The 144,179-nt window shown below is 38.9% G+C and overlaps 1 protein-coding gene and 4 pseudogenes across 4 annotated transcripts; 3 read left to right on the forward strand and 2 right to left on the reverse strand.

Moving 5' to 3' along the window:
- Window positions 1-5,914: 5,914 nt before the first annotated feature.
- On the forward strand, window positions 5,915-6,643 carry LOC105856365 (protein FAM177A1 pseudogene; annotated as a pseudogene).
- Window positions 6,644-24,098: 17,455 nt separating this feature from the next.
- Window positions 24,099-28,886, reverse strand: LOC105856428 (uncharacterized; annotated as a pseudogene).
- LOC105856368 (uncharacterized) lies at window positions 24,916-118,235 on the forward strand. Of its 4 annotated transcripts, none has more exons than XM_075999550.1 (6): window positions 24,916-25,029; window positions 31,827-32,047; window positions 66,934-67,010; window positions 73,442-73,568; window positions 91,076-91,171; window positions 108,641-118,235. In XM_075999550.1, exons 3-6 carry the CDS (start codon window positions 66,936-66,938, stop codon window positions 110,347-110,349), a joined length of 2,007 nt encoding a protein of 668 aa, XP_075855665.1. In that variant the 5' UTR covers window positions 24,916-25,029; window positions 31,827-32,047; window positions 66,934-66,935; the 3' UTR covers window positions 110,350-118,235. The 4 variants fall into 4 exon arrangements, with proteins under 4 accessions (XP_075855665.1, XP_075855666.1, XP_075855667.1 ...); XM_075999551.1 differs by having other exon boundaries at window positions 24,916-25,009; XM_075999552.1 differs by lacking the exon at window positions 91,076-91,171.
- On the reverse strand, window positions 97,036-98,011 carry LOC105856384 (thyrotroph embryonic factor-like; annotated as a pseudogene).
- An 8,642-nt stretch (window positions 118,236-126,877) lies between the features above and the next one.
- Window positions 126,878-128,840, forward strand: LOC105856373 (protein ERGIC-53-like; annotated as a pseudogene).
- Window positions 128,841-144,179: the final 15,339 nt, after the last annotated feature.

Consider the following 144,179-nt stretch of genomic DNA (forward strand, 5'->3'; position numbering starts at 1 on the left):
AGTTCAAGGAGTCTCTTGGTTGAATCCTTGGGGTTTTCTAGGTATAATATCATGTCATCAGGAAAGAGTGAGAGTTTGATCTCTTCTGCTCCCATTTGGACGCCCTTAATTCCACTCTCTTGTCTGATCGCTGTAGCGAGGACTTCCAGCACTATGTTGAACAGAAGTGGAGATAGTGGGCAATCTTGTCTTGTTGCAGTTCTAAGTGGGAATGCTTTCAATCTTTCCCCATTCAGTATGATATTGGCTGTGAGTTTTTCATATATGGTTTGTATCATTTTTAGGTAAGCCCCGTCTATGCCTATTTTGTTGAGCATTCTTATCATAAAAGGGTGTTGAATTTTGTCAAATGCTTTCTCTGCATCTATTGGGAGGATTATATGGTCTTTGTTTTTGCTTCTGTTTATATGGTGAATTACATTTATAGATTTGCATATGTTGAACCATCCCTGCATCCCTGGGATGAAGCCCACTTGGTTGTGATGAATTATTTTCTTGACAAGCACCTGGGTTCGATGGCTAGGATTTTGTTGAGAATTTTTGCATCTATATTCATAAGGGATATTGGTCTGTAGTTTTCTTTTTTTGTTGCATCCTTTCCTGGTTTTGGTATCAGGGTTATGTTCGCTTTATAAAATGTGTTGGGGAGGATTCCATCCTTCTTGATGTTGTGGAATAATTTCTGCAGGATAGGCACCAGTTCTTCTTTGTAGGTGTGGTAAAATTCAGGTGTGAAACCATCTGGTTCAGGACTTTTCTTTTTAGGAATGTTTTTTATTGCTGTTTCAATTTCAGTACTTGATATTGGTCTGTTCAGGAATTCTAGTTCTTCCTGGTTGAGCCTAGGAAGGCTGTGTGTTTCTAAGAAATACTCCATTTCCTCCACATTTTCCAGTTTGTGTGCATAGAGGTTTTTGTAGTATTCATCAATTATATCTTGTATCTCTGTGGCATCAGTTGTAATTTCTCCTTTATTGTTACTTATGGAGCTTATTAGAGATTTTTCTTTTCTGCTTTTCGTTAGTCTAGCCAATGGTGTGTCAATTTTGTTTATTTTTTCAAAGAACCAACTTTTTGTTTTATTAATCTTCTGTACAGTTTCCCTGTTGTCAATTTCCTTTAGTTCTGATTGGATCTTAATGATTTCAGCTCTTCTGCTGGGTTTGGGGTTGGTCTGTTCTTCTTTTTCCAGCTCTTTGAGATGATTCATTAGGTTGTGTATTTGTGATCTTTTCGACTTTTGGATATAGGCATTTATGGAAATAAACTTTCCTGTCAGGACTGCTTTAGCTGTGTCCCACAGCTTTTGGTAACTTGTGTCACCTTTGTCATTTAGTTCAAAGAATCTTTTGATTTCCATCTTGATTTCCTCATTTATGAAGTGATCATTCAGCAGAAGGTTGTTTAGTTTCCATGACTTTGTGTAGAAATGAGGACTCCTGTTAGGATTGATTTCTACATTTATTCCATTGTGGTCTGAAAAGATACATGGTATAATTTCTATTTTTTTAAATTGTTTGAGACGTGCTTTGTGTCCTAGGATATGATCAATCTTAGAGAATGACCCATGAGCCGATGAGAAGAACGTATATTCAGTGGTTTTGGGGTAGAATGTCCTGTAAATGTCAGTCAAGCCCATTTGTTCTAGGGTTCTGTTTAAGTCCATTATTTCTTTGTTGATTTTCTGTTTGGAGGCTCTGTCCTGTGCTGTCAGTGGGATGTTCAAGTCTCCAACTATGATGGTGTTGTTGTTTATCTATTTGTTTAGATCAAGTAGAGTTTGATTTATGAATCTGGGTGCACCACGGTTGGGTGCATATATATTTAGAATTGTTATGTCTTCTTGTTGAACTGTACCCTTCACCATTATATAGTGACCTTCTTTGTCTTTTATTACTTTTGTTTATTTAAAAACTAAGTTATCTGTAATCAGCACTGCCATGCCAGCTTTCTTTTGGCTTCCATTTGCTTGAAATATCATTCTCCACCCCTTTACCTTTAGTCTAATTGCATCCTTGCAGGTTAGATGTGTTTCCTGAAGACAGCAGACACTTGGCTTGTGTTTTTTTATCCATTCGGCTAGCCTATGTCTCTTGAGTGGGCAGTTCAAGCCATTCACATTTATTGAGAGAACTGATAGGTAAGGTAGATTATTGTTCATTCTGTTGGGTTGGATGTTATTGCTTTGATTTCTCTCTTGAGCCATTGTAATATCTGGCCTTTAATCTTTGGGTTTTGGTTGTTTTTATATTCGTGAGTTTTTATTATGGTGTTCTGTGCATAACACTGTTTTGAGTACTTCTTGTAGGGCTGGTCTTGTCTTGGTGAATTTTCTGAGACTTTGCTTATCTGAGAATGTCTTTATTTCTCCTTCATATATGAAGCTTAGTTTTTCAGGGAATAAGATTCTAGGCTGGGCATTGTTTTGTTTCAAAAGAGTGAGAATGGAGCCCCAGTCTCTCCTTGCTTGTAAAGTCTCAGTAGAGAAGTCTGGTGTTATTCAAATTGGCTTTCCCTTGTATGTTCCTTGCTTCTTTTGTCTTACAGCTCTTAGAAGGGCCTCTTTAGTTGATATTTTGGTCAGTCTGATGACTGCATGTTGTGACTTCTTCCTGTTGGCATTGAACCTCCCAGGGTTCCTCTGAGCCTCTTGAACTTATATATCGAGATTTTTAGCAAGGCCTGGGAAATTTTCCTCTATTATATCTTCAAATAGCCTGTCCAACCTTTGAGTGTTGTCTTCTTCCCCTTCTGGTAACCCTATGACCCTCACATTAGGCTTCTTCACATAATCCCACATCTCTTGTAGGCTTTGCTGTTTTCCCTTCTCTGCTGTATTTCTGTGACTGATTTATTTAATTGGAAGGTGTTATCTTCAATCTCTGAGATTCTTTCTTCTGTTTTATCTACCCTGTTCTTGAGGCTTTCCACTGAATTTTGTAGTTCTGTGAATTGATTCTTCATTTCCAGGAGTTCGGTTAAACTTTTCTTCATTTTGTCAATTTCATTAGTGAACTTTTTTTCCAGGTCCTGGAGGCTTTTTGTGGTTTCTTTGTGTTGGTTATTGAGTTGTGCTTCCAGGTCGTTGAATATTCTTATGATCCACATTTGGAATTCCTCATCTGTCATTTTGGTTGCCTGATTTTGATTGGTGTCCGTTTCTAAGGGGCTGGTGCTCCTCTTTGGGGGTGTGTTTTCCATTTGATTCCTCATATTTACGGAGTTCCTTCGCTGATTTCTTCCCATGTCGATCAGTTGTTGCTTCTTTCCTTTAGGTTTTCTTTTGGGTATTCACACGCCTTACTTAGTTTCTGAGCCAGTAGGTGGTGTCTGTGAGTCAGATTCAACCCCTCCCTGTATAATGAGTTAGTAGGTACCATGAAAAGGGTGTGCAGGATGTCCTCCTTGTCAGTAGGTGGCGCTTGCTTGGAGGAACAGGCTATGCTGTTGTTTTTGTGACCTGTGACCAGCTCTTGTTCCTGTAGAGAGGCACTCTAGTGCCTCCAGTGGTGGGTAGGGCTCTGGGACTTCCAGGTGTGTCCTTTTCTCCCTCTCAGTGAGGGCTGGTCTGGGAGTGAGTCTGGGCAGATCTGGGGTGGGTAAGCCAGCCGTCAGGTACCACCAATACCGTTAGCAGGGGTCAACGTTTTTTTTTTTTTTTGCTTCCAGGAAAAGCTGCCAAAGAGGGGCTGGAATGGCCATGCTCAGTCTGAAAGTCTACATGTGGGGTGGCGCTGTCTGAGACCCACAGTCTGGAGCAGGCCTCGCTTCTTTCCACCCTCCTGAACTCTGCGACTACTCCTGGGCCTCTACCAACAGGCCAGACCTCATGCCACCGGGCCTCCCCTGGCTGTGATGCCGGCTAGGAGGTTCTCTGCGCACGCATGCCACCTGGGCTGGGCACACGGCCTCCCTTTGGGAGGAGGGTTGCCCTCTAGGATGCTGGTCTGCCCCTGAAGGAACACACACCTCAGTAGGCTGTTCGCATATATCCCTTGTGTGTCCTGGGCAATGCAAGACCTGGGTGCATGGGATCTGGTCTGTAGGTCCACCTCTGAATCCCAGAGTTCAAACTATATCCCCACCAGGGAGAGGAGTGCCAATCTCAATTCACTCATGGGGAGCCCAAGCTGGGTCTATGTCTCTCTGCCTCAGGGTCTGCCCCGTTCTCCTGGGATCACCAGGCCAGCAGCACCTGGGAAGGCTAGCAGGTCGGGAGATCACCATCTGAGTTCCCCTCAGTCAGCTGCAGGGCCCCAAAAGGGAAGGTCCCGTTCCTTGGAGGTGCCTCCAGCTGGTGGCTATATTGTCTCTCTCGGCAGCAGCGGATAGGGTCAGGGGAAGGGAGAATGAGGCAATATGGCGCCTACCGTATGGCTCGGGTCTGTGCACAGGGAAGTGCCCTGCGGGAGTTGGGAGCCTGGTGCCACCTCCACTACAGGCTTACCACTCACTGGCGGTGGTCATCTCTGGGCTGGTGTCCGCAGGTCTCTCCACCCGCTAGGGAGCCCACCAGCAGTCCGAGATGCAAGGGAGGGGAGAGTTGATCGCTCCACCTACCCTTCCCGCTGGTCTCCAGGCTGCTCCAGAGGTCTCTGCTTCTATTTCTCCCCCACAACCTCCTCCGGTGGAGTCTCCCGTGGTCTCAGGTATCTCTCCTTCCGACCCTCATCAGATGTATGTTCGTCTTCTTGCTTCTTTCTTCTAATTTCTGCTAGAATCTGTCTTTTCTGCAGAGACACTCTGTTTGGCGGTGTTTTTTGTCCACCATCTTGATTATCTCAGATCCACAAATGTTTATAACAGCTTTATTTGTACTAACCAAAGCCTGGGAAGAACTCACAGGGCCATTAACAGTTGAATGTATAAATGAATTATAATAGATCCCTACAACATAATACTATGCAGCAATACAATGAATTAATACTCACAACAATATGGATGATTTTAAAATAATAATTCTGGGTAAAAGAAGCCAGACACAAAAAGGAATATATTGTATGATTTCATTTCTATAATGTCCTAGAAAATACACACGAATCTAAAATGATATCAGCGGTTACTTGGGTATGGGGAGGAGGGAGTGATGGATTATATATAGGCATGAAGAAACTTTGGAAAGGGTGATAGAAATATTTGTTATCATTATTGTGGTGATGTTGACATGGTTTTATACTGTCAGGATAAGTTTCCCACAAAGATGAGAATTTTAGAGCATTCTAATTTAGGAACATCAAAGAAAAACATTCCTGAATAAAATATTAGCAAATAGAATCCAACAGTACATTCAAAGAGTAATGTATCTGTAAATCGATTATAATGTAATAATAAATTTAAAGAATAATACATTATAACCAAGTAGGACTATAGTATAATTAAAGTGAAATTTGTAAGTATATTAATTTCATCATATTAACTGAACTAGACACGGGAAAAAATCATTGAAAGAAAACCCAATACATAGGATTTTGAACACGTGAAAGGCTCAACCACTCTCACACTAAAAGCACAAATTAAAACTACATTTGAGATATCATTTCCTACCTCTCAGATTGGCTTAATAACCAAAAGCTTAATAACCCATTAAAAGCTTAATAATCCATTCTATTAGTGAAGTTGTGGAAAAACTGACTCTCATCCATTGCTAGGAGAAGTGAAAATGATACAATCCTATGGAGGTGAATATGGCAATATTTACTAAATAAAAATGCAATTAATTATGACTCAGCAAACACATTTCTAGGAATCTATTCTAAGAATACACGTAACATGTATGAAAAGTATATTACGGGCGTGGCGCGAGGCCCCACCTGGCCAGCGGGCAGTGGCGCTTCTGGGGCAGCAGTCGGCTGGCTGCCAGGCATGGAGCCAGCAGGCGAGGCGCGGGACGGCCTCGCCCCTCTCAGCCACCAAGTCGCTCTCACCGTGACTGGGCGCGGCGCAAGGCGGGCGCTGCCGCGCCAGCAGCCCAGTGGCAGCGGCCACAATGGACCCGGAGCCAGTGGGCCGTGTGGAAGAAGTCTCAGCCTGGGGAGCTGGGGCCGCTGCGCCATTCAGGGAACCGCCCCGGCAGATGAGTAACGAGACAGGCTTTGACAATGTAGAACTCGGAATCATAGGAAAAAAGAAGAAAGTCCCAAGGAGACTCATCCACTTTGTTAGTGGTGAAACAATGGAAGAATACAGCACAGATGAAGATGAAGTCGATGGCCTGGAGAAGAAGATGTTTTGCCAACTGTTGATCCTACAAAACTTACCTGGGGTCCCTATTTATGGTTTTACATGCCTCGGGCTGCCACATCAACCCTCTCAGTGTGTGACTTTCTTGGAGAGAAGATTGCATCTGTTTTGGGCATCAGCACCCCAAAATACCAATATGCCATTGATGAATATTACCGGATGAAGAAGGAGGAAGAAGAGGAAGAGGAAGAAAACAGGATGTCTGAAGAAGCAGAAAGAGGATATCAGCAGAATAAACTACAGACTGATTCCATTGTTCAGACAGATCAACCAGAAACAATGGTATCCAGTTCATTTGTGAATCTCAATTTTGAAATGGAGGGAGACACTGAAGTAATTATGGAAAGCAAACCAAATCCAGTCTCTGTCCCACCGTAGAATGAAATGACTATCAAACTTCAAACACTAAGGTTTCTTTTTTTTTTACTACCAACTTAACATAGTTATTTATGTTCTAAATTATTATCTGTAAAGGGAAAATGTTTCTTCATTCTTAGTCTCCATCTGGCAAAAGCCAGCTGTGAAATTTGGGTATTTGTACTGTTTTTACTGTGTCAAATTAGTGCTTTGGATTTAAAATGATTTTTTAAAAGGACATTCTAGAACCATAATCACCAATTAAGAGTTAAATTATGGATTTTTAGAGAAAATGGCGGAGTAGGGGTGCCCTCCTGGCTCTCTGCTCCCAGAGCAAATAGTGAAGAAAGCGGATAGCCACACTCCAGCGATCTGCACTTCCACGAGACCAGCTTTGCAAGCCTGCAGATATCCAACAGGAAATGGAGGGATAAGACCATTTACAGCCTGAAGCAAAGGTGAACTGATCATTCTTCCGCAAAACTCGGGGATTCGGAGGAGGCACACATCAGGGAGGGAGCGAGGCGCGGCTTAAGCCGCTGCCGGCGGGCAGTGGCGCCAGCCTCTAACCGGCGCTGAGAAACACCCCTTCCTACACCGAGCTCCACTCCCACGTAGGCCGAGAGGTGCCTGAAGTTGGTGAGAAGTGGCAGCGCAGGACTAAGCTGTGTGGAGAGGAGAATTGAGCAGGGAACGCGCTGAGTTCGCCAGAGCACACAGCGGCCGCAGTTTAAGGTGGGGGAGGGTCCACGCACAGCAACCGCTCTCCGCGCAGCAGGAACCAGAGCCCGCTCCGGCATCTCCCTGCAGAACACTCCCAGGTCAAGGGTAAGGGGAGTTTACACAGCAGGAGGCTTTGACTTTGGATTTGGAGGAGGTTTGGGATAGCACTGAGATGTCAGAGTGCGCAAAGTTAGACTCCTTGATCCATTAGGACCCCCCTCCCTCTGCTCCTCCGGCACCGCTCCGCCCCTGCATTCCGGCGCTGACTCGGCATTCCAGCGCTGACTTGGGCTCGGGATTTGGAGAGGAGGCGCAGAGAAAGTGCTGGTACCCACCGCTGCTCCACCAATTTAATATTGGACCGTCACTTGCTGCACAAGCGGCACTGACTCTGTGCTCAGAGAGTGAACCCTGCCTGGACGGGGCAGAGCTACAGGGGAGATTGCCCTTGGCGGATTTAAGGCAGAGAAAGGTTGCCTTCCACACTCTCCTGCGACCCGGAGCCCCGCCCTGGGCTCCAAAGTCTCTGTCCCAGCCTTGGGGGCGGAGCTGAGATAGAATCTGTGCTCATTCCTGCCGCTTATCTCCACCTGGGTAATTCAAGAGACAAAAGGCAGGGGTAGGTGGGTCCCATTGACTGCCTGCCTGCCTGCTTTTGGTCAGTCTCACCCTGCACAGGTCTCCCGCAGGCCGTGCCCAGAGTGTGGAGCCCGCCTGGGCAGAGCTGGGCCTTGCAGGAGGCAGCCGTCAGTGGTTATAAGGCAGAGATATTTTATGACCCCCACATCCGGGGATTTGGGGCTAGGCCTCTGGCTCCAAAGTTTGTATCCCCGCCTTGAGGGTGGAGCCGAGATAGAAACTGCTCCCGTTCCTGCCGCTCATCTCCACCTGTGGAATTAAAGAGACAGAACAAGGGGCCTGGTGGGTCTGGCTTCAGGACAATCTCTCACTGCACAGGTCTCCCACTCTCTGTGTCCAGAGTGCAGAGCCCGCCTGGCAGGAGATACCCACGAAGGAAGCTGCCCTTAGCTGCTATAAGGCAGAGAGTCTTTACGTCTACCACCATCCTTTTTCTTGTGGCTGAGCCTTGGCTCCAAAGTCTCTGCCCGCCCCACCTCCCCCACCCCCGCATTGGGGGCGGAGCTGAGATAGGAACTGTTCTCATTCCTGCTGCTTATCTCCACCTGGGTAATTAAAGAGACAAAAGGCAGGGATAGGTGGGTTCCATTGACTGCCTGCCTGCTTCTGGTCAGTCTTTGCGCTCTGTGTCCAGAGTGCGGAGCCTGCCTGGGCAAAGCTTAGCCTCGTGGGAGATTCCCTTTAGTGGCTATAAGGCAGAGAGACTTGACGTCCACCACGCTCCAGTGTCTTGTGGCTGAGCCTTTGGCTCCAAAGTTTCTGTCCCCGCCTTGGGGGCAGAGCTGAGATAGGAACTGTTCCCATTCCTACCGCTTATCTCCACCTGTGCAATTAAAGAGACAGAAGACAGGGTTCCCTGGGTTTGGCTACGGGCCTGCCGGCTTCAGGCCAATCTCTATCTGCACAGGTCTTCTGCGCTTGGTGTCCAGGCCCTGGAATTTGCCTGGGCAGAGCCGAGCCTTGTAGGAAGCAGCCTTTGGTGAATACAAGACAGAGAGACGTTACAACCCACACACTCTGGTGACTTGGAGCTGGGCCTTCGGTTCCAAAGTCTCTAGCCCCGCCTTGGGGGTGGAGCTGAGATAGGAACTGCTCCAGTTCCTGCCATCTATTTCCACCTGTGTAATTAAGGAGACCAGCAGGAAGGGTAGGGTAATTGGCTGTTTCTCCTCCGCTCCATCTGGGACTGCTGGCTCCCCAGGGGGTTGAGAGACCTGCAGACACCACTCCAGCGAAGGCTGCAGACAGAGAGCAACTCTACCTACTGGCTCAGAAACTAAACAAGACGTGTGAATACCCACACGAAAACCTAAAGGAAAGAAACAACAACCAAGCAAAATGGGAAGAAATCAGCGAAGGAACTCCGGAAATATGAAGAAACAAACAGAAAACACACCCCCAAAGAGGAGCACCAGCCCCTTAGAAACAGACAACAACCAAAACCTGGCAACTAAAATGACAGAAGAGGAATTTCGAATGTGGATCATAAGAACACTCACTGACCTGCAACAACAACTCAATAACCAACATAAAGAAACCACAAAAAGCCTCCAGGAAATGGAACAAAGGTTCAACAAAGAGATTGACACAGTGAAGAAAACTTTAACCGAAGTCCTAGAGATGAAGAATCAACTCAGGGAACTACAAAATACTGTGGAAAGTCTCAAGAACAGGGTAGATCAAGCAGAAGAAAGAATCTCAGAGATTGAAGATAACACCTTCCAATTAAATAAATCAGTTACAGAAATACAGCAGAGAAACAAGAGAAAAGACCAAAGCCTACAAGAGCTGTGGGATTATGTGAAAAAACCTAACGTGAGGGTCATAGGGTTAGCAGAAGGGGAGGAAGACAACACTCAGGGGCTGGACAAGCTTTTTGAAGATATAATAGAGGAAAATTTCCCAGGCCTTGCTAAAAATCTCGATATACAAGTTCAAGAAGCCCAGAGGACCCCTGGGAAATTCAATGCAAACAGGAAGACGTCACATCATGCAGTCATCAGACTGATCAAAGTATCAACTAAAGAGGCCCTTCTAAGAGCTGTAAGACAAAAGAAGCAAGTAACATACAAGAGAAAGCCAATTCGAATAACATCAGACTTTTCTAATGAGACTTTACAAGCAAGGAGAGACTGGAGCCCCATTCTCACTCTTCTGAAACAAAACAATGCCCAGCCTAGAATCCTATTCCCTGCAAAACTAAGCTTCATATATGAAGGAGAAATAAAGACATTCCCAGACAAGCAAAGCCTCAGAGAATTCACCAAGACAAGACCAGCCCTACAAGAAGTACTCAAAACAGTGTTACACACGGAACACCACAATAGAAACTCACAAATAAAAAAAAAAAAACTAACACCCAAAGATTAAAGGCCAGATATCTCTATGGATCAAGAGAGAAATCAAAGCAACAACATCCAACCCAACAGAATGAACAGTAATCTACCTTGCCTATCAGTTCTCTCAATAAATGTGAATGGCTTAAACTCTCCCCTCAAGAGACATAGGCTGGCTGAATGGATAAGAAAATACAGGCCAAGTCTATGCTGTCTTCAGGAAACACATCTAACCTGCAAGGATGCATATAGACTAAAAGTAAAAGGGTGGAGATCAGTATTCCAGGCAAGTGGAAGCCAAAAGAAGGCTGGCGTGGCTGTTCTAATTTCAGACGATTTAGTTTTTAAACCAACAAAAGTTGTGAAAGACAAAGAGGGTCATTACATAATGGTGAAGGGCACAGTTCAACAAGAAGAGATAACAATTTTAAATATATATGCACCCAACTTAGGTGCACCAAGTTTCATTAAGCAAACCTTACTGGATCTAAGCAAATGGATTAATAGCAACTCCATAATCACCGGAGATTTCAACACCCCACTGACGGCTCAAGACAGATCCTCCAAACAGAAAATTAATAAAGAAATAATGGACTTAAACAAAACTCTAGAACAATTGGGTCTGACTGACATCTACAGGACATTCTACCCTAAATCCACTGAATATACGTTCTTCTCATCAGCTCACGGGACATTCTCTAAGATTGACCATATCCTAGGACACAAAGTAAACCTCAAGAAATTTAAAAAAATAGAAATCATACCATGTATCTTCTCAGATCACAATGGAATAAGGGTAGAAATCAACCCTAACAGAAAATCACATTTCTACACAAAAACATGGAAATTAAACAACCTTCTACTAAATGATTACTTCATAAATGAAGAAATCAAGACGGAAATAAAAAAATTCTGTGAAGAAAATGACAATGGAGAGACAAGATATCAACTCCTCTAGGACACAGCTAAAGCAGTTCTGAGAGGAAAGTTTATCTCCATAAATGCCTATAACCAAAAGTCAAAAAGATCACAAATAGACAATCTAATGAAATGACTCAAAGAGCTGGAAAAAGAAGAACAGACCAGCCCCAAACCCAGCAGAAGGAGTGAAATCAACAAGATAAAATCAGAACTAAATGAAACTGAAAACAGGGAAGCTATTCAGGAGATTAACATAACAAAAAGTTGGTTCTTTGAAAAAATAAACAAAATTGACACGCGACTGGCTAAGCTAACGAAAAGCAGAAAAGAGAAATCTCTAATAAGCTCCATCAGGAATAAAAAAGGAGATATCACAACTGATCCCAAAGAGATACAAGATATAATTTATGAGTACTACAAAGATATTTATTCACACAAACTGGAAAATGTGGAGGAAATGTATAAATTTCTAGAAACACACAGCCTCTCTAGGCTCAACCAGGAAGAAATAGATTCCCTGAACAGGCCAATCTCAACAGCTGAAATAGAAACAGCAATTAAAAATCTCCCTAAAAAGAAAAGTCCCGGTCCAGATGGCTTCACACCCGAATTTTACCACACTTACAAAGAAGAACTAGTACCTATCTTGCAGAAACTATTCCACAACATCGAGAAGAGTGGAAACCTCCCTGACACCTTTTATGAAGCGAATATTACTCTGATACCAAAACCAGGAAAGGATGCAACAAAAAAAGAAAACTACAGACCAATATCCCTAATGAATATAGATGCAAAAATTTTCAACAAAATCTTAGCTAACCGAATCCAGACGCTTATCAAAAAAATAATCCATCATGACCAAGTGGGCTTCATCCCAGGAATGCAGGGATGGTTCAACATACGCAAATCTACAAATGCAATTCACCACATAAACAGAAGCAAAAACAAAGACCACATGATTCTCTCAATAGATGCAGAAAAAGCTTTTGACAAAATTCAACACCCCTTCATGATACGAACACTCAAGAAAATAGGCATAGAAGGGACATACCTAAAAATGATACAAGCCATTTATGAAAGACCCATAGCCAATATCATACTGAATGGGGAAAAACTGAAAGCATTCCCACTTAGAACCAGAACCAGACAAGGCTGCCCACTATCTCCACTTCTATTCAACATAGTACTGGAAGTCCTGGCTACAGCAATCAGACAGGAAAGTGGAATTAAAGGTATCCAAATAGGGGCAGAAGAGATCAAACTTTCACTGTTTGCTGATGATATGATATTATATTTAGAAAACCCCAAAGATTCAACCAGGAAACTCCTGGAACTGATAAATGAATTTAGCAAAGTCTCAGGATACAAAATCAATACACAGAAATCAGAGGCATTCGTATACGCCAACAACAATCAAATCGAGAACCAAATTAAAGACTCAGTACCCTTCACAATAGCAACAAAGAAATTAAAGTACCTAGGAATATACTTAACGAAGGAGGTAAAAGACCTCTACAGGGAGAACTATTAAACACTGAGGAAGGAAATAGCAGAGGATGTAAACAGATGGAAATCCATTCCATGCTCGCGGATCGGCAGACTCAACATCATTAAAATGTCTATACTACCCAAACAGATCTACAGATTCAATGCAATACCTATTAAAATCCCATCAGCATTCTTCACAGATATAGAAAAAATAATTTTACGCTTTGTATGGAACCAAAGAAGACCCCGAATATCAAGAGCAATCCGAGGCAACAAAAACAAATTGGGAGGTATTAATATGCCAGATATCAAACTATACTACAAAGCTGTTGTAATTAAAACAATCTGGTATTGGCACAAAAATAGGATTATTGACCAGTGGAATAGATGTGAGAATCCTGATATAAAACCATCCTCATATAGCCATCTAATCTTTGACAAAGCAGACAAAAACATACGCTGGGGAAAAGAATCCCTTTTCAATAAATGGTGCTGGGAAAACTGGATAGCAACCTGTGGAAGGTTAAAACAGGACCCACACCTTTCACTTCTCACAAAAATCAACTCACGCTGGATAACAGACTTAAATCTCAGGTATGAAACCATTAGAATTCTAGAGGAAAAAGTTGGAAACACTCTCCTAGACATCGGCCTAGGCAAAGAGTTTATGAAGAAATCTCCAAAGGCAATCAAAGCAGCAACAAAAATAAATGAATGGGACATGATGAAACTACAAAGCTTCTGCACAGCCAAAGAAACAGTCATGAAAGTAAACAGACAACCTACAGAACAGGAGAAAATTTTTGCATCCTACGTATCCGATAAAGGGCTGATAACTAGAATATACTTAGAACTCACGAAAATCAGCAAGAAAAAATCAAATAACCCTATTAAAAAGTGGGCAAAGGACTTGAACAGAAACTTTTCTAAAGAAGACAGAATAATGGCCAACAAACATATGAAAAAATGCTCACCATCCCTAATCATCAGGGAAATGCAAATCAAAACTACAATGAGATATCACTTAACTCCAGTGAGAATGGCCTTTATCAAAAAGTCTCCAAATAACAAATGCTGGCGTGGATGTGGTGAGAGAGGAACACCGCTACACTGCTGGTGGGATGCAAACTAGTTCAACCTCTGTGGAAAGCAATATGGAGATACCTTAAAGTGATACAAGTAATCTACCATTTGATCTAGCAATCCCATTGCTGGGCATCTACCCAAATGATCCAATGACACTCTACAAAAAAGACACCTGCACTCGAATGTTTATAGCAGCACAATTCATAATCGCAAGGCTGTGGAAACAGCCCAAGTGCCCATCCATCCAAGAATGGATTAATAAAATGTGGTATATGTATACCATGGAGTACTATTCAGCTCTAAGAAACAATGGTGATATAGCACATCTTATATTTTCCTGGTTAGAGCTGGAACCCATATTACTAAGTGAAGTATCCCAAGAATGGAAAAACAAGCACCAGATATATTCTCCAGCAAACTGGTATTAACTGAGTAGCACCTAAGTGGACACATAGGTACTATAGTAATAGTGTATTGGGGAGGGGGGGCGGGTATATACATACATAACGAGTGATATGCGCACCATCTGAGGGATGGTCATGCTGGAGACTCAGACTTGTGGGGGGAGGGGGGAAGGGCATTTATTGAAACCTTAAAATCTGTACCCCCATAATATGCCGAAATAAAAAAAAAAGAGTTAAATTATCAAGCTTGTTTGTCTGTTATTTGTGCATTTGTTACTAAAAAAAGAAGGTAAGTTACTGATGAAGGCTAACTGGATCTGATAATCTTACAGTCTCAGATTAAAATGAGGATTTTTTTCCCTATATTTTCTCATGTTATGCCTTGAATTTATATATCTAACCTAACCATTAATTTTGTACTAAGGATGGTTCACTAAGTGTATAATAAAAGGAGCAAGATGGATGCACTTTGAATTTTCTTTCATTGAGAGTAACTATTGTTATGGAAAAGTGGAGTTTATAACAGCAAATATTAAGATGGGTTTCCTTTTTTTATACAAGTTACTTAATATTCTTTTTTAGTATTTATTCAAATTAAATAGCTTTGAACTAATGTTAAAAATGATAGTTATGGAATGAATTTGTTAGTGCATTTTTATTCAAGTGCTCATACCTAGTGATTGTTCATATGGCATTCTGTTATGTCACTCATTCAGGCCTTAATGCCTCCCATAGGCAAAGTAGTTTGAGAAAAGAGAGGATCGGGGATACTTGTAGATTTAACCCATCAGCATGTGTCAAATACTATACAAGGTGCAATGGTGTTGTAATGAATTTATGTGTCATTCACCATTTTAAAGTAGCAACAGCAAGATGACAGTTTACTTGAACAGGTTGGCCATTCCTTTACCTACTGAGGTATTTGCAAACCTTACAGAGGTATACAGTATAAAGCTGATTTTCTAAATATCCTTAAATGTGTGTAGAGAACCTTTTTGAGATATCTGTAACTTTGTAAATAACTTTTGACTTATAACTAAATGTAGGTAAGAAGGTGTGCAATGTTTTAGACATATTGATCTTAAGCCTTTTCACAAACTTTAATGAGCTTTTAGAAATTAACTAAATACTAATTAACTAATACTGATGTTAATGGCCTCCTAAATAGCATTACAAATTCAATCTTAAATATATCTATGTAAAATACAGCTTCAGAGAAACTAAAAATGTAGGTGCAGTGGGTCTATTATGGAAATCTGTTGTCAGTGAACATGAACTATTAATAAGTTCTTTAAGTGAAAATTGAAGAATGTAGGAAGGATAATTAAACTCATTAGGAGTCTTCAGTTACACCATAGACATGAATACATAAACATGAATATGGTTCATAGTGAGTGATGGTAATCATTTTATTTATGGGCATAAACTCTTTATAACTTAATACTTAAAAGATTATGTAATTAATGTCCCATAAATTATAGTTTACCAATAGCTCTAAAACATGCTAACCTGAGCTCTTCTCTCCAATTTGTTTTTTGTTTTTGTTTTTTTTTTTTTTTTGAGACAGAGTCTCACTTTGTTGCCCAGGCTAGAGTGAGTGCCATGGCATCAGCCTGGCTCACAGCAACCTCAATCTTCTGGGCTCAGCGATCCTACTGCCTCAGCCTCCCAAGTAGCTGGGACTACAGGCATGTGCCACCATGCCCGGCTAATTTTTTTTGTATATATATTTTTAGTTGGTTAATTAATTTCTTTCTATTTTTAGTAGAGACGGGGTCTCGCTCAGGCTGGTTTCGAACTCTTGACCTTGAGCAATCCACCCGCCTCCGCCTCCCAAAGTGCTAGGATTACAGGCGTGAGCCACCGCGCCCGGCTTCCAATTTGTTTTTAATTTCATTTGAGTTAGTACCTACAAATCAGATATGTGTTTGGTTATCAAGTGAAGGTAGGTTATGTCTAAAGGTGATCTTCTGAATCTTCTCTCCCTAGAGGCACTAGTATCTAAGAGTTTACCTACAACCTTTTCTGATTGTTAAGGAAGATAATAACTTATGTTTTATGTTTCTTGAATTTTCTTTTGATACTTGTCCAATAGTGGCCAGTTTATAATGTTTAAATATAGTTATTCACTGTGCCTTAAATTTTATACTTTTTTGTTTATGCAAACTATAAAATGTCCCATAAATGCATTAAATTGTCTTATTTTTTTTAAAAAAAAGTATATTACAAGGTGACTCATTGTTTGAAATAGGAAAATATAGGACACCAGTCTAAGTGCTCATCAGTAGGTCTCACAGAAATCAATAAAATCAAGTCATCAGCATGATTCCAGTCAGTAGCATCAAGAAGCATCAAGATGTAATGTTAGTAAGAAAAAATGTGATTTCAGAGCCAAGACAAAGAAAGAGCTGAGGACCAGTATATCTTGCAAATTGCAGTAGCGGAAGAAAACTGGAAACAATGAGTAGAGATTATGTGTCCAAGAGTTCTAGTAGAATATTATGGCAGTACTTATCATTCATTCATTGCACTGATATTTCTGAAGCACTGATTGTGTGTTATACACTGTATCTGCAATTAGAAAAGCCATAAATCTGATGCTGGAACATGAATACAATAATTCTCAAAAACCCCCCAACAATGTGCAAAGGGAGGGAAAAGTCTTTACCCAAGAATGTCAGCTAATAAACAGAGAAAGATAATAGAATTAGAATATCATCATTTTGCAACCCTCAAGTTAATAATTGTTTTAGTCAAAGATCATCAATGGATGCTAAAACCATTTTGTGACTGCTTATTGGGGAACAGATTATTCACAGGGTCGCCAAGAAATCAGCCCATAGATAAATAATTAAATACAAAAGGTAAAAGGTCGGTTTTTTAACAATGGAAAGATTTGATGGACCATCCCTTAACCAAGAAATCAAACTTAGCATTACCAATAGAGTGAACTGACACATGCTTCCAAATATGACTTACTGAGAGGGACACATCACCTATGTAGTTTTTTCTCCCAAGTCATTTATCCTCAATCTATTCATGAGGAAACAATCAGAAATGCAGAACCATCTGCAACACAATTGGCATAGGTTCTTCAACAATATTAAGGTCCTGACAGACAAAAAAAGCTGGGGAACTATTACAGATTAAAGACTAAAGAAGAGATTAGAGACAAAAGAGATGACAACCAAATGCAATGCATGAACTCATTTTGGATGTGGGATTTTTTTTTAAGTTGTAAAAAAAAATTGGAGACAATTAGAAAAAATTGAATTTGGACTATATAATATTATTGTATCATTATTAAGTTTCTTAAGTGTTATTAGACTCTTGGAGGAGGTATCATGGAATTGTTCTATATGCTCATGGTGGTAGTGGTTTCACAAATCTATACATGCATTAAAATATAACTGTACAATTTTATAAAATAAAATTTAGAATAATAAAAAACTTGAATTTCTTAGGTGTGAGAATGGGCTTGTGGCTATACAAGAAAATGTCCTTGTTCTTAGGAGCTTGGAAATATAGAAAGATAATCAAAATGAAAATGAGCAAAGACTACTTATTCAGAGCTTGCTATAGCAAGGGAGTGAGCCATCATCACTTGGCGTTTGTCAGAGACTCAAAGGCAGGCAGAGAGTGGGAAAGTTTTATATGTAGTAGAAAAAAGGGAAGGCTTCAGGCATGTCCTGATTGGAGGCTATTGGCATGGGGAAGCTGGAGGTGGGCTAATCGAAGTGGGGCATCCTATGTGATTGGTTTGGGGAGCAGATTTGACTTTCTCTGGTTGGTCCTGAGTTGGAAGTAGGGAGAGGGGGTAAAATATGGAGAAGCTGGATGTCATCAACCAAGTCCTGACTGGCTGTGCTGATTGCTACAGAGGTTGTGGTTTGGCTTCCCAGGCTTGCTGGGGCAGAGGTTTTAGGTCAGAATTCTATTGTTTTATATGGTCTGGCTGTTGTCCTTTGTATATTCAGTCTCTCAGGAGATACATACTGAGTATCGTGCAAGGAGCATGATGTGTGCTGCTGACTGTAAAAAGCTATTGTAGAACAAATGTGATGGAGTCGCCTGTTTCTCTGCTGCCTTCTTCTTTTGCTCCATTCTGTTTTGCCATTTCTCTCCTCTTCCCCCATGAAACTGTGACTAGTGGATAAACCACAACACTAGCGAAAACAACCCTCAGAAAATACCGTTCATGTAGCTATCAGGGCTTTGACTGAGCAAGGGACACAAAACCAAGAACGTCCCTTCAACTGGAAGTTTCATTTAAGGAAAAAAAAACCTTCCAGCAGAGACTGTCACAGAAAAAAAAAAAAAATAAAAAATAAAAAAAAATCCAGCAGAGACTGTCACAGAAAAAAAAAAAATAATAAAAAAAAATAAAAATAAAAAAAAACTTCTACCAAAGCCCAAACTGCAAGGACACATATTCCACTTTCCCCTATAAAAACCCTGACTCTGCTTCAATTAGGACATTACTGAAGCATCTCAGCTGAACAAAGCATTAAGCTCTATTGCTGTCACTTCAATTATTTTCTTTTGACAATTTTTAAAATGATGGGGCCTGTATACATGTATATATAAAGAAAATGTGGCAAAGGTTAAAAATTGTTACATCTAGATAGGGGGTATTTGGATGTTCATAGTGCAATTCTTTCAACTTTTGTGTAGGTGTGAAATTTTTCCATTGAAAAGCTGAGTGTAAAATAAGTTATCATTATCTGCTATCCATTGAAGTATGTAAATGGTTGTGGCGATTGGTCCTGAGGTCCTTGCTCAAGCCATTGAACCTGATACTTTTCATGAAGTTTTCTTTGACCTCTGTCAGTGGAAGACTTTGTAAAATGTTTTTCACCTACTAAAGGGAGGCACAAAAGACAAGTATGATCAGAAGACCATGGCTGTGGATTACTTCTTGTAGCTACTGTAGGACACAGGTGCTCGTTATTATGTCCCTAGTTAAAGATATGAAAGATATGAAAATATTCTGACCTTGCATTCTTCTTAGTTTTCAAGGGGATACCTGAGTAACTATGAAGATTCCTGACTGACCTTGCTATGTAAAGTGGCAGTTCCCCCTGCATTTCTAACTCACATCTCTCTGCCCTATCCACAGCCTCTTCTTTAGCAGTTATCACCTTTTAACAAATAATGTAATTTGCTCTTTTAAAGTGCTTATTGCCTCTATGCCCCACTAGGATGTCAATGTTAATGAACCTGCAAAGGGGGGTGTTCTCTGTTGCTTGCGGCAGGGAAATCCAATTACTGAGACAACAAAGATTGTCAACGGAAGAAAGGATTTATTGCAGAGGACGTGTCAATTGGGAGTGAGAAGGAATGGACTGCCTCAAATCCATCTCCCCAATCAACAGGGTCAGGAGTTTTTATGGAGGTGAAATGAATAATGCATGAAGAGAATGAGCAACATTAGGTGTTTGGGGCAGACTGCAGGGCATGCAAGCACAGTGAGAAATCATGCTAGTACATCACATGATCAAAAAATGGTGGATAAGCCCCTCCCAGGGTGGGGGTTTTAGTAGTATAAAAAGCTAGGGGTTAATATTCGTCATTCTTTCAGTCTTGTGTGTAGGTGGGATGCGAGGAATAGGCTGCTCAGTGGGTCCCTGGGAACAATCTTTGGTGGAGTGTCACTTATCTTGTCTTCTCCAGGCAAACAGGTGGTGTAAGGCTCTGTAGTTACCTTGTGGCTGCAAAGAGGTTCCGCCACTTTTGGGAAAGAAACTCAAAAAGAATACATCAGTGCAACAGAAGTTTACAAAGTTTTGGTCAGCAAATCTTACATACAGAGTCTGTTAAGCTCGCTGTCTCTCTATTTTCTTTGAAACTGCAGTTGAGATAAAACTCATTGTCTATGGTACCATCAATTCAAGGCCAGTTAGAACAGCCAGCTCTAGCCACAATGTGAACATTGAAAACTCATTTGAAACACAAGGGAAATAAAAAGAAAAAATCTACAAAAAAAAATGTTCTTGCTTATGGAGCTGGTTACACTAACACCATGAATTTAGGGATTTGGGGCTGTTTTGTTTCACTAAACATCAAGTACCAAGAGCAGTGCCTGGTAATCAATAAATATTTGATGAATGAACAAATAGGATCTTATAAAAGTTCTCCATCTCTTTAGTATTTCATGCATTACTTAAACCAGATTAATTTTATAACAGTCTTGTCATCCAGAGATGCCTGCAAAGTCTTTTGGAAGGAATCGTTAATATTTTAAGAAAATGACTCTGGTTTGTGTGTTTTGCTTCCCTCTACATCATGTTGTAAAGATACTAGAAATAAAGCAGTTGATTACTCTGTATATGTGAAAAGCAAAAATCACTGCGGTATCAGCACGAGCAAGTAAGTGAGAAAACAGTAAATGAATAAAATAATTTCTGATACAAAAGAAGGCTATGAATAAAACTGAAATGTGGTGAAGAGCTCAAGAGCATTGGGATAGAGCAGGGAAGAAAGAATTCTGAAGAAGAGACATCTGAGCAAAATACATGAGTGATGTGATAGAGTGAGCCATGGAGCCAGGGGCAGCATTAAGTGTCAAGGCCATGGAACTTCTGCCTTCTGCTCATCCCACCACTAGGCGGCGTCTTTAGGCTAGGGCTAAAGACTTTCTTGCCCCATTCAAGGAAGGAATAGCACTTTTCTCCACACAGACTTTCTCTATTTGTCACTTAGGTATTTAGCCAACATTTTCATTTTCCCAATTAATTTAAATATTTAGTTTTAATATCACAAGCGCTTATGTACCTACCACCCAAAAGAAAATGTATATCCTTGACAATAACCTCCATCTATCTATGTAGTCCCCAATTCATTGTCCTGCTTCTCTTGAACTGAGTTAAATATCATTCTAAATCCTAGGTTCATCAATATTTGATTTCTTTTTCATATAATTTTATTGCAATTACACAAAATTCTAAATAGTTCATGTTCTTTATATTAGTAGCTTTTAATTTTATAAAAGTATGTTGTACTTTATATAATCTTTTGAGATTATAGTTTTTCCCCCTTAATATTCATCCATATTGTTGGGTATTGTTCTAGTTCATTCATTATGACTCTTGTTCATGAGTATCCACTTTTGTTTCCAGGTTTTGCTGTTGTGAACAGGATGCCATGCTGCTATGGTTTGAATATTTGTTCCCTCCAAAACTGATGTGGAAATTTAATCTCCAATGTGGCAGTATTGACAATTAGGGCCCTTAAGAGGTGAGACAGGTAACATGGATTAATGGATTAATGGGATGATTGGTTATCACGGGAGTGGGACTGGTGGCGTTATAAGAAGAGGAAAAGAGACCTGAGCTAGCATGCTCAGCCCCCTTGTCATGTAATGCCCTATACCATCTCTGGACTCTGTAGAGAGTCTTCGCCAGCAGGAAGGCCTTCACCAGAAATGGCCCCTCCACCTTGGACTTCTCAGCATCCAGAACTGTAAGAAATAAATCCCTTTTCTTTATAAATTACCCAGTTTCAGGTATTTTGTTGCAAGCAACAAAAAACAGACTAAGACATATGATACATGCATATCCTAGATTTCTTGTGTAAGTATTTCTCTTGGATATATTTCCAAGAATGGACTCTTAGGAATGGATTGTAAAGTATGTAAATATTCACTATAGGAGGAAATGCCAAACTATTTTCTAAAGTGGATTACTGATTTATATTCCTTCAACAGGGCAAAAAAGATCCTGTAGGCTCATATACTCTTGGAGTATTGGTATTGTCAGACTTTTACTTTTTTTTTTTTTTTTCAGACAGAGTCTCACTTCTGTTGCCCAGGCTAGAGTGCCGTAGAGTTGGCTTAGCTCACAGCAACCTCAAACTCCTGGGCTTAAGCGATCCTCCTGCCTCAGCCTCCTGAGTAGCTGGGACTACAGGCATGCGCCACCATGCCCGGCTAATTTTTTCTATATATTTTTAGTTAGCCAACTAATTTCTTTCTATTTTTAGTAGAGATGGGGTCTCGCTCTTGCTCAGGCTGGTCTTGAACTCCTGACCTTGAGTGATCCGCCCGCCTCAGCCTCCCAGGGTGCTAGGATTACAGGCGTGAGCCACCACGCCTGGCCAGACTTTTACTTTTTTGCAAATTGAATGGGTGTAAAATATCACTGGATTTGTAATTCCCTGATCACTAATTACTTTGAAGATCTCTTCATATGTTTATTGGCTCTATCTTTCCTGCTTCTTTGAAGTGGTCTAACAGATACACCTATTTTTTTTTGTTTAGCATAATCATAGTACAATTATGACACCCAAGAACATTAGCAATGATTCCTAACACTCTATTAGAAGTACATGCATGCCAGATGTGTGATTCCATTTCTTCTTTCATTTATTCATTCAACAAAAACTTACCCAGACCAGGAATATAGGGGCAGAAAGAGAATCTGGGATAATCTGGGTCCAACTACCCTGGTTTGAATGTTTGTCCCCTCCAAAACTCATGTTGAATTGCCACTTAGTACTGTAGTAAGTGTGTGTCTAGTGTGTGTCTCCTTCATTGACTGATGGATCTGCCACTTAGTACACTTAGTACTGTAACAGTACTAAGAGTTGGGGGGTCTTTAAGAAGTGAATAGGTGATGGGGGATCCACTCTTATGAAGGGATTAATGCTATTATTATGGGCATGGGTTAGTTACCTCTACTAACTTGCTCTACTACCTCTACTACTTGCTTGTCCTCTTACCTTCTGCTGTGGGATAATGAAGCAAGAAGGCCCTCACCAGATACTGGCATGATGCTCTTAGACTCCCCAACTTCCAGAACTGTGACCTGAATATACTTTTCTTTCTAAATTACTCTGTCTGTGGTATTCTCTTATAGCTGCAGAAAACAGACAAAGACACCAAGCCTCTAAGACAGTAAAAATGAACTCAGGCTATAAATATCTGCCCTACCATTCATCAGGCAGGAGAACAGACACAGATAAAGCCAGATACAAAATTCACAGGAAACACTTATCCCAAGGACATGCTGCAGTTTTAATGCCATAAAGAACCCCTACTGTAAGTGACTACTGCTTTCTTAGTCACTGAGAAACTTTGTTCTCTGCAGTCATAGACTATCAGAAACTTTGCTGTTTGAAATGATATCCATAAGAGTAAAATACCTGACCCTTACAGGAGATTCTAAGTCACTCAGACACAGAGAAGCAAAGCTCAATTTCCAACCCAGGTGCAGAGAGAGCATCAGATCAGGGGTATCTGGAGACACATCTCTATCTTAATAGAGGAACCAACACTTCACAGTCTAGACCTGATGTTGACCCTCTACATACAGGCATACTTTGCTTTGAAATTATTAAAATACTGCTTCATAAATTTCATCTGGACGCTACCATTCCTCAGAATCCTATAAGAATTCTGTCTTTTCCTTTGTTTAATCACCTGCCCCATGGTTCCCCTAGTGTGTGTCTCCCTCATTGACTGATGGATCTGTCAGACTAAAAATTAGTCCCTGATGGTCTTAGGATGATTGGACTAGGATCCCTCTCACACTTCAGATTGTTAATCTGAGACCCAGAGAGGATGAGACTGGACTGGAGAGCCCCCAGCACGTCCAAGCCTCAGCCTACACTGGGTCCCTTCAAAATACTTTTCTCACCTGAGGATTGAGAAAGGCTTTCTGCAGGCACAGAGCCTTCTACCTCTGTCAGGAGGATTCCCTGGAGGAGGAGATGTTGGAACTTGGTTTTGAAGGATGAATAGACATTCTCAGGTGAAGGGCGCAACGACTTCTTCCCATTCTGCTCCAGTGACATCTCCCAGAGGGCAGGAGCGTCTCCAGAATTTCCACATTGTAAGTGATAAGGGACAGCAAACAGGTTAAAGGGCAGAATCAGAGTCTTGCATTAAAGCCACATCTGCAAAGTAAGGGCACCATCACCATATATTAATAGAGTTTACTTTATGAGGAAATAAAAAAATAACAACTGTCCTAAATATGTTTTTATTGACATATTGCATAAGGACACATCAAAAATTGTTAGTATTGGTACATACTTCTATTTTAGTTGAGGTAGACGGAGTGGGAGATAAGGTAGCTCATGGGAGCGTTCAAACCTCACAGCCAAGCCCCACAAGCACAGCGGGGTGGGGGGAACCGAACACCCTGACTTCTCCACTTTTCCCACCGCGTGGTATATCCTAGGAGGGCTTGCACAACCCTGATTTCTCCACTTTTTTCCCTTGTGGTATGTTCTAGGAGAGGCTTGTAATGAGCCTGACTTCTCTTCTCACCCGGTGGTATCTGCCAGGAGACAACAGCCGCAGGCGCTTCTGCGTCTTTCTAAGAGGCCCCTCAGCTGCTCGGAACGGTATTCCACAGATCCATAGACTACAGATCTAAAGACCCCTCCTCCAGTAAGCCCGCTCAGAAGAATGTCCCCACCCCTGCTCCCCGGCACCACTGGGATAGCTCCTCACCCCTGCTCTGTGAGTTTAGAGGCGTCCTCATCCTTAGTACGGAATGGACACTCCAACATGGTGTACCCCATGGGGAAATGCAACCTGGGCGCGGCCATGTTCCTCGCCCGACAACGCAGCCAAGAGGCACTGAACGCCCCAAAGCACCGACTCGGTAACTTCTCCATGTTGACGCTTGGCTAAGAGCGGCTTCGAAGGTGGCTTTGCGCATGCGCAGATTCCTTTTCTTCCACCCTCATGCAAAGCCCAAACCCGAGAAGGGCGGGGCTAGGGGCCGTGACCGGAAGCGGCTGTAGTTCTCAGCTGCGGTTTGATAGTTGTCAGGAGGATTCGACGTTCAATGTCCGAGGGATGTGGAGGTGATGGGGGGCCGGGGAGGGTGAGTGCTGAGGGATTTCTGTGTGGTCAGTGATGGAATCGTTTGAGTAACTTGAGTTGCATGATTCGCTCATTATTTTGCAGGCTTTTCTCTTTCCCAATATCAACGTTAAGATCTTAAAGTTCACTCAAAAACCCACTGGGTTTGGTGCATTAAGTGTTTTTAAGAATGTGAATTTGTATTAATTTGTCTTTTACCCAGGAGTTATTCAAAAGTGAATTTTCTATTTCCAAAATTAATCTTTTTAATGGATTTCTAACCTTAGTTTTTGGTGTCAGAAAAATATCTATGTGAAGCTCATTCCTTCAAATATGAGGAAATTTATGGCCTAGTCCGTGGTGAATTTTTAGATATGTTCCGTATTTATAACTTGAAAATAATATTTAATTATTAGTTATCAGTTGCGTTATACAAAATCTGTCCTTTTTTGTCTGCTGCTTCTATTACTGAGAAAGGAGACAGAAATTCTCTACTGTGATGGTGATTTGTCGATTTCTCCTTGCTGCTGTCTGTGATCCATTTTGAGTTAATTTTTGTATAAAGTGTGAGACTTAGGTTAAGGTGCATTAATTTGCTTATGGATGTCCGATTATTCAAGCACCATTTATTTAAAAGGCTCCATCCTCCATTGACTTACTTTTCACCTTTGTCAAAAATAAATTGGCCATACTTGTGTGGGGGCTCTTTCTGGGTTCTCTATTCAGTTCCGTTGCTGTGTCTGTCCTTCTGCCAGTAGTACCATGCTGTCTGGATTACTGTAGCAATGTAAGTCTTGAAATCGGGTAGAGTAATTCTTCCCACTTTATTCTTTTTGGAAATTAGTTTAGCTTTTCTGGTTCCTTTACCTTCCCCATATACATTTTAGAAAATCTTGTCTCTGTCTACAAAGCATCTTACTGGGACTTTAAACCTGTATTTCAGTTTGGGTAGAATTTATATCTTAACTATGTCATGTCTTCCAATCCATGTTCACAGTCTCTCCATTTATTTAGATCTTTTTTGATTAATTTCAACGGTATATTGTAATTTTATCATACAAATTCTGTACATGTTTTGTTAAGTTTGTACTTAAGTAATTTTCGTGGAGTGGTTGCAAATGCTATATTGTCTTTTAAATTTTGATCTCCCCATGTTTGCTGCTTATATATGGGAATACAGTTGTGTTTTGTTTGTTTATCTTGTATTCCATAATCTCGTCAAACTCAATTATTAGTTTTACACCTTTTTTGGTAGATTTGTTGGGTTTTCTGCATGAACAATCATGTCATATACAAAGACAGTTTTATTTATTTCTTCATTTCCAATATGTATGCCTTTTCTTTTCTTTCCTTTTTTTTTTTTTGACACAGAGTCTCACTTTGCTCAGGCTAAAGTGCCATGGTGTCAGCCTAGCTCACAGCAACTTCAAACTCCTGGGCTCAAGCAATCCTTCTGCCTCAGCCTCCCATGAGTAGCTGGGACTACAGGCATGTGCCAGCATGCCCAGCTAATTTTTTTAATATATTTTTAGTTGTCCAGCTAATTTCTTTCTATTTTTTTAGTAGAGACGGATTCTCACTCTTGCTCAGGCTGGTTTTGAACTCCTGAGCTCAAATGATCCACCCGCCTCCGCCTCCCCAGAGTGCTAGGATTACAGGCGTGAGCCACCATGCCCAGCCTCTATACCTTTTCTTGCTTTATTATGCTGTCTAGAACTTCCAGTACTATGTTGAATAAGAGTGGTGAGAGTGGACATCCTTGCATTGTTTCTGTCTTAGAGGGAAAGTATTCAGCCTCTTACCATTAAGTATGTTAACTATAGTTTTTTTTTTCAGGTGCTCTTTATCAAGTTGAGGAAGTTCCATTCTATTCCCAATTTGCTGGGAGTTTTTTGTTTTTTGTTTTTTTTCATGAATTAGTGTTGAGTTTATATGATCTTGTTATTTTTTTCTTTTTTAGCCTGTTAATATGGGGAATTACACTGATTGATTTTGGAATATTGAACTAGCCTTACATTCCTTGAATAAACCCCACTTGGTTGTGGTATAAATTCTTTGGATATATTGCAGGACTTGATTAGCTAATGCTTTTTTTTGAGGAATTTATTGATTTTCTCTGTTGTTTTATGCTTTCAATTTCATTGATTTCTGCTCTTATATTTATTACTCCCCTCCTTCTTCTTACTTTGAGTTTACTTTGCTCTTCTTTTTCTAGTGTCTTGAGGTGGGAGCTTAGATTATGAATTTAAAACCTTTCTTCTTTTTAATGTAAAGATTTAGTGCTATACAGTTCCCTCTCAACAGTGCTTTTTTGCACTAAGTTCATGGGAGATATTGGTCTATAGCTTTTTTATACTGTTTTTGTCTGGTTTTAGTATTAGGGTAATAGTGGCCTCATAGAATGAGTTGGGGACTTTTTCTCCTCTTGTATTGTCTGGAAGACATTGTGAAGAATTAGTGCTAATTTTTCTTTAAATGTTTGGTAGAAATCTCCAGTGAAACCATCTGGGTCCAGAAATTTCCATTTGGAAGATTTTGATTATAGCTTCAATTTCTGTAATATTTATATAACTATTTAGATTATCTATTTAATATCTTTTCAGATTATCTACAGGTTGAGCATCTCTAATCCAAAATCTGAAATGCTCCCAAATCCAGAACTTTTTGAGCACCAAAATGATGGCACAAGTGGCAAATTCCACACCTGACCTTGTGATGGGTTATAGTCAGAACGCTTTGTTTCCTGCACAAAATTATTAGCAATATAGTATAAAATTACTTTCAGGCTATGTATATAAGGCATATATGAAACTTAAAAGAATTTCATTTTATATTATGTATATGCAAATAAATATTACAAAATCCAAAAAATAAAATCTGAAACCCCAAATGCTTCTGGTCCCAAGCATTTCAGGTAAGGGATACTCAACCTGTGTTTAGTAGTGGGTGAGTTGTGGTAGTTTGTGTTTTATGAGGAATTGTACTATTTCATCCAAGTTGTTGAATTTATGTGCACAAAGTTGTTTGTGGTATTCCCTTTTCTAATATTGGTTTTTATCTTTGTCAATCTTGCTAGAGGATTACCCATTTTCTTGATCTTTTCAAAGGACCAGCTTTTTTTTTGTTTTGTTTTTGAGACAGAATCTTACTCTCTCACTCTGTTGCCTGAGCTAGAGTGCCATGGCATCAACCTAGCTTACAGCAACCTCAAACTCCTGGGCTCAAGTAATCCTACTGCCTCAGCCTCCCAAGTAGCTGGGACTACAGGCACATGCCAGCATGCCCAGCTAATTTTTTCTATATATTTTTAGTTGGTCAATTAATTTCTTTCTATTTTCAGTAGAGACAGGGACTTGCTCTTGCTCAGGCTGGTTTTGAACTCCTGATCTTGCGTGATCCACCTGCCTCCCAGAGTACTAGGATTACAGGTGTGAGCCACCTACACCCGGCCCAGCTTTTGAATTTATTGACTTTCTCTGTTGTTTTCTGCTTTCAATTTCATTGATTTCTGCTCTTATATTTATTACTCCCCTCCTTCTGCTTACTTGAGTTCACTTTGCTCTTCTTTTTCTAGTTTCTTGAAGTGGGAGCTTAGATTATGAATTTAAAACCTTTCTTTTTAATGTAAATATTTAGTGCTATACAGTTCCCTCTCAACAGTGCTTTTTTCCCTGGAGACTTTGTCTTTGATCCGTGGATTATATAGAAATATATTGTTTAATTTTCAAGTTTTTGGAGATTTTCCTGTTATCATTCTGTTATTGATTTCTAGTTTCATGGTGTTATAAGAGAACATACTCTGTATGACTTCAATTTGTGGAGGTATTTTATGACCCCAGATATGGCCTGTTTTGGAGAATGTTCAATGGGTGCTTCCATTAGTGTTTGGCTGGAATAGGCCAGCCTTTTTCAAAAAGGTTTTCTGTTCTGTGAAATCATCTTTTCTTGGTCCTTTAATGAACAGAAGTGGTTTTACTTGGAGTTTTTTTTTTTTGTCTGTGCCTGTTGGTGGCCCTGAATTGTAAGCTTCTCCAGTACCTTTGTGTGATAGTGATACATGGAGGGGTAAAAGAAAACCCTGGGAACTCACCACTGTGTTGTTTCTCAAGTCCTGAAGTCTCAAGGCTGCCCACCTTACCTTTCTACCTTTCAGAGTCTTCCCATTTGTGTTTGTTGTGTTATGTTCATTTTCCCCCCTGGTCTATTCTATACTCACTAGTTTCTTCTTTCTCTTTTTTCCCTTGTATTAACTTTGTTAATTTACATTTTACTAGGGAAGCATTTGTTTCATATCAGTATTAAAATGTGTTGCTATGCAGTTGTGCATAATATTCCACAATAACTGCTTTGAACACTTTCCTGTCTGGGAAAGATTTTCCTCTCTCATTTCAAATATATGTGTATATATTTGACTCCTCTCCTTTATCTGGTTTGCTAGGGAGTTTTCTATGACATTGGTCATTTCAAAGGAGTAGCTCTTTTCTTTCTTTAAATCTCCTATTGTATTTATTTGATCTAGTTAAGGTTTTATTTTTATTCATTCCCAGTTTTGGTTTTGCTTAATTTTGTTTTTTCTACTTCTAATATTTTAGGTTGAATACATAGCTCATTTGGGGGTTATATTTATTTTTAATTAAAAATAAGGTCATGTAAGGCTATAGATTTCATTCTAAATACAATTTTTTGTATTCCATAAATTTTGATAAAATTTGTACAGTTTCTGTATTGATTTCCCACTTCGTACAGTTTCTGTATTGATTTCCCACTTTGATCCTGAGTTATTTAAGAAAAAGTTTGTTTTCTTTCTTTTTTCAAGAAAACAGATTTATTTAGATATATTCCAATATCATAAAATTCACCCATTTAAAATGTACAGCTTAGTGGTTTCTTAGTATAGTCACAGAGTTGTGCAGCCATCACCACAAATCTAATTTTAGAACCTTTTTAACACCTCAAAAAGAAACCCCACCCTCATTAGCAGACATTGACTATTCAGACCACCCCATACCCCAGGCTCTAGGCAACTGCTAATCTATTTTCTGTCTCCATGGATTTGCCTATTTTGGACATTCCACATAAATGGAATCATAAAATATGTGGTCTTTTGTGACTGGCTTCTTTCACATAGGATAGCAGTTTCAAGGTTCATCAGTGTTATAGCAGGTACTTTTTTATTGCTAAATATTATTCCATTGTGTACATATTTCACATTTTGTCTATGCATTCATCAGTTGATGAGGATTTGGGTTGTTTCTACTTTTTGGCTACTATGAATAATGCTGTTGTGAATATTTATGTACAAGTTTTCCAGTAGATATGTATTTTCATTTCTCTTAGGTAGTAGTAAAATTTCTCTCTAGTAGTAAAATTGCTAGGTGACTCTGTGGTTAATATTTTGAGGAACTGCTAAAATGTTTTTCAGAGTGGATGCACCATTTTACAATCCTACCAGGAATACATGAGAGCTCCCATTTATTCATATCTCACAGACACTTGTTATTGTATTTTTTTCCCTTATTTTAGCCATGTTATTGGATGTGAAGTGATCTCCTAAGGAATGGAAGATTTTCGTTTTATTTGGATTTTCCTAATGACTAATGATGTGGGACACTTTGTGCTATGAGCAGAGAATATAGCCTGCCAATTACAAGCATTCAAACATTTATCAGATTTTCTTTGTGGCCAAATTATTTGAAGGAATTTTGTAAAAGTTCCATGAATATAAGAGAAGAAAGTATATTCTCCCTTTCTTTGGTATAATATTCTCTTTATCTTTTTAAAATATAACTTGTTCATGACTTTTATTTTATTTTACTTATTATTTATTTTACTTTCTCTTTTCCTCTTCATCCCATTCTTTCTTCTGTTGTCTTAATTTTCTTTTTATTTTAAGTAAACATTTTCCTTTTCCTAATAAGAATGACTAAATCTATAGTGCCTCTATTGGTTGATTAGAATAAATTTGCACCTCTACTTGGACACAGAGACACTCTCACCTCCCTTGTTCTCTCAACAGGAGAAATGTTTTTACCTCTGGACATTTTTGAGGTAATTAAAAAACTTTAGTCCCAGGCTATTAATATTTTCCTTATGACATATCTCTTCTGTTTCAAGAAACTTAACTTTTTTTATTCTGAATTCACAGCCATGTTTTCAACATGTGTTAAACACAACCATATTTATTTTGAGCCTACCATGTGAAAGGTACTATATAAGATTGACAGCACAAACTTTGGAGCCACGTAGACTAGATACCAAAGGTACCATATGGAATAAGATTGACAACATGAATTTTGGAGCCATTTTTACTTAAGACCACTAAACCTCTCTATCTATATGCATAAAATGAAATAATAATAATTATGGCAACACAGGTGACAGGATTATTGTGCAAATTAAATAAGGTACCTGCTTCTGCATATTACACAGTTCCTTATAAAAACAGTACTTGCTAATACGTATTAAATGTTTACCTTGTGCCAATCCAGTGCTAAGTGCCTTACAGACATTATCTCATTTCATTTGCACTACCACTTGAGATAAATAGTTTTGCTTCATTTTGAAAAATAAAACTGAAGAATTTTTTTTGTATTCTCATAGCTAAAAGCTGGCAGAGCTAGAATTTAAAACTTTATTAATTTTAGTCCAAATCTCATGGTTTTGTTCATATTCTGTTTTAATTAATAACTAGAATATTTGTTTCTGGGACTTCATCTACCCCACAGTATCCAGTACAGTGAACTATACTTTGGTACCCTGGGGAGATGTTGGTGTGGTGGGTGCTGAGTGACTCTGACCATGTGGACACTGTCTTTTCAGGGTTCTTGGAGTCTCTGCAGAGTCCCTGAGCCAGACCCCATGGTGAAGGCTGCAGGATCTTCCTTCTGACCCCAGCAGCTCCAGTTGAATTCTACAAACTCCACCGGACTCCTGCGAAGAGCGGAGTTGTCAGCAAGAAAGCCCCAGGGCTGAGGTCCAGTGGGAACATGCCAGCCAACAGGGACTCTTCCCAGCCAGGGGTACATGGCAACACTTATGAGGTGAGGAGGAAGAAGAGGTACCCAGGGATAAGAATTCATCCAGAGCTTCAGAGCCTGAACGAAGGCTACTGTTTCATTGTTTTCATTTGTATTACTTTTTTACTAGGCAGAATAATTTTTTCCTCATATTTTCATTGGTTTCATTCATTTATTTCCTTTTTGTTAATTTCCTTCTCTTGTCCCTTGCTGATTTATTTATTTTAGCTTATGGATTTTTAAAGAGGTTTTTGGAAATATTAAGGTAATAGCCCTTTATCATTCTTATATATTTTTGTGAATTTTTTTTGCCACTTGGTAATTTGCAATTAGTTTTTAGGTTTGTTTACAGGTGGTAAAAGGTATCAAATAGTTCTTTAAGTCTTTTTAAAAAAATAACTCTTCCCTGCTTTGTTTTCCCCCAGATTCCAGCTCCCCAGAGATAAGCACTCTTAATCTTTATAATTTTTGTAAATGTTTTGGGCATTATCTATTGACTTTCCTCTATGGAAGATAGAGATTGAGCTTTTCTATATGCCTCTACTGACATACATATTTCCTGTGACCCTATCCTTCTAAGATCATTGTTTTGGTGAAATCCATAGTCATTGTTTCTTACTGTGATGATTTATAGTTGAATAAAATAGTATCTATACTATGATTATTATTTCTGCACAACTTTTTCTTTTCCCTGGAATTAACAATTTTCTGGTTTAGGCATTTGTTCACTTTACTATATATGTATCAATAATTCAACTCCAAATTCTTCCCACATTAGGTAATAATCATAGTGGTAATAATTACAAGCACTCATACAATGTTTACTACGTGCCCAGATGGTTATATGCACACTACATGTATTCACTTGTCTTCATGACAACCTCGTTAAGTAGATACCATTATTATCCTCATTTTATAGAAGGGAAAACTGGGGCATAGAGAAAACTATCTGGCTCAAGTTCACACACCTAATAATAGTTGGGGCTGTTGCAACTCTAGGCATCATTGTCTTCTCTTGAATAAATCTTTCCTAGAGCTTGACTTGCTGAAGTCTGCATTGACTCTCCACTTGACACATAGCCATTACCCTGGCTTCTTCCTTTCACCATCTCCCAGGAAATCCCCTTCACTTCTCTCTTAGGTCAGATCTCTTGTTTCCTGGAGCCTGTTATCTTCTTCTTCTTCCTTCTTCCTTCTTCCTTTGTTGTCATCTTCTTTGTCGTCTTTGTCTTCTTCTTTGTTGTCTTCGTCGTCTTCTTCGTCTTCATCTTCTTCTTTGTATTCATCTTCTTCTTCTTCCTCTGTCACATGCAGTGACATCATTGTAGCTCACTGCAACCTGAATCTCCTGGGCTCAAGGGATCCTCCTGCCTCAGCCTCCCCAGTAGCTGGGACTACAAGCATCTGCCTCCACGCCTGGGTAATTTTTCTATTTTTTGTAGCGACAGGGTCTCACTTTTGCTCAGGCTGGTCTTGAACTCCTGACCTCAAATGATCCTCCCACCCCAGCCTCTCAGAGTGCTAGGATGACAGGCGTGAGCCACCACACCTGGCCCTATGTCTTCAACTCTCTTGGCTTACCCCTTCATTTTGTGGGGGTATATCCTCCCAGATATCCTTGAAAATGAATGCATGACAGGTAAAGTATCTGAAAATGTCATGCATAAACAGATTTATTTAATATATAGAACTGTACAGATGTATTTATAGAAATGTAAAAATTAATGCCATGGAAATATATGTATTTGACCGTGACACTAAATTTGTCTTTTTGGCTGAGTTTAGAATTTTAGTTTGGAAGTCATTTTTATGCCAAATTTTAAAAGTTTGTTTCCAAGGATCTTCCTAGGCCTTTTCTACTCACGCATACATTTTCTCTGCTTTTCAAAAAACTCTTTGAATTTGGTTGTTGATCCTCTTGATCTTCCTTTTTTTATTCTTTGCTTTACTGATCTTCATTTCTGTCTCTTTTGCTCTCCTTTCTAGGAGATTTTTTTTTAAAAACCTCCATCTTCTAAATCTTCTGTTGTGTCTCTCATTAATGCTGTTATGCTTTTTATCTGAAATAGCTCTTTTTGTTTTCAGAATATTCCCTTTTAATAGCGTGCTATTTTTGATTTATGGATGTAGCATCTTATCACTCTAAGGATATTAGTAATAATTTTTAATTTAATTTTTTGAATAATAATATATATACATGGCTCAAAGAATTTAACAAATATAAAAGCTGTACAGGTTGAGTGTCCCTAATCTGACAATCTGAAATCCAGAATGCTCCAAAACCTGAAACTTTTTGAATACCGACATGATGCCCAAAGGAAATACTCATTGGAACATTTTGTATTTTGGATTTTCAGATTAGATGTGCTCAACCAGTAATTATGATGTGAATATTCTAGAATCTGAGAAAATATGAAATCCAAAACACTTCTGGTCCCAAACATTTTGGATAAGGGCTACTCAACCTGTACAGTCTACACTCTCTTATCTATCTTTTTCCTCTCTGCTCAGCTGTCTCTAATACATATGACCAGCTCAGTTAGTTTTCTTTGTATGATTAGGGTTTCTTTATGCAAATAAAAGCAGCTAAGAACACATTCTTATTTTCTTCTTTTTATTCACAAAAGATGGCCTACTGAAGAAATTTTTATCAATCTTTGTAAATTTAAAATATTTTGGTAAAATATATGAATTACAAACAATGGTGCTGTGAACATTCTTGTTCATGTCTCCTTGTGCACGTGTGTATACCCTCTTAAGTATATGTATAGGGTGGAGTTAATGGATCATAAGTTAAGTCTATCCTTTTAAAAATGTTTTTATTGTAAAATATAACATACAGAAAAGTATACAAAACAGACATATACGGCTGAGTGATTTATCCCTATATAGGTCTAGAAGAGTCCATAGTCAGCATTCCAGAATCCCCCTACTCTCAAAGATAACTACTATCCTGACTTTTATGATTATCACTTCCATTAAGAAGAAAATTGCAATCCATAGAGTGGGGAAGATATAAAAACAGAGGACTTATACCCAGAATATCTAAAGAACAACAATAAGGAAAAACAGACTACCCCGTAGTCAGAGGCCAATTGAGCAGATGTGTAACAACTGGAGAGCATCTGAATAGCTAATAAACACCTGAGACAGGGCTCAATCTCATTAGTCATCAAGGAAATGCAAATTTACACCACAGTGTAATACCACTACATTGCCACCAGAATGGTGAAAATTTAGAAGATTGACAATGACAAGTGTTAGCAAAGATAAGGAGCACCATGAGCTTTCATGTGCTGCTGATGGGAGTGTAAATTGGTACAGTCTTTTTGGAAAACACTTTAGCCTTACTCATCCAAGCATATGTAGATCATATGAGGAGACAATGCTCCTAGGAAAATACCCACCAGAAATTCTTGGCTCATGTGCCAAGACACATGTATAAATGTTCACTGTAGTATTACTTGTAGCAGACAGAAACTCGAAATAATGAAAATATTAGAATTATTATTCATCAATAATAAAATGGATAAATAAATTGAACATAATATTGAGTGAAAGAAGCCAGACATGAAAGAATTTGTTGTGTTAATCTCAATTTATATAAAGTTTTAAGACAGGGAAAACAAAACCATATCGTGTAGGGTACATGTGTAGGTGGTAATACTTGAAAGCAAAGCAAGGAAGTGCTTACCAGCAGAGGCAGGGTAGTGGTTTCCTTGATTAGAGGGGAGGGAGGGAAAAAGGCATAAGAAGGCTTCTGGGAAAGGAGCTGGAATGTTCTGTTTCCAGACTAGGGTGGGTATTAAGTAGGTTTTTGCTTTGAATAATTAGCTAAGCTCAATATTTGTTCTATGCATTTTTTAATGCATGAATATTATATTTTATAATAAAAATCTTTTGGAAAGGAAAAGAAATATGTACCCTCTAATTTTAACCCCAATAGCCAATATATTCTTTCCAAAGGTAGCCACACATGGTCTGTACATACAAACAATGTACATGTGTGCACATACATACACATACCACCCCATACCCATATATTCATTTTTAAACTAAAATGTTAGCATACAAAATTCCCAACACTTGCTTTTCTCCCTTAATAATAAATCTTGGTGATCATTTAGTGTTAGTGTATGTAATGAGTTACCTCATTCATTTTAAAGGCTGAATCTTATTTGATTATATGAATATATCAAAATATGCTAACGAGTTTTCTATTAATAGATGTTTAAGGTATTTCCAATCCTTTGTAATTACACACAATACTGCAATGAATATCCATATATATATATATCCATATCTATCTATCTATCTGTAAGTTAATGTGAAGGAGACTATGTTTTAAGAGAAATTTCTACAAGTGGAATACCCAGGACAAATGATACATACATTTTCATTTTTGATAGATTTGGCAAAATTGCCTGCCTTGTGGGTTGTATCAGTTACATAAGAGTACCTGTTTTCACCATACCTAAGACAACACAGTATCTTGTCATATTTTTTTTTTCTTTTTTGCCAGTCTGATAGGTTAAAACGTGTTATCTCAGTACATATTTAATTTGCATTTCTCTTATTATGGCTGAGGTTGAGCATAAGTGATTGTATTTAAAGAGCCATATCATTTTTTCTGAAATGTTTTAAATTTTCCTTTTTCTATTTTTCTATTAGGTTATTGCTATTTATACATTAAGGACGTTAGCTCTTTGTCTTTCATATGTATCCCAAATATTTTTCCCAACCTCTCATTTGTCTTTTAAATGAAAAATTTTGTTTTTTTTCCCCATGCATTTCACATAATTGAGTTTATCAGTTTTTTGTGTCCTCCAAGTTTTGTGTTATAACTAGATAGGCCTTCCTCATTGCTCAACTATATTTGGAAAAAAAAAAAACTCTTGCATTTTCATTTTAGTAATTTCATGTTTTTATTTTTTACTTTTACTTCTGTGACTATCTGGATTCTTTTTGTTGTTGTTGTGAAGCCTTAGCCAGGGATCCATCTTCATTTTCTTCAAGATGCCTACACATCTGTCCCAACACCATTTATTGAATAACCTATATTATCCCCGCTAACATGTAATACTACATTAGCATATACAGCTATACCTCGGAGATATTGCAGGTTCAGTTCCAGAGCACCACAATAAAGCAAATATCGAAATAAAGTGAGTCACATGAATTTTTTGGTTTCCCAGTATCTTATAAAAGTTATGTTTATACTATACTTTAGTCTATTAAGTGTACAATAGCATTATGTCTATAAATGATGTACATGCCTTAGTTAAAAAATACTTTATTGCTAAAAAATCCTAACGATCATCTGAGCCTTCAGAGAGTCATAATCTTCTTGCTGGTGAAGGGTCATGTCTCAGTGTTGATGGGTGCTGACTGATCAGGTTGGTGGTTGCTTAAGGTTGGGGTGGCTGTGACAATTTCTTAAACTAAAACAACAATGAAGTTTGCTGCATTGATTGACTCCTCCTTTCACAAAAGACTTCTCTGTAGCACGTGATGCTATTTGCTAGCATTTTACCCACAGTAGAACTTTGTTCAAAATTAGAGTCAGTCCTCTCAAACCCTACAGCTGCTTTATCAAACAAGTTTATGTAATATTCTAAATGCTTTATTGTCATTTCAACAATGTTCATAGCATCTTCACCAGGAGTAGTTTCCATATAAAGAAACCACTTTCTTTACTCATCCCTAGGAAGGAACTCATCATCCATTCAAGTTTTATCTTGGATTGCAGCATTCAATCACATTTTCAGGTTCCACTTCTAATTCTAGTTCTCTTTTTCTTCCACATCTGCAGTTACTTCCTCCACTGAGGTCTTGAACCCCTCAAGGTCATCCATAAGGGATGGAATTAATTTCTTCTAAACTCCTGCTAATGCTGATATTTTACCTCCTCTCATGAATCATGGATGTTATTATTGGCATCCAGAATGGTGAATCCTTTCCAGGAGGTTTTCAATTTACTTTGCCCAGATCCATCAGCGGAAACACAATCTATGGCAGCTATAGCCTTACAAAATATATTTCTTAAATAGTAAGACTTGAAAGTTGAAATTGCTCCTTGATCCATGGGCTTCAGAATGGATGTTGTGTTAGCAGGCATGAAGACAACATTAATCTGCTTGTACACCTCCATCAGAGCTCTTGGGTGATCACATGTATTGTCAATGAGCAGTAATATTTTGAAAGGAATCTTTTCCCATGCAGTAGGTTTCAACATTGGGCTTAAAATATTTTAGGTAAATTATGTTGTAAATAGATATGCTGTCATCCAAGCTTTGTTGTTCTATTTATAGAGCACAGGCAGAGTAGATTTAGCATAATTCTTAAGGGCCCTGGGATTTTCAGAATGGTAAATGAGCATTGGCTTCAACTAAAAGTCACCAGCTGTATTAGTCCCCAACAAGAGAGTCAGCCTGTCCTTTGAAGCTTTGAAGTCAGGCATTGACTTCTCTTCCCTAGCTATCAAAGTCCTAGGATGGCATCTTCTTCCAATAGAAGGCTATTTTTTTACTACATTGAAAATCTGTTGTTTAGTGTAGCTACCTTCATCAATAATCTTAGCTAGATCTTCTGGATAACTTGCTGCAGCTTCTATATCTGTACTTGCTGCTTCACCTTGTACTTTTATGTTGTAGAGATGGTTTCTTCCCTCAAACCTCATGAACCAACCTCTGCTGTCTTTAAACTTTTCTTTCTTTTTTAATTTTTTTTTTTTTTTTTGGAGACAGATCTCACTCTGTTACCCAGGCTAGAGTGCCGTGGCATCAGCCTAGCTCACAGCAACCTCAAACTCCTGGGCTCAAGCGATCCTTCTGCCTCAGCCTCCCAAGTAGCTGGGGCTACAGGCACATGCCATCACACCTGGCTAATTTATCTATTTTTTGTAGAGTTGGAGGTCTGGCTCTTGCTCAGGCTAGTCTTGAACTCCTGACCTCAAGCAATCCTTCCTCCTTTGCCTCTCAAAGTGCTAGGATTACAGGCATGAGCCGCTGAGCCTGGCAGCTTTAAACTTTTCTTCTTCAGCTTTCACACTTCTCTCCAGTCTTCATAGAATTGAAGAGAGTTCAGGCCTTGCTCTAGATTAGGTTTCGGCTTAAGGGAATGGTGTGGCTGGTTTGATCTTCTATCCAGACCAGTAAAGTTTTCTCCATCTCAGCAATGAGGCTGTTTTACTATTTTATCTTTTATGTGTTCACTGGAGTAACACTTTTAATTCCCTTCAAAATTTTTTCCTTTGCATTCACAGCTTGGCTGACTGTTTGGTGCAGGAAGCCTAGCTTTCAGCCTATCTTGGCTTTTGACATGCCTTCCTCATTAAGCTTAATCATTTCTAGCTTTGGATTTAAAGTGAAAGACATGTGACTCTTCCTTTCATTTGAACACTTAGAGGCCATTGTGTGGTTATTAACTGACCTAATTTCAATATTGTTGTGTCTCAGGGAATAGGGAGGCCCAAGGAGAGGGAGAAAAATGGGGGAATGGCCAGTTGGTGGAGCAGTCAGAACATACACAACATTTATCAATTAAGTTCTCCATCTTCTATTGGCACAGTTTATGGTGCAACAAAACAATTATAATAGTAACATCAAAGATCACTTGTCACAGATCACCATAACAGATACAATAATAATAATAAGTTTGAAATATTGTGAGAATTACCAAAATCTGACACAGAGATATGAGGTGAGCACATGGTTTTGGAAAAATGGCACCGATAGACTTGCTTGAAGCAGGGTTGTAAAAAAATGCAATAAAGTGAAGTGCTATAAAACAAGATATGCCTGTACATACATTCCAATATATAGCTCTGGGCATATTGGATATATTTCTGGATCTTATTCTGTTCCATTAAGCTGTTTAATAGTCATAATCTGTATGATTCTAATTCTATATTTATAATTTATTCTAATAATAGATGGTAAGGCTATCTCTGATTACACTTTTTCAGGAATTTACTGTTTTCTTGATTTTTTTTTCTGTACACAATTTATAATTAGCTTATCAAGTTTAAAAATAATTCTCTTGCTACTGGGAATGAACTTGCATTAAATTTATATTCAAGATAGGGCCATTTGTTTCTTTATGATAATTCAGATTTCCTACTAAAGAAATAGGTATGTCTACATTTTTTCAACTGATCTTTGTATTTCCCATTAGTGTGTTAATGTTTTCTTTAAATATATTTTTGGCAGCAGTTTTTGTTTCTATTGTCTAAATGAAAGAAACGATGCAAATATATATGAATATATGTCATAAATTAGAACTAAAATTACAATTTTCCCCTACAAGAAGTAGTTAAGAAAAAAATGAAGGGAAAAGAAAAGAATATTATTATTCTCTTATTGTTCAGGACAAGAATATAGATATTGACAGACCTTGTTAGAGAAACATGCATATAATTATGGCCTTACGTTGGAATCAATGAGAAGACTAAAACTTGAACAGTAATTTTTGAATGATCATTAAGGTTGAAAACACCAAAAATTTGATGTGCCAAGGATATTAAAGAAAACCAAAAGAAATATATAAGTAGCAGAAATCCATCCTAGTGTCACAATAATTACACATTATAAATGGGTTAAAATTATTTATTAAAAGAAAAAGATTCTCAGCAGATGGGAAAAAACAACAACCAGAAATATCCCAAGATCCAGCATTATTTTCGAGTTACACTTAAAATTAAATAACCCAGAAAATACAAAAATCAAGGAATAGAAAACGGTAGACTTGGCAAACAAGAACCAATATAAACCTGGAGCTGTGATTTTAATTCCAGAAGCAATGTAAGGTGAAAAACATCACAAGGGATGAAGGTAGATGGTTCAAACTTTTAAATACCAAGAATTATAAAAATTATCAACACATGTGTAGCTAATGATATGTCCTTAAACTATGTGAAATAAAAACTAGCAGAAATAGTTAATTCAACATTAGCCATTTTAACCCACCCTTTTCAGAAACTAAATGATCAAGTAAAAAACAAATCTGAAGCTTTGCTATATAATATGAATCATCATATTCTGTAACCACAGAGCATTAAATTAAAAATAAAAAGTGAAACATTAGTGCAAAATAAAATATCTCACACACATTAAAATATGATACAAAATCCATACAGGTAAACTTCAAGCAACATGTTTCGAAGTTTAGGCAAGAAAGCTAAACTTGTAGGTAGAGGAACAATTGTACTCTTGAATGTCTTCATTTATTTCTTTTCTGTATTCATGAACTTTCCTTCCTGTTAAAAGGAAATGATCTCTCCACTGAACCCTATCCCCTCTCCTCTAGTTATCTCCTCTCTTTCCTGTTGTGTCACTTTTCCCCTTCTTTGCTGGTCCATTCTCACAAGCATGCAACATGCAGTAATATTTTCCATCTCAAGAAGATCCTTCCTTGACTCCATATCCACTCCCAGTCAAGGCGTTTCACTTGAAGAGTTAGTCATTCCTGCATGCTCACTGACAAAAACTGTGGCTCTCTGTAAGTTTAATATCTTCTCTTGTTGGGTAGGTTTCAGGCCAGGGACTTGCTTTCTTGAATTGAGTAGGGGGTCGGTCACTCCCCTGTAGTCCCTGTGGTACACTTCTTCTCTGAAGGTCCTGGGAGGTCCTTAACTATGCCAATGCCCCAACCCTCAACTCTCCCCCTCTTATGCTAAGCTGCTATTCCTACTATATCCTTGTTGTGCTACAAATGCTTGCCAAAAAGAACACATTAACAATTACAGATCAGTCTCACTTATGACTAGTGATGAGACAGTTATAAGTGAAATATTATCTTTTTTTTTTTTTTGAGACAGAGTCTCACTCTGTTGCCCAGGCTAAAGTGCAGTGGGGTCAACCTAACTCACAGCAACCTCAAACTCCTGGGCTCAAGCGATCCTTCTGCCTCAGCCTTCCAAGTAGCTGGGACTACAGGTACTATAGTATGCCTCCCCCACATGGCTGGCTAATTTTTTCTATATATTTTTAGTTTTCCAGCTGATTTATTTCTATTTTTAGTAGAGACAGGGTCTCACTCTTGCTCAGGCTGGTCTCAAGCTCCTGAGCTCAAACAATCCTCTCGCCTCAGCCTCCCAGAGTGCCAGGATTACAGGTATGAGCCACCATGCCTGGCCATATAAGTGAAATATTAAGCAGAATCCATCAGTTCCTTAAAAAAAAATCACTCAGTCTGACCACATGGTTCAACATTATAAAATCTATGTATAATTCACCATATTAAAATCAGAGAAAGGTGATGGGATAAAAGTCAACATCCATTCTTGATTTTAAAAATTATCAAAGTTGAGCATCTCACGCTTCCAATTCCTTCACCAGACTCACCCTAGGGATTGTCACTGAAGTAATGGGGACTGATTAACAATGTCCAGAATTCTTCATTTTGGATCAAATCCTTTATAAATTGTCTTCCTTTGTCTTGTTTTATAGTTTTCCAGAATTCTCCTCTGACTAATATGGAGACCTTGCTTCCTTTCTGTTGGGACTTCCTTATACATCAGTGATGTTCAGAATCCTTTATTTTAGATTGAGTCTTTATCTTTATAGGCACTTTATAAAGTATCTTCCTTTGTCTTGTTTAATTCTTTTGCCCCTGAATTCCACTCTGGTTGATACTGAGTTGGAAACCTGTCTTCCTTTCTGCTGGCTTTTTCTGACACACCTTTGCTTATCCTTTTACCACCATTGTTCCTAGTCTTTGTTCTTTTTTTCTATACAATATATGAAAGATGTGTTTTATTATTATGCTTTCTAATTTTAATGCTTTTAAATATCTTTTACTATATGCTCTGTTTTGCTTTGTTTTGTGTTCCGTCTAGTAATTTGAAAGAGTAAAATTCTTTTTTGATTCTTTAAGTAGTTACCTTTATAACATTAACTTTGTAAAATATAATTATTGTCCAAATTATTATAACAGTATTAACTGTCTACTATGAGTAATGACAAGGTTTATATATGCTATTTCAAAAGTTCTTTTATTAGTTTTCCTTAAACTTTGTCTGTTCAGTTTGTCTGGGTCAACTTTTTAGGTATATAAATTATGTACTGAATTTCCTCTCTTCCATATTTCTGTAATTTTTTCTATTATATTTTAAAGTTTTAGTTTTCACTTCATTTTGTTTACTGGCCATAATCCTTTCTTTGTCCCCACCTGTTTTGACAGGAACTGTTAAAGACCTTCATTTATGATTTTTTTTTGTTTTATCACTTCTTTACTGAGGTTCGCAAACACCTTTAAATTTTTCTTAAATAGCTCAAGTCAATGTCTTTTTTAAGATGATTACTTCAAATCAGAATCCAAATGAGGTCTACACGTTGCATTTTGTTCATATGTCTTTGTCAAGAACTGTGAAGAGCCTGATATTTGACCCTATCTGCAAGCTAGCAAGTTAGCCTGTCACAATGTCCTGGATGCTGGCAAAAGACATCAAACTGTGGGCTAGAGAAAAAGGACTTTATTGCTCGTGGTAATTGCAGTAGCCAGAATCTTAGCATTTGTGCCAGTTCCCCAAGTCCCAGTTCCTACAGGGTGACAGGAGGAGAGCCAGGTGACACACAGGAGTTGCTTAGGTATCCTGAGTCTTTTATACTGAGCAAACTTGTCCTTTGCTCTGGAGGGAGACACAACATCTTCTGAGGCTATTTCCTATGTGAACATCTTTGAAACTATAGTGTGGAACAAAGGCAGTGTGGCATAATAAAAAATATATATTTGGTCTCTGCCCTTGGTTCCTGGCAGAGAGCTCTTAATATCCTTGTAATTTCCTGAGTGGATAGGGGTGCTAGGAGAATCTTTGTTCCAATATTTGGTCTTTGACCCCAGTTCTTGACACAGAGCTCCTAATCCCTTAGAATTTCCTGGGTGATAGGAGCATCTTTTGTTCTAATGAGGCAACTCTTGATGGACTCCTGGATAGCTTCAAGAGGGGGTCTGCTGTGATTTAGAAGCTTGGAACTTTCAGGCTCACCCCCATCCTCTGGGGAGGAGGGAGGAGCTGGAGATTGGGTTAATAATCATTCCTATGTGATGAAGCCTCCATAGAAATCCCTAAAAGATATGATTTGGAGAGCTTCTGTGTTGGTGAACACATGGAGGTGTTGGGAGGGTGGTGCACCTAGAGAGGACTAGGAAGTTCCATGCCCTTTCCCACATACTTTGCCCTATGTACCTCTTCATCTGGCTGTTCTATACTTTATAATAAACTACTCAATATCAGTGTTTTGGGGAGTTCCATGAGACATTCAAGCAAATTATTGAACCTGAGGAGAGGATCATGGGATCTCTGCCTTATAGCCAATTGGTCAGAAGTACAGAGAAGGCTTGGACTTGTGATTGGTGTCTGAAGTGGGAACAGTCTTGTGGGACAGAGACTTAATCTGTGGGGATCAGTGCTAACTCTAGATAGTTTGTTCAGAATTAAATTGTAGAACACTTGTTGGCATCTGCAGAGATTTGCTTGGTGTGGAAAATGCACATGTTTGGTGTCAGAAGTGTTCTGTGTGAATGAAAGGAAAAATAGTTGTTATTTTCCTTTTTTAGGCAATCAATGCCTGTGTTCACAAGATGTGCAGAAATGTGAGATCCCAATTGAGAACTGTCTCCCAATAATATCTACCCTTTGTTTCTACACTATCTTGGATTCTGTTGAATTTGTCTCATGGAGCACTTAATTAAACCTTTTATCAGTAATACTCTAAGAAGCAATCTGGCCAGCACTTGGCCAGTACCAGCAATACTGGGCCAAAACCAGCAATATTGGGCCAGTCCCCAATATTTTCCTCAACCATAACTCCCAGGGTTCAAGACCCAACCAGCTGAATAAATGCCCTAAACCATCAAGGTCTACCTTACAAAACCAGGAGTTTTTCTCCTTAAGTTTCTATATTGACCATTCTACTTGGCCTGAGGCACTAATCCAGGTATAACAGAATGTATTAGCAATTGTACAAATTCTGCCTTGGCTCCGAAGGGCAATTTCATCATCTGTAACAACCTTGGAAAGCAAATTGAGGCTGACCGTAGTGCCTTCCAGGGCCAAGGTAGCATCATTGATCACCTCAGCTAAAATCAGGGACACATTTCCTACCACTTGTTTTAATTGGACGATTCCTATCACAGGAATAACTGCCCGCAGGGTGCACATAAATAACAAGCCAGTTATCCCTCTAGGAAGTTCCTCCTGGCAACCAAGCGTGGAGATATCTTCAGAGTTATTTAAGGGTTACATGAACCACTAGTGGTGATTCTGTAAACATTGATAGATGTCTTATGACCCCTCCACCCAAGTTGCAAATCAGCATATTTTGGGATGGAGCAAGTTAATGTCTGTCTGACTTCCACACAGAGTACAATCCTGGGGTTCCACTGGGAAGAAAGTATTGTTTATAATTGATGGGGCCCTGTAAGTAGGAACCACGGCAGTCAGGGGACACAGGGTGAGAGTACTTCCATTGTGGCCCCTCAGTTGGCTGATAGTCTTTAACTGTTAAAGACAAAAAGCAAACAAGTCAAGAAATTGAACTTATTCAGGCTACTGCAATAGGGAGAGAGCCCAAGATCTGGAGATCAGAGTGTCTGAGTGGGGTGGTTTTGCCTTTTACTCATATAGGGTGTAGTAGACAAGTTAGAGTGGAGAGATTTGTAAGGGGGTTTTGCAGTTGGGGAAGTCACAGTCAGCAGAACAGGGAATGTTTATCTCTGTGGCTAGCTAGTTTCAGGAGGACAAGTTTGTAATCTCAGTTCATCATTCATTAAACAAAGTGAATGTTTGTTTGGTGTTGGAGGGTCTGTCTCAGGCCTTTCAGCAGGTTCAGGCAAATGGAGAAAGGTCTGTGTTGGCTTTGTCTTGGGTAAATCCTAGAAGTCATGAGAAAGAATGGATAGCGAGCCTTATCTATGTCACGTAGGGAAGGGTGGTCCTTTGTGGTCAGCTGTTTCTAGAACATGAAACAGTACGGGGATTTCTTAACTGTTGCTATTTTCAGGGCTCAGGTGGAATTCAACATTGTCAGAACCTCCCCTGTTCTTGTTCAAGATGGCCATAAGGTTATCCTTGAATGACTATGTCTGGAAATGAGGCTATTGGAAATGCCAAGGTCTGTATCATTGTCAGTCCAGATTTGACCTCCATGCATAAATTGTTGGCTCAGATTTAGCCTCTGTGTACAAAGTCAGTTGGAAGTGCAGTTGTTCTCACGTCTGCTGGATTATGATATGGGTTCAATAATGATTCAATAATGTAAAGACTGGCTGCATAGTAGCATCTAAGACTCTAGGCAGGCTGTATTCCCAACTGCAAGGCATAAGATTATAAGCAGGAGAAGGATTAGTAATCCTTGCACTGTACCTTGAAGCTAGGATCCTCTATTTCCAAATTTTGTCCAGGAGAACATGCCCCATAGGCCATTCATATCAACCTTAGAAAGGCAAATTCTTTATGGCCTGTGGTGTTCATCCAAGCACAGCAATAGGTGTTGGCTATGGTGCAGACACCTCCCTGACTAGCTAGGAGGAAGAAGAGAGCTACGTGATTGTAATAATTTGGGCAAGTGAGTTTAAACTTATTTACTAGGGCAGAAGTAATGTCATTTATTACTTCTGCAAGGGTTTAGGAGAGTTTTGGAACTACTTTTTCTAATCGTATAATTTTCTTAGTGGGTAAAATGACCCTCATAGCGTGTGTAAATAGAGAATTGCTGATTCCCCTGGGGAGTGTTCCTGACTACTCTAATTGCCTCATTTGGGAGTGATTAAGTCTCCAGAGGGACATGTGGTTGACAGATGGGCTGGTGGTTTTCAATATGTGGATGCCCTGGACAAGGATTCCAAACACATAAAAAAGATTAATGTAGGGAAGGCAGGTATAGACTGACTGACTACATAAAAAGTAGTATCATAAGGGTGACAGTGTTTGTGGTGTAGGAATCATTCATAACTGTTGCACTTAATCATGGGGTGGGCCCTTTCTCAGGAGGGCAGACTCTTTGTGTAGAATTGAACAAGTCTATAAGGCTGATTGAAAAGTAGTGGAGGAGAAAATGGTGGTTATCGGGGATAAAAGCCCTAATATGTGTTTTTTTTTTTTTTTTTCCCTGGGCCTAATTCTGAGGAAGTGGAGTTATGGGGTTTGGAGATTTCAAGAGAAGCATTAATTATGTTGGGAGATACAGTGTAGTTAGTATGTGCCGAAAGGTTGGGGTTGATGATATGGGGTGGCTTAAATACCAATATGGACCATTAAGAGGATATGGGACATGCTGAGGGAAATGATGATTAGATGTTTGTCCTGGGAGGCAGGTAGGGGAGGACACATCTAACAACCAGTGAGACTGAGTGTGGTAGCAATAGTTGAAAACCAAACAAGGGAATTTTGTTCCCCTCTTTTGTTTGTACGGTAGGAATGTAAAGGAGGAAGAGGATAGAGAGCACCATGAGGGGCAAAGCCATCTTGGAGTCCTGGATCATAGGGGATGGTTGGGCCAGAGGTCAATGGAAAAGAAGGAGAAATATGACAAAGAGCAGACAAAGAAGCAAGATGGCAGGAGCTAATTTTATCAGAGAGAAAACCAAATTGTAGTTTTGTATCAGTATAATATTAGATACCAAAGCTCATTTTGAAATTCTTATAAATAAACTCATTAAACTTTGACTAGAACACATACAATTCCCTTTCTGTGGGCCTTCTCCAGCTTTCTATATTCATTCAGGTTTTGTCCTATATTTTTCCCATTCTCATTCTGAAACAACCAGTCATTTTACTTTAGGACAAAACTACTTTCTTTTTCCTCGACATATTCTGCATACCTTACATACATAGTTATTCCTCTTTGCCACTTTTGCTCCTAGTAGAGTCTGTCTTACATATTGATTATAACTTTATATTATAGTTATATTGATTATAACTTTTAACCACAATAACTTTTATTTCACAGAGAAAACTGTGAATAAATGTGAATTGTCTATCATACACCAGCGTTTTGTAGCAGACTAGCAGAGCTTATGAATATATATCTGTAGCCATGATATATATTCAGATATATATACAGATATATATGAATATATATCTATAACATTTTCTGTAGCCATGTACATCCTTTATAGAAGTGGTATCCAACCTTTTTGGCACCAGGGACTGTTTTCATAGAAGACAATTTTTCCACAAATGGGGATAGGGGCATGGTGGAGCTCAGCAGCTCAGTCCCTAACAGGCTGTGGATTGGTACTGATCCATGGCCTGGGGGTTGATTAAAGACAAAGATTAAAGTTTAAAGAGAAATTTACATTTTTTGTAATCTTGAATATCTAGTAGATATAATGATAGATAGCTTATTCAATTAGTAAACCTGTATAAATTTAGAAAAAAAATACTCAACTGGAATAGAAATGTATGTTTCTATTCAGTTTCAGTTTTTAATGTAGAAAATCACCTGAAAGGAAGTTCTTAGATCATTTATGGATTTCAATCTTTTTATGTTGTAGCTCTATCTGCTCTCAGCAGGAATAATCAAGAACTGATTAGCCTCCAGGGGAATGTGGCAAAGTCAGCGATCTAGTGATGGATGGTAATTTGGAATGAAAAGCATTGATGTGGTGAGAAGCTCTCCAGTATGCTGTTTGATGGAGGGGGAAAAGATGCTGATTTTGTAGGCTTCAACCAGACATTTGAGATGCTTCAGGCAAATATTTTATCTAATAGAAAATGACATCGCAGCCTGTTGCTTTGCTTGCCTTTTAAGGCAAGTTAGCAGGTAGAGCAGAGGCTTTCAAATATTTTTTTAAAAAAGGTCATTGAGTTTTTTTCCTGATGTTTTGACTGTGATGCAGGAGGCACAGTAAGAAGTACATTTTACAGGTGACATATAGATACACACACACACACACATATAGACATATATATTTATTTTCCCCCCCTGTGCATGCACACATGTGTGCACACACACAAATATAATAGAAACAAAAATTTTAGAAGCAATACTCTTAGGCAATGATGTACTGGGATATTTTACATTCTCTTCGACTCTATTTCATTAAAAATAAATGCTGGTTCCAATCCAAAAAAATTTGTATGCTTGTATTATACTTGATGCTGATAACTCAGAAGACATGGCTGGCTATTTTTTTTATTAACGAACAATATTAAACTAGTTTTGTTTGCCAAAGATTTACCTAAATTATGTAAACTTGAATTCTCAAAACATTTGAGTTAGTTTCTATAAGAATTATAGTTTTCCCCTTATCTGCAGGTTTCTTTTCTGTGGTTTTAGTTACCCACAGTCAACTGCAGTCTGAAAATATTAAATGGAAATTTTCAGAAATAAATAATTTATAACTTTTAAGTTGCATGCTGTTCTGAGTAGTGTGATAAAATCTTGCACTGTCCAATTCTCCCACCAGGGATGTGAATCATCCCTTTGTCTAGCAGATCCATGCTGTTTGTGTTCCCGCCCGTTAGTCACTTAATAGCCATCTCGGTTACCAGATGGAAAAAGCCTAGCATATATAGAGAGAGTTTGGTACTGTCCACAGTTTCAGGCATCCACAGTGGCATCTTGGAACATATCCCCTGTGGATAAGGGGACTACTGTACTTTTTTTTTTTTTTTAGCACATTAAAATTATTGGAAGTTCAAGTTATTTGGGGAGCATTTTAGGATATTCATTTTTTCTCAGAGGTAGGAAAATATTACTCACAGACACATAAACATACATATGGACACAAATAGAGAGCTTATAGTTCAGTGGTTCATGTGAAAGAGGTCTTCTCTCTCCAGTGGGCTTACTGAGACAGTGAAGCTAAGCAGAAAGCTCTGCTGGGCAGTGAGGGGTCCTAGTGAGACAGATTTAGATGTTGGCAAGTCATGTGATAGATTATCAAGTTCCACCACAGGTATGTTTCGTATACTCTGAGGGAGAGTAAAGGGAAAATAAGAGATGTTAATGGCGGAAAGTGTGCCCCTTGTGGCCACTAGGAAGGTGGTAGGATGTCTGTGGCTGGGGACAATTATCTCCCCTTGCCCATCAAGTCAATTTTGGACACAAGGGGGCAGGTCTCTCTAAGGAAAGTCATTGGGGAGATGGATTGTTGAACTCTTGTTCCCTTTTGAGTTTTAGAGCCAGGAATCCCAAGTCTGATGTCCTATCCCTTTTTATAATGATATTTGCAAATGTCCCTATCTGTGGAGTTTCAGGGGGGAACAGATTGCCCTGGCTTATTCCCTTCTTATTTAAGTTGTAAAACCATGGGCTTGCATTGCATTGATTTGGCCTTTTCTGTACTGAAGTCCTTATGGTGTTGAACTAGTGTGTATTTAAGAAAGAACATTTCACCAATTTACATGATATTTTTAGTAATGTCTCTGATTTGTGGTTGTAAGCTGTTAACAGAGTTAATGACCAAGGCAGATGTGGTTTAATCTTCAAGAGCAAGATTAGAGCAGTCCTCCCAAACATTTTCTAATCTCTAGCTCTAATTAGAGATCTATTCATCTCTTTGTTTTCTGCAGTCTTGTATATTTGACTAATACATTTTTGAGGGGGAAGACAGTGGGAATGGATTCTAAAAGCCTCTCTTCTGTGGTTTTAACTTCCATGTAAGCCTTGCGGTGTTCTCCCATCCAAGTACTAATAAGGCCTGACTCTGCTTAGCTTCTGAGATCAGGAGTTCAGGATGGTATGGCTGTAGGCTGCCTCAGGGTGTTCTGATTTCGTTGAAAGTCCATCTCAGAGGCCCACTAGGGGTTGCACAAGTTGATATAAGTCAGGGAGCCCAGGAGAATATACCCCGAGGACCAGTCTGAATTGATTACCAAATTCTTCTCCAATCTTACAGGGGTCTGGAAAGTTTTTAACAATAGCATGTAAACCTGAGCAAGAACAAGGCCTGAAGAATACTTGTTCAGGTGGGTCCTCAGGTAATTGACCTTCCACCACAGGTGGAGTAAGGCAAATAATACAGGTTAGGATGGGGACTTGGCAGCAGGAAAATTTAACGGAGCCAGAGAAGGTAAAGAGGAGAAGAGGCTGAAGGGGGAAAAGGGGAATCTGCAGAATGAATGGGTAGAGAAAGGGCAGGGGTGTCACACGTGGAGGGTTCTGGGGGAGAAAAGTGTTGTGAGGTTTAGTTAGGGGTGAAGGAGGAGCAGGAAGAGTGGTCTGGTGGTGGGAGAGCCAGTTCTGAGAGACCATACAGTTGAGGTAGATTGGAGACATTTTCTCATTTTTCAGCCTCCTCATACCAAACAAAATAAGCTTACCATTGATTATGTTGACCTAAAGGAAGAAACTGAGGCACAAAATATAATTTTACAGAGTTTACTCTAGCCAAAGTGAGGACAGAAGCATGAGAAACACTTCTAAGTTGCCTTGGGAAGTGCTCCATTTGGCCTTTGTTACAAGCAGGTTTTTAAAGGCAAAGGGAATAAGAGGTGGGCTGGTACAAGGTTATTTGACAGGAATTCTCATTGGTTTATAAAAATAACATTGATTAGTGATTGGCTATATATTGTTGAATATAGGGTATGACTTATGGTGTCCAACATATGTAGCATTGTTAGATTAATTTTATGATGGCTTGGCCCCAGTCTAGAACCCACAATAGCAAGTGGCTTCACGAAGTGATTACTTAGCTTGAGGAGGGAGTGAGACATGACTGTCACATTTCACTGTCTCTCTTGGCCTCCTAATTTAAAGGGACTTGCATTCCTCAGATTAAAAAAAAAGTTGCTTTTCTTTCTCAGTGAGAAGAGAGCTTAAGAGTCCCAAAATTTGGGGGCACTTCACAAATGAATAAGTATAGGGAGATCCTGAATGCCTGAAAGGGGCCTTTGGAGTTCTGAGTTATCCTTAGTAAAATTATGGCATTTTGGATATAATGAACTAAACTGTTGCCATAGTGGAAAAGCATATAATCAGCAGTAGTTGTTTGAAGGGGTTGAGAATTGGATTGAGAATTTCCAATGAGTACCAAGGTTAAACAAAGGCTGGCAACAAAACAAAATTTAAAAGAGCTCTCAAAGAATGACACATCCTTACTATGCGACCATGGAAAAACGTCCAGAGCACAGGGATCAGGGACTGGATTTACCGTGGATTCCCAAACCACCAGTCAGGGGAGGAGCACAGTGGGCTGGAGAGGTCTTAGTACCTGGGTGGAGAAGGTACTGAGGGGCATCCAGTCTTATTCAAGTCATGGCACCAAACTGTCCAAGACAAAAATGGAACAAAGAAAATGGATTTTATTCATGCCATTGCAATAGAAAGAGTACCCCAGATCTGAATAGTGGAGTCTGGGCAAGGTACTTCTGCTTTATACTTTTGTGGGGAGGAGTAGACAAGTTATAGGTGGAGAAATTTACAGGGAAGATTGTTGGGGGAAGGGGTTGAGGACATTTGGAGGGTTGATAGGTGTTTTGCATGTGAAATACAGGATTGTTTTTGCAATCAGGGGAGGTCTCAGTCAGTCAGCTGACCAGGAAATGTTTAGCTTTGTGTCTAGCTAGTTTCAGGAGGATAACAGTATGGTTAATTATTCAGGAGACAAAGAATGAGGAGTTGAGGGGTCTGTGTCAGGCCTTGGGCGCAGGTTCAGAGAAAAGGGAAAAGGTCTGTGTTTGGCCTTGTCTCAGGCAAACAGTGGAGTGGAGTCATCACGAGTCTTAGGGAAGTCATGACAGAGGATGGACAAAAAGCCGTATAGAGAGAATGGTTCTTTGTGGTAAATTGTTTCTCAAGAAACACAAATAAGCAGGAGAGTTTCTTAACTGTCACTGTTTTCAGGTCTCAGGTGAAGTTCAGTGTTGTTGAGGGTTCTCAGCTCTGTTTGAAAACTTGAGTCTAGTTCTTGTTATTGGAGAGACTACCAACCAGTCCTACACATTCATGCCACCGGCCACATGGCATTCTTCTACCCTACAGAATGACTGAGCGATGGCTGGGGGAAGGGGTTGAGGACATTTGGAGGGTTGATAGGTGTTTTGCATGTGAAATACAGGAGCTGGGCCCTCCCTGGCATGGGTTGGCGGGAGATGTTGGCAGACTCAGCAGTTAAATTTAAGGCTTTTGCACCTGTTTGGGAAGAGGTGTAGCAGGGCATTTTCCTTTTGAGGAAGGTTCCAGAGGTGGTTCTGAAAGACAAAGATCATAAAAGTCCCTCCCTCTCTTGTACTTCATTGGGTCTAAGATATTTCCTTTTAAGATGCCAAGTTGTTTTCCCTCTACTGATGCAAAATCACTGTGGTCCATTCTAGTAGCTGTAAGTTCACTTTCTCTCCCCAGTCATCCCCTACTAGCTCCTGGACCTTTGATCTGATTGTATTAGGTGGAGGAGGGACAAGGGCATTTTTATAAATTTACAGAGATCTGTTATGTTCCGTATGTTGGCCCACTGTAGGGGGACACAGTGAGCAATGTACTGAATCAAGTGGTAATTATCCTTATTATCTAGGACAATGTCAATCCAACCAGAGAATCTACGTGGCTGAACCAGAATTAAATGTAAATCTCTTAGGCTCCTTTTTGGCTGGGCTGCCACCCAGTGAGTTACCAACTACTGTAGTCTGCAGTTGCTGTTAGGGGAAAGAAAGAAGATTATATCCAGGAATGTTTAAGACAGAGTCTTAGATTTTAAAAATATGTCCATATGACCCTCAAAACCTTGTGTTCCGATCATTACTCAGAGAGCAGCTGAAAGAAGATGATTGCTTTCTGGGGTCAGTCGTATTCATTGACCAAACTGCCTTACTAAAGTTTGTGGACCAGGAGTTGGTGAGGGAGGTAGAGTCTAAAGTCCTTTTGAGTCAATTTTTGAGTAGGCTGTTCTGAGGCTTGACAATACCAGATACTTGTGCGCAGTAGGGTGTATGGAAGTCCATCAAATACCTTGACATCAGCACATTGTTAAATGGCTTTTGCAATAAAAGGCATACTGTTTTCAGGCTGCAAATAGTCCAGAAAACTGAAAACAGCTACAATTGTGTGGCTGGAATTGGCTGAGCAGATTGGAACAGCAATACTTTAACTTGAGAAAATGTCAACGGTGGTTGCAACCTCAGTGAAAGCTCTGAGAGGGAGCTTGAGGAGTGATGTAGTCAATTCGCCAGGAGCAAATGGGCCCACACATCATGTGATGTGACCCTCTTTATCACAACAGGTCATCTTTTAGGAGTCACAAGTTTGGGATGCAGTGGTAGCTTCTGCATCAGAAATATAGAGTCCTATAATTTGTGTCCAGTCTATGACAATGGTTGCCTTGCCATGTCCAATGTGATGATGGATCCAGGCAGTAAGGGCGGTATTCTGGGCAGTGAAGGCTCAATCAGCAGCTTGATTCTACTCAGTTTCATCAGAAAGTGGACTCTTACCCTGGGCATCTACATGAGTGACACAGATCATTCAATTAATAGCTGCGATTAGTTTCCACAGTTGTGATACCAACAGAGACTGACTAATTTCAGTCTGTAGTCTTCCAAGTGGTAGACTGAACAGCCAGGCCATTGGAAATAGCTCAAGAGTCAACAAATATCAAAGGGAATATTGGGCAGAGTTAATGACCATGGCCTGCTGAGTGGAGCACCTACATCTATTCTCAGTTCTGCTGAGGCTGAACAGTCACATAGCCTAGTAGAAACCATCAGATTTCAGCTTAACCAAACCATTAGTGGATCAGGTCCAGGCATTTATGGGAGGCTCTGTGAATTGAGGGCCCCATTAAGTCTAGCAGCTTTGCTGTAGTTGGTAGATTGGGAAATACATTTTCCCCCAAAAGGATAGTTGTCCCATTTTCACATAAAGCTGAGATGCTGTTGGGGCAAGGCCAGTTGTGCTCTTGAATATACTGTTTTCTTTTGATAACTGAGGCTTGTTGGGCCCTTCCCACCTTGTTAGTCATTGAGTCTGAATCAGCCCACCCCCAAATGGGAATAGCGGTCAGGCACAGAGTCACGAGGCCTCCATTGGTCAGTTCAGTTTCAACACGGGCCTAACAGCAAGCTAATAGCTGCCTTCATAGGGAGCATAGCGGGTAGCAGTGTAAGAAGATGACAAATCAAAAACCCTAAGGGGCTCTTCTAGGTTGAGGCTGCCTCCCTTTGTTAGAGACCCCGTTAGGCAAAATAATTAGTTGCAAAGACTAGTAGCTCAACAGGGTCACTTAGGCTTTGGGTACCCTGAAGGTAGAGAGCAGAGAATGTGCCACAGCTTGCTAGGCAGCATCCTACACTACCTGTTGGTCTGGGCCTGGCTCAAAGGACATTGGTTTGCAGTTTAGCCAATATAAAGGATCTAGTAGAAGGTCCAAGTGAGGCATATAATATCTCTCATAACTGAGGTGTCCAGTATGGTCTCTTTTTGAGCTTTCTTTTTGGTGCGAGGTTCAAAGAGATGGAAGTTTTCCTTGACTGTGAGAGGGGTAGAGCATTGTGAATCCACCCAGAGGTCCCAGATGCTTTGCTTGTTGAGCAGTCCTCTGAATTTTCCCAGGGTTTACTGGTCACTCCTGATAGCAAAGGCGTGCTAATACCACATTGAGACTGAGGTTTCTGACTTGCCAACCAAGGGGACTGAGCTCTAGAATGAAAATTTTAGACATCAGAAGGTAGAGTCACCCTAAGGCCTGACCCACTCATTGGTGTTAAATATCAAGGTACTCATTCCTTGTGGGAGTACTGAAAATGTGAATTGAAGGCCTTGCCACATGAATGCAAATTGGTCTTGGCCCATGGTGTCAAGAACTGTAAAAGGTCTGAGATTTTACGATACTTAAAAGCTAATAAGTGGGCTGCCATGTTTGCAAGCATGCTGGCAGAAGTCACAGGACTCCTGAGTCAGTGAGGAAGGCTATTACTCAGAGAAAAAGCAGTAACCAAAGTTAGCTTGGTTGCATGTTGGGGAAAAAATTAAAAATAATATCTCCTTGCAACCCAGGAAATCCTCTCTACAAATAGAGAATAGAAAGGAAAGAGTTTTATTATTGAATAAGCATCAAACCAGACTGCAGTGTGCATCACAAGCAATCTGCTAAGGAGATTGCAAAGACAGAAAGAAATCTCACTCTTTTATTTAGCCGAGCAGGTACATATTCTCAAGATAAGCGATAACTTGTCCTCACATGAGAAGACTGACAGCAGTGTTTATTCTACATTCTTTCATAGTTCATCCTAAGTTCAACTGGTAATTGGGGTGGTCATCTGTGCTAGCTAATTGCCTTTATCTGAAAGAAAAATTCAAGCTTCTATCTATGATAAACAGGTAATTACAGATTAGAGCCAGGTACCTAGGCTAAACTCCCCAGGGCGTCAGGGAGATAGGGTTGTAATGCTGACAGAGACTTGTTTAGCTTTAAAAAATTTACAAACATATCAAAGGGGCAAAGGAAAGGTTTACAAATACAAGTTTTCTTAAGGAAATGCTTTAAGAAAAGGGAAGCGGGGGAGGTCTCTTTCCTTTTTAGCAATAGGGAAAATTTAATTTAATTTTCCCCCCTATGATTTCCCCTTCTTTTATAATAACACTACAATTTTCTAATTATCTTTATCATTCACTATTTCTACCTTTCTCTGGGCAGTTTCCAGACATCTAAAAATCCAGCAAATCCATAGTAAAATACACAGCAAAGCAATTATGAAAATTACGATGGGGTGAATTTTTAATGTCAGTGCAACATTTGTGTTAGGGGGGAAAAAACCTTTAAATATGTCTTACAAGTAGGGGATGGTTAAAACACGTTCTTGATTAGTAATGTGCAAAAATTCTCATTTGCTCATACATTACTTTTACAGATTGTTGGTGTTGTCTTTATTGCTTTCCCTTTAAGGTGATTATTTAAGTATTATTTTATGGTTCCTTAGGGAACCTCACCAAACCCAAGCCTAAGGATTGGCTCTCCAGAGGCCTGATATTCTAATTTTTAATTAAGAGTTTTATAAGGCCCAATACATTTCTCCTAAGTTCCTGTCAATCAATAAGTAACACTGTATTTACAGAACTTAGCCTTGCAGTACTTGTTCCATCTTCCCAAATAATATTTCTAAGATGCAAAACACAGAGACATACATAGCCATTATCTAGCATATTCTAAGGCACTCTTTGAAGAGTACAGATTGAACTTTCAGTGTTTAATGTGCTTCACTCTAATTCTTTTAAATCTTGAGGAAAAACCCAACCTATGGGCCATTCTTGCATTGATCCAAATCCATGGTGATACCAGGCATGTAGATCTCCATGAATAACAGGCATCCACCTGTGTTTATCTGTCCATACTGGGACTGGAGAGAACTCACATTCTAAGTTAATGCAATGACATTAGACTTATCTTCTGCAGTCTCTATCTGTAAATGCCAGGTCTCTCAATTAATTAGCTGCTTTTTTATACCATTGTTCTATCTCTTCTGGTATAGTCGGAGTACAGTACTTATCTGTTCACTTAAATATGAACAACCCTGTAATTCTGAACTAATGATGGTATCTTGGAACTATTTTGTAGCTAATTGCTTTTAGAGTATACAAATGAGTGCCTGAGATCTTTGTGGTGATATTTTGTTCCATCATTAAATTTTTCCAAATAGTCCAATCCCAAAATTTTCTCATTTCCATTCTAATTGAATTTCCATTGCTTTTAAATATCTCACATGATATGATTCAATCCAGTTTGCAATTGAATTATGTGCTTTTGTAATTGTCTCAATGCACTAGGTTTATTATTCAAAGTCTTAATCTCAAAAGAGTTAGGTATACCTGTGCTTGTTTATATTCCTCCCAGGGTTGCATTCTAATAAGTCTCCTTTTGCCCTTGGATGGCCCCAAACAGGCACCTTAATAAACAAACGTCATGTTGGGAAGGCTCAAGGGATACATGTCTAGTTATGAAGACTTAGCCTCAGATATTTTAAGAAAAACTATCCACCTATAATATTGGGGGCTATTAAAATAGGCTCAGAGCATTGCCATATTCCAAACATAGTAGTGGGATCTCTATTATATATATTTTGAGGGGTCTGTTGAAAGCATTCCCACCAGTTAGGATGTAATTTACCATTGCTATCTTTACCACTATCAGTATTTTTATTGAACCAAACCCCTACCATCATAAAGATGAGAGAACACATCACTAGTGGGCTTACTCTTACAGTTATATAGCTTGTTAGTGTAGTTAATGGATTCCTGTTTTTCTGTAAGGATCCTTATAATCAAACCAGTTAACAAAACATTTTTGCATCAAATTTAGGGCTTGAGTGTCTGGATGTTACTTTAGCATCACTATTATCAAAAATTACTAATGAAGATGGTTTTAGCTCCTTTACTCTGCCAATAATTAGTTTGTTTTAAAAGCCCAGATCTTGTGTACTTTGGGAATATAATAGGGAGTTCATTGGGAATGGCCTTCAACTCACCTTTAAGGTTTTTCTGGGATCCCCTTGGCCAAGAGGGGGTCCATTCAGTCTGTGGGGGGTGGGGGCTTAGGATTTTTAGTTCACATGTTGAATATTATTATGAGAGGGTTCAGTTAGGCACAGGACATGGTCTCAGATCCAAATCATAGGCCTGCCGAACATTAATTCAAAGGGAGTGACACTGTGCTTGCTAGCAGGGGTTGCTCTAATTTTTAACAAGGCCATTTTAAATCAGAAGATCACTGAATCTTGGTCAGTATGTTTTTTCAGACTTTGATTCATTTGCTCCACTTGTCCAAAGGACTGAGGACGACAGGGCTTATGACAGTTTATCGGATTCTGTAGGCTTTTGCATAATTCATGAACAAAAGTAAAAATAAAATTATTTCCTCTGTCTGATTCAATCTGCTCTGGTAGCCCAAAGGTGGGAATTATGTTTATAAAGAGGATCTTTGCCACTGCCTGAGCAATGGCTTTTGAAGAGAGAAAAACTTCAGGCCATTTATATGCACCATAACTAGACAAAAATCTCTTACCTTCTGCAGGCATTGATTCTATGAAATCTAGCTGCTACCAGGTTCCTGGTAAGTTGATTGGGAAAAACTTCCTGTGCTTTCTCTGGCAGTGGTCTGTGAAGACTTTTGCTGACAAATAGCATATCTCTTTAATATGTTTTGAATAAGTTCATCTTTTTGGTAGGCATAGTGATAGTCTAATGCCTTTAAAATCCATTTTTTATGTAGCTGATTTTGTTGATGACACAACAGTACTAACCAAGCAAATAAAGACTGTGCAGTAAAAATTATATCATTAGGTAATTCCCATAGTATAATCGAATTTCTTATAGCCCCTTTCTTAATCCATTTGTCCATTTCCTTTTGGGATGGGTATTTTTGAAAATGAATGAAAGTTTCTTATTGTATTAGAAGTGAGGCTTCTGAGTTGGGAGTCAGCCATATTCTAACAGTAGCTGTTGTAGCCCTGTTAGTGAAATCATTGCCTTTAGACATTTTTTTTTTAACATTCTGCACTATGTGGGCTCTACACTAGATTATTGATATCTCAGTAGGCAATTGTGAAGCCTCTAACAACTTGAACACTAATTTTCCTTGAGATATTTTAGTTTCCATGAAGTCAATAATCCCCTACTTTTTCAAATTTGCCCCATTATATGACAGACAACAAATATATACAATCAGTATATAGATTCACTTTAAGTCCCTGAACCAAGAATTGTAGCCTTCGTAGCCACTTTTAACTTGGCTGCTTGTGCAGATTTAATTCCAGGCAAGACATAAGCTTCCAAGATTTCCTGAGCAGTCACCATAGCATAGGAAGTCTAAAGGTAGGCTTTTATATCTTGGGTACATAACCCATCAGTAAACATTATCAAATATGCATTTTAAACAGGAATATCAGAAAAATTAGCTTGCTGTTTAGTGTCTTCTATTACCATTGTACACTCATGATTATCTATTTGACCAGGATCTAGTAAAAGAGTAGCAGGGTTTAGGAGACTGCATCTCCAAAGCACGAGATTGGAATTAGATAATAATGCTTGTTAATAATTAGTCAGATGCCACACAGATAAATGCTGGGTCTTATACACTTATAAGATCGCTGTCACAGCATGTAAGGTGTGCAAAAGAGTCAAGTGACCCAAGGTAGGGGCTTGAGCGTTTTCACTAAGTGTGGTGGCTGTTGCCACTGCTTGGAAGCATCTAGGCATTTTCAGTGCCACAGCATCCATAAGAACTGAGAAATACGCTATTGGTCTATAGTCTAAGCCCACCTTTTGAATTAAAATTCCACTAGCAGTGCCTTTACTTTCGTGACAAAACAAGTGGAAAAGTTTTTAAAAGTTTGGAATCCCCAAAGCTGAGTGAGAGAACCATAGCCAATTTCAGTTATTCAAAAGCCTCTTCAAATTCTAGGGACCAAATCAGAGCATCTGGAGAATCACTATGCAGTTACTTCATTACAAGTTTTGTGCTCATTGCAAAAGCTGGAATCTGCTGTTCTGCAGTATCCAATGAGTCCCCAAAATTGTCCATGTTGTTTTATTGTAGTAGGCCCTTTCATCTGCAAAATTTACGCGTTTACTTGACAACAGATTCCCTAAATATTTTACTTCAGTTTGGCAACATTAGAGTTTGTTTAGTGAGGTCTTGTGTCCCAGTGAAGCAAGGAATTGTAACAAAGCCAAAGTTTCAGTTTTACATTGCTTTTTAGTTTTGGAGAATACCAGCAAATAACCTATATTTTGAATAATTAATTATAGATCTCTCCAGTAGGACAAATTTCCCTAAGTTTTCCTGTAAATGGCTAGAGAAAAGTAGTAGGAGAGTCATGAAACCCTTGTAAGATCATTTGACATAAATACTGGACTCTACCAGTAATGAATACGAATTTAGATTCATTAGCTAGAGGAACAGAACAAAAGCAGAACACAGATAAACTGGAGAGAAAAACTTTGCAGATCAGTGGCACAGAAATCAGAGTAGTTGCAGGGTTGGGAACTACAAGGATTGATGGAACAACAAATTTATTTACTTCTCTTAAGATCTTATACAAATCTATGTAATGGTTGTCCGTCTTCATCAAATGTATCTTCCTTGACTAGCTGTATGGGAGTATTACAAGGTGAGTGCCTTTTAAAAATTATTTGTGGTTTTTCTAATTCTTTTATAACTGGTTTTATTCCTTCTAATTGAGCTCTCAACAAAGGATATTGTTTTACACATGGCCATAGCTTATCCTTTTGGTAAACTCTTTTTATTGATTCTATATCTTGAATTAAACCACTATCATTATTCCCTAGGGCCCAAAATGATACATTGATTTGTTTCAGTTTGGGATACTTTTCCAGCACAATGTGAGCCTGCCACTCTCTTCCATACTCCTTTTCTTTTTCATGGCACCTGGTAACCAGATCAGGTGCCCTTTCCTCCAGGGAGCTCCACAAGCACTCCAACGAGAGTATAGAATATGATGGTAGCCTTTATTCTGCACAGCAGATATGCAAGGTCTCTCTCCAATCGGTTTACAGGAGGATCAGGAAAAAAGTTCAAAAGCACAGTCTTCATTATAAGACCTATCTGTATGGGAACTGTGGAAGGAAAGAAACAAGTGGAAGGCTGACCGGAAATGTCAACAACCTGTATTGACCTATCATCAGATGGCAAATGAGATATTTCTGGGGAATTTGCAGAATAAGTAGCACCAGTGTCTACCTGAAAAGGCATGCATAGGTTAGCCTAAGGGAAAGTTGTTGACACTTGTGTTTCACCAGTTTCCACCTCTGAAATTCCCTCAGAACTGCCAATTTTGAGCCAATTGCCAGCGTTTGCTAGCTGAGGGTCCCAGGCTTTCCTGATGCCCCCTGTTCCTGCAATATCTGCATCCTCTGGAGTTTCTTTCTATAATCCCTCTTCTGATGTCCTGGCTTCTTACAATAATGACATACAGTGTCCTCATTGTCTTTGGTTCCCTTCATAGATTGTCCAGGGTAGGAGTGATTCCTTTAGAAAATTAGTTGTAACTGAGCAATTAACACACTGATTTTTAATTGCTTCTTTTCTTCCTTGTCTTTCTCTAGCTTGTCCCCAAACTGAGTAGCTGCTGCTAAAAATTTGAGTAATAATCTGTCCTTGGCCAAGACAAAGGTAGATAGGACCAGAGGGTGTTTTTGATCTGTCCCTGGATCTTTGCTGGTCAATTTTGAGAAGGCCTCAACAAACTGGTAAGAGAAAACAAGGCACTCACTCTTCTTTTGGATCCACTGCTGTAATTTTTCCCAGTTCACTTTTAGCAGAAAGGGTCCAAGTATGGCCCTTAGCAATGCCTTTTAATGGGTCCCTAAAACCATTAGTTCTTCCATGGCTGTGGGGAATGGCAGATAGAGTCTTTTGGCCACAATACCCCCTCTGTTGCAATAGGTCACCTTCTGGCCCCTGACATGTTTGTTCCATCAAAGAAGCAAAGCCTGCTGGTTGCAGAATTCCATGCAGGTGCTAGCATGGAATGTGGGGCTGTAAACTGAAAACACACTGCCAAGTTCTTATGCAAACTTCTGTGGATCTTGCCTGGGTATAGGAAAAGAAACTCTTGAATGAGTAATACTGACTGAGTTGAGGGCATGTAGATTCTTACTGTTTCAAGTTCCTCTTGGGGGTCTGGGTAGCTTCTTAATAGCATCAGCTTTGTTGTGTCCATGCAGATAGGAAACTGGCTCCCAAGCTATTAAGAAAAACATTCTTGCGTTATAATGCCGACAAAAGGCTTATTTAGCTTTTAAAAAGGATTTATGTACATATTAAAGGTACAGCAGAAAGATTTACAAATACAAGCTCTTCTCAAGGAAATGCTCTAAGAAAAGGAAAGGGGGAAAAGATGTTTTTCCCTTTTGGCAACAGGGAAAGTTCAAATTTTTTTTACCTCATAGGCTGTGGGTTCCCTGAACCCCAGTTCCCATAGGGGCAGCTCAGATTGTCCTTGATGGATGTCTGTGCCTGCAGTGAGGTAGGTGTATTGCAGGAAATGAACACTGAGCCCAGGGAGCCTGCTGCTCTATAGCAGCCTGTAAGCAAGTCTCAAAGTGGCTTGCTGCAAACGTAAACCTGAGGAATGCCCAGGCCGAGAGCATTCAGGGTCTTGCTTTCTGGTCATACCCAGCAAGATGTGTAGGAGCATGAGAGACCCATGGAAGAGTATTTTACAACTCCAGTGGGATAGAAAAGAAAACATAGGCAATGTCCAACACAGCATCCTAAGTGCCATCAGTTTGTGCAGTGTATTCAGTTATAGTCGCTGCATCTGAAACAGCCAGGGCTATGGGAGTGACAACTGAATTCAGTTGGCAATAATCCTCTATAAGCCTCCAGCTCCTGTTAATCTTTTTCACTGGGCTGTTGTATTGACATATTACATATCTTACTATACCTGCTGCCTTTTAGTCCTTAATCAAGGCTGTGATTTCCTTTTGTCCTCCAGAGATTATCTTTTTTAAAAAAAATTTTTATAATTCTACTTTTCTTCTATTTTTAGCCACCAGCCAGAGTGTCTCTGCAAACAGAGATTATCTCTTGTTTCTCTTGGACCATCGGGGAGAGGAAGGGAGAAGGGTTGGGGTGTGGTTTGCATGTCCCACCACCATGTGTCTGTATGTGGCAGTCCCTGAACAGGAGAATCCCTTTTAGACTTGATGAGCATTCATAGGACAAGCATGTAAAACATCACACCAGTGAAAATTCAGCTGTGGAAGCCACAATAACAATACATTGAATTGGCCCTAAGGGCCCCACCTGCAAGGTCACTTTAACTTTCTTTCCTCATGAATCCCTGCCTACACCCCATCAGTTGAATTTGGGTGTTCCCTCACCCCTTAAAGATCAGAGAGGATGGCCACTTGGGTGACTGTATCAAGCCTTAAAAGCCTGAGTCCCTCCCTTTCCTGAAGTTCTCCAGCACTCCCCTATGGAGAACTTTGGTGGGCCTTTGGTCCCTCTGGGAACAGGGAGACCTCTCTCCCAGCCCTAATCATTTATTAAAAGCAGCTGATTTCAAGGTAGAAGAGGATGGAGGGATCAGGCATGGAGTGAGATGGTGGCTTCATGCCAGCAAGCAAGTCTTTACATTTACTTTTGATTTTAAGCAATGCAGCAACTGCCCAGGACTCAACCAGATGAACTTCAGATGTTTTCCATATGCGCAGAGCTCTGCATTGGGCAGAAGGGCATCATTACTGACACTGTCCATTTCAACTTCTAGGTTATCTCACTTCTAAAGCCACAGCCACATTGCTTTCTGATCATGCCTGTTGGTAGACTCAGGCTTTACTAGCACAGTAGCAACTTCTTATTTTTAATATGTCCACTTTAATCTGGCACATTTGCTGCCCATTTTTATGATAGCATATCTTAAGTTTTTGTTTAGTTTTAAACATAAAAGCTAGGAGAGTTTTCCAGAGCAGTGGGGCTGACCTCAGAAACTTATTTTGAATTCTTTGGGTCAGTTTCTCATCTCCTAGTGGGCCATCTTTGTCAGTGTTATAGATCCAGTATGGTGCAGTCATTGCCTCATCTGTTGCTCACAAGAATTTGTCGTAGGGGAAGCTCGCCGAGACGGCTAAGTATAGGCTAAATTATACGAACCAGAATCTACTGCAGAAAACCTCTGAGAACTTTTTATGTTGCTTCTGGATGGCTTTAAGGTTGGCATGATGGATTGTAGGAGGGGTCAAGTTGTAAGACTTCCCAGCTGTTGCTACTGTTCCTTAACATGCCCTCCCACTCATCCCACAACCAAACCAACCAAAGTTTTGCTCATTTGCCTGGTTTCTGCCCATGCCAGTCACAAATGTCCCTCCTTTTGCCCTGAGTGTAGATGCTCATTTCTGTAATTATTGTCTGAAGAAAGGTCGGGGACGCTCCCCACCACCCCATTCTTAGTTCTGGTTGTTACAGTGGAGGACTGGGACTGACCACCAGATTGGTGAGGAAGTCCTCCACCTGGATGAGAGTTAGTAATAACCAGGAGACTCTTTAAACCTACTTCCTGATACTTGAAGTGCAATAACTTCTCCAGTTCCTCCTCATTAACAGGCAATACATTGGAGGGCCATTTACTGCACAGTTGACCATGCAATTTGGTCAACATATTTACTACTGATTCCCCTGGACTTCCCTTAAATCCCCTTAATTGTCCAATGTATTAGTTTTCTATTACTGCCGTAACAAATTGGCACTAACTTAGTGGCTTAAAACAATACAAGTTATTATCTTATAGTTCTGTAGTTCAGAAGTCCAAAATGGTTCTCACTGGGCTAAATTAACCAAGATGCTGGTAGGGCTGCATTCATTTCTCAAGGCTCTAGGGAAAAATTCATTTCTTTGCCCTTTATAGCTTCTAGAGGCCACTCTTATTCCTTGGCTGGTGGCCTTCTTTCTCCGTCTTTAAAGCCAATGACAGTGGGTCCAGCTGTTCTCACACTGGATCATTCTGACCTTCTCTTCTGCCTGTCTCTTCTACTTTTAAGGACCCTGTGGTTACATTGGCCCCACATGGATAATCCAGGATACTCTCCTTGTTTTAAGGTCGGCTGATTAGCAATCTTAATTTCATCTGCAACCTTAATTCTCCTTTGCCACATAGCATAACATATTCACAGGTTCCAGGGATTAGAATGTGGACATCCGTAGGGAGGGCATTATTCTGCTTTCCAGAGGTCCACGGGGCCCTCATGTTTCCTTTTCCAGAAATCCACATCTCTATAAATAGCTCATCCTAATCACCAAAATTTCCAAGAACTGTGAAGGGTCTGAGATTTTTTCACCCTACTGGCAAGCTAACAAGTTAGCCCACCACAGTTTCATGGGTGCTGGCAGAAAACAAAAGACTCCTTGGTAAGAAACAAAGGACTTGAATACATATGGCAATAGTGGTAGCCAAAGTGTTAGCATTTGTGCTGTTTCTCCGAGCCTCAGTTTCCACAGGGTGATGCAGAGGGCCAGATGATACCCACACATGGTCCCATCATAGGAGAGAAACCCCAAGCTTGTGGACCCCGAATCTTTCCTAATGGGTAGTAAGTCTGCCTGACCTTTGTTATGGAGGGAGAAATTGTGTTTAGTATAATTTCTAGTATAGCCTGCTTTGCTCTGGAGGGAGACTATCTTTTAAGACTGCATGTTAATATAAACATCTGAAAAGATAGGCTGGAAAAAAGGTAGTGAGTGAGTGTGCTTGCAAGATGTGCAGAAATATGAGAGACCTGTGGAGAATCGTCTCCCAATGCTCTCTCAAATCCCTTTTAATCTATAGCAGATCCACCAGATTCTCCTCCCTCTTGTTGTTCCCCTTGCTGTATATTTGTTGAAGAAACTGGGCCATTTCCCCTGCACTATGCCCTGCATTTTGGAATTTTCTAATTGTATTCTTGTGGTATTATTTAATGTGTTCCTGTATCCCTATTTTAATATGAACTGAAATCTAGAGAGTGGATCAGATTCAATATTTTGGCAAGAACACTTCATAGGTGGTGTTGAATACTTGCTAATCCATTCCTCCAGAAGGCACATAGTGCCTGGTTATCACTGTGTGTTCAGGGGTTGTCAACCTGACCCACAGATTATAAAATCCCTTCAGTCTTTCACCCAGTGGTTTTAGCAGCCATTGATGATCATTTGCTTTTATTAGCATTTCTCAGCTGGGATTCTTATATAACGAATAAATTTCCATCATAAACTATTTGTTTACCCTGAAATGAAGTATTTATAGATAAGATAATCATTTTAATATAAAACTCAAGTTATATCTCTTCCCTGATATATAAAACACTTCAGTGGCAATCTATTACTAAAAGAATTTATTTCCATGATCAGACTCCAGCATATTTATTTGGATTTTTTTTCTCGTAATTACCTCCTTGTCTTATTTCCATTTTCTGTTGTTTATAACAGAATATCCGAAACTGGGTAATTTATAAAGAAAAGAAATTTATTTTTTGCAGTTATGGCAGCTGAGAAGTTCCAGGTCGAGGGACCACATCTAGTGAGAGCCTTCTTGCTGGTGGGGACTCTGCACATGGTGAGGAGGCTGTGTGTGCTAGCTCAGATCTCTCTTCCTCTTCTTATAAAGCCATCAGTCCCACTCTCATGATAACCCATTAATTCATTAATGGATTAATCCACTCATGAAGGCAGAGCTCTCATGACCCAATCATCTCTTAAAGGTCCTGCTTCTCGATACTGCCACATTGGGGATTAAATTTTAACATAAATTTTGGAGGGGACAAATATTCAAACCATAGCACTGACATATAGTCTTCTTTCTTTTTTACAGAATTATTCACTCATTCCTTAATTCACCATGTATTTTCCTGTCTTCATACCATTCTCCTTGTCTCTTCTAGAAAACATTTCCCCCACTTATCTTCATACTTATTTTTGTCCAAGATTCAATTTAAATTGCACTAACTCTATGGAACCTAAACATACCCCCAGGAGAATTGACTGTTTTCTATTTGGAGCCCATGGTGTACCTGAGTATATTTCTAACATGCTCTTTTGTTTTTTGTGTTTTTTGAAATTGAGTTATAGTTGAAACACACTGAATTTCCCAGATCTTAATGTATAGTTTGATGGGTTTGACAAGTGTATATGTACATACACACACATATACACACACGTAGCCATCACTCAGATTAAAATATAGAAAGTTCCCTCTTGACCAGTCAGTACTCTCCCCGAGGCAACATTGTTAAGATTTTTAATCCCTGTAGATTAAAAATCCTTGATTATTCTGTCTTTATAATAGAATCATACAGTCTATGTCTGGCTTCTGTTTAGAAAATAGCATGATATTTTTGAGATTCATGTAGGTTATTGTATCTATCAGGAGTTCTTTCCTTTTTTATTGCTGAGCATTCCATTGTATGAATACACCACCTGTTTAGACATCCATGTGTTGATGAACCTTTGGAATGTTTCTAGATTTTGTTTATCATGAATAAAGCCTGCTGTGGATATTCTTATAGCAGTTTTCTGAGGACATATGTTTTCATTTCTTTTTAGTAACTACCAAGAAATGGAATTGCTAGATTTTAGGGTAGCTGTATGTTTAACTGTATTAGAAGCTGCCAAACAAATTTCCAAAATGATGGTTCAGTTTTATATTCCTATCAGCAATTTCTTAGTTTCTTTTTAATTTTAGCTTTTCTAGTGAGTGTATAGTACTATCACCGTGTAGTTTAAATTGAATCTCCCTTACAATTAATGTTAAACATATTTTCATGTGCTTTTCCGGCCCTTTACATATCTTTTTGGTATTTGTTCAATTATTTTGCCCATTTGAAAATATTGGGCAACGTGTCTTTTACTTATTATTTTGTAGTTCTTTCTACATTCTTAATGTAGGTGTTTTGTATATGTATTATAAATATTTTTGCCCAGTCTGTGGCTTGACTTTTCATTTTCTCAATAGTGTAATTGCATCAGTAGAAGCTATGTGGGAAGCCGTAAGAAGGTACCCAGTTGCTCCAAGCCAGGGTTCCACTGGAGGCATAATGGGACCTGAACTCCCTCCTCCATAGTATTGTAAAGCCCCAGACTCCCTAAAGTGTCAGTGGTGGCTAAGTGGGGAATCTGGACTTCTACACTGAGCTTGCAGCACTGGGGCAGCATCCCTCCCTTCTTTCCCTGCTGGAGCAGTGTCAGAGAAAGCCAGCTAAAACAAAATTTAAATAAGATCCAGAGTCTCCTCACTCATAATATCCAATATGTCTAGGATTCAATTTAAAAAATAACTTGTCATTTAAGAACCAGGAAAATCTTAACTTAAATGAGAACCAACAATCAGAAGATATCAAAAGAGAGGTAATGCAAATCTTAGAATTATCTGACAAGGATTTTAAAGCAATCATCATAAAAATGCTACTACAATGGGCAATTACAGAAACACCTGCAATGAATGAAAAAATATATATTTGAAATCTTTCACTTTTGTGAAATTTGTTCACAAATAGAAGGAAATCTATTAAAAGATATTATTAAATTCTAAAGAAAAATAGTGTCATTGATGAACAGAAGTTTTAATTTTGATTAAGTCCAGTATCAAAGCTTTCTTTTATGGTTGGGCTTTGTATACTATGTCAAGAAATCCATGCTTACTTCAAGATTGCAAAGATATTCTCTTATGTTTCCTTCTAGCCCGTTTTTAGTTTTTGCTTTTATGTTGAGGTCTATAATCTAGCTTGAGTTAGTTTTTTGTTTTCTTTTGTTTTGTTTTTGAGGCAGAGTCTCACTCTTGTTGCCCGGGCTAGAGTGCCGTGGCATCAGGCTAGCTCACAGCAACCTCAAACTCCTGGGCTCAACCGATCCTTCTGCCTCAGCTTCCCTAGTAGCTGGGACTACAGGCATGCACCACCATGCTCGGCTAATTTTTTCTATATATTTTAGTTGGCCAATTAATTTCTTTCTATTTTTAGTAGAGACAGGGTCTCGCTCTTGCTCAGGCTGGTTTTGAACTCCTGACCTCCAGCGATCCGCCCGCCTCAGCCTCCCAGAATGCTAGGATTACAGGCATGAGCCACCATGCCCGGCCAGATGCTATGGCTTGTTTTCTATTTCATTAATTTTTGGTCTTTACTGGTTCCTCTCTTTTACTTCCTTTAGGTTTATTTGGTCCTTCATTTTATAGCTCATTGAGGCTAAATTTTAGGACATTAATTTTAGACTTTTTTAAAGCTATAAATTTCCTTATAACCTGAAAGTGTAGATGTGTCCTTTAAACTGGGAAGTGGATATAGGCTGGAAAATAGTTTAAGGATCATGTTAGAGAAATCCTAAATTGATTAAACACATTGTTGGTAGAAATTTGGACTTTGTGTATGCTGCCAATGAGTGCTCAAAAGGAAGTGGAGAATATGTTTTGGAAACTGGAGGATCCTTGTTAAAGGGTGACACAAAACTTAGCAACACTGTTATCTGCAGTTACATGGAAATGAACTTGGTGATCTATGTAATATTTCCAAGCAAAATGTTGAAGGTGCCTGACTTCTTTTTGCTTTTTATAGCAAAATGTGAAAGGAAAGAAATAAATTGAGGAAAGGACTGTTAAATACAGAGGAGCTGGGACTTGATGGTTTTGAAAATTATTAGCCTCTCCAGGTAGCACAGGATGCTAAAATTAAGAAATGGCTTGGTAGTGCTATCAGGAAAATGTGATCTAGAGATAAAGCAAAGGCTGTGACTGTATAACATTTTAAGATCTCAGAAGGATCAGAGGATCTGAGTATTCAGCCATACAAAAGCCCCTTTGAAGAGATTAAAGGTACCTCACAGATATTCTCAATCAAACAGTAGTGCCTCTAGGAAGCTTAGGAGTATTATTCCTCAGCCCTCACAAGTCTAAGGCAGAGAAAGGCTTATTGTGAAGAGATCTCTGGGTGCAGCTTTTATCTAATAGAGTAAACTCAGTGAGATTCACAGAAAATAAATAAAATTTTAGGGTAAAGTATATCAGCAGAAATGCTACCACCTTGGTCTGAAAGGGATACAAACAAACAAAATGGAAAGATGTTAGACCTCCAAAATTCTTGTAGCAGGAACCAGGTTAAGCAAACTCTTTTGCTGCCTTTCATGAAAAAGGAAGGATGGCTCAGATGGTGGGGCCAAGAACCAAGATAGTGGAATCAAAAGCCATGAAGAATTATTTTTAGGTCTTGAGACCTAATCAAAGAACTCTTGACATTTATCCAGGCAGATAATTCTTTATTTTATTCAACATTTAAAAAATATTCAGCTGTATTTTGGCCTCCATTTCTTGTGTTGCATAAGTGGTCACTTGAATCACTGTTTCTCTGTATGTAACATTTCAGTGTCTTTGTTTTTCTGGCTGCTTTCAAAATCTTTTCTTCTTTGATTTTCAGTAGTTTGCCTATGATGTGCCTAGGTATGATTTTATGTGGATTATCTTCCTTGGATTTGCCAAACTTCTTGAATCCATAAATGTATGTATTTCACCAAATTTGGGGAGTTTCTGACCATTATTTTAAAACATATCTTTTCTGCCCTTTCCTCCTCTCCTTCTGGGTCTCAAATTATATGTATGTTAGATTAATTTTGACTTACTTATTGGTCTTAGTCTGTTTGTGCTGTATTTTATAACAAAATACCAGATACTGGGTCATTTATAAACAATAGAAATTTATTTCTCACAGTTCTAGAGGCTGGGAAGTCCACAATCAGGGCACCAGCAGGTTTGGTGTCTGGTAAGGGCTGTTCTCTGCTTCCAAGATGGCACCTTGTTGCTGCCTCCTCCAGAGAGGACTAATGCTGTGTCCTCAAGTGGTAGAAAAGATGGAAGCGAAAAAAGGAAGAGGACTGGCTAGTTTCCTCCAGCCCTTTTATAAAAGCACTAATCCTTTTCTTGAAGATGGAGCCCTCATGACCTAATCACCTCCCAAAGGTGATACTTAATAATGTTGCCTTGGGGATTAAGTTTCAACATAAATTTTAGAGGAGGATGCAAACATTCAAACCATGGCATCATCCCTGGCACTATTCATTTTTATTTTCATATTTTTTTCTCTCTGCTTTTCAGATTGGATAATTTCTGTTGGTCTGTTTAAGTTCATTACCTATTTCTTCTGTTATCATCATTTTTATGATACGCCTATCCAGGGAATGTTTTAGTTTCAGATTGTATTTTTCAGTTCTAAACTTTTCAGCTGGTTATTTTTTATAGTTTCTATTTCTCAGTTGAGTTATCCTATTTATTCATTATGAACATATTTTTCTCTATGTTCTTGAGCATAATCATAAATCACTAGTTTAAAATTCTTTCCTGCTAATTCTGGCATATGGATCAACTCAGGTCAGTCTCATATTGCATTTTATCTCGAACCTTTTGTCATTTTCTCCACACCTTTCAATCTCTTTCTATGTTGAGTTATTTTGGATTATAAATTGGTTGTTGTGAAACATATAGTGTAGAGATGTTTGATTCTGTTTAATTCCTTTGAATATTGCTGATTTTTTGTTTTGTTCTATATAATGAGCATTTAACTTGGCTGGACTGAAACTAGAAACTTTCTCCTCTTTGGTTGGCATGTGGAAGCTCAAATTTCAGTTCATTTAAGTGGTCAACCAAAGGTTTGGGCAGAGTTCATTCACAGAATTCAGGCACCTTTCTCTCTCTAGACCCCTTTTTGGATCCTCCCACCCTTGATTTTCCAGTGGTGATGATGACTGTAAAACTCTCCTTCGATTCTTCCAGTCTATAAAACTGATGGCTTTCTGCTGGAATTTTGTTACTCGCATGGCACTGACCAGGCCTATTCATAAACTAAAGTGCTATCCCTTCTTCTAAGTGTCAGCTTTCTTCCAATAGATGCCTGATTTGGGTTGCTCTTTAGTATCTTCTGACATTTGTTTTTTATATTTTGTTCATAGTTTACGGTTGTTCTCTGTATGGGGGTTGGCCTAATAAAAACACTGCAGGCAAACTAAAACTTAATTTTTGTTATTTTTTGTATATGATGTGAGGTATGAGTCAAGGTTTATTTTTTCCCCAATACTAATATCCATTTCTTCTAGCACAATTTGTGCTTTTCCTTTCCTCATTGAAACCCATTGACATCTTTGTCAAAAAATAGTTGTCCATATATGTGTGGTTCTATTTCTGGACTCTATCCTGTTCTAATGATATATCTGTCTGTCCTTGCATCAGTACAATACTGTCTGAATTACTGTAGCTTTATAGTAAGCCTTAACATTAGGTAGTATAAACCCTCCATACTTTTGCTTGCTTTTGGATACTGTAGGTCCTTTTAATTGCCATGTAAATTTTAATATCCTTTTAGTTTTACCAAAATATTGACAAATACGTGATTGAACAAGTAGAAGAAAAATCAGTGAGGCAACAGGAAATTTCAGCAACATTCAACCAACTTTATTTATATATTATAGAACACTACACCCACCAACAGCCAAATATACATTCTTTTCAGAGAAACATGAACCATTCTCCTAGATAGACCATATGTTGAAATCATACAGAGTATATTTTCTGACCACCATGGAATTAAATTAGAAATGAACAATAAAAAGTCATCAAGAGAAAATGGCCATATTTTTGAAGAGTAAGTGAAAGTATAGGGAGTTATGTAAAGTTAGAAAATGAGGGGTGAAATGATTCCTTTTAAAAGTTATGAAACACAAATTTCCCATAAAAATGAACAAACAAAACATGATCAAGGTCAAATCCTATAGAAAATTATTTTTTAAAATGGAAGACTATGTGTCATATACTATGAATAGCAAAAATATATGACCAGACATTTGTATTCTACAAACATTATATATAGAGATAAATAGATCGATATATAAAACTAGGTATTTAATAGGTATACCATATGGTATATTATGGTGAAAAATATATAAAAACAACTTCCTGTCTGTCATCTTCCATCCCCCAGTGTTGATCATGTTGCCTTGAACAGGATTGTGTTGTTACAGGTACCAGTGTCATTTGAGGATGTGACCGTGGACTTCAGTTGGGAGGAGTGGCAGCAGCTGGACTCTACTCAAAGACGCCTCTACCACGATGTCATGCTGGAGAACTACAGCCATCTGCTGTCAGTGGGTAAGCACAACAATCCTGTGAAGCTGTGAAGAGCCTGTTATGGGTTTATTTGTGTCCCTCAAATAAAGTATGTTGAAAATCTAACCCCTAGTACCTCAGAATGTGACCTTATTTGGAAATGGAGTCTTTATAGAAGTAATCAAACTAAAATGGGGTCATTAGGGTGGGCCTTAATCTAATATAACTGATATCCTTATAAAAAGGAGAAATCTGGACAGAGACACACACAAAGGGGAGACAATGTGAAGGCACACAGGGAGAAGATGGCATGTGACTGGAATGATGTATCTGTAAGCCAAACAACACCTGAGGCCACCAGAAACTAGGAGAGAGGCCTGGAATAATTCCTTCCCTGGTGCCTGCTGACACTGTGGTTTTGGAGTTCTGGCCCCCAGAACTCTGAGATGATAAATTTCTGCTGTTTTGAGCCCTCCTAGTTTATGGCACTTTGTTACAGCAGCCCTAGGAAACTAATATAGATTTTTTTACTTGGAAATGGGGTGCTACTGTGACAAATACATAAAAAATGTGAAAGTGGCTTTGCAATTGAGTAATGGGTAGAGGCTAGAGCTAGAGGCTAGGTTTTAAATGCTTTGAGGTCTCAGATAGAAACGAGGAACATGTCATTGCAAACTGGAGGAAAAGCAATCCTTGTTCTAAACTGTCAGAGAACATGGCTGAATTGTGTTCTTGTTGGGTGAAAAGTAGAACTTGTAACTGATGAACTTGAATATTTATTATAGCTGAGGAGATTTCTAAGTACTGTTTGAGAGCATAGGCTTGTTTCTCCTTGTTGCTTATAGCAAAATGTAAGAGGAAAGAGATAAACTGAACAAGGAATTGTTAGTGTAAAGGTACTAAAACTTCAAGGTTTGGAAAATTCTCAGCCTATCTATATTGTAAAAGTTGAGAACATGTACTCTGGAAAGAACATCAAGAGTGTCTGGACACCTGATTGCTAAAGAGATTAGATGTGTGACTTGTGGATTCAATCGACTGTCTCAGTAGAAATGCTTCCAGGTTGGGCTGAAGGAGACAGAGATGGGAGAGAATGAAGGCAGGCTGTTAGACTTCTCCATTCTCTAAGGCAGGAAATAGGATGGTAAAGCTATATGACTGTGAACATGTGTTATCCTTCCAGAAAAGGGAGGAATGACTTCAGGATAGTATAGCTATAGCTGCTGCTACAGTCCCTGAAGGCACAGGCTGGGGAGATGGGGGAACCCACTGCGTCCTCAGTTTCAGAGGGCAGGGCTATCTCTTTGTTTCCAGGGCTAAGGGGGCAGGACCACCATCCAGAGCCAAGGGTTGAGGGGTGACCATGTCCGCTCTGAGGCCATACCTCTGAACAGTTTCGTATGCCTTTGAACTCTCTCTTTTTTTTTTTTACCACTTCTTATATTTATTATTATTTTTAATTTTAAAGATTCCAGTGTTGAATACCTCTTTTCTTTTTTTTTGCTTTTTTTTTATTTCGGCATATTATGAGGGTACAGATTTTAAGGTTTCAATAAATGCCCTTCCCCTCCTCCCCCCACAAGTCTGAGTCTCCAGCATGACTATCCCTCAGATGGTGCGCATATCACTCGCTATGTATGTATATACCCGCCCCCCTCCCCCCTCCCCAATACCCTATTACTGTAGTACCTATGTGTCCACTTAGGTGCTACTCAGTTAATACCAGTTTGCTGGAGAATATATCTGGTGCTTGTTTTTCCATTCTTGGGATACGTCACTTAGTAATATGGGTTCCAGCTCTAACCAGGAAAATATAAGATGTGCTATATCACCATTGTTTCTTAGAGCTGAATAGTACTCCATGGTATACATATACCACATTTTATTAATCCATTCTTGAATTGATGGGCACTTGGGCTGTTTCCACAGCCTTGCAATTATGAATTGTGCTACTATAAACATTCGAGTGCAGGTGTCTTTTTTGTAGAGTGTCATTGGATCATTCGGGTAGATGCCTAGTAATGGGATTGCTAGATCAAATGGTAGATTCCCTTGTATTGCTTTAAGGTATCTCCATATTGCTTTCCACAGAGGTTGAACTAGTTTGCAGTCCCACCAGCAGTGTAGGACAGTTCCTCTCTCTCCACATCCACGCCAGCATTTGTTATTTGGAGACTTTTTGATAAAGGCCATTCACACTGGAGTTAAGTGATATCTCATTGTGGTTTTGATTTGCATTTCCCTGATGATTAGAGATGTTGAGCATTTTTTCATATGTTTGTTGGCCATTCTTCTGTCTTCTTTAGAAAAGTTTCTGTTCAAGTCCTTTGCCCATTTTTTAATAGGGTTATTTGATTTTTTCTTGCTGATTTTCGTGAGTTCTAAGTATATTCTAGTTATCAGCCCTTTATCGGATACGTAGGATGCAAAAATTTTCTCCCATTCTGTAGGTTGTCTGTTTACTTTCATGACTGTTTCTTTGGCTGTGCAGAAGCCTTTTAGTTTCATCATGTCCCATTTATTTATTTTTGTTGCTGCTTTGATTGCCTTTGGGGATTTCTTCACAAACTCTTTGCCTAGGCCGATGTCTAGGAGAGTCTTTCCAACATTTTCCTCTAGAATTCTAATGGTTTCATACCTGAGATTTAAGTCTGTTATCCAGCGTGAGTTGATTTTTGTGAGAGGTGAAAGGTGTGGGTCCTGTTTTAACCTTCTACAAGTGGCTATCCAGTTTTCCCAGCACCATTTATTGAAAAGGGATTCTTTTCCCCAGCGTATGTTTTTGTCTGCTTTGTCAAAGATTAGATGGCTATATGAGGATGGTTTTATATCAGGATTCTCACATCTGTTCCACTGGTCAATAATCCTATTTGTGTGCCAATACCAGATTGTTTTAATTACAACAGCTTTGTAGTATAGTTTGATATCTGGCATATTAATACCTCCCAATTTGTTTTTGTTGCCTAGAATTGCTCTTGATATTCGGGGTCTTCTTTGGTTCCATACAAAGCGTAAAATTATTTTTTCTATATCTGTGAAGAATGCTGATGGGATTTTAATAGGTATTGCGTTGAATCTGTAGATCAGTTTGGGTAGTATAGACATTTTAATGATGTTGAGTCTGCCGATCCACGAGCAAGGAATGGATTTCCATCTGTTTACATCCTCTGCTATTTCCTTCCTCAGTGTTTCATAGTTTTCCCTGTAGAGGTCTTTTACCTCCTTCGTTAAGTATATTCCTAGGTACTTTAATTTCTTTGTTGCTATTGTGAAGGGTATTGAGTCTTTAATTTGGTTCTCGATTTGATTGTTGTTGGCGTATACGAATGCCTCTGATTTCTGTGTATTGATTTTGTATCCTGAGACTTTGCTAAATTCATTTATCAGTTCCAGGAGTTTCCTGGTTGAATCTTTGGGGTTTTCTAAATATAATATCATATCATCAGCAAACAGTGAAAGTTTGATCTCTTCTGCCCCTATTTGGATACCTTTAATTCCACTTTCCTGTCTGATTGCTGTAGCCAGGACTTCCAGTACTATGTTGAATAGAAGTGGAGATAGTGGGCAGCCTTGTCTGGTTCCAGTTCTAAGTGGGAATGCTTTCAGTTTTTCCCCATTCAGTATAATGTTGGCTATGGGTCTGTCATAAATGGCTTGTATCATTTTTAGGTATGTCCCTTCTATGCCTGTTTTCTTGAGTGTTCGTATCATGAAAGGGTGTTGAATTTTGTCAAAAGCTTTTTCTGCATCTATTGAGAGAATCATGTGGTCTTTGTTTTTGCTTCTGTTTATGTGGTGAATTGCATTTATAGATTTGCGTATGTTGAACCATCCCTGCATTCCTGGGATGAAGCCCACTTTGTCATGATGGATTATTTTTTTGATAAGCGTCTGGATTCGGTTAGCTAAGATTTTGTTGAAAATTTTTGCATCTATATTCATTAGGGATATTGGTCTGTAGTTTTCTTTTTTTGTTGGATTCTTTCCTGGTTTTGGTATCAGAGTAATATTCGCTTCATAAAAGGTGTCAGGGAGATTTCCATTCTTCTTGATGTTGTGGAATAGTTTCTGCAAAATAGGTATTAGTTCTTCTTTGTAAGTGTGGTAAAATTCGGGTGTGAAGCCATCTGGACCGGGACTTTTCTTTTTAGGGAGATTTTTAATTGCTGTTTCTATTTCAGCTGTTGAGATTGGCCTGTTCAGGGAATCTATTTCTTCCTGGTTGAGCCTAGGGAGGCTGTGTGTTTCTAGAAATTTATCCATTTCCTCCACATTTTCCAGTTTGTGTGAATAAATATCTTTGTAGTACTCATAAATTATATCTTGTATCTCTTTGGGATCAGTTGTGATATCTCCTTTTTTATTCCTGATGGAGCTTATTAGAGATTTCTCTTTTCTGCTTTTCGTTAGCTTAGCCAGTGGCGTGTCAATTTTGTTTATTTTTTCAAAGAACCAACTTTTTGTTTTGTTAATCTCCTGAATAGCTTCCCTGTTTTCAATTTCATTTAGTTCTGATTTTATCTTGTTGATTTCACTCCTTCTGCTGGGTTTGGGGCTGGTCTATTCTTCTTTTTCCAGCTCTTTGAGTCGTTTCATTAGATTGTCTATTTGTGATCTTTTTGACTTTTGGTTATAGGCATTTATGGAGATAAACTTTCCTCTCAGAACTGCTTTAGCTGTGTCCCAGAGGAGTTGATAACTTGTCTCTCCATTGTCATTTTCTTCATAGAATTTTTTTATTTCCATCTTGATTTCTTCATTTATGAAGTAATCATTTAGTAGGAGGTTGTTTAATTTCCATGTTTTTGTGTAGAAATGTGAGTTTCTGTTAGGGTTGATTTCTACCCTTATTCCATTGTGATCTGAGAAGATACATGGTACGATTTCTATTTTTTTAAATTTCTTGAGATTTACTTTGTGTCCTAGGATATGGTCAATCTTAGAGAATGTCCCGTGAGCTGATGAGAAGAACGTATATTCAGTGGATTTGGGGTAGAATGTCCTGTAGATGTCAGTCAGACCCAATTGTTCTAGGGTTTTGTTTAAGTCCATTATTTCTTTATTAATTTTCTGTTTGGAGGATCTGTCTTGAGCCGTCAGTGGGGTGTTGAAATCTCCGGTGATTATGGAGTTGCTATTAATCCATTTGCTTAGATCCAGTAAGGTTTGCTTTATGAAACTGGGTGCACCTAAGTTGGGTGCATATATATTTAAGATTGTTATCTCTTCTTGTTGCTGTGCCCTTCACCATTATGTAATGACCCTCTTTGTCTTTCACTACTTTTGTTGGTTTAAAAACTAAATCGTCTGAAATTAGAACAGCCACGCCAGCCTTCTTTTGGCTTCCACTTGCCTGGAATACTGATCTCCACCCTTTTACTTTTAGCCTATATGCATCCTTGCAGGTTAGATGTGTTTCCTGAAGACAGCATAGACTTGGCCTGTATTTTCTTATCGATTCAGCCAGCCTGTGTCTCTTGAGTGGAGAGTTTAAGCCATTCACATTTATTGAGAGAACTGATAGGTAAGGTAGATTACTGTTCATTCTGTTGGGTTGGATGTTGTTGCTTTGATTTCTCTCTAGATCCATAAAGGTATCTGGCCTTTAATCTTTGGGTGTTGGTTTTTGTGTTTTTTTTTTATATTCGTGAGTTTCTATTATGGTGTTCCGTGTGTAACACTGTTTTGAGTACTTCTTGTAGGGCTGGTCTTGTCTTGGTGAATTCTCTGAGGCTTTGCTTGTCTGGGAATGTCTTTATTTCTCCTTCATATATGAAGCTTAGTTTTGCAGGGAATAGGATTCTAGGCTGGGCATTGTTTTGTTTCAAAAGAGTGAGAATGGGGCTCCAGTCTCTCCTTGCTTGTAAAGTCTCAGTAGAGAAGTCTGGTGTTATTCAAATTGGCTTTCCCTTGTATGTTCCTTGCTTCTTTTGTCTTACAGCTCTTAGAAGGGCCTTCTTAGTTATATTTTGGTCAGTCTTATGACTGCATGTCATGACTTCTTCCTGTTTGCATGAAATTCCCAGGGGTCTTCTGAGCTTCTTGAACTTGTATATCGAGATTTTTAGCAAGGCCTGGGAAATTTTCCTCTATTATGTCTTCAAAAAGCTTGTCCAGCCCTTGAGTGTTGTCTTCCTCCCATTCTGCTAACCCTATGACCCTCACGTTAGGTTTTTTCACATAATCCCACAGCTCTTGTAGGCTTTGGTCATTTCTCTTGTTTCTCTGCTGTATTTCTGTGACTGATTTATTTAAGTGGAAGGTGTTATCTTCAATCTCTGAGATTCTTTCTTCTGCTTGATCTACCCTGTTCTTGAGACTTTCCACAGTATTTTGTAGTTCCCTGAGTTGATTCTTCATCTCCAGGACTTCGGTTAAAGTTTTCTTCACTGTGTCAATCTCTTTGTTGAACCTTTGTTCCATTTCCTGGAGGCTTTTTGTGGTTTCTTTATGTTGGTTATTGAGTTGTTGTTGCAGGTCAGTGAGTGTTCTTATGATCCACATTCGAAATTCCTCTTCTGTCATTTTAGTTGCCAGGTTTTGGTTGTTGTCTGTTTCTAAGGGGCTGGTGCTCCTCTTTGGGGGTGTGTTTTCTGTTTGTTTCTTCATATTTCCGGAGTTCCTTCGCTGATTTCTTCCCATTTTGCTTGGTTGTTGTTTCTTTCCTTTAGGGTTTCGTGTGGGTATTCACACGTCTTGTTTAGTTTCTGAGCCAGTAGGTAGAGTTGCTCTCTGTCTGCAGCCTTCGCTGGGGTGGTGTCTGCAGGTCTCTCAACCCACTGGGGAGCCAGCAGTCCAAGATGGAGCGGAGGAGAAACAGCCAATTACCCTACCCTTCCTGCTGGTCTCCTTAATTACACAGGTGGAAATAGATGGCAGGAACCGGAGCAGTTCCTATCTCAGCTCCACCCCCAAGGCGGGGCTAGAGACTTTGGAACCGAAGGCCCAGCTCCAAGTCACCAGAGTGTGTGGGTTGTAACGTCTCTCTGTCTTGTATTCACCAAAGACTGCTTCCTGTAAAGCTCGGCTCTGCCCAGGCAAACTCCAGGGCCTGGACACCGAGCGCAGAAGACCTGTGCAGATAGAGATTGGCCTGAAGCCGGCAGGCCCGTAGCCAAACCCAGGGAATTCCATCTTCTGTCTCTTTAATTGCACAGGTGGAGATAAGCGGCAGGAATGAGAACAGTTTCTATCTCAGCTCCGCCCCCAAGGCTGGGACAGAGACTTTGGAGCCCAGGGCGGGGCTCTGGGTCCCAGGAGAGTGTGGAAGGCACCCTTTCTCTGCCTTAAATTCGCCAAGGGCAATCTCCCCTGTAGCTCTGCCCCATCCAGGCAGGGTCCACTTTCTGAGCACTGAGTCAGTGCCGCTTGTGCAGCAAGTGACGGTCCAATATCAAATTGGTGGAGCAGCGGCGCGTACCAGCGCTTTCTCTGCGCCGCCTCTCCAAACCCTGAGCCCAAGTCAGCGCTGGAATGCCGAGTCAGCGCCGGAATGCAGGGGCAGAGCGGTGCCGGAGGAGCAGAGGGAGGGGGGTCCTAATGGATCAAGGAGTCTAACTTTGCGCACTCTGACCTCTCAGTGCTATCCCAAACCTCCTCCAAATCCAAAGTCAAAGCCTCCTGCTGTGTAAACTCCCCTTACCCTTGACCTGGGAGTGTTCTGCAGGGAGATGCCGGAGCGGGCTCTGGTTCCTGCTGCGCGGAGAGCAGTTGCTGTGCGCGGACCCTCCCCCACCGTTAACTGCGGCCGCTGTGTGCTCTGGCCGCTGTGTGCTCTGGCGAACTCAGCGCGTTCCCTGTTCTAGTCTCCTCTCCACACAGCTTAATCCCGCGCTGCCACTTCTCACCAACTTCAGTCACCTCCCAGCCTACGTGGGAGTGGAGCTCGGTGTAGGAAGGGGTGTTTCTCAGCACCGGTTAGGGCTGGCGCCACTGCCCGCCGGCAGCGGCTTAAGCCGCGCCTCGCTCCCTCCCTGATGTGTGCCTCCTCCGAATCCCCGAGTTTTGCGGAAGAATGATCGGTTTACCTTTGCTTTAGGCTGTAAATGGTCTTATCCCTCCGTGTCCTGTTGGGTATCTGCAGGCTTGCAAAGCTGGTCTCGTGGAAGTGCAGATCGCTAGAGTGTGGCTATCCGCTTTCTTCACTATTTGTTCTGGGAGCAGAGAGCCAGGAGGGCACCCCTACTCCGCCATTTTCCATCTCTTGAACTCTCTCTTCAAAGTTCTTTTCAACTTTCCTTTCTGATACTTGTTGACTGTCAATTTGTGCTGGTATTTTAGCCTTAGATGGAGTTTACCACCCACTGTGAGCTACATTCTCAAGCAACTTCAGTAACACCCAGGCCCAGTGCACAAGGAGCTGCTACTGTCCTAACACCATCCACAGGCCAGGCTTCCATCAGTGCCGCTGTGAGCAGTACTGGGGAGTGGGTCTTCTGTATGCTACATGTATGGTTCCCTACTGTGTGGCAGACATTTGGCACTGAATTTTGGCACCAAAATCTATATTAGGATTCTCCAGAGAAATGGAACCAATAGGAGATTATATATATAGTGAGAGAAAAATTGGTTGATTGACTGTCTGATGTTAAGGAATTGAGTCACCCAATTATGGAGGCTGACTAGTCTGAAATTCACAGGGCAGGCCAGTAGGCTAGAAATTCAGGTAAGAGTTGATGTTGGCATTCTTGAGTCTAAAATCCACAGGGCAGGCCAGCAAACTGAAAACCAAGGCAAGGTTTCTATGTGGCAGTCTAAAGCAGAATTTCTTCATCCACTACCCACTACATATTCCCTCTGCCCTCAGCAAGCACCTCAGCTGGTCATAGAGTTCTTTGCCTGGTGGGGAGACCCAAATCTTCATTCCTGTGTCAGAGAAAATAAGAGCTTTAACAGTAGGTAAAGCTGGAAAAACAGATTTTATTCAGAACTTTTATAGTAGTGGCAAAGAGACCTCAGTGTAGAAGTGGGCTCAATTCCAAATACTACATGGACAAGTGGGAATCTATAGCCAAGGAGCATGGTGGGGGTCAGTGGCTGGAAAATCACTCAGAGGAAGCATCAGGAGTAATGGGGATCCTAGCTAAACCAAACTAATAGGACTCTTGCTGAAGGCAGGACAGGGGGATCAAATATCTGGAGGGTGGTACAGGATGAGGAACCTGGTCCAGGGGCATTAATGCTGAGGTTGGGGGATTTGGCGGAAGTGATTTAACAGGATTCTTGCTAAAATTGAGCAATGCAAAGATGGACAAAAATGGCAAGTCCAAAAGTTGAGTCCTAGTTGGGAAGAAGATTCAGAAAAGCCTGACTAAAACTTGGTCAAGGAGAGCCTCTTTGCTAGTTCTTCCTCTTGTTCAAGAAAAGAAGAAACATTATTCTTTCCTTTGAACAATTTAAGTCTGTTTCTCATTCGGTCACCTTTTGTTCATTACAGGTCAATTGAACCATCTGCTGAGACTTCGTAGTAGAGGAAGAAGTAGAAGTTTAGTAGAAGTTTATATCAACTCATCCAACTTTAGCTTACTGTAGGGAATCAGGAAAAGGGCAGTTTAGTTTTCAAAGATGCCACATCAGGAGGGTGGGAAAAAAATTGGAAATGTTAGTTTGGAGAGTTATAGACAGATATTGGAGGAAACTAGAAGAATTGGTCCAGTTCAGTTTATAGGTAATAACCCACAAGGGTGTGCTATAGTGTTCCATTGAAACATAAAATTCCTCTCCACAGTCAATTCCTTTTTATTTGTTCAAAGATAAACAAAGTAAGGTTATTCTTATTTACAAAATAAGTCTGGTCTTGTTTAGATTTGCCTGATTATTTACATAAGTACAGCAAGAATGGTAATTGACTGCACAGGCCTTTTTGAGTTTGCTTTGCTGGAACTTTTCATAAGGAATCTCAGATTAGACTTTTAAAAACCTCTTGACGCTGGGAAGCTAAGCCAGGAACTTACCACCAGACTTCAAATTCCTCTTCTCTTGAGATTTGGGTGAATTCCTCTCTTCTTGAGGACCAAAAGATATCTCAAGATTCCTGTGCCTGCCAGGAAGTGACTTTCCTTACTCATCTGTAAGGCTGGGAACTCTATAAGGCAGATACCAGGCCAGTTTCTTGATAAGTATTGGCTCCATAAAGTCAACTTTATTTCCTTAAAACTGTCTGGTCGTGCCTAAAAATATGACATTCCAGTCAAAGCCTTGGTTATATAATATAACCCATGTTTCCAATTATGACCTGTTAAAAGCAGAACAGATTCTTACTGAACATATGCAAGTAATTATATTGCCATGAAAGTAAGAGCACTCAAATAAGATTTTCTGAATGCTGGAGGGATCAGGCAGGGAGAAAAGATAAATGTTTCATTTTTGTTTACAAAAGTATAGTAAAGATAGCTTAAGAGAAAAGGGAAAGCAATTCCTTATATCTAGAAAATAGAACACTAAACAATGAGTACTGTTCCAAACAAAAACCATAATCATACTTTATCAGTTCATTTAGTCCCAGTAATTAATTCTTGTTTGCTTCAACTTGGGTTAGCGGTTTTATGAACCCATCAGCTTCTCCACTAGAGTTCTGGAAATCCTTACTCAGTCTGGTGGTATAGTTACAAAGTTATTCAAGCAATGCCATCACGAAGCATTCCAACCTGTGGCTCATTGCAAACACTTTCAGAGACAAATTAGAGAAAACAACAATTTATCTATGAATGACAAGTTAAGATGACTGTGGTTAAATATCTGATGATAAGTTCATTTGACAAGAAAATTTAGTTATTTCTGTGACATTTTAAAATAATAACCAGAATTATGACTCATAATATTATACCAGGACATATCATGGACAATGAGGTTATTGACAAATTTCTATGAACTTCATATAATTTCTGAAATATATGTATTAGTAACATTTACCTATACAAATATAAGCTAGGTGAAGTTAAGCATCCCTTATTTGACAGTGCCTTTTCATGCAATTCAACAAATCAAATAAACCAAAGTTTTTAAAATTTAATTTACTTTTATTTTTTTTATTAATTAATTGAGGTATTTTATTTTATTTTATTTGAGACAGGGTATCACTCTCTTGCCCAGGCTGGAGTATGGTGGCATGAAATCCTCCAACCTCAGTCTAGGTTGGACTGTCTAGCTAGGACTACAGGTGTGTGTGACCACCCCTGGCTAATTTTTTATTTTTTTTAGAGGTAGGGTTTTGTTATGTTGCCCAGGCTGGTCTCAAATTCCTGGCTTCAAGCTATCCTCTGTCTCAGCCTCCCAAAGTGCTGAGATTACAGGCATGAGCCACCATATCTGGCCCTGAAATATTTTTAACATTTCTCTTTTTACAAGGTGAAAGAACAAATGGTTTGAGATTTTCCAGGGGCTGTCTGGGATATCTCAAGGTCAGTTTGAGATCAAGATTTCATGGAGGATTTGATTTGGGGAAGGTAAAGTTGTCAGAAATGTAAACAAAACAAAACACCTTAGTTCTTTTAAAAGTGAGAAGTCTTAGATCTCTTAAATAGTCAAGGACATGATAAAGATTAGCACAGGAAATTATTGTGAGAAAACACAAAATCTCTTTTCCTAGGCAGATTACTTAAAAGGTAAATAAAAACTTTTACAATTTCTTATTAAGAGCAGACCAATAATCCAAGAAAACTTTGTCATTTTAACAGAGAGAAATCCAAATTATAGCTTTACCAAAACAAACAAACAAACAAACAACAAAAAAACAAGTATGCTTTCTTTTTTTTCTTTTTTTTTTTTTTTGAGACAGAGTCTTTCACTTTTTCACCCAGGCTAGAGTGCAGTGGTGTCATCATAGCTCACAGCAACCTCAAACTTCTGGGCTCAAGCAATCCTGCCTCAGCCTCCTGAGTAGTTGGGACTATAGGTGCATACCACCACGCCTGGCAAATATTTCTATTTTTTGTAGAGACTGCATCTTCTTGCTCAGGCAGGTCTCAAACTCCTGAGTTCAAGTGATCCCTCCACCTCGGCCTCCCAGAATGCTAGGATTATAGACATGAGCCACTACACCTAGCCCCAGTGTACTTTTGATATGAAAGTGCAAATCGATTAAAATCTTAGCCAGTTTGATCACAAATAAAATTCCTTTTCTGCAAACCTTCTATAATTTTCTGTATCCATTAAGTTTTTGTTATGTATTTTTTCTCTTTCTTATTTAGGAACTACAAATTATGTTACTTCAGGACAAAAGTATTCTTTCTCCCTTAACAAAACATATTTTTCATACCTTATGTACTTTTCCTTATCAAAAACACATCCTACTTTCCTCCCGTTTCTTTCATGTCGTGTTGTTTACCTTCACCTTTATTATTTCTGGCAGTTTTAATTACATATATTGATTATAATTTTTAACCATTGGTAACCTCTCTTTTACAGAAAAAAACTAGAGAATTGACAATTGTGAACCATCTCTCACATACCAGCATTCCACATGAGCAGATTAGCAAATTTTGTGAATACACCATCTCACAATTTTTATACATATGTACTTTTTATAGTACAGTTTATCAATGTAAAAAGAACATGTTTATGAACAGACTCAAATATCTTTAGCTTCTCTATGCCATATAAAAATAGTAAGCTAAAATTATAATTATGCAAACTTGTGTTTAATAATTAAAGTTTTAGTTTATCTTACCTAGAAATAATCTAGATAATTAATGAATATCTGTTGTCTAACTTAGCATAATGCTCAGGTTGCAAGTTACCAAAAATATTTTAGAAACTGTTTTTAGGCAGACATAACACCAAACAAGATGAGTCATTATCTCAAGTTATTTCTCTGTTAACTATTTTTACACCATATGCATGTTAGGCAAGCATCACATGAAGCAAAAACCTAAAAAAGTTAAATACCTGAGTTGTTTTGTCTTACTGCTATATTTGATACACATGAAATAATAGATATCAAGCAATTCTCTTTTATTTCTTTTTCCTTTTTTTTTTTTTTTTTTGAGACAGGGTCTCCCTCTGTCACCCAGGCTGGAGTACAATGGCACGATCATAGCTCACTGCAGCCTCAAATTCCAGGGCTCCAGTGATCCTTCTGCTTTAGCCTCCCAAGCAGCTGGGACTACAGGCATGAACCACCATGCCCAGCTCTTTTTTAAAAATTATTTTTTTTATTTTTAGAGACGGAGTTTTGCTGTGTTGCCCAGGCTGGTCTCAAACTCCTGGCCTCAGGTGATCCTTGTACCTCAGCCTCCTGAGTAGCTGGGATTATATAGGTGTGAGCCACCATGTCTGGCTAAACAATTCATTTTTACTTCATCTTTACTTGTAAATTTGTTCTTAGGTTGATTTCATAGTTTTTATAATCTTAAACACTTAGTAAATATAGTATCAGTTTATTTGACTAGTATTTAATGCTGATAATTTAGAAGACACAGCTATTTTTATTAAACTAACAATATTAAACTAATCTTATTTATCAAAAATTTATCACAATTTGGATAAAATACTAAAATACCAAAAGATGAAAAATATATTAAAAGCCACATGGACTTGTAAAACATTGGGGTTAGTTTCTATATTTCTCAGAGTTCTAGTAATTTTTAATTTATGTAAGCACTCACTTATCTCTAAGTTGATTTGCATAGAACTCCTAAACTCTTAAATTTTATAAATTAATTTGGTAATACTATCTGGAGGTAGAAAATATTACATAGGCACAAAATATATACATATATAAACATAAATGTACAAACATATGAACAGATGAAACAGAGGTCCTGTAGATTTCTATTCTAAAATTTTAGTACACTTTCATCTTTGATATTTTTATCCAAATCATGGTGTTTGGTAGATAGAACAAATCAAAGTTACCTGTTTTCCAGTATTTGTGGAGGAGATATTTGGGATTTTTTCTTGATCTGATATCTAATCTTATGGAGGCTGTGGACTAAATTTTAGGTGAGAGACTGAGGGGACAGCACGCAACTGTCTGGATGTCTCCAAAGCCCATCTAAGTGGATAAAATATCTAGTCTATTTCCAATTTTCTTTTTTTTCTCTTTCACCCTTAAGTGGTTGCTTTTAGGGATCCCTCAGTCTCTTGAGAGCCCCCAGTGGCGGGAGGAGACCCAAAGTTCAAGTGAGCATAGTGAGTTAAGGGGCTAAAATAAGACGGGTAAATTCTGGCAGGGGTAGAGGAGGTAGGTATTTGAAAGCGGACATATCAATGGATTCAAGGGAACTTGAAGGGAAGATCAAAGGTGGTAAAAGGAAGAAGGAGGAACAGAAGCAATGGGAAGGGAGAGGTCTTAGAAAAGCTAGTTTTGAGAGATGTCAAGTTTCCCAAGTAGGTTCTTTAAATTCCATATTATCCTCAGCAAAATCATGCCAATGAGAAAGGAATTGAGTAGAATTGGTAGAACATATAGTCAGCAGGGGTCAAGAAGGTGTGTTTTAGTTGATGGAGAAGTTCCCATGTTCTTAACAATGGTACCTTTGCGCTTATGAATACAGAAACTTGGGACTCTAACTCAGCTCCCATTTCTTATAGAGCTTACCCTCTTATAAAGAGAGAAACCTAGGACTCTCCCCCAGCCTTTCCTTGCCTTGGATTATAGCCTACCTTCTTATAAACAGATGCTCAACTGGGACTTGAACCTAGCCTCTAGAGTATACTCAGAATCTTAAGAATCAAAATCTGTCCTTATTGTGCTTCAGTGAACTGTCATCTAGAGCAGTGGTTTGTGAGTCAGACTCATCAATTAATTTCCTAATCAATTAGCCAGGAGTGAAGACAAAGCCTTCAAAGGTACACAGTTGGAGTCCTGGGTGAAAGGTCTGGGGTCCAGTGATGAATCTGATCTTTTCTGAGTCCCACACCATAACTATCAAAGAAAAAGCAAGGTTGGATAGTAGTTAAAGCAGTAAAAACAGATTTTATTCAGAACTTTTATAGTAGGGGAAAAGAGACCCCAATGTAGAACTCAGCTCAATTCCAGATACAATACAGACAAGTGGGGACTTACAGCCAAGGAGCAGAGTGGCCAGTAGATGGAAAATTACTGAGAAGAAACATTAGAGGTAAGGGGGGATTTTTACTAAACTGACCTAACAATGTTCTTGCTACAGGCAGGCCAGGGGGATCAGTATCACATGGGGGATAGTGGAAGATGAGGAATTTGGTTAGCTAAGGGTGATCAGATATTGAGGTTTGGGGATTCTGGCTAAACTGACTTAACAGGATTCTTGCTAATATTGGGCGATGCAAAGATGGACACTAAAGTCCAAATGTTGAGGCCTAGTTGGGAAGAGGATTCAGAGGAGCCTGACTAAAGTTTGGACAGAGATTCTTTGTCACCTAAAGGGTCTGGGCCAGTCATAGTCCTGCCTGAATTAGGCTGTTGTAGTTTTCCATTGACTTTAATCACAGGGTATGGTAATACTAAGAGATACCCTAAGGGATGTGCTATATTCTAGAAATATTCTTCCTTACCTCCATTGTGGAGTAATAATCCAATTTCCTCTTGGTAATTAGGATCAGTCACCCCAGCCAAAACCCTATCTCCCTTCTTTGCCTGTTGATTTAGAGGCATGAGGGAACTAAAGTGGCCAGGTGGCAGTTTTAACTTCTAGTTCAGTGAAATCATTGTTGTGTCTCCTAGCGGAAGCATTCTTCCCTTTGGTATTAAGACCTCTAGAGTGGCAGAGCATATGGTCACTGGGACAGGAAGCAAAAATTTTGCTAGTGGACCACTAGGGATAATAATAGTCAGGGGTGTCATTCCTAGCCCAGGGCTGACAGGATAGGACCACTACTTTAGAGGGCTTAGAGGACAGATCATAGAGCCAATGAGGATTATTCTCAAGCCTTAAAATTTAATGGAATTTTCCCTGCTAGGTTTTCTTATTTAGGACCTATTATCTCTTTTTTTCATGCTGATCTCTCCCTTTTGGAATGGGAATATCTATCCTATGCCTGTCCCACCATTATATTTTAGAAGCAGATAACTTGTCTGGTTTCACAGATTCACAGATGGAGAGGAATTTTTACCCAGGATGAATCATACCCCAAGTCTTACCCCTAACTGACTTGGATGATCTAGATCAGGGGTCCTCAAACTTTTTAAACAGGTGGCCAGTTCACTGTCCCTCAGACCGTTGGAGGGCCGTTGGAGAGTGTGGCACACATTCCACACATGCGCACTGTGGGCCCAGGACGAGTCGGCTGCTAAGCAGGACAGGCAGCAGCAGAAAAACTCCAGGCGGGCCAGATAAATGTCCTCAACGGGCCGCATGTGGCCCGCAGGCCATAGTTCGAGGATGCCTGATCTAGATGATGATATTTGAGACTTTGAGTTGATAATGTTTAGATGTAATTTTTTACTTAATAAGTTGATACTGGAATGGTTTGGCTGGGCGTGGTGGCTCACGCCTGTAATCCTAGCACTCTGGGAGGCCGAGGCGGGTGATTTGCTCAAGGTCAGGAGTTCAAAACCAGCCTGAGCGAGACCCTGTCTCTACTAAAAATAGAAAGAAATTAATTGGCCAACTGAAAATATACATACAAAAAATTAGCTAGGCATGGTGGCGCATGCCTGTAGTCCCAGCTACTCAGGAGGCTGAAGCAGTAGGATCGCTTGAGCCCAGGAGTTTGAGTTTGCTGTGAGCTAGGCTGGCGGCGCCACGGCACTCACTCTAACCTGGGCAACACAGTGAGACTCTGTCTCAAAAATAAAAAAAAAAGTTGATACTGGAATGATTAAGACTTTTGAGGATATTGGGATGGGGTGAATGCATTTTGTATGTGTGAAGGACATGAATTTTGAGGGGCTAGAGGGAAGATGCTTGTGAGTTGAATTGTGTCTTTCCAAAATCTATGTGGAAATTCTAACCCCAGTACTTCCAAATGTTACCTTAGTTGGAAATAGTTTGAGCTAAAATGAGGTCTTTAAGGTGGGCCCTAATTTAATATGACTAGTGTCCTTATAAAAAGTGGCAATTTGGACACAGAGACATGCACAGAGGGAGAACATCATGTAAAGATGAATGTAGATATTGGGGTGATGCTTCCACAAGCATGCATAGAGGGAAGACAATATGAGGACACACAGGGAGAAGGTGGCCATGTCACTGGAGTGATGCATTTATAAATCAAGGAACACCAAGAAATGCCAGCAAACACTGGAAGATGCATGGAAGGCTCTATCCTAGATCCATCAGAGAGAGCATGGCCTTTCTGACACCTTGATTTCAGACTTCTAGGCTCTAGAAATGTGACACAATAAATTGCTGTTGTTTGAAGCCACCCAGTTTTTGATACATTGTTACGGTAGCCCTAGTAATAACTAATATCACACCTCAGTGAGAGTGTTTGCATTCTCAGCTGCTGAGACATCTGGGGCATCTGAGGTGTGCAATGGTGTCATTCTTGATTTGTCTGAGATACTCCAGTCCCTTTTCACCTCTGTGAATATTATTCTCTGTTCCCAATGAAATGTTGTTACTTTTCCAAAGAACAAATGGAAAGCGATTAGCTGGACCCAATTCTCTATCATGTCCTGTTAACAGGGTTTGAAGTTCCCAAGCCAGAGGTCATTTTCAAGTTGGAGCAAGGAGAGGAGCCATGGATGTTGGAGGGGGAAGCCCCACACCAGAGTGGTTCGGGTGAGTGAGTAGGACCCAGGCAGATGGGGACATGGAAGTAATGATATATAATATTCTGTCACACAAAATGCTCCCTCAAGCCCCTTGCAGTCAGTACTCACCACCACTTCAGCCCCAGGCAACCATTGACGTGCTTTTTGTCACTATAGATTAGACTTGTCTTTATTAGGGTTTCATATAAATGGAATCATAGTGTATGTACACTTTGGATCTGACATCATTCACTCAGTGTAATGATTTTGCAGTTCATTCATGTTATTGAGTATATCACTAATTTGTTCTTTTTGTATTCCATGGTATGAATATATTGCAATTTGTTAATCTGTACACTTGTTGATGGATAAGTGGTTCATATTTAGTTATTATGAATGAAGCTGCAGTGATTATTCTGGTATGTCTTTGTGTGAACATGCGATTTACATTTCTCTTGAGTAAAGACCTAGGATTGAAATTCCTGAGTCATATAGTAAGTGTATGCTTACCTTTATATGAAATTGCCAAACTATCTTCCAAGGGGGCTATACCATTTTACATTCCCAGTAGTAATACATGAGAATTCCTGGTACTCCAAATCCTCACCAAGACCAGTTATCATCAATCTCTTTAATTTTTGCTGTTATGCTGAATATGTATTGGTATCTCATTGTGATTTTAAATTGCATTCCTCTGATGAGAGTAATCATGTGCTTATTGATCATTTGCATGTTTTTGTGAGATGTCTATTCAATCTCTTTCCCATTTTTTATTGGGCCGTTTGTCTTCTTATCATTGAGCTTTAATATATTTTGCTGTATACAACTGCTTTGCCAGATATATGTGTTGCTAATATTTCTTCCAGTCTATGGCTTGCGATTTCATCTTCTTATTGGTGCCTATCAAAGAATAAACATTTTAATTTTGATGAAGTCTAATTTATCATCTTTTTTATCATTAGTACTTTTTCTGATTTATTTAAGAAATCTTTGCCTCCCACAAGGTCACATAGATTTTCTCATTTTTAAATAAGTTTTATCATTTTAGCTTTTTCAGTTTAGGTGTATGACCCATTTTTTTGTGTAATATGAGGATTGATGTTCCATTTTTTTGATACTAATATCTAGTTATTCCAGAAACATTTGTTGAAGAGACTTTCTTTTTCACATTGAATTCTTTGGCATGTTTATCAAAATCAATTGACTTTATATATGCGAGCCTATATCTGGGCTCTCTTTTCTGTTCAATTAATCTATTTGTCTATCTGTTTTAAAAGGTAAGTTTTATTATTATTTAAGTATGGTGATGCCAACAGATCAAGAGACAACTGCCATTGAAAAGACAGTTTGTTATTCACAGTTCTCAAGAGGAGGGGGCATATCACACCTTTCATGGCCACATGGGAAGCACCAGGGTCAGTCAGGAGGTAGAAGGAGTGAGGGGAAAGCACTGGCCAGAGGCTTGATTGTATATTTTGTGGGAAGGAATGGATGAAGCAGCGGAAACAGGCTAGGCAGGTTTAAGAGCAAGGGGATAGTGGCTCAACCGGTGGTGAGAGCTCAATAAAGGGGGTAGTCGTGGGTAGGGCTGTGTATTAATTGGTTTGAATATGAAAGGCATGCTCAAGGTCAAGTATTTGCCATCTCTAGGAATTAGCTAGCCCTGCAGTCTCTCCAGGATCAGCTAAGCCCCAGATGCCAGAGCATCAAGAATACAGAAAATAAGAAAATACAGTTAATACATTATCCTTTTGGCAAAGACATACTATCTTTATTACTGTAGCTTTTTTTTTTTTTGGAAAAGAAGTCATGACAAGATATTACTGTAGCTTTGTTACAGCGGGAAACCGTAGGACCACAGAACAAAGAGACAGGGTCACTGAGGCTGAAATCATCAAAAGGAGTTTTATTGACTAGCTCGAGCTAGGGTCCAAGTCCCAGAGCACCGATATGGCGGCCTCTATTGGGACAAAGACCCCGTGCACTGTGGGACAGAGCCCTTTATACCCTAGGTGCATAACCTGTCCACGCGCTTGACCTTTACATTGATTGGTTGGCCCCTTGTGCCCATGCGCTTGCCCTTTTGGTTCATCCCCAAATTTACTGCGATCAGCCTGCTCAAACCAACTTTGTAAAAACAAGCAATATACATAAGCTAAAAGAAAGCACTTAGCCTGAGGCTTCACAGCTTTTATAGTAAGTCTTCAAATCAGGTAGTATAAGTCCTTCAACTTTACTTTTTAAAAATTACCTTGGCTCTTCTCGGTCATTTGCATTTTTATATAAAGTTTATAATCAGTTTGTAATTTTTTTTACCAAAAGAGCCTACTAGGATTTTATTTGAAGTTGAACTGACTCTAAATCAATTTTAGGAGAATTGACATCATAGCAATATTGAGCCTTCTTAATCCATGAACATGGCATATTTCTGTAACTATTTAGATTTTTAATTTCTTTCAGCAGGTATAGTTTTCAGTATAGACGTTTTGTGCATCCTTCATTAAGTTTATCCCTAAGTAATTGATGTTTTTGATAGTTTTATTTTTTTCTCATCTCAAAATATTTAATTTTGTTTGAAAAGGATACATTCCCAGCTTCCATCCCCACCACATTGCTCTGGCCCACCAGCACGACACACCCGCATGCACATACCACAAAAGGCCTATGGGCTGCGGTCTTCTTCCGCCCTCTCCAGCTGGGAAGAAGGGATTTTTCTCTTGTCTCCTTCCCCCAACAAAAGTAAAGGAGAGAGGGGCCCACTGGAATGCCAGCTCCCAGGGGAGGACACAGAGCTCCACGCACTCTTATCACATCACATGCACTTAGATTATTTTAACCAAGTGGTGTTCTGGCATCCTCAACACTGTAAGATAGCAATATCTGCCTGGAAGTCATCCTTGCCATTTTCTAGAAACATCTATTGCACTTAATTAGCAGATGTTAAAGGGAGCTCTGGGGTGGAGCTTTGCCATGAAAACCAGAAGCCCCATGGCCCTTTGTGTTGCAGGGAGCATAGCTCCCGGGGCCCTGGGTGGAGAGCTGCCCAGCACAAAGGGGCTTCCAAGCCTGCCGCCCTGCCCCAGGACAGAGAACTGCAGGAGCTGCCCGCCCAGGGCCACAGCAGCCCCCTCAGCAGGGTGATGTGTACCCAAAGTCAAGGATCACTGCTAAGTGCCTGCGCCAACCTAAGGAGCCAGACAGGCAAACCCCTTCCTTTGGCCAAGGGTGAATTACCCAGGTCCTTCACAGAGTTGCCGCTGACCTTGAAAGCTCTCTCCCTATCTAAATGAATATATATCTCTACATACATTTATAATATGTATATTCTTGCAACGTTCCTGCTCATTCATGATTTGTCTGTTCTGAGGTTGTAGTGAGGCTGCCACGAAGAAGCTGAAGACAGGACACTTAGGAAGTGGATGGCACTTCCAAGCCTATCATGAACCCATGGAAAGCCAAGGTTAAGTCAGCTCCTCTAGCCTCCAATGCTTTTTAGATGTCAAGGATCTGAGCACAGGAGCTTCAGTCTGCGGCTGTCAGCCCCAAGATGGAGAGGGCCCAGGAGGGAGTCAGGGAGACTCTCATTTCCCTGACAGAAACTGAGCAGGCACTGACCCTTTCCTCCTGCAAGGACTCCATTCTTAGGCCAGGGTAGGAGCCGACCTTACCTGAACACTTATCTTCCCTAAAATGTCCTCTATGGACATATTCTGTTCTGTCCCTGCCAGGCTCCTGACTCAAAGGGACTCTTCTGAAAGAGTCCAATAGCCACACTCTTTCCAAGTAAGCACTTTGGGAAGGAACCCGCCACCCACTGCCTGGGGTGGGGGAGAAGGGGAGGGCACCAAACAAGCAGAAGGTGGGACAGAAAGGAGAGACATCAAGCCACCATCCTACCCACTGGGGTTGGAATATGGACACATGGACACCATCCAGAGATTAAGTGTCCATCCTTTAAAAAAATAAAAGTGAGAAAACACAAACCATATACTCTGGCCAAAGAAAATGAAGAGCTTTTAAGCTCAAGGCTCTTCTGCCAATAACAAAATGAGAACTGCCCTCTTGGTGAATAGCCAGACCAGAGAGGGAGTGCCCAGAAGGGCGAGCTGCCCAGGGCAGGACACTAACATGCTGGATGCACCTGCCCTGTGTGGTTATAATAGAGTGAAAAGTGTGTACATGGTTTTTATAGAACCGCAAAGTAAAAGTCAGGGCCTGGAGAGAGGCGTGACCTCCCTTGGCCTCAGGGACCCTTGTGAACTCCCCCAGAGAAGTGGGTGTACAGGTCCCCAGAGGGCCGTGGCATTCCTCTGGGGTACAGCCCACAGCCTAGTCTCAACATCTGTTATGAAAAGTCTTTAGAGGTCTGGCCTAGACTCTGAGCCACCACTTTAAATAAAGCCAGTGTTACGCATGACAAAGTATGCCCATCACCTTTCTCCTCTTCACCATGTGCTGCCTGCCCTAAGCAAATAAACACACCCATCTCAAGGGTGCTCAACTAGCCCAAATGAGCAGAGGCTTCCACGGATTTCCTCAGTTAGTCTTCTGGCCAGAGCAAAAGGACAAGTCCAGACAGACACAAGAGAAAGGAGTAGCTGTGAGACAGAGGAAACCACAGCTGTGAGAATCCCTCCATGCCACAGCCCGGCTTCTGTGGGTGGCCCCTGTCTCCTGGGACCAAGATTGAGGGAACTCTAGGCCTATGTAAATGTCCCAAAGCCTGCTATTCCCCAGGGGTCCACTGTGACCTCGGCAACCCGACGAGGTGCCCTGCCCTGCCCTGCTGACAGTCTCTGAGCAGCTCACATGGGAGGGATCCTGAAGCAAGAACTAAGAAGCCCTCTCTGGCCCAGGGACAGGGGACTCTGGCCTGGGCCACACTGGTGAGCAGAGCAAGAAAAAACAGGAGCTTCTTAAGAAACGTGCCCCAGCACTTGTGCCCACAGTGCAAAGGGGCTGCAGAGGCTGGTTTTTTAAACACCATGAGGAAGCTGCATCCTGGGTCCAGGACGTTAAGGCATCCTAGATAAGAGGGATTTTCCTTGTAAATCTACAATCTAAGATTGGTTATTGGGTGAAAAGAAACAGCAGGCCCAGAGGCCCAGTCTAGTGGGACAAACAAGAGATTCAGGTGGCCTCCACAGGTGGCCTGGAGAGGAGGTGAAAAGTCCTCCCTCTGTGCTGGCAGCCAGGGCTCAGAGACCAGCCGCCCTGGGAGTCTCTCCTCCACAGGTATAAAACGCAGAGAGGGCAATCACCAGGGCCCCCTCACTGGCCACCAGACCTCAGAGCCACAGGGGAATAGTAGTGTGGGGGATAAGAACGGATGGGTGAACTCCTGCTGCAGGCTCCAGACTCAAACCCCAGCCCAGTCTGTGCAAAGATGCTGCTCCTGTGGCCTGCCACCCATGCAGATACTAAAGGAGGAGCCAGTTTGTCCTTCTAGCTTCAAGGAAGATGAGAACTGATGTTTCTCTCAAAGACTTTCTGGAGAAGATGAGGTGCGTGACAGACACACCCCAAGTGGAAATGCGCCCTGCTACCTGAGAAGACATAAGGGTGACAACAATTACAACTCCTTCTGCAGAGACAGCCCTTGGCAGCCCAGGCTGGAGACTGAGGAGAGTCAAGAGAAGCCTGAGTGCCCTGTGAAAGGAGGATTTGTACTCCAGAGGTCCCCTTCTGATTCAACCAGGACATCCAAGAATAGAAACTAAGGCCGATTCACTTGTCTACGGAGATTCTCTCACACTCCCCACCAGCGAGGAAGGAGCCTGGCCCCCTGGAGAAGTTGCCTCGCGCGCCGCCTGTGTTATAATGAAGCTGAGACATGAACGCTCCTGCAACAGGTGCGCCGCCATGCGCCCATGACCAGTCATAAGTCTCCACGTGTGTGAGCGGTTTCAAGGAGCCCCCCCGGCAGAGGTCTGAGGTGCAAGCAGTGCCCCGCCCGGGCAGTGGGCACAGGTTACAAGGGCCCGTACTTGGTCTCATACTTGGACACAATGGTCTTGCACTTGCCCACCTCCTTGCATAGCTTGGCCACCTCCGTCCGCAGGGCTGTGTTCTCCTTCTCCAGGAAGGCCGCCCGGATGGTAATCTGATTTTCTTTCAGGCGCCAAGCGTCCCATGACCGTTTAGCAGCCACATTGTTCTTCTTGCGTCTTGTCCAGTACTTTTCATCCTTCTGCTCATCGGGGACAAAGACCTTCTTGGCCTTTTTGATCATAGTCTGGGGCTTCAGGTCCTCCTCTGCAAACTTGTGCTTCCGAGGGTTGAAGAGCTCCCCACCTGGTACACTGGAGAGAACCAGGTCAGCAGGGTCAGGATTGAAGTTCACGTCCACCTCCACACAGTTAGGGTCAATGGGACTGGGAGTCTCCCTCTCCTTTTCCAGGGAAGATTCTGTGCTGGACACAGTTTCAGAGGGCTGAAAGATGGCAGTGGAGGAGGATGGTGGGGACGCTGTGGAAGAGCTGGCAGATTCCTTTCCTTCTAGCTCGGCCACAGGAAGCAGCAGGTTCTGGGCCAGGTGGGTGGGGCTGGCAGGGATGCCATTCTCTAGCAGGAACTCGTCCAGGTCCATGTACTCTAGGTGGAAAGACTCGCCGTCATATGGGATGGTCTTGTCCCAGATGGGTGACATGAGTTAGGCTGAGACTGCCATGGTGCTGGCAGCTGCTGCCTCATCCTCCTCCAGCTTTTCTTTCCCCTTTTCCTTATCGAGGCGTGCCTCGCTCAGGGGGTTCTCCATTCGTTTCCGGCAGACCCCTTTCCCCAGATGTGCGCCCCGGCCCTGGGCCTGGCCCAGCCTGCGGCTCCACAGGCGGCTGCTTTACGCCGCCCACGTGGGACATCGTGCCTCACACCCTGCTCGCCCGTTTCGCCTCCCCCGCCAGTCCCCCAGATGGGCCAGAGCAGTGCGACCCGCAGCAGCTGCCGACACGGACAGCTACTGCTGTTTTTGATAGTTTTAAATGGCATTTATTTTTGTACTGTTCGTTGGTAATATAAATAAAGTTTTTAAAATTATATTTTTAGATTGTTTATTGCTAGTATAAGTTGCTAGTGCTTGATTTTTGTACATTGACTTTGTATCTTGAGGCATTTCTAAATCTACCTACTAGTTTTCTTGTAGGTTCCTTAGGATTTTTCATATAAGTAATTATTATCACCTAAAAATAGGGACACTTTTACTTCTTCCTTTCCAATCTCATGATTGTAATTTCTTTTCCTTATTTCACTTGTCTAAGACTTTCAGTTTAATGTTGAATAGGAATGACGAACATGGGCATGCTTGCCTTGTTCCCAATATCAGGGTAAAAAATTCAGCCTTTCACCATTAAGTGTGATATTAATAGTAGGTTTTTTGTAGCTGCCCTTTATCAGATTATATTAATATAAGTCCCTTTATAATCATAGCTTGTTGCAGAGGGTTTTTTAATCATAGTTGAGTGTTGAATTTTGTCAAATGCCTTCTCCACATCAGTTACAGTGATTATATGAGTTTTTTTCCTTTTGTTCTGTTACTATGGCGAATTTATTTATTGAGTTTTAAATGTTGAATTAAACATTGCATTTCTGAGATAAATACTAGTTGATTATGATGTATTGTCCTTGTTTTATATTGTTGGATTCTTTTTGTTGGTATTTTGTTTGATAGTATTTGCATTTTTCATGAATGATTTTGGTTCATAGACCTTTTTTTGTAGTGTCTTTGTTATGTTTTCTTTTTATTTCAGCGTATTATGGGGGTACAAATGTTAAGGTTAGGTATATTGCTCATGCCCCCCACCCCCTGTTATGTTTTCATATTACGGTTATCCTGGCCACATAAAATGAGTTTTGAGGTGTTTCCTCCTCTATTTTCTGAAATAGTTTGTGTAAGATTGTTATTTCTTCTTTTAATATTTCATGGAATTTACCAGGAAAACCATCTGGGCCTGGAGTTTTCTTTTTATTTTTTTTTAAAGAATTAAAAAATTTATTCTTACTTAAAAATTTTTTTATTCTCTTTTTACTTTATTTTTTTATTTTTCATTTAAATGGTGGGATGGAGAAGGGCCTGGAGTTTTCTTGATGATAAAGTTTTAATAACAAATTTAATTTTTTAAATAAACCTAGGGCTATTCATATTTATGGTTTCATCTTTGGCTAGTTATAGTAAGTGTATTTTTCAAGAAATTTGACCACTTCCTCTATGTTGTCTAATTTAATCCTGTTGTGGTCTGAGAACATACTCTGTGTGATTTCAGCATATGGTTTCTCTAGGGGTATTAAAGATTTTTGACAAAGGTGCCAATGCAATTCAAAGGGAGAAATGAAAGTCTTTTTGACAAATTGTGCTGGAACAAATGAATGTCAGTATTGGGGAAAAATTGATAATTTGACCCATACTGTATCATATACAAAAATTAACTAAAGTTCTAATATTTCTGAATTGTTTCTATTGGACCAACTCATCTGGCAGATAAAAATTGTTAACCTTGGAAAATATGTTTTATAAACTACCCACTTGAAGCCACTGGAGAGTGATCAAAAGAACATTTTTCTGGTCCATCATATATTGAATAATTTTGATTGTGTCCTGAACATTACCAATGTTATGTTATAGTAATACCGTATTCTGTTATATTGTTCTGAAGAGTGTCAGTGTTTGTTTTTTTTTTTGCCATAGCAGGCAATCTACTAGGTTAGACTCAAACTGGAAATGCTGTCTCGCCTAAGATGGGTAGCAACTCAGACCTCAGTTCAGACTGCTTTCAGTTTGCCCACTCATGCAGCATTGAAGAGTCAGCCAGTGATGTAAGCAGAGTGTAGCGTAGAATTGGGGGTTTGATTTCTTTGGTTCTTTGTTTTGGTGTTACCCCCTTAATCTCTAGTGGCCCTGAGTGCCCCAGCCTTTGTGTCCGGATTCCTCTGGCAAAAGGATGACAAGCTTTTATGGGAATGTTAGTTGCTCTATACTGCTGCTAGGAGTGCAGCCACTCTCAGCAGAAACCTGAGAAAAGAGGGGACTAAACTACATGCTAAACTTTTGACTCCCCTCCAAATTCTGCCTGCTTTTGTTTTGTCTTGTTTTTGTTTTATTCTGTTTTATTTTTCTAGGTATTATATTTACTGTCTGTAGAAGGATCTTTTTTAGGAGCTTACATAATAGAACTCTTACAGTTGATTCTTGCACATTGACCTTGTATTCTTAGACTTTGCTAAATTTGCTTATTAATTCTAGTGTATTAAAGGTATTCTTTAAATACCTTAAAATTAGATGCCCTTCTCAGCCTTTTGGCTAAGATCAAGTGTGGAATAAAGAATTATTCTTCTTCCAAAGATATCACTAAGAAATACCTTAAAATTTTCTGCATATATTATTATGTCTATCATTTCCTTTTTAGTATACATGCTATTTATTTTTATTTTATCTTGTTCTCAATCTGAAGGCAAAACCTTTCAGTCTTTCACCATTAGGTGTATTAGCTATGCTTTTTCTTAGATGCCCTTTATTAATTTATGGCAATTTCTTTCTGTTGCTAGTTTGATGAGAATCTTTTTTTTTTTTTTAAGACAGAGTCTTACTCTGTTGCCTGGGCTAGAGTGCTGTGGCATCAGCCTAGCTCACAGCAACCTAAAACTCCTGGGCTCAAGCGATCCTCCTACCTCAGCCTCCTGAGTAGCTGGGACTACAGGCTAATTTTTTCTATATATTTTTAGTTGGCCAGCTAATTTATTTCTATTTTTTAGTAGAGAGGGAGGTCTCACTCTTGCTCAGGCTGGTCTCGAACTCCTGAGCTCAAATGATCCACCCCCCTGAACCTCCCAGAGTGCTAGGATTACAGGCGTGAGCTACTGCCCCCAGCTGATGAGAATCTTAAACATGAGTGGATGTTGAATTTTCCAAACACTTTATCTTCATTTATTGAAATGAGCATTTTGTTCTGCTAACGTGGGAACTTCATTGATTTTTAGATGTTAAACTGACCTTGCATTCCTGGGATAAACGTTACTTGATCATGGTGTATTCTCTTTTTTATTTATTTCTTGATTCAATTTGGTAAGGATCTTATGTCCATATTTATGAGAGATAATGGTTTTTAGTTTTAGGGGGTTCCCTTATAATATTTTTTATTTTGGTATCATGTTAATGCTAGCCTCATAAAATGAGTTGGGAAATTTCATGCCTGCTCTGTTTTCTGAAGGACTTTGTGTGAAATTGCCATATTTTCTAGAAGTTTCCAACATTCACTCTTCTTTTTTGTGTTTTTATAAGACTGCTTTAAATTTTATAATTTTCCCCTTAAATTTGTGATATTTATAAAATTCACTGGTTAACTCATGTGAGTCATCTGAAGTTTTCTTTGTGGGACTGTCTTTAATTTCAAATTTAGTTTTGTTAATATAGGGATAGATTTTCTATTTCTTATTTTAATAATTTGTTCTTTCAAGGAGTTTGTGAATATCATCTAAGTTGTCAAATTTTTTGGCATAAAGTTGTTTCATAGTATTCCTGTATTGTTTTAATGTCTGTTGTATCTTCATCAATATGCACTCTACATTTGTTGGATATATGTCAATTAGGTCATTTGGTCATGTTCAAATCTTCTACCTCTTCACTGATTCTTTTGTCTGCTTGTTTTATCAGTTACATAAGTTGGGATGTTAAAATCTCCAAATCGCCCTCTTTCTCTGAAGTTGATAAAATTTTAATTTAACAGGAATATATAAGAAATCTAAATTTGTATTTACTTAATAACATGTCCTCCAAATATTATATATAAACATTGACAGCACTAAAAGGAAAAATAGACAAAATGTACAGTCATAATTGGAGATTTTCTTTTTTTTTTTGAGACAGAGTCTCGCTTTTTTGCCCAGGCTAGAGTGAGTGCCGTGGCGTCAGCCTAGCTCACAGCAACCTCAAACTCCTGGCTCAAGCAATCCTCCTGCCTCAGCCTCCCAAGTAGCTGGGACTACAGGCATTCGCCACCATGCCCGGCTAATTTTTTGTATATATTAGTTGGCCAATTAATTTCTTTCTATTTATAGTAGAGATGGGGTCTCACTCTTGCTCAGGCTGGTTTCGAACTCCTGACCTCGGGCAATCCGCCCGCCTCAGCCTCCCAGAGAGCTAGGATTACAGGCATGAGCCATCTCGCCCGGCCCATAATTGGAGATTTTAACATTCCAACTTATGTAACTGATAAAATAAGCAGACAAAAGAATCGGTGAAGAGATAGAAGATTTGAACATGACCAAATGACCTAATTGACATATATATCCAACAACTATAGAGTGCACATTTTTTTCAAGTGCACATGGCACCAAAATAGACTATTTTGGGACATAACGCCAATTTTGCAACAAATTTAAAAGAATTGAGGTCATACACTGTATGTTCTCTAACCACTGTTAAATTAAAACTCTGAACAGAAAGGCAACTAGAAAATAAATGTTTGGAAGGTAAGCAACATATTAATACATGCAAATAGCCCATAAGTCAAAGCAGAAACCATAATGGAATTAGAATATATTTTTAGTGGAGTGATAGTGAAAATATGACACATCAGAACTTCCGGGATGAAACTGAAGCACTAAGGTAAAATTTTCTTGTTTTACATATATCTACTAGAATATTAGAAAGATTAAAAATTGACCATCTGGCCGGGCGCAGTGGCTCACGCCTGTAATCCTAGCACTCTGGGAGGCCAAAGCGGGTGGATTGCTCGAGGTCTGGAGTTTGAAACCAACCTGAGCAAGAGCGAGACCCCGTCTCTACTATAAATAGAAAGAAATTAATTGGCCAACTAATATATACAGAAAAAAATCAGCCGGGCTTGGTGGCGTATGCCTGTAGTCCCAGCTACTCGGGAGGCTGAGGCAGCAGGATTGCTTGAGCCCAGGAGTTTGAGGTTGCTGTGAGCTAGGCTGATGCCACGGCACTCACTCTAGCCTGGGCAACAGAGTGAGACTCTGTCTCAAAAAAAAAAAAAAAATTGACCATCTAAGTTTGCAACTCAGGACATACAATGGTAAAAACTAACAAAGCCAAGAGTTGCTTCTTTGAAATATTATTACAGTTGATAAATCTAGCAAGACTAATCAAGGAAAAGAAGGAGAAAACACAGATTATCAATGCCATGAATGAAAAATGAAACATCATTACAAATCTTTTTTTTTTCTTTTTTTCTTATTTTGTGGGAGCCTTCAGAACAACATCATTACAAATCTTACAGGCATTAAAAGAATATTAAGAAGATATTATGAAAAACTTTATCTCCCAAAATTTGTTGACTGAGATGAAATGGACAGTTCTAGAAAAACAGAAATTATAAGAAATGTCACAGTAAAAAAAAAAAGAAAGAAAGAAAAGAAAATCTTAGTAGCTTTTTTTAATCTATAACTTAAAACATTTCTACAAATGCTCCCAACCCACATGGCTTTACTGGTGAATTCCTCCAGACATTTAGAGAATAAATAATATCAATATTATTCAAGTTCTTTTGAAGAAAAGAAAGGAGGACATTTCACATCTAATTCGATAGTAAATTGAACTGTATTAGAATAAAGAATTATCGCTTCTCAGCCTTTTGGCTAAGATCAAGTGTGGAGTAAAGAATTATTCTTCTTCCAAAGATATCACTAAGAAAGTGAATAGGCAAGCCACAAACCGGGAGAAGATATGTTCAATACATAAATTTGACAAATGACTTTATATTCAGAATATATAAAGAGCTCTTACAAATCAATAGGAAAAAATGGGTAAAAGACACAACATGCACTTCAAAAAAGAAGTATCCAAAAGGGCATTATGTACATAAAAAGGTGCTAAACATCATTACTCATCAGGGAAATGTAAATTAAAACCACAATGAAGAAACCCTACACACATATATACATACATACAAAAGAAGGGCTAAAATTTAAAAGACTGACAAGTGTCAAGTGTTGATTATTTAGAGCAGCTGGAATTCCCATTCATTTATGGTAGGTGTATAAATTCTTTCAACCACTTTGGAAGACAGGCAATGCCTACTAACACTAAATGTATGCTGATTCTGTGACCCAGTAATAGCCACTCTTAGGTATATATTTAAGAGAAATGAATGCATATGTCGACTAAAAGAAATGTACAAAAATGTTCATGCCAACTTTAGCCTAATTGCCAAAAATTTTTAACAGCTAAAATGTCCATCAACAGAATTGATGAACATTATGCTATATTCTTATAATGTGATACTATACAACAATGAAAATAATGAACTACTGATACACATGAGAACTTGGGTGAATCTCAAAAAAATTTGAGCAAAAGAAACCAGACATGCAAATGGGCATATGCTGTATGGTTCAATTTATACAAAGTTCAATTGAAGATAAGTAAAACTAGTCTATGATTGTGATAATATTGGTGATAAATGATTGGTGATCTATGGTCAGAATGTTGATTACCTCTGAGAGTCAGTTATTGACTGGGAAGGGCCACCAGCGAACTTTGTGAGATAATTAAAATGTTTTATATTTTCATCTGAGTTGTGGTTACATGGGTGTATACATATGAATTTTTGAGTTGAGCTTTACAGTTAAGACCTGTGCTATCTATAAATTATGTCTCAATAAAAATCAAAGAATTCATATATATCACCTGATGAGCCTGTGAGATTATTTCTCAGGATGTTTATATAGGAATGGTATTGCTTGATCATTGTGGTATATGTGCAGTACACAACTGTGCCTGTTTCACTACATCTATGCCAATACTCAGCATTGTCCAAATTTCTTATTTTGTGGGCAATCTAATGGATGTAAAGTGGTATTGTATTGTTTTCCCTCCTTTTCTAATACATGTTATGCATTTGGATTTCCCCTTCTGTGAATTGCTTATTCCCATTATTTTATCCTTTCTAACCATACACTTATCTCTCTTTCTTCTTGATTTGCACATAATTTTCTCATTTTCTTTTCCAGAGAGGCTTTTTCCCCACTGAGATGCACTAGTTAGGGGCGTTGTTTACTGTCTTGTAGATATTTATTCCTATATTTGTTCCTAATTAACTCAAAGGAGTCCTCCATTTGGAGTACTTAAGCTTTTTATTTATATTCTGATGACTTTCATATTGACACTACTAGTTTCTATATTATAATTATGCTCATTTATCTCCTACTGGATGATTCTCATGGAATATTCTCTTTTACTCATCCTCAATATGGGAGGAATTGGCATCATCATTGCCCAAATCAGGAATCCTCACATTCCAAATTTTGTCAGATTCTGCTGTTTCTTGTTTCTTCTCTCTTAGTTATCTTCTCTTACTGATTACTCTGAAATTCCTATTTGTAAAAAATTCTATTTAGATAGTCTCCCATCTTAATTCCTAGTAGCACCACCCCAAAACAGATGTATACATTTTTATGCTTGGATTATTCTGTTCTTAATGGGAGCTGCAAATTTCATTCTTGTTTCTAGTTGATCTTAATTGCTATTGGCATATTTCATTACCTAAGACATTGCATCTATCTTTGTCATTAGCTTTATGAAGTAAGTGTACAGTTACTCCATATTATTTAATATATAGCATATGACCAATAACTCTTCTCTCGGTACCATCTACAAGATGGCTATTATTCCCAGTTTTAAATTATATCTGTACAGTTTCCTTAATTCATCCTTTTCTAAAATTGTTCACTTTGTCTTTAATGCTTACTGTATATAAAGTGTATCTGTGCATCTAGGTTTTTTATTATTTTGTGCTCTGCCTATCAGGTAATAGGCATTTTCCTTTTATGTTCAGGCTCTTATCTATTCTATGAAATGGCCCTTACCTACTCCAAATTTATTGCTCTTCCCCATTTCTGTTTCCCCATGTCCCAGATTCTTTGCCTCTAGTAATTTCTGAAAGTCTCTGAAAATAAGAGCTTGTAGCTTATTTTTATTATTCAAATGTTTATCATGAAGAAAATATCAATATTAATTTACTGAATTTGTGGAGGATAAGAATAGAAGAGCATTTCACTCTGTTTCAGAAGGATTTCAATTCCTCTACTGAGAGGAATTGAACAGGCCTAAATTTTTATTAGAAAATAATGACAATGGCATCAAATATTAAAACATTTATCCTCTGTTCATTGTGTTTCTATTATAATAGAAATCTATTACAATGATTAGCAAAATGAATAGCATAGAGTGTGTCTGCTTTTGAAGTTCAGAAAAAAAATCTTACTAGCAATATGATCAGCTTAATTTTCAAAGTAAAAGAGTCTTAAACTGCTTCATGAAGCACACACATACCTTTTCAAGTGGCATAAAGTAATATGCTAAGTAGGCTTAGTGGGGAGAGAGGACATGAACACATCCTTTGATTTGAGAATAAATGGATTATTTTTTGAGGCATTTTTTGGGAGCAACAAGCAGAACGTAAGCTTGTATGAGCCACTCTTTTTTTCTAGACTATGACTCTTCATTTATATACTGTTCATAGAATCTGTGGGCTCAGGAGAGGTGTTATTGCAAGAGCAAATTTTCTACAGTGAACATTGGTACTAGTGATCTAATAAATATTGTCTGGTACAGCAAGGGATTTATAGATTAAATAAAGTGAAAAACAGAATTGCTTCTAAAATCATGCCTAGGAATCCAGTGCTCAATATCTCCAGAATAAATTAAAGCCAAGTATGTGAGAATAAAAATGTAATTTAAGACTAGGAAGATGAGATTTTGGATGGGACATGTGTCTGGAGTACAGTATCAAACTGACCATGTGGAAAACTGGATTTGCTGACTCAGAACATTCTCAATATCTAAAATCTCTTACTGAATAAGTCAGTGGTATAATTTTTTCATTTAAAAATTATTTACCAATAATCTAATATGTCTCATGCACTATATTAGGAATGGAAACATCTGTGATACCCACTCTAGACAACAATAGTATATGAATTATGTTAATGCTAATTGGCAGTAATAAAGAGCTTATAAGGTACAGTGACTAAAATACTAAAGAATTTTATTTCTCTCTTATAGAAAATCTCATTGTTTATGTTTGTTCAGGAATTCAGGCTTCTTCCAGCACATTACTCCACCATCTCTTAGGTTTTTTGTAGCATCTATATGTTTGAATCTGTGTTTCTACCAAGTCCAGGTTTTAGCAGCCATGAAGGTAGCAGCGGATGTGGAGAAAACATGCCTATTGTCTCAACACTTTCGGTTGAAAGTAGCACCATCGTTTTCTCTTACATTCTATTGATGAGAACATTATCACATGGCCACACCAATTTACAAGGGAGGCTGAGAAATGTTATGTGACCAAGCAGCCATATGCCTGAGTGCTACTGTGTTAATGCAAAAGAACAAAGAAACAGATTCTAGTGGACAGCTTTCAGGCTGTACCATAGATGGCTTGTCCTCTCTCCTATTTTATACTTCTTGTTCGCTGTATATTATGTAGGTCCAAGAGAACAGTTACACCTGGATGGAGAGTTGGAGTATAGACATCTATTTATTGTTTTTATAGGTGAGGATGGCTATGACCACCATATTTTTGAAATAGACGTGAATAAATTGTTTTTGTCACATTAATGTAGTATTTTTTCTAATAAGCAAGATGAAGCAGTGAGATGAGTAAAGATTTAGAATTGAAAGCTAATGAGGACTTAAACTCTGAGTCACCGTTTTCAAGCCTAGGCTCTCTAGTTATTTCCCCTGAAAATCCTTGTCTTATTAGTCTTCTCTCCACTCACTTGATAGCCAAGATTCTCACCAAAATAGAGCTAGACTGCTTACATTGAACTCCAACCTCCAACACTTAATAATCATGTTTTAAGGCAAATTATATAACCATTATGAGCTTCACTTTCCTCTTCTACAAAAGGTAGATAATAGTAGATACCTCGTAGGGGTTTTGAAAGGATTAAATAAGTTCATATGTACAGTCATGTACTGCATAATGATGTTTTGGTCAATGATGGACTACATATATGGTGGTGATCCCATAAGATTATAATGGAGCTGAAAATTTTCTGTCGTCTAGTGACATTGTAGCTGTTGTATCATCATAGTGCAATGCATTACCTTTTCTATGTTTATATGCACAAATACCTACCATTGTGTTCTAATTGCCTACAGTATTCAGTACATGTTGTTACTATAGCCTAGGAGCAATAGGCTACACCATATAGCCTAGGTGTGTAGTAGGTGTGTAGCACACTCTATGATGTTTGCATGATGACAAAATCAACGGACAACTCCTTTCTCAGAACATATCTCTGTCCTTAAGTGATGCATGACTGTATGTGTTTCTTGGAACAGTGCCTGGAATATTGTGTAATGTAAGAGGTTGGCATATAATAAATGATATATATGCATTTCCTGTCATCACTGACATCATTATCACCGTTAGATTTACTGATTTCCATGTATTCAATTTGGATTAACTTATGTGTACCTTTTAATCTTCTGCTATCTATTCTTTGTGACAAGTTTACCTTTTCTTTCTCCTTTTAGATGGGAAGTTTGGAATTAAGACCTCACACAAAAGAATTTCTGGAAAAGCTACATTTCATAGTGAAATAGAGGGTGATGATGCAAGAGATGATTCATTTTACTCCATTTTAGAAGAACTGTGGCAAAATGATGAACAGATAAAGAGATGCCAGGAAAAACAAAACAAAGCTTTGAGCCATGGTTCTTTTATCAATAAGAAAATATTGAATACAGAATGGGATTATGAACAGAAAGACATTGGAAAATTTGTTCATCCAAGCCCAAAACTCATTCTTTCACAGAAAAGACCCCTTAAACGTGGCTCATTTGGGAAGTGTTTTAAGCATAATTTGGATTTACACATTCATAATAAAAACAACGCAACAAAGAACTTTGATAAAACTATTGAACATGGTCAAGTTTTCACCCAGTGCTCTTCTTATTCTAACCATGAAAACACACATATGGGAGTGAAGTTCTGTGGACGTAATCAATGTGGAAAAGCCCTCAGCTTCAAACACTCACTCAGTCAACATCTGAAATTTCCTGTTGGGGAAAAAGCAAACACATATACTGAATTAGGGAAGATCTTTACTCAGAAGTCACACCTCTTTGCACCTCAGAGAATTCATGCTGTGGAAAAAGCTCATGAACTTAGCAAATGTGTAAATGTTTTTACACAGAAACCACTACTCAGTATATATCTGAGAATTCATAGGGATGAAAAACTATATATATGTACTCAATGTGGGAAGGCCTTCATACAGAATTCAGAATTAATTGTGCATGAGCAAACTCATACTAGAGAAAAACCCTATAAATGCAATGTATGTGGAAAATCATTTTTCCAGGTCTCATCTCTACTCAGGCATCAGACAACTCATACTGGAAAAAAACTCTATGAATGCAGTGAATGTGGGAAAGGCTTCTCTATGAACTCAGCCCTCAGTATACATCAGAAAATTCATACTGGAGAGAAACATCACAAGTGCAGTGAGTGTGGAAAAGCCTTCACCCAAAAATCAACGCTCAGGATGCATCAGAGAATTCATACAGGAGAGAGATCCTATATATGTACTGAATGTGGGCAGGCCTTCATCCAGAAGGCACACTTGATTGCACATCAAAGAATTCATACTGGAGAGAAGCCTTATGAATGCAGTGACTGTGGAAAATCTTTCCCTTCTAAGTCACAACTCCAGATGCATAAGCGAATTCACACAGGAGAGAAACCCTATATATGCACTGAATGTGGGAAGGCCTTCACCAACAGGTCAAATCTCAATACTCACCAGAAGTCTCATACTGGAGAAAAGTCTTATATATGTGCTGAATGTGGGAAGGCCTTCACTGACAGATCAAATTTCAATAAACACCAGACCATTCATACTGGAGAGAAACCCTACGTTTGTGCTGATTGTGGGAGGGCCTTCATCCAGAAGTCAGAGTTAATTACACATCAGAGAATTCACACTACAGAGAAGCCTTATAAATGTCCTGACTGTGAGAAATCCTTCTCCAAGAAACCACATCTCAAAGTACATCAGCGAATTCACACAGGGGAGAAGCCATATATATGTGCAGAATGTGGCAAAGCCTTTACTGACAGGTCAAATTTCAATAAACACCAGACAATTCATACTGGAGATAAACCCTATAAATGCAGTGACTGTGGAAAGGGCTTCACCCAGAAATCAGTTCTCAGCATGCATCGCAATATTCATACATGAAAGTAACCCTGATTCTTGAAAACGAGAGAGCCTTATCATAGAAATCAGGTTTAAGTGTATGTCAGAAAATTCATCCAAAACAGATACTATATGAATATGTTGTATAACGAAAAGCATTCATCAGGCTATCTCACCTGAGATGAGAAAAAAATGATTCTGAAGAGACCCTCTAGGAATGCATTGAAGGAGGGAGAATTTCCATATTTGCACAGCCTCACAAAATATAATAGAAGTCATACTGGGGAAAATGCTACCAATTTGATGTGTTAGGAAAAGCCTTCCTATAGAAAGCATTATAAGGCAGATCATTACCAAATTCTTTATAGGAAGGAGTGTGCAAAATTATGTAAATGATAGTCATGTTTATTATATTATATTGAGCAATGCAAAGTGACAACAAAATGAAAGGTAGAACAACAAAATAATTGAATTGATGTGTAGACCTACTCTCAGTTCTGTGGGGTATTTGTGGCAGAACACATTGCATAACAGGAGGAATAATTTAATTGAAATTCTTTTTCAAATTTAGAATAATTGTGTCTGTCAGATATGTTTCTTACTGAATATTTCTATCAAATGAATCCACAATTTAAAAGTCACTTTGGTTTTATATATACATACAGCTTCAGATATAATTTTACATAAATACATAAATATCCTATCATTTATGCTGATTTCCATGACCTAGTGTTCTTATTTTCTTTCATTGTGGTACAATGCAAAATAGCCACAGATTCCTCCCATTCTTTTATGCATGCCTCTTTGCAATGTTGCTTTGTTGTTTCTCTTGTTAAGAAGTAGCATCTCTTTCTCTACTTGACTTTGAACTTGGCCATGTGACTTGCTTTGGCCAATGGACATTAGCAAAGGGATCCAAGAAAAAGCTTGAGAAGTGTGAAAAGCTTGCCTTGAGGCTTGCTCTCTCTTGCTGCTCTCTGGAATTCTGAGACCTTCATGTGAAGAAGCTAAGATTACCCTACTAGGGGATGAGAAATCATCTAGAGCAGAGGCAATTCAGCCCTCTATGGCCCCTGTTAGACATGCCAACTGTTAGACATGAAAGTGAGGCCTTCCTAGATCTCTAGCCCCAGCCCATCCCATAAGATCCATATCAGGTATTCCAGCCAACTTACAGAATTGAGATAAATAAAATTATTATAATTTTAAGCAACTTAAATTTGGGGGTAGTTTGTTGCACAGCAAATACTAAGTGATACTTGAAAGTGTATATTTGGGGGAGGTGTTATTGGACCAAGACATAAGACACATGGCATTAGTTTTGGGCTGTGGCAGCAAGTAGAAACTGGAAAAACATTGAGGAAAACTGTTAACAAAGGCTAGAAAGATGGCACCCCATATTATTTAGTAGGAAAAACAGCAAAGCAATCACCATGCTTTGTGAGAAGATAGAGAATGGACCAAATGGATGTGTGAATCTGGCTAAGGAAATTTGCAGCAGAATATAAGAAATATCAATTTGCTTCTTTTAGCTGCATATGATAAGGTACAGAAAGAGAGAAATGAACGAAAGAAATAACTGTTCCATTGGCAAGCAGAATTCAGAAGAAATATAGAAAAGCCAAGACTTGCTGAGTTGGAAAATAACTGTTTTACATCTTTAGTCTCTCTAGCCATTAGAGAGTATTCTATTGGCTCAAGGTAATTGAGCCAATATAATTGAGAATATTCTCAAGGTAAAAAGAGATATTCTCAAGGTAAAAAGTGGCCTCAGGGTAAAGATATAATCATGCGTGTGTCTGTAAGACCATTTATTTCAATGTGTGAAATATTTAAGTTGGTGCTTGGGAGACCCTCTCAGCTAAACTTAAGGGCTTCTAAAAATCTTCATGACATTATCTCACAGTAGCCTGACACACTGCTCAAAGTGGAGAGAGGCCTATCTTAAAAAGAATTATTGATGTGGCATTTGGGGCATGGAGTAGATCTAAACCAGCTTCATAGCAAAGATAGTTTTAAATAGAGTTTTACCAGTGAAACTACCTCCAGGTTGGACTTAAAGGGACTGAAACAATTAAAAATAGAAAGTGGCTTCTGGACTCACTCCCTAATTTCTATGAATGGATGCAAGCTGAGAAAGTTATTCAGCTACAAAATGGGCCATTTCGTATGGGAAGTGAAGAATGTCTCAGAGGAAAGACCCAAGAATAATATATTAAAATGGACTGGGGAGCCATTCCTAGGGAGAACTGTGCCCTAATGAAGAAACATTATCTGCCCCTCGAGCTGGAGGAACTGATAATATTTGCTATGTAGGATTTCAGAATTGCTATGGAGCAGTGACTGATATGTGTCTCTTGGTCCTCCTCTTTTTGAATGGGAGTATCTATTGCAATTATCCTGTCACTATCTCACCATTGTATATATATATTGTGTGTGTTGGGGGGGCATATAACCCATCATTTAGCTCACAGGTATCTGGATCAAGAAACTTAAAAATTATACTCAAGGAGCCTCAGCCACATCTGGACCTGATACAGAAGATTTGAGATCCTGGAGTTGAGCTTGATGCCACAATTTTGGATGAGGCATATGGAGGTCCAGGAATGGGAGTGAACATATTTTGCATGGGGTGGTAATGTGAATAATTTGTGACCAGAGGACACATTGTTAGATAGAAAAATGCTACAGATTTTTTTCATCCCCATGTGTGTGTCCCTTTTAAGCCTTTATTTCTCTTTGTGTTTCAGTTGGGATAATTTTCATAGATCTATCTTCAAGTTCACTGATTTTTGTCCCCAACCTGGCTCTGTCAAGTCTACTGATGAACCCATTGAAGACATTCATCATCTCAGTTATGTTTTATTTTTTATTTTTAATATTTCTCTTTGACGCTTATGGTTTTCACATTTCTACTGAAATTCCCCATCTGTTCATGCATGTTGTTTGTGTTTCCCACTCTACCCTTTGTCTTAGTCAATTTGGGCTGCTATAATAAAAATACCACAGACAACAGAAATTTATTCCTCACAGTTCTGGAGACTGGAAGTCTGAGATCAGATGCCAGTATGGTCAGGTTCAGGTGAGAGCCCTCTTCCAGGTTGCAGAGGACCAACTTCCTGTATTCTCTCATGGCTAGAGCTAAAGAGCTCTCTGGGATCCCCTTTATGAGGGCACTAATTCCATTCATGAGGGCTCAACCTCCATGACCTAACTACCTCTCAAAGGCTCTACCTCCTAATACCATCACATTGAGGGTTAGGATTTTAACATATGAATTTTGGAGGGACACAGACATTGAGCGCATAACACCCTCTAACATATTAATCATAGTTGTGTTAAATTACCTGTTTGGTAGTTCCAACTACTAGGTCAACTGAAGCTGAGTCTATTGGTTGCTTTGTCTCTTGATGGTGCATCATTTTCTCTTGCTGTTTTGCATCTAATGATTTTGGCTGAATGTCAGATGTATGTAGGACAGTATTTATTCCTGAAAATACACATAGCTGCCCTTCTGATAGGCTATTAGCATGGGAGGATTGAGTCCATATAGGTGGGCTGGGTTTGAGTTTTTTTGTTGCCATCGTTACCTTCAGTGTGCCATAGACTTCAAGGTCCTCTAATGTTATCTTGAGTTGGGCTCTTATTTTGTGTTTGGAGTAGCTACTGGTTTGCCCAGAGAATTTTTCTCAATGTTCCTGAACCATACTTACCTTTAGGCATCTCCTGTGTGCCTGCATCTCAGGGAGGGTGTCTCTCCATGCTCTTGCCTCTACCTTAGTAGTAAACTGCTGTTACTGCTTGGTTCTTACTGACCTGGTGAGTGAGAGGCAGGGGTTGTCTTGAGCCAGCCTCAGTTTTTGTCAGGCCCTATCTGTGGGTCTTAAGGGTGAGGTTATTTTCAGTGATCCTGCCCCTCATCCTCTGATAGAAGACTTAATTGTCTGGGCCTAGGATGGTTTCCTGCCCTTCTATCATGGGTGGAAGATCTTTTTTTACCCCTTTCCTTTTCTCTAGTCACAGATCTCTACCTGTGTCCTGAGGGCAACAGGGTGTGTTGCACTTCCCCCAGTGGCGTAAGGCTTTTGTTCTATAGGGGATTCGTGTTCTATTGGGGTTTTGTGCCATTTTTGTATTAGTAGCTGCCCCTTTATAGGCACGTGTCATGGAGGGAGGCATTCTCCAGTCTCCTGCCCTGCCCCCAGTGTTTCTTGTGAGCATTCAGTGGAGGTCTGTGGAGAAAAGCCTGCAGGTGAAAGCCAACTACTCTTAAGTCTACAGGTCTCAGGGGTCTCTCATTCTCGGTCTTTAGCAATTCATTAAAACTTCTTGCTGAATGCTTACTGTTTGTATAGTGGCCCTATCTTCCTTACTGCTCTGCCACATATGACCCAGTGATAACTTCCTGTCTCCTTTGAGGCACTTGTCTTCTCTAATATTTTCAGCTAGTTGACTACTTTGTGATCTTAGCTCTTTGATGGGTTCAAAAAAGTTCTAATTTTTTTAGATTGCGTAGCTTTTTACATGTTATAAGGATGGGAGCAGTGTTCTTTCTAGATGTCTACATCCTAGGAAGAAGCTAGAAGAGAAGTCTGGGCAGTCTCTATTGGCCCCTACTATCTGAATATATGCCCCTTTTCAGTGTGACTTTGCCACTACACCAATCAAGATGTGGAATATGTTTCTTCAGTCCTTGAAACTGGACTTAGCTATTTCTTTGGCCAGTGGGACATTAACAACTATGACACAAGCAGATGCTTGACAAATGCTTGCACAATGAGGTTTGCCCACTCTTGCTTCTCTTTGTAATCCTGACCCCATGTGTGAGAAAACCTAAACTGTGCTGTTGGAAGATGAGAGACCACATGGAGCAGTGATGGAGCAGAGACTAGCCATCCCAGTTGAGGCACTGTATACCACCCATATTTTCAACTGACATTCAACAAGACATGTGAATGAAGCCATCCTGGCCATCCAACCTTGGTCAAAGGAACTGTGGTTGGCAGCTTCTGAAATGACCCTGAATGTCACTACCTCCTGGTATTCACACTCTTATATAATCCCCTTCCCTTGAGTTTAGGCTGGAATTAGTGACTTTGTTCTAATGAATAGAATGAGGCAGGGGTAATAGGATGTTACTCCCAAGATTAGGTTACCAAAAAGACTGTGGCTTCCATTTTGGATGCTTGCTTACTCTCTCAGATGGTTCACCCTAGGGGAAAACTGCTGCTACATCATGAGGCAGCCCTGTGGAAAGGCCCATATGGGTGAACTTGGAAGCATATCCTCCTCTAGTCTAGCCTTCAGATGAGACCACAGCCAGATAGCTTGACTGTAACCTCTTGAGAGACCTTCAGCCAGAGTCATCCTTCTGAGCTACAGAATGCCTGACCCATAGAAACAGTGAGATATTAAATGTTTGTTATTTTAAGCTGCTAAATTTTAGGATAATTCTTTATGCAGTAATAGGTTAGTAATATACTGGCCCAGACTAGGAAAGCTCTGCCATTCATCCCACCTATTCCAAACAACTAACAGAATAATGTTCATTGTTTTAAGTCACTAAGTTTTTGGGGGGGCTTAAAGCCCAGAAAAAGCTAACTGATAAATTCATTATTTAATGAATTTCCTCCTCCAACTCTTTTTTCCCCAACAGATAACCAATACTAATCAATTACTGTGAGCACTCTCATGTTTTAATCTATGCTTATAATCATGTATGGACATATATTTGTTACCATGCTTAAAATCAGTTAGAAGCTATATAAGGATTGTTTCCTTTGATTTTCAAAAATGGGATCATAGCATGCAACCATCTCTGCATCTTGGTATTACTCAACAATATCCCTTTTGAATGGTTGCATGATAGTTCATGGGGTAAATATGCAATAATTTATTAAAGTATTTGTATTATTAAAATTTATTCACCCCATTTTCAACTTCTTTTGTCACTAGGAACAATGCTGTTAAAAATATTAAAAGGTAGCTTGCATAGTAGTTAGGTAGATAGGCTCAAGAACCAGTTAGCCAGGGTTTCAATCCTGGCTCTACTATTTCCTACCTATGTGACTTTGGGTTAGTTAAACTCTGTCTTAACTTTTTTTAGCTATAAAAGATGTTGACATGAGTACCTACGCCATAGATTTGACTGAGAAGTGTATTGGTTTCCTAGGGCTACTGTAACAAAGTACCACAAATTGGGCAGCCTAAAACAGCAGAAATTTACCAACTCACAGTTCTGGAGGCTAGAAGTCCAAATTAAGGTGTCAGCAGAGTCAGGCTCCCTCTGAAGGTGCTAGGGAAAGAACTATTGCATGCCTCTCTACTAGCTTCTGGTAGCCTTAGGTGCTACCTGGCTTGTAGACTCATCACTCCTGTCACATGGCTGTTTTCTCCTGGTGTGTCTTCACATCATGTTCCCTCTGCATATTTGTCTCTATTTCTAAATTTACCCTTTTATGAGGACACCAGTTATGTTGGGTTAGGGCTTACCATTATGACCTCATTTTAACTTCATTACCTCTGTAAATACTCTGTTTCCAAATCAGGCCACATTCTGAGGTTCTGGGGATTAGGATTTTCACATATCTTTTGGAGAGGACATAATTCAACCCATAACAAGGAAGTAATGCATTTTGTGTAAAGCATTTGGAACTATGCATGGAGAGAAGTTCTTAATGAATATTAAACATACTCCACTTCCTGAGCCTGAGTAGGTCCACCTATAACTCTCCGTGCTTGGGACAGAGGTGGGATTTGAGAGTTTATCTGTGGCATCTTAGTCTCATCCAACTATCTAAGGAAAATTGATGGGGTAACAGGAAAAGCAGGCGTGGGACCAAAGCTTGTGGTACCAACATTTGAAGACCGGGTCAAAGAAGGAATATCTATATAGGATCATGGGAAGAAGCAGCCAGAGGGCAAAACATACCAGGTGAGCAAGGGGCTCACAGAAGACATAGGGTTTCCAAGGAGTGTTTCAGTGGAGGACTTGTCCAAATTGAAGGTCAGTTCACATGAGGGTAGAAAACTGGTTCTTGATTTTGTGACAAGGAGATCATCATTGACTTTGATGAAAGCTATTTTGGAAATGAATTTAAAGGAGTTTAAATTCAGAGAAAACCTGAAGGAATTTCTGAATTCAGATAATGTTATTTCACCATAAAGCAACTTTTCTGATAGAAAAATGTCAGGCCATTGGGCTGGATTGTTCTGTTGATGTCTGGGTTATACTGAGAAATGAGAGTTGGCCAAAAGTAGAAATTACATGATATTTGGAAGGTCAAAGGGAAGGATCAAGCATTACTTTTAAAAGTCTTTGAGCCGGGCACGGTGGCTCACGCCTGTAATCCTAGCTCTCTGGGAGGCTGAGGCGGGTGGATTGCTCAAGGTCAGGAGTTCGAAACCAGCCTAAGCAAGAGCAAGACCCCATCTCTACTATAAATAGAAAGAAATTATTTGGCCAACTAAGATATATATAGAAAAAATTAGCCAGGCATGGTGGCATATGCCTGTAGTCCCAGCTACACGGGAGGCTGAGGCAGGAGGATTGCTTGAGCCCAGGAGTTTGAGGTTGCTGTGAGCTAGGCTGACGCCACGGCACTCACTCTAGCCTGGGCAACAGAGTGAGACTCTGTCTCAAAAAAAAAAAAAAAAAAAAAGTCTTTGAGATTAGATACAGCGAAGGACAGATGCAGAGCTACCCATCAGGTTCCAATTTTTCTTCACTCTCTCCCACTCTATATCCAGCTCTTCTTTCCATCTCCCAGCCCTGCTGACCAACAGTGGCCTTAGGCCTACCACCAGATGCTTGGCTGCAGGCTCGCAAAGACCCCGGCTTCTTATAGACTTCCCTATCAGCTCCCCTTCACAGTCCCACTTCAGCACCCAGATGTGCCCGGATCCTGAGATTTTCCTGAAAGCTCTGATTTATCCGCTCATGCCAATGTCTCAAAAGAGCTGCTTTAGTGACTTCTTTAATCTTCCAACTCTCCCTTCTATACCTTTACTTCTTCAGCTATTCCTATAAATTTTGTATGGTCTTATCAATATTTAAAAATACCTTATTCCATAATACTTATAGTGATTATGCTTCCCTGATTAATACAGTTAAACTTTCTTTTCCTGAGAATTTGATAGATGTTGCTTTTCTAAAACTGAGTGATGCTATTAAGTAGTCTTAGACAAACTTGCTCTCCTTTTTCTTGTACATAATGTGCCTTTCTGCCGTATGATTCTTTTTTTATTCTTGAAGTTAAGGATCTATGAAAGCATATACTTTGGTCCTGATCTTTGTGTATTAATTTTACCTGGGTTATAGTGAGCCATTCTAATCATTCATTTCAGGGAAGTTTTATTTTGCTTAACTTTTTTTTTCTGATCCACTTCTTCAGGGACAATGATGCATATGTAAGATGTCTTTGTCATCTTCTGCATTCATTTCCTATCATTACTCTTTTGAGTTTTGTTTGATTGACTCTAGCCTCCTGTATGGAGATGGTCCTCCATGAACCTCTCGTGTTTCTTCATGTTTAGACATTAACGATTTGCTCAGATTTATTTACATTCCAGGACGGTAAAGATAAAGAATGGTTTCCTCCCTGGAGACATTCCCAGAGAAGATTTGGTTACATTCCAAGTTAATAAAGATAATTATCTCTCTCTCTCTCTCTCTCTCTCTCTCTCTCTCTCTCTCCCCCCTTCCCCCCCTCTCTTTCTCTCTTGCTCTCACTCTGAGGAAGAAGGTGGGCAATAAAACAATATTAAAATGTGGGGACATTTTAATTATGTACATTTTCAATCTTGTAGAAATATTGAAAGAATAGTAAACACCCATATAATTTCCATCTGGATTTAACAATGTATGTGTAAATTTTTTTCCCAAAATATCAATGGTAAGTCATAGACATAACATTACACCCCAAAATAATTGATCGTCCATCTAAATATAAGGACATTCTTCCATATAACTGGAATATCATTATCAATCTAATTCTATAATATGTCTAGTCCATTTTCAAATTTCTCTAATTGTCCCTAAGATATATTTTGCAGCTTTATTGAGGTATATTTAGCATATAATATAACCTGTTTAAAGTGTATAATTTGATGAGTTTTGACATATGTGTGCACCTTTCAAACCATCACTGCAATAAAAATAATGAACATATCCATCACTCCCAAAAAAGTTTCCTTATGCCTCTTTGTCATCCATTCTTCCTTTCCCACACCCTCCCCCCCATCCAAAGACAACCACTGATCTGTTTCTGTCCTTACAGATTAGTTTGCATTTACTACAATTTTATATGCATGGAATCATACTGCAGGCACTCTTTTTTTGCTTCTTCCATTCAGTATTATTTTAAGATTTATTCATGTTATTACATGTATCTATATTCATTCATTCTTATTGCTAAGTGGTATTTCATTGTATGGATATACCAAAATTTGTTTATCCATTCATGTGTTCTTGGAAATTTGTGTTTCTAGTTTTGGCTATTACAAATAAAACTGATATCAACATTTGTATACAAGACTTTGTATGGACATAGTTTTCATTTCTCTTGGGTAAATGCCTAAGAGTGAATGTCATATGGTTGGTATATACTTAACTATTTAAGAAATTGCCAAACTGAGAGCTGGACATGGTGGCTCATGCCTGTAATCTCAGTACTTTGGGAAGCCATGGCAGGAGGATTGCTTGAGGCCAGGAGTTCAAGACAAGCCTGGGCAACATAGTGAGACCCCATCTCTACAAAAAATTAAAAAAAAATAGCTGTGGGTGGTGGCATATGCCTGTAGTTCCAGCTACTCAGGAGGCTGAGGCAAGAGGATCCCTTCAGCCCAGGAGTTGGAGGCTGCAGTGAGCTATAATCATGCCACTGCACTCCAGCCTGGGTGACAGAGATCCATCTCTGAAAAATGAAAGAAAAAAAGAAAAGAAAAATAAAAAAACTATTTTGCAAAGTGTACCATGTTACATTTCTACCAGCAGTATGTAAGTGTTCCAGTTGCTTCATATCTTTGCTTTCACTGAATATTGATTATTCTTTTTAATTTTAGTCATTTTAGTGGGAGTGTAGTGGTATCTCACTGTGGTTTTAATTTACATTTCCCTAATAACTAATGCTGTTGAGCATCTTTTTTTGTGTTTATTTGCCATCTATATGCTATCTTGGTTGATGTATCTTTTAAAATATTTTGCCAATTTTTAAACTTGGTTGTTTGTCTTATTGAGTTCTAAGAGTTCTTTATATATCCTAGATATAAATCCTTTGCTGGATATATATTTTGCAAACATTTTCTCCTAAGTTTGCCTTTTCATTTAAATAAGAGCAAAGGTTTTTATTGTTAATAAGTCCAATTCACTTTTGTTTCCTTTTATAGTTCATGGCTTTTTTTGGTCATGGTTAAGAAATTTTTGCAAAACTCAAAGTCATTAAGATTTATCCTGTGCTTTCTTCTAGAAGTTTTATAATATTGGCTCCTACATTTGGTTTCATGATCTATTTTTATTTAATGTTGCATATGATGTACATCATTTTGTTTTGCATATGGCTATGGCTATCCAATTGTTTCATCACCATTTGTCGAAAAAAATAATCTATTGAATTGTTTTGGTACTTCTATAAAACATTAATTGGCTGATTGTATTTCTGTTCAGTTTTTCTGTTTGTCTATCATAATGCCATTACCACCATTGGCATTACTGTAGCTTTTGTATAACTATAGCATTACTGATTACTGTAGCTTCATAAGTCTTGAGGTCAGATAATGTAAATTTTCCAACTTCATTCATCTTTTCCACAGTTGTTTTGGCTATTCTGGGTCTTTTGAATTTCTATATAAATTTTAGAATCAGCTTGTCAGTTACAGTGAAAAGCCTGTTGGGATTTTGATTGAGATTGAATTGAATCCATAGAACTATATGAAGAGAATTGACATCTTAATAATCTTGAGTTTGCATATCCATGAACAGGGCATATTTTTCCATTTATTTAGGTCTTTAATTTCTCTCAGAAGTGTTTTGTAATTTTCAAGTGTAAAAGTCTTACACATATTTCATTAAATTTATCCCTAAATAGTTCACATGTTATGCCATTTTGAATGATATTAGTTATTTTTAAATTTCAGTTTCCAATAGTTCTTTGCTAGTATGTAGAAATATAATTGACTTTTATATGTTGATCTTGTATCTGATAACCTTGCTAAACTCACTTATTACTTCTAGTAGCCTTTTTGTAGTTCCTGTAAGCTTTTCTACATAGACAATCATGTCATTTGGACAAAATGATAGTTTCACTTCTTCCTTTCCACTATAGGTGTCTTTTATTGCACTAACTAAAACCTACAGTATAATGTTGACTAGAAGTGATCTGAATGGATATATTTATGTTTTTCCTGATCTTCGGAAGAAAACATTTAGCCTTTCAATATCGGGTATGATAGTAGCTGTAGATTTTTCATATATGTTCTTCATCAGGTTGATGAAGTTACCTCTATTCCTAATTTGTTGATATTAAATAGTTTTATCAGGAATAGGTGTTGGATTTTTTCAAATGTTTTTTATCCACCTATCAAGATGGTCATATGTTTTCTTCTTTTTAGTTTGTTAATCTGTTGAATCATATATATTACATTGACTTTTTGATAGTTAAATCTAGCATTTCTGTAATCGAACTCCTCTTGGTCATGATGTTATCATTTTTACATTTCATTGGATTCAATTTACTAAAAATTTTGTTGAGAATTTTTGCATATATGTTTATGTGGGATTTCAATTCATTGTTTTCTTATATTTTCTTTGTCTGCTTTTGGTATCAGGGTAGTGCTGGGCTCATAGAATGAATTAGGAAGTGATACTTCCTCTGGAAGAGTTGGCGTAGAAATGGCATCATGTCTTCTTTAAATGTTTGATACAATTTTCCAGTGAAGTCATCTGGTCCTAGAATTCTTTTGTAAGAAGGCTTTTAACTACAAATTTAGTTTCTTTAATAGTTACAAGGCTATTCAGGTCATCATTTTCTTTTTCATTAAGCTTTGATAGCTTATATCTTCCAAAGACTTTGTCTATTTTATGGAAGTTGTTTAATTTAGGAACATAAAGTCATTCATCACATTCCTTTTTTATCCTTTTTTATCTGCAGAGTTGGAAGTGATGCCTCTTCTTGATATTGGTAATTTGTGTCTTCTATCTTTTTCTCCCGATCAGTCTGGCTAGAAGTTTATTGATCTTAGTGATTTTCTCAAACAACCAGCTTTTGGTGTCATTGACTTTCTCTATTGTTTTTCTGTTTGGGATTTTATTTATACTCTTTTTTATTATTTTCTTTTCTGATTATTTTGGGTTAAATTTGCTCTTTTTCTAATTTCTGTGGTTGAAGCTGAGATCATTAATTTGAGACTTTTCTTCTTTTCTTCACCTTTCATAGTGTAAAGCTTTAGTGATATAAATTATCCTCTAAGCACTCATTTAGTAGCATCCCATATATTTTGTTATGTTGTTTTTACATTTTAATTCAAAATACTTCTTAACTTCTCTTGTGATTTCTTTTCTTTCTCCCATTACGTTAGTTGATGTGTATTATTCAGTATCCACATATTTGAGAATTTTCCAGTTATCTTTCTTTATGGTTTATAATTTGATTCCCTTGTGGTTAGAGAATATACTTTGAATGATTTGAATACTTATAAATTAATTGAGACTTCCTTTATGGTCCAGAATATGGTCTGTATTGTTCTGTGCATACTTGTAAAGAATAGGAATAACATTTATCGGGTGTTGGGCAGGTGGGAGGGGGGAGGAGGGAGGAGGGGATGGGTATATACATACATAATGAGTGAGATGTGCAATGTTCGGAGGATGGTCACGCTCGAAGCTCTGACTCAAGGGGGGAGGGGGGGCATGGGCAATATATGTAACCTTTACATTTGTACCCCCATAATATGCTGAAATTAAAAAAAGATGATAAAAAAGAATGTACATTTTGCTATTGTTGTGTGGCATGATCTATCAAGATTTTTGATAGTATAGTTCAAGTCTCCTATAGACTGATTTTCTGTCTACAGTAGTCTCCCCCTTATCAATGGAGGATATGTTTCAAGACCCCAAGTGGATGCTTGAAAGCACAGATAGTACTGAACCCTCTATATACTATGTTTTTAAAATCCGATAACCAAGATGGTTACTAAGTGACTAACGGGGGCAGCATATACAGTGTGGATATGCTGGACAAAGGGAAGAGTCATATCCCAGGCAGGATAATGGAACAGCATCAGATTTCATCATGCTACTTAGAACAGCATGTAATTTAAAACTTATGCATTGTTTATTTCTGGAATTTTCCATTTAATATTTTCAGTTGGCTGTGGGTAACTAAAACTGTAGAAAGCAAAACTACAGATAAAAGGGAACTACTGTATTTATTCTATCAATTATTGAGGGCAAGGTATTGAAATCTCTAACTAAAATTGCATTTTTGTCTATTTCTCCTTTCAGTTATATCAGTTTATGCTTCGTCTATTTTGAAGCTCTGTACACAAACATTTAGGATTGCTGTGTCATCTTTCTGAGTAGACACTTTTGTCACTATAAAATTATTCTAATAAAATTCTTACAACAGCCACTTGATTTTTCTTTTGATCAATTTGATGTTAGGTTTGTTCATTGCTACTGGTGCATCACTGCTAGGAGTGTCACAGAGCTAGGAAATGCATGTATGTATTTGAATCCATGTGTGCACATATATTTATTTTTATTTCTTTAGTTCTCTCTAATATTTTTATTTTTTATTTTTTTATTTTATTTTATTTTATTTACATAGTCTCACTCTGTTGCCCGGGCTAGAGTGTGGTGGCATCAGCCTAGCTCACTGTAACCTCAAACTCCTGGGCTCAGGCAATCCTGCTGCCTCAGCCTCCCGAGTAGCTGAGACTACAGGCATGTGCCACCATGCCTGGATATATATATATATATATATATATATTTTTTTTTTTTTTTTTAGTTGTCCAGCTAATTTCTTTCTATTATTTTAGTAGAGACAGGGTCTCACTCTTGCTCAGGCTGGTCTCGAACTCCTGAGTTCAAACGATCTGCCTGCCTTGGCCTCCCAGAGTGCTAGGATTACAGGCATGAGCCACCACACCTGGCCATCTATATATTTTTAAATAAACATGGGTTCATACTGATATCTCCAACTTGAACCTAGCACCACAGGATTCCTTCCAGCCTTCTCCCTTCTCTTGCTTATTTGTACTTCTTTTTCTAACAGTTAGGAAATAAAAGCTGTTGACTACATTTGTGTGGGCCTATTTTTGGTTCTTTATTCTGTTCCATTGATCCATGTTTCTGGCTTTTTGTCAATACCACACTATCTTGATTACTATAGCTTTACAGTGAGTCTTGAAATTGGATAGTGTGAGTTCTCCAACTTTGTTTTCTTTTTCAGAATTGTTTTGGCTATTCTTCTCCTTTATTTTACCATATAAATTTTAGAATCAGCTTGTTGGTACCTAAACAAGGCTTGCTGGTAATTTGGTTGGGATTATGTTGCATCTGTAGATCAAATTAGGGAGAATTGACATCTTAACTATATTGAGTCTTACAATCCATGAACATGGTCTATTTTTCCATTTATTTAGATGATATTTGATTTCTTTCATCAACATTTTTTATTTTTCACCATATAGATCCCACACATATTTTGTTATATATACCCCTAAATACTTAAGTTTTTGGTGTTATCATATGTTATATTTTTAAATTTCAAATTCCAGTTGTTCATAACTGGTACATAGGGTATAATTGACTTTTATGTATGACAGTATATCCTGTAAAACCTCGCTAAGCTCACTTACTAGTTCTAGAAAAATTTGTGTATATTTTTAATATTCTCTACATAGACAATAATGTCTGAAAATAGAATTTTATTTCTTCCTTTCCCATAAGAATTCATTCTATTTCTTTTCCTTATATCATTGCACTGTCTAGGACTTCTAGTATAATGTTGAATAGGAGTGATCAGAGAGCACATCCTTGCCTTGTTTCTGATCTTAGGAAGAAGGCATGCAATTTCTCACCATTCAGTATGATGCAACTTGCAGGTGTTTGTAGGTGCCATCTATTAGGTTAAGGAATTTTCATTCTATTCCTAGTTTGCCTGTTAGTTTTAAAAATCATAAATGGATATTCAATTTTTTCATATGCTTTGTCTGTATCTACTGAGATAATTATATGGTTTGTCTTATTTAGTTAATACGATGAATTACAATGATTGATTACAATGTTGTAATTTGCATTCATGATATAAACCCCTCTTTGTTGCAGTATGTTTACAGTAATATATGTATATATAATAGTTCTTGTATATTTTGTATACATAACTAACATATATATATATATAACTAATATTTTGGTGAAGATTTTTATGTCATGTTCATAGGGGATGTTGGGCTGCAGTATTCTTTTTCTGTCATGGCTTTTCCTGGTTTTGGTATTTGGGCAATGCTAGCCTAATAAAATGAGTTGAGAAATTTTCCCTCTTCCTTTTTCTGGAAGAAGTTATGTATTCTGAAATGTTGGCAATAATGTGGAGACATTGGAACTCTCATGCATTGCTTGTGGGAATATAAAATGGTTCAGCCTCTGGGGAAACCAGTTTGGTAGTTCCTCAATAAATTAAACATAGATTTATCATATGACCCATAAATTCCACTCCTAGCTATATACCCAAAATACAGATGCTCCTTTGACTTATGATGGGGTTACTTCCTAATAAACCCATCATAAGTTGAAAATACATTTTAATATGTTTAACCTACTAAACATCATAGCTTAGCCTCGCCTACCTTAAACATGCCCAGAACACTTACATTAGCCTACAGTTGGGCAAAATATGGCAACATAGTACACTGTATAGTATTGTCTGCTTACCCCTGTGATCACATAGCTGACTGAGAGCTGCTCAGTATCATGAGAGACTATCATACTTCTTTATACTGAGTGTGTTCCACTTTTACATCATCATAAAGTCCAAAAATTTTAAGTCAGGAAATCTCTGTAATTGAAAACAGGTGTTTAAACAAAAACTTGTACACTAACATTCATAGCAGCAGTATTCACAATAGCCAAAAGATGGAAACCACCCAATGTCCATCAACCAATGGATGGATAAAGAAAATATAGTAAATACATACAATAGAATATTATTTAGTCATAAAAAGGAATGTGTCATGGATAAATTTCACAACATGGATGAACTTTAAAAATATTATGCTAAGTGAGAGAATCCAGACACAGAAGGCCACATATTTTATGATTTCATTTATATGAAATATCCAGAATAGACAAATCTGTAGGGATAGAAAGCAATAATGGTTGCCAAAGGATGGGATGAGTATGGGTGGTGAGTGATTGCTTAATGAGTATGGAGTTTCCTTTTGGAGTGATTGAAAATATTCTGGAATTAGATAGTAATGATGGTTGCTTGAATTTGTGAATATACCAAATTCCATTGAATTATACACTTTAAAATGGCTGAAATTGTGAATTTTATATGTATATTTTATCACAATAAAAATTGATCATAGGTCCCAGAATCCAAGATGGCGGGGTCCAAGCGTAGGGGTCCCCAGGCTAGAGCGCGGCCGTTTTTCTGCGCCCTGCTGCTGTCGCTCAGTGGTCTCCTGGGGGCGACGGCGTGAGAGGAGACCCCGGCGCCGCGGGCACCCGTTTCGAGTACAAATACAGCTTCAAGGGGCCGCACCTGGTGCAGAGTGACGGGACCGTGCCCTTCTGGGCCCACGTGGGGAATGCTATTCCAAGTTCAGATCAAATTCGAGTAGCACTGTCTTTAAAAAGCCAAAGAGGGTCAGTGTGGACAAAGGCAAAATCAGCCTTTGAAAACTGGGAAGTTGAGGTGACATTTCGAGTGACTGGAAGAGGTCGAATTGGAGCTGATGGCCTGGCAATTTGGTATACAGAAAATCAAGGCTTGGAGGGCCCTGTGTTTGGATCAGCTGATATGTGGAATGGTGTTGGAATATTTTTTGATTCTTTTGACAATGATGGAAAGAAAAATAATCCTGCTATAGTAATTATAGGCAACAATGGACAAATCCATTATGACCATCAAAATGATGGTGCTAATCAGGCTTTAGCAAGTTGCCAGAGGGACTTTCGTAATAAACTTTATCCTGTCCAGGCAAAGATTATCTATTACCAGAAAACATTGACAGTAATGATCAATAATGGCTTTACACCAGACAAAAATGATTATGAATTTTGTGCCAAAGTGGAAAACATGGTTATCCCTGCACAAGGACATTTTGGAATATCTGCTGCAACTGGAGGTCTTACAGATGACCATGATGTCCTTTCTTTTCTGACTTTCCAGTTGACTGAACCTGGAAAGGAGCCGCCTACACCAGATAAAGAAATTTCGGAAAAAGAAAAGTATCAGGAGGAATTTGAGCACTTTCAACAAGAATTGGATAAAAAAAAGAGGAATTCCAGAAGGGCCACCCTGACCTCCAAGGGCAACCTGTGGATGAAATATTTGAAAGTGTAGGAGATCGTGAGCTAAGACAAGTCTTTGAAGGACAGAATTGTATTCATCTTGAAATCAAGCAGCTGAACCGGCAGTTAGATATGATTCTTGATGAACAGAGAAGATGTGTCTCTTCCTTGACAGAGGAGATCTCTAAAAGAGGAGCAGGAACCCCCGGGCAGCATGGGCAGATCACTCAGCAGGAACTGGATACTGTTGTGAAAACTCAGCATGAAATTCTGAGACAAGTAAATGAAATGAAGAATTCCATGAGTGACGCTGTCTGACTGGTCAGTGGAATACAGCATCCTGGTGCTGCGGGGGGCTATGAGAAAGCGCAGCACTTCATTGACATCAAAGAGCACCTGCACATAGTAAAGAGGGTCATAGATAACTTCATGCAGCGAAATATGCCATCAAATGAAAAGCCAAAATGCCCAGAACTACCGCCATTTCCATCCTGTTTATCTACGGTCCACTTCGTTATATTTGTAGTGGTACAGTCGGTGTTGTTCCTTGGTTATATCCTGTATAGGACTCACCAAGAAGCAGCTGCCAAAAAATTCTTTTGACCACCATTTTCACAAGTGTGCACCATTAGAGTCAGGCCAATGTTATGAAGATTCCCGTTTTGTACAGCATGTAACTTCAGCTCAAATGGCATGATCTGAGGATATTTTAATCTGATGAAACCTATCACTACATTCTGGTTTACATTACTCCATGCAACCTGGAATTTGTGACTGTTTGCATAGTCTTTAAATCAAGGAAGTTGTAGTAGAAGCTGTTTTAAGGTTTTTGAAGCCAAAACTTCTGATTTCTTTCTTTTAATGCCATAACTGAGAATACTGTGAAGAACTTGTTATCAAACTTAACTTGAAATGTCTGACTGGAAGGGGTTTTTATATATAGTCTTTGTGCATATTTCTAGGTATTATAGAAACAGTCTATAAATGACATTTTAAAATACAGATTTAATTTTGTTTTCACGACTGACTTTTGCTATCTTCAAAATACTCCTTTACCTCTTGTAGCTTAAGTGGTTGTCTTTCATTTGTCATAGAATCCAAACCTATCTTATAAAATAATACTAATAAATTCTTCCAAGCCTTCTTCTTTTTTTTTTTTTTTTTTGAGACAGAGTCTCGCTTGTTGCCCAGGCTAGAGTGAGTGCCATGGCATCAGCCTAGCTCACAGCAACCTCAAACTCCTGGGCTCAAGCAATCCTGCTGCCTCGGCCTCCCGAGTAGCTGGGACTACAGGCATGTGCCACCATGCCCGGCTAATTTTTTTCTGTATATATTAGTTGGCCAATTAATTTCTTTCTATTTATAGTAGAGACGGGGTCTCGCTCTTGCTCAGGTTGGTTTCGAACTCCTGAACTCAAACGATCCGCCCGGCTCGGCCTCCCAGAGAGCTAGGATTACAGGCGTGAGCCACCGCGCCCGGCCCCAAGCCTTCTTAAGTTTGCTCTCAAATGTCATTTACAGATTGGGCTAGTGACCTAAAAATCTGCACAAAGACTTTATGAAGAACTCTGCTTTATAACAATACTGAACTAGTACTGTGTGTACAAACAGTCTTACATTGCTTTTTATGTTGGCATTGATCCTAGAACACTGAAGAGAATATGCTAATTTGACTTACTCTATCCACTTCAGTCACTTCAACATAGAAAATGCTTCTCTACTGTTTTTCCTTTGTAGTGTTAACATTTTGCAATTCATGTTTCAGAGACATCGTCATCACAGAATTTACTCTTATTCAATGAAAAAAAATTAATACCTTCAGAAGAATGTTAAAGTTGTAAACCATGAAACTTGGGAAATCCTCTTGAGATAAAAGGCTGCCAAATCCAGTGTTATAAAGTCCATGGTCACATGTGCCTCAACATTAAAGAAACACCAGATCTATGCAGGATACGTTTTTCAGGCTAAAATTCAAGGGGAATCATTCTGACCATTCCTAATACAAGCAGAGATGTCTGTTATAAAAGAGCATGAGCATGAATCTTTTTTCTTTTTTACTTAGTAATTTAATTTGCTTGAAAATTTCTCAGTAAATCAGTTCACACAGAATGTTTATTGTATTATTTGAAATTTGGTTTGTTTTCCTCAAAATCACTGACTTTCAGTAGCTGATTTCTGAACAAAAATGTTTGCTCTGTGGAAAAAATCAGTCACTTCCAGGATTCCTTCATTTCTCTACCATTTTGTATAATTGGATTTGTTCACTTCTTTCACACCAGCAAGTATTTTACAGGTGCCTTGGATTCAAACAAAATTGATTTTAAAATTTTAATGTAAGTCATTGTGTTTATGATGCCACTTTCAAAAAGAAAATGCAATTACATAATGGCTAATACCCTTATTTAATGTGCCTATTTCTGTTCTGATTGTTTGAATGTTTTATTCAGCTTGAAACTTCACCATGAAGTCACTAACAATAAATAAGATTTTGTTGTATGTTAAAGGGATATCAGTGTTTCTCAAAGTATGGTCCATGCACCATCTAGATCATGGAATGCTTATTAAGAATACAGATTCCAGGGCCTCATTTTAGACCACCTGAATCAAAACTTAACGGTGGAGCTGTAGGATATCATTGTTCGATAGGCACCTCAGGTGATTCTTTGCACACTAATGTTTGAGAACCATTAAAATGAGGAGTATGGGAAAAAATAGGTATTTTGTTGGTTTAAAGCTGAGCTGAGAACATAATATTTTTATTGTCAATGATATTAGCAAATGTGTACTGATTCTTTTATACCTACAGTTTAGTTAATATTCCTTTTACCAAAAAACTCTTCGTTTGTTAGCAACTGCAAACTAAATCCAGATTACTGCCTGTAGCTCTTGGGACTTTGATGATGGCTTTTAAACTTACAAAATTATCTTCAGTTCATGGTCAAGCCATGAAAACTCACATCTTGAAACCTGCCATCTTTTTGCTTTCCTGATTATGATTTTGGTGACATTTTATCTCAGACAGTTGTACTTTTTGATACCTTGGGGACAACAAATGACTTGAACTAGGGATTGCCTATCCTGCTGCACTGCAGAGATAGAATTTTTGTAAAGAACATAAATAACAGTTGTGAATATTAAGATATGTACTGGGTGTGATGACTCATGCCTGTCATCCCAGCACTTTGGGGAGGATTGATTGAGACCAAGTTCGAGACCAGCCTAGGTGAGAACCCTTCTCTACAAAAAATAAGAAAAATTAGCCAGGTGTGGTGATGTGCGCCTGTAGTCCCAACTACTCAGGAGGCTGAGGCAAGAGGATCACTTGAGCCCAGGAGTTGGAGGTCACAGTTGAGCTATGATCATGCCATTGTACTCCAGCCTGGGCAACAGAGCAAGAAGCTGTCTCAAAAATAAATAAGTAAATAAATAAAAAAGATGTGACTATCTTTCTCTGCCCATGTGGTTATCAAAAGGAGATAGTGAAAAAAGTTGAGGATTGTTTTATTTATGATTTGTTTATTTATGAGATCTAGAGTAAATCCACACTTGGAACTTTTTAGATCTGTATGTTGCCTGTTTAATATATTTCTTTTATGATATTACTTAAAAGTTTAAAAGGGTTTTCTATCCACTGTCAATTTCAATTGGATAACATTTTGTCAAGTTTTTTTTCTGATTGTTATTTGATGCTAGCTGGAATTCAAGAAATGACATTGACCTTATTCAAATAAAGAAATATTTTAGTAAAAAAAATTGATCATAGATCTAAATGTAAAACACAAAAGTATAAAACTTCTAGAAGAAAACATGGAAGAAAGCCTTATGATCTTGGGTTAGCAAAGGTTTCTTGGATATGATAGGAAAAAGCACAGTCCATTAAAAAGAATTGATAAATTAGATTTTATATTAAAATGCTTATGCTCTTTCAAAGGAAAACAAGTCAAAGACTAGGATAAAATAGTTGCAAAACACATATGTAACTTGGATCAAGAATATGTAACAATTCTCAAAATCCTATCAGTAAATGATCCATAAAAATGGTCAAAAAACTTGAGTAGATGCTTTCCAAAAAAAAAGTGGCCAATAAGCACATGAAAGTATACTCAACATTATTTGTCATCGGGGAAATGCCAACTAAAACCACAATGAACTACCCCTAAAAACCTATTAGAATGGTTAAAATAAAAAAGCCGGACCACACCAAGTGCTTCAAAGTATGTGGCCCAACAGGAGCTCTCATATATTACACAGTTTCATATAAAATTAAGCATACAACCCAGGAGTTCCAATTTTAGGTATTCACCCAAGATAAACAAAAATTTATGTTCACACTAAAACTTATACATGAATTTTTTTAAATTCAGGATATTATGGGGATACAAACATTTTGGTTACATGAAATGCACTTGCCTCGTTCAAGCCAGGACTAGAAGTGTGTCCTTCCCCCATACAGTGTGCCCTGTTTCCATTAGCTGTGGGCTTAACTGGCCCCCCAGATGCCCTCTACCCCCCACACCCCCACCTGACCGGCACCCAGTGAATATTACTATTATGTGAGCACCTTAGTGTTGATCAATTAGTACCAGTTTGATGGCGAGTACATGTGGTGCTTGTTTTTCCATCCTTATGATACCTCACTTTGAAGGATGGGTTCAATCTCTATCCAGGATAATATAACAGGTGCTAGATCACCATTGTTTTTTGTAGTTGACTAGTATTCCATGGTATACATATACCACATTTTATTAATCCACTCATGTATTCATGGGCATTTGGGTTGTTTCCACATCTTTGCAATTGTGAATTGTGCTGCTATAAACATTTGAGTGAAGATGTCTTTATTATAGAATGTCTTTTATTTTCCTTTGGGCAGATGCCTAGTAGTGGGATTGCTGGATCAAATGGTATTTCTATTTTTAGCTCTTTGGGAAATGGAAATCAAAAGTACAATGAGATATCACCTAACTCTAGTGAGAATGGCCTCTACCAAAAAGTCCCAAAATATATCAATGTTTTAAGCAGTTTTATTCATATGCCAAAAACTGGAAACAACTCATATGTCCTTCAACTGGTGTATCATGACTGTGGTGGTGAATATATGACTCTATGCATTTATCAAAACCCATAGAAATGTATGCCACAAACATGGATTTTGCTATATGTAAAATTTTTAGAAAAGATTTGGGGGGCACCAAAAGTGGAATACAAACTTTTAAAAATGAACCTGTATGGCCAGGCACGGTAGCTCCCACCTATGGTCCTAGCACTCTGGGAGGCCAAGGCGGGAGGATCGCTCAAGGTCAGGAGTTCAAAACCAGCCTGAGTAAGAGCAAGACCCCGTCTCCACTAAAAATAGAAAGAAATTAATTGGCCAACTAAAAATATATAGAAAAAATTAGCCGGGCATAGTGGTGCATGCCTGTAGTCCCAGCTACTCGGGAGGCTGAGGCAGAAGAATCGCTTGAGCCCAGGAGTTTGAGGTTGCTGTGAGCGAGGTTGATGTCACGGCACTCTAGCCTGGGTGACAGAATGAGACTCTGTCTTAAAAAAACAAAACAAAATAAAACAAAAAAAAATGAACCTGTCTCACAAATTAATAACATTATGCTGAAGGGACTGGGGCAGAAAAGACATAACTTAGAAAACAGTGTTTTTACTAGATACTGTAAGGATATAGACAAAAAGAACTGAACACAAATAAAAAAAGATTCTCTAGTCAGTACATTTGTTTTTCCAAGGGGTATGGATTAGCAATTCTGAAACTTCTTTATGTTAATACTAAAGCTGAACAAATAAGCAAATATATCACAGTTAATGAGATCTAGATTTCTCACTGTCAGTGAAATAAGTTATATTTAAGGAAATGGGGAAGGCTAGAATGAATCCTATGGTGCTGGACTGGAATCAGAGGAAGGGTGAGGAGGGGGAGAAAGAGAGAAGAGAGGAAGAGAATAAATGTGTGTATGCATGGGTTAATATATAATACATATATTTCCAAGCTTCCAAGTTAGCTGAAAGGAACTAGAAGCATTAATAACTCAACCAATGATCATACATAGTAATCAGATCTTGTTTTCTAAATACCATTCTCTAATAAAAGGAACAAGGGTTCCATGAAAAAGTAGTTGAATTAGAGCAGGGAAAGTACAAGATGAGCTGGGGGATCTTATAGTCCCAGAAAGGAAGTGTGTAAAAAATATGTGTGTGTATATATATATATATATATATATATATATATATATATATATATATAGAGAGAGAGAGAGAGAGAGAGAGAGAGAGAGAGAGAGAGGCATATCAAAAGGGCACCATAAGCCAACCTGAAAGAGCTTGCAGTGACCAAAGCCAGAACAATTTGAGACAGAAAACAAATAATGATAGATTATGATCCATAGATCAAATAAATATGTGTGAGTCCAAATTGTTTTAAATAAATAACTGAATAAATAAACAAATGAGGGGAAAGGGACCAATTCTTTCTTAAGGAATAGACTAATTAATAAATATAGAAAGAGTAAGGCAAGTAGAAAATCACTATTAGAACACCACAGTGATAATTGTTGCAGATAAGATCCATCCATGGGTGCTAAAATTAGTGGGTAACACTTTGATGAGAAAAATATGTATTTGCATAGTTTCAAAGTACCTGCCAAAAATATTACGAAAGAAAAAATAGTAATTTTATGGTGAAGAAACCCAACAGATACCCTTGGGTTAATAAAGTTATCGAGGTTAACATCACCAGTAAAATGATGTAGACATTATATGACCCCTGATATAATGCATTGAGAAGTGTGCATTGCTTCTGTAGTATTCTTGCCAAAAATGCACAACCTCAATCTAATAATAAGAAAACATAAGAGAAACTCAAATTGAAAGACATTCTGCAAAATAGCTCACCAGTACTCTTCTAAAGTGTCAAGGTTATGAAAGACAAAGACGAAGGGACTGCCAAAGATTGGAGGAAACTAAAGTGACATGAAAACTAAATTCCATGTGATATATTAGATTAGGGCCTGGAACTTAAAAAGGACATTAGTGGAAGAGCTAGTGAAATCAGAATGAAGTCTACAGGTTAGTGAATAGTATTGTTCTAATGTTAATTTCTAGTTTTAATCATTATATCATGGTCATGAAAGATCTTAACATGAAAGGAAACTTGGTGATGGGACTATAAGAACTCTCTGTACTATCTTGTTCAATTTTTCTGTAAGTCTAAAATCATTTGAAAAATAAATAGTTAAATAAAAGTTCATGAATGATCATAATTAAAAATATCTAGTTGTGGAGTTGTTGGTCACATAGTAAGTATATGCTTAACTTTACCAGAAACTGTTGAACTATTTTCCAAGGTGGTTATATATACCATTTCACACTCCCAGCAAGAATTTATGGGAGTTCCAGTTGCTGCATGTCTTCACCAGAGCTTGGTAGGTCAATGTGTATTATGGTAGTCAGCTTGTAGGACGGTCGCAATGGTACCCACCTCCTCATATTCACTCCCTTGTGTAATTCCCTCCACTAAGTGTAGGCTGGACTTATTGACTCCCCACCCTCTTTGTTTTTTAGTTCTCTAAAACTAAGATAGGACTGGCTCACTTTTAATGAAGAGAATACAGCAAAAGTGATGAGAAGACACATCCAAGATTAAGTTATAAAAGGATTATGGCTTCTGTCTTGGTACTCTCTGTATCTTGGATCACTTGCACTGGCAAAAGAAAGATCTCATGTTTTAAACAGCCCTGTGTAGAAGTTCACATGGTATAGCAAGGACTGAGGGCCTCAGTTCATAAGCTGTCAGTCTAGCAGCCATATGAATGAGCTTACAAGTGTGTCCTTCAGGTCCAGTCAGTCCTTCAGATGACTATATCCTCAAGTGACATCTTGACTGCAGCCTTGTGAGAGACCTTGAGTCAGATTCTTTACCCACAGAAACTGTGATATAATAACTGTTGTTTTAAGTTGCTAAGTTTTGGGGTACTTTGTCACTCAGTTATACGTAACTAATATACATATTTAAACCACATTGAGATATTATCCTTTTACCTGTTACATTGGCTAAAGAAACCCCAGTTGATGAGGGAGTAGGGACACAGGAACTCTCATATAGAGATGTTGGAAGTGAAAAATAAAAATAGTACAGCTCTTATGAGGGTAACTTGGTACTTCTAACAAAATTAGAAATGTACTTACCTTTGACCAATCAGTTCCACTTCTAGGAATTTATCCTACAGAATTACAATGTAAAAAAATATGTCAAAAGAAAAAGAAGACAAGCCACAGGCTGGAAGAACATATTTGCAAAAGACATATATGATAAATTAGTATTATTCAAAATATACAAAGAGCTCTTAAAAGTCAACAATAAGAAAACAACACAATTAAAAAATGGGCAAAAGACCTGAACAAGCACCTCACCAAAGTAGATATACAAATGGCAAATAAGCATATGAAAAGATGTTCCACATCATGTGCCATCAGGGAATTGCAGAGCAGGTTGCACACTGCAGACCTCCAGGGAGTGCCATGTGCCTAGAGTATAATATGAATAGTTCCCCTGGAGCACTGGAGTTACATCCCCTGACTAACGCAAGTTCTTTTTTTATCCACTCAAGTTTCAGGAGTTTCTATATCTGTGAAAGGTGGAGTTGGTTTAGATAACATGACTGCCCCATTCAGCTATATCCCTCACTATATATAAATTAAATTCCACAGGAAGAGTAGTAGTTGCACTCATGTCCATAAGTCCTCTTCCCAGGGCAATTGATTGGGTCTCCCAGAGAGCTATGACCTTGGGACTTACAGACAGCATGGTCTTTCAGGTTATACTCAAAGGAGTCTGTCTTCATGGTACGTAGGACCCTCTGTGGAATTTTTAAGAATCACAATGAGTCAGGCTAATTCATATTTCCTCCAGTTTGTGTCTTTGCTTGTGAATTTGAATAAATAAATGAGGAAAAATTCATCAGAGCCTTCACCAGTCACATCTAGGATTGGCCAGATGCTCATTTCTGCTCCATCCATCCATAAAAATAGTTTCTAAGATTCTAAGAACCTTTATATCAGAGGTCCTCAAACTACGGCCTGATGGCCACATGCAGCCCACTGAGGACATTTATCTGGCTCGCTGGGAGTTTTTGCCACCACTGCCTGTCCTGCTTAGCAGCCGACTCGTCCCAAGCCCACAGTGCACATGTGTGGAATGTGCGCCACACTCTCCAACAGCCCTCCAACGGTCTGAGGGACAGTGAACTGGCCCCTTGTTTAAAAAGTTTGAGGATCCCTGCTTTATATACTTGTCATCAGTATAAAGAATGTTTTTCATATACCGTGTTTCCCCAAAAATAAGACCTACCCATAAAATAAGCCCTAGCAGGATTTCTAAGCATTTGCGCAATATAAGCCCTACCCCGAAAACAAGACCTAGTGATGGGCGTGGCTACGCAGCGTATCTGCACAACCCATGCATTTCCTCCATGAGCAGTAAAGAAGACGAGCAGCCCTTCTCATCTGCCCCATGAGAGCTCTATTGCTCGACATGCGAGATTGGGGCCGATGTTCTAAAGGAAATAGAGTCACAAGAAATTCAGGATAGAATTCTGGGTTTGGAGAGTTATGATGATGTTCCAGAAGAAGATGACTTAATTACATTTGAATAAATGTAGATTGTTGTACCATACTTAAAAAAAACCACACATCTCCTGAAAATAAGCCCCAGGGTGTCTTCTTGAGGAAAAATAAATACAAGACCCTGTCTTATTTTCGGGGAAACATGGTAGTAAATAAAAGAAGGTCTAGGCTCTGAAAGATATGTATATTTCTAAGTTTACCTTAAACTCAAGCTCAAGTATTCTTGTTCTACATAGTTCCACTTAGTTTCTGGGAGCCCAGTTGTCTAAAAGCAATATCCTAGCTGGCAAACAGGGTCAGTCATTTCCACTTTTCTAGACTACAGTAACAAGGCCTCTCTACAACTGGATTCTAGTTTATCTCCCCAACCTTATCTCCTTCACTCCTTAAACAAAATGGTCATAGCCCCAGACTTGAATGAGGGTCTCTCTTGTCCTCTATAACTAGGGTAATTTATACTCTTCTAAACACAGCTCCGATCCCATCTCCTCTGTTTATTTTCCCTAGCCTCCACAGTCTGAAGGGTTTTATCTCCATCCTCTGACCTTCAAGGCAATCACTCTTAGAATCATTCCACAGAGACCTCATATTAACTATAAGAGCTCTTCGTCTATTATCTGTAACCTTATTGAGTTTCTGGGCCCAAGGCCTCTCCCTCTGTTCCACAAAGTAACTTTTCAAAGGATGAATATAGCATTTCTAGGCCTATGACTGTCTTCAAATTAAATAAATGTCTGTGCCAAAGTTATATTAGGTCTGAAGGTAAAAACTGGCTCTAAAGTCAGTTAATACTTTTTTGATAGATATATATTTTTTAATACTCTTCTCAAACTTTTACTCCTACACTGCTGGTGGGACTGCAAACCAGTTCAATCTCTGTGGAAAGCAATATGGAGATACCTTAACCACTTCAGTATGAGCGTTGACTATAGTCGATAGCCATAGATTAACACACACAGCGAATTTAGCCGACAGCTGTGATACGACTTCTCTAATTTTTCATTTATCAAAATAAAATTGTGAACATTTAAAAATAACATAATGAAAACATATATGTATATGTTACCTATTCTGATTTACATTACAAGTAAAGCTGCCTGTAAAGTAAAACAAGCTTTCAATGCTTTAAAGCTTTCCTCATCACACAAAAGCAAAACGGATTCGTCGTCAATGCACAGCACAAACTATCGTGCGGACTATGAGTGCCGGCTGTGGGCAAGGTTTCGCAGCTGGTGAGTGCTGTACTGAAGTGGTTAAAGCGATACAAGTAGATCTACAATTTGATCCAGCAATCTCACTACTGGGCATCTACCCAAAAGAACAAAGGACACTGTACAATAAAGACACCTGCACTAGAATGTTTATAGCAGTACAATTCACAATTGCAAAGCTGTGGAAACAACCCAAGTGCCTATCAATACATGAGTAGATTAATAAAATGTGGTATATGTATACCATGGAGTACTACTCAGCTCTAAGAAACAATGGTGATATGGCACCTCTTGTATTTTCCTGGATAGAGCTGGAACCCATTTTACTAAGTGAAATATCCCAAGGATGGAAAAACAAGCACCACATATACTCACCAGCAAATTGGTATTAACTGATCAGCACCTAAGTGGACATATAGGAATAACATTTATCGGGTGTGGGGCAGGTGGGAGAGGGGAGGAGGGGACAGGTAAATACATACATAATGAGTGCAATATGCACCATCTGGAGGATGGTCACGCTTGAAGCTCTGACTTGAGGGGGGAGGGGGAGCAAGGGCATTATATGTAACCTTAAAATTTGTACCCCCATAATATGCTGAAAAAATTGTACAATTGATTTTTAATATATAAAAAGAAATTGCTGGGTTGTTCCATGTATGTGCATGCTCTGGAACCCACTTCCACAGCCACTCCATCAGTGCCTATGCCTTGCACACCACCACAGCAGGTATGCCCATGCCCTGGACACTGGCACTGCACCCAGACCCCCAAGCGGTGGTTGCCCTACATGTGTATTCTTAGGCTGTTGGATGGAAAGTTCTGTATATGACCCTTACATATTTTGGTCTATAGTGTTGTTCAAGTGAGTTGTTTTTAACTGATTTTCTGCCTGGATGTTCTATCCATTATAGCAAGTGAAGTATTGAAGCCACCCATTATTATTGTATTGCTGTCAACATCTGTCTTCAAATTTGTCAATATTTGCTTTATATATGTCTTAGTCCATTTTGTGTTGCTATAACAGAATACTTGAGACTAGGTAGGTGAATTATAAAAAAGAGAAATTTATTTCTCACAGTTCTAACAACTGGGAATTCCATGATCAAGGTGCTGGCATCTAGTATCTAGTAGGCGCCTTCTTGCTCAACAAGATGAGTATAGAAGAAACTTATCTTAAACAATAAAAGCCATGTATAAAAACCACACAGCTAGCATCATAAACAATGGGGAAAAACTGAAAGCTTTCCCTTTTAAGATTGGGTACAAGCCAAAGATGCCCACTCTTGCCACTTCTTTTCAACATAGTACCGGAAGTCCTAGCCAGAACAATTACGTAACAAAAAGGAATAAAATACATCCATATTGGAAAGGAAGAAGTTAAATTGTCTTTGTTTGCATATTACATGATGTTATGTACAGACAACACCAAAGACTGTTAAAACTAATAGTAAAGTTTACTGAATTCAGTAAAGTTGCAGGATGCATAATCAACCCACAAAAATCAATTGTGTTTGTATCCACTAAAAAGAACTAGCAGAAAAATAAATTGAGAAACGATCTCATATACAATAGCATCAAAAAGAATAAAACACTAGGGAATAAAGTTAGCCAAGAAGGTGAAATATCTATGTGTGTACACTGAAAACTATAAAACACTGATGAAAGATATTGAAGAAGACACAAGTAAATGGAAAGATATCCCATGTTTATGGATTGGAAGAATTAATATCGTTCAAATGTCCATGCCACCCCCAAGCGATCTATAGATTCAATACAATCCCTATTAAAATTCTAATGACATTTTTCATAAAGATAGAAAAAACAATCCTAAACATTATATAGAATTTCAAAAAGGACCCTGAATAGCCAAAGCAATCTTGAGAGAAACCAAAGCTGGAGCATCACATTTCTTGATTTCAACTATATTACAAAACCATAATAATCAAAACAGTATTGTATTGGCATAAAATCAGACGCATAGACCAATGTAACAGCATATAGAGTCCAGAACTAAACCCACACACATAAGGTCAACTAATCTATGACAAGGGTACCAACAATACCCAGTGGGGAAAGGGTGGTCTTTTCAATAAATGACAGTGGGAAATTGGACCCTTATCTTACACCATATAAAAAATTAACTCAAAGTGGATTAAAGACTTAAATGTAAGACCTGAAACCATAAAACTCCTAGAAGAAAACATAAGGGAAATTCTCCTTGACATGGTATGGGCAATGATTTTTTTGGATAAATCAAAAGCACAGATGATAAAAGCAAAAATAAACAGGTGGAACTACATCAAACTAAAAAGCTTCTGCATAAAATATATACCAACTATATATCTGATAAGGGATTAATATCTAATATATATAAGAAACTCATACAAATCAATAACAAAAAAGAACCAGATGAAAAAATGTGCAAAGGACCCAAATAGACATTTTTCTGAAGAAAACACACAAATAGCCAACAGGTATATGAAAAGGTGCTCAAAATCACTAATCATCAGGGAAATGCAAATCAAAACCTCAATGAGATATCATCTCACACCTGTTAGAATGGCAATTATCAAAAAGACAAGAGACAACAAGTGTTGGTGAGGATGTAGAGCAAAGGGAACCATGGTATACTGTTGGTAGAGTGTAAACTGGCAAGGCCATTATGAAAAACAGTATGTAAGTTCCTAAAAAAATTAAAAATAGAACTATCTTATGATCTAGCAATCATACTTTTGGGTATATAACCAAAAGAAATAAACTCAGTATCTCGAAGAGACATTTGCACCCCTATGTTCATTACAGCAGTATTCACAATAGCCAAGATATGGAAACAACCTAAGTATCCATCAATGTATGAATAGATAACGAAAATGTTGTGTAAATATACAATGAGATATTATTCATCCATAAAAATGGAAATCCTGCCATTTGCAACAACATGTATGTCTACTGTCTACATGATTTCTTAGACACGTGGTTTTTTACCTCAGTTTGGGTTCTCCTTGGGGTTTTTCTTATGTTGCACTGGTTCTTCTGTACCTTTTGAACCCATTAGTAGAATTCTGCTTTGATTTACACACACACACACACACACACACACACACCCTATGCCTTCACAAGTAGTAGTTTTCCTTAATGTTGTAGAGATGTAGGAGGGGTTCTTACTTCACAGAAACACAAACAACTAAATCTAACATAAGCATACTCATTCTGGGAAGTCTTTTGACAGTGCCACCACAGGATTTTGCCTTGCGCATCACCCTCTCCCAAGCTCCTATTCTTAAATGCAGCTGGAGGCTCAGACACATACCTCAGTGCTCGATAGAACAAAAGAGGCTTTCATGTCTGAAAATCCACTCTCTACAAAGAGAAATGGTGATTGTACATTGTGACTATTTCCCCTTCGGTGCATATACATGTACTGTAAGTTCTGAGATATTTTTCCATTGGTATTCCTTTACAATTTGATGGGACCCCTGTGATACCTCACATAGAACATGGATCTTGGAGGTGGAGGGGGCAAGATGGCCAACTAGAGACATCAGTCACAAGATCATTCCAAATAGAAGACAAAGTTTCAGGTGAAAAAGCATAGCCCAGGAGGAATACTGAAGGAAAAGTACCAGAACCTATCCTTACTGGAGATCCCATGGGAAGAAGTTGAGGAGCAGAATAAAAGGAGGAAGACTTTGGCAGAGACCAACCCCTAAGGGATTCAGAGCCCATTGGAAAGGGTAGGTGGGAGTATTTACTTTTCCTCTCCTCACACCCATGGCAGTCTGCCAGCTCCTAATCTGTCATGGAGCCCTTCTACCTTCATGAATCCAGGTGCTGCTGCCACTGGCAAACTGAGTTTCTTGGGATCAGAGTACCATGTTGCGGGCCTGTGTAGGGCCATTTCCCTCACCACAGACTCAAGCTGAGACAGTGAGCACCATATTGCCTGCACACATGTCGAGTGCCTCTATCCTGCTGGGGAAGTCATAGCCCCTCAGTCTCCCCGTACACACACACATGCACACACACACACACACACACACACACACCACACACACACACCATGGGGTATACTCAGCCATAAAGACGAATGAAATAATGTCTTTCACGACAACTTGGATAGAACTGGAAGCCATTATCCTAAGTGAAGTATTTTAGCAACAGAAAAACAAATACCACATATATTCACTTATAAGTGGGAGCTAAACGATGAGTATGCATGGTCATACACAGTTGTATAATGGACTTTGGAGACTCGGAAGGAGCTGAGGGGATCAAAAACTACCTATCAGGTACAATGTACATTATTCGAGTGACAGGTACACTAAAAGCCCTGACTTCACCACCATATAATTCATCTCTGTAACAAAAAAAATCACTTGTACCCCCTAAATCTATTGAAATAAAAACTAATAATAAAACCCAGTTTACACCTGGAAAAAAAAAGAACATGGATCTCCTCAATGGTTTTTCCTTGCCATGAAGATGAATGTTCCCATCCAAGACCAACAAACCTACAGCTTATGCCCAAGACCTACAGAGCAAGACACTTGGATCCCATATCATCACACTTTAATCTTCAGGACTTTTATTTCTTGTTTTACTAGTTATTTCTTTTCCCTTTGTTGGTTTAAGGTTCTGGATTGTTATGAGACACTTTTTAACCTCCTGATGTAGTATATATAAGGCCCCTATCTTTAATATTTCTCTTTATACCCTTAGATACTCTTTGGTATAATTCCAACACATGACTACAATTTGCTCATGCTTTGAATAAATTTTTCTCAAACTTCTTTCAGTGACACTGTACTTCCATTTAAATCAATTCCTTGTAATTGATCAGTTGGCTTTCAAGGTAATCACACTCAACCACTGAGAGACTTCTTAGATGTCAAATACCACAATAGGCCAGAAACACAAAAATCTAAACTCTTTATCATACCATACCAAAAAGAGGAGATTCCTCTCTCTACTGAAACAATACTTGGGAATATTTTGTAACTGAACTTTCACCAAAATGCAATTGAGAAAGATTTGAGGAAGAGATAGTGTATATTCAGAAGCTACCCCCCTTTGTACAACTTACCCACCCCCAAAAGGCCATATTATTATATAGGTTAGGCCACAAGTTCTTTTGGTTTTGATCTACTTGGTAGTCTCTATTATTAAACATGTCAATGCTTGGCACCAGACCAGTCTTTCTAAATGGTGCAAAACATTATGATACTATCTGACAACCCCATAGGGGTTATTTTGGCCAAAGACAGATCACTGGATAGCCTCTGATGAGTGGTATTTGATTTGTGACAAAAATTCCTGTTGACTATTATTTGCAAACTAGACACAATTGCAAAGATGTGTTGTCCCTGATATCACTCAGGGTCTGTTTTGGTCCATTAAGTTTCCTTTTCAGAGAAATAAGTCTTTAGATAATTTGACTCAAGGAGAGAAACCAGACTTTGATTTGAGTTCAAAGATTTTAACTACTCAAGAGGAATTTTGTACTGTTTCCTTCT

Source organism: Microcebus murinus, chromosome X, assembly GCF_040939455.1.
Source record: "Microcebus murinus isolate Inina chromosome X, M.murinus_Inina_mat1.0, whole genome shotgun sequence".
In the NCBI taxonomy this organism is placed as follows: domain Eukaryota; kingdom Metazoa; phylum Chordata; class Mammalia; order Primates; family Cheirogaleidae; genus Microcebus; species Microcebus murinus.

Coding starts and splice junctions, on each gene's coding strand:
- LOC105856368 (XM_075999550.1), top strand. CDS start 66,936: ATGGCAGCTGAGAAGTTCCAGGTCGAGGGACCACATCTAGTGAGAGCC. Junction 67,011..73,441: donor TGGTGGGGACTCTGCACATG/GTGAGGAGGCTG, acceptor GTGTTGTTACAG/GTACCAGTGTCATTTGAGGA. Junction 91,172..108,640: donor CCCACACCAGAGTGGTTCGG/GTGAGTGAGTAG, acceptor TTCTCCTTTTAG/ATGGGAAGTTTGGAATTAAG.